General features: G+C 40.8%; 3 protein-coding genes across 9 annotated transcripts in view; 1 reads left to right on the plus strand and 2 right to left on the minus strand.

The window, feature by feature from the left end:
- Nucleotides 1-11,201, minus strand: part of DERL1 (derlin 1) — a 23,068-nt gene extending 11,867 nt beyond the window's left edge. The window contains exons 1-2 of the mRNA XM_081116456.1: nucleotides 10,764-11,201; nucleotides 1,148-1,259 (exon numbers count right to left, since the gene is read on the minus strand). Coding sequence (XP_080972582.1) covers nucleotides 1,148-1,259; nucleotides 10,764-10,916 — 265 coding nt within the window. The 5' untranslated portion in view covers nucleotides 10,917-11,201. The remainder of the gene's footprint in view (nucleotides 1-1,147; nucleotides 1,260-10,763) is intronic.
- Nucleotides 11,202-17,226: 6,025 nt separating this feature from the next.
- Nucleotides 17,227-61,850, plus strand: TBC1D31 (TBC1 domain family member 31). Of its 7 annotated transcripts, none has more exons than XM_081116463.1 (23): nucleotides 17,299-17,528; nucleotides 21,099-21,245; nucleotides 25,400-25,515; nucleotides 28,679-28,857; nucleotides 29,518-29,565; nucleotides 37,048-37,199; nucleotides 38,689-38,848; nucleotides 39,753-39,953; nucleotides 41,869-42,045; nucleotides 43,271-43,350; nucleotides 43,435-43,581; nucleotides 45,129-45,262; nucleotides 47,219-47,352; nucleotides 47,674-47,853; nucleotides 48,964-49,196; nucleotides 49,468-49,620; nucleotides 50,678-50,813; nucleotides 52,298-52,390; nucleotides 53,547-53,687; nucleotides 54,820-55,014; nucleotides 56,944-57,082; nucleotides 58,382-58,480; nucleotides 60,509-61,850. In XM_081116463.1, the coding sequence occupies exons 1-23, from the start codon at nucleotides 17,452-17,454 to the stop codon at nucleotides 60,640-60,642; spliced, it is 3,255 nt and encodes a 1,084-aa protein (XP_080972589.1). In that variant the 5' UTR covers nucleotides 17,299-17,451; the 3' UTR covers nucleotides 60,643-61,850. The 7 variants fall into 7 exon arrangements, with proteins under 7 accessions (XP_080972583.1, XP_080972585.1, XP_080972589.1 ...); XM_081116460.1 differs by having other exon boundaries at nucleotides 58,392-58,480; XM_081116457.1 differs by lacking the exon at nucleotides 29,518-29,565 and having other exon boundaries at nucleotides 17,227-17,528.
- Nucleotides 61,851-73,747: 11,897 nt separating this feature from the next.
- Nucleotides 73,748-94,909, minus strand: OPRK1 (opioid receptor kappa 1). Its single transcript, XM_081116415.1, has 3 exons — nucleotides 94,435-94,909; nucleotides 82,841-83,193; nucleotides 73,748-77,775 (listed from the first exon to the last, which is right to left on the minus strand). Exons 1-3 carry the CDS (start codon nucleotides 94,689-94,691, stop codon nucleotides 77,243-77,245), a joined length of 1,143 nt encoding a protein of 380 aa, XP_080972541.1. The 5' UTR covers nucleotides 94,692-94,909; the 3' UTR covers nucleotides 73,748-77,242.
- Between the last annotated feature and the right edge of the window lie 49,270 nt (nucleotides 94,910-144,179).

The raw sequence follows: 144,179 nt of genomic DNA on the forward strand, positions 1-144,179 counted from the left end.
ATGTAGAATTTGCCACCAATATTAAAAAACCATTACTCCAAAAACTTAATCCTAGGTTGAATTATATCAGAGGGATAGAATGCTAATCAGGTCCCACTGGGACAAGGGAAAATGAAAATCATCTATTCTGGTGGATTTCAGGATCAAACCCTTGACATGGTGTGAGAATCCTGTTGGAGTTTCACCTCTGTCAAGTTTACTTTACTTCCCTGAAGCTCCAGTTCTTCCTCTATAAAACTAAGACAATGGGCTAGGTCCCTCCCAGTAGTAAGTCCAAGGCCTGACACTTAGTATTAACATAAAGATTTTTTTTCCTTTTTAAAAAGCACATAGTAGCAAATACCAATTTAAGGAAAGATTATATTTGACACATAAATGCCCATTCTTCTAGTTCCCTGCAGTTAAGAGCTTGATTCCCAAAGCTCAAACTGACAGATTTAAGGGTGGTTCAGAATTCTCAAAGCTGAGCTAACAGCTGACAGGTTTAGAAAGTCTGAAGTCAGCCAGCCTTTTCAAAATCATTATGTTCACATCTGACATAGCAGTAACAATTTACTGCTTCTCAGGATAAGCAATTCAGAACAGCATATAAGATACTGCAGGAAATAAATAACAATTAGTAAGAAACCTTGTACGAAAAGATTTTTATAAGAAACCTTATCCACAACATCATATAGGGAGTCATATCTGATAAACTATCATATTACTAAACCCTGGCTATGTATTTTAAAGTTGAATGTTTCAATTACAGAGACTAAGTCTAGGCTTTTAGTTGCATAAGGTAATGTTTTTCAACCTTAATCTAGGAGACATGTACACTTTAGCCCAATTGTGCACTAAAGAACAAGAACTTCTGTGTGACAGAAATGAGTGAGATGACAAGTTCAGTGAAAGGCAAACAGTGTGGCCACTAAGGACATGGGCAAGATTTGTAAACCCCTGATCTTGTTGGATTGTTTTTTCATCTATGAAATGGGGACATTGCTACCTATACCTCACGATGATGTTGTGAGGGCTAGAAATCGAGCACTTACTATCATTATGCCATTTCTTTATACATGCTAACTGCCCTCAAAATTCCTCCAAGTAAACATATGATTAGTAAGTTAAACAGAAACAATACTTAAAACAATTATGCATAACATACCTGTTTCAAGTCGTGTAGAATACTGATATAAGAAATATAAATTGACCAAATAAAGAAATCCGGTTCCTGGACCCACAGGGAAAAAAAAGGTGGCAGTGATTGGTCTCCAAATCTGTCCAGATTAAAATAAACACAGCTGTTAGTTTCGCTAAACCTCATTTTTTTTTCTTTCTTTTAACTACATAAAATTAACCCTTGTAAAACATTCTTTTCAATGATGAGAGCTACTAAAGGGACACCACCAGTATCATTCAAGAAAACGACCGAACAAAATGTCAGCATGCAAATCAATGGAATAAAGTGAAATCATAAAATAAGCAATAAATATTTCTAAGCAAGTTGAAAAAGAAATCAGTACTGTAGAAGTATAGGGTTAGTCTTTACTGGGATCAAGCATACAGTTAAGCCTGTCAAAAATGACTTACAAAGACAATTTCTAACAGTATAGTAATATCTCTATTTAGGAAAATACTGCTACTATTCGGATCACAAACCTTGTCAAAAAACGTCATACTCAAAAGGTAGAAGTAAAATTTTTACCCAAATCACTGTGCTACTTAGGCAATATACACACTTCACTTTACAATATTAACCCCTCACCACCACCAAAAAAAATTACAGAAAGTTCTACAGTGAAAAGTAAGCCTCTCCTGATTCTCAGTCTTCCAGTTCCCTTCCAGCAACAACAGATAAGTTTCTTGTATTTCTTTCAAGAAATAACATTATGCGTTACTATTATGCATCCCTTTTCATCCTACCTTCTATCATACTGTTCTATACCTAGTTTCATTCCCTTAAAAAATATATTTATTGCCTTCACAGTATTCCTTTTATGTGGCTATCTAAACTTCATTTAAACTGCTACAACGCCACAATAAATATTCTTGACTATCCTCTTTATACATATACGATAAATTATAAATTTCTGTCAGTCATTCTGCTTTATTAGATATCTGCATTTAATTTTGGTAGATTTTGCCAAATGACTACAAAAATGTTTAACCAATTTATACTTCCTCCTAAAATGTAGATTAACACCTGCCTTCTCTCCACACCCTCACCAGTTAGTGTATTTTATATTCACCGACCATGTTTTCAAAACTTTAGCATTTCCTTTCTTCATTTTTCTGCTAGATTTGGATTTCTTTACATATTATGGAAATTTCCCTTTCTCACTGCTGCAAATATTTTCTGGACTGTCATTAGACTTATGCATTTATGGTATTTTTGCCATATTTTGACATGTAAAAGTTTAATTTAATGTAGGCAAATGTATCAGGCTTATAAGATACTTCTCCACTCCAAGAAGATAAAAATCCTCAGTTTTATTTTAGCACATTCATGCTTTACCTAAGCAGTGAGGAAGAGATCCAACTTATTTTTCTAGATGATCATTCAGTTTTCCCAATTCTTTTTACAGAGTAACCCATCTTTTCTCCATTGACTTGAAAAAGTACTTTTATCATATCTTTATTCCTTTTTGTATTCAGGCCTACTTTCAGGCTATTCTGTTTGGAACTAAATTCCTATACCGATACCAAACTATTTTAATTTCTAGTTTTATCATATGTTTTCATACTTGGTAAAAATATATAATTAAATAATCCCCCTCCTGTTTTTCTCCCACACTTGTCACAATTTTCTTGGCGTCTCAATATTTTATTTTTCTAAATGAACTAGAACCAGTATCTTTATTATATCAATGTGATGTAATATGATACTGATATAATACCAGCCAGAAAGTCTTTCATATCATTTACAGTTTTCCATAGAGCTGCTGCTTTCTACCTCTTTCTATCTCATCAAAGCTGAGTTATCTTATTGTTTGTAATATTTGAAAACTGCCCTGCTTGGGCTTTCCAAGGATAGAGCTCTGTCTGTAAATAAAACTGTGTGTCCTATTCCACTCTTGTCTAATTCACTGGCAAGTACCTCCAGAACACGTTAAATACAGTGGTGGAAGTAGGTGGCCTTCCCAGACTTTAGGAAATGCCAGCATAATGCTGGCTTTGGCTGGAGAGCTATGTCTTACTGCACAAGCACAAAAGGCATGGCTGGCTTTAGGAGTTCTCAACAGTGGGGGAAGCTGCTCAGAGAAGCAAGAGTAGACACGAGGGAGGGGAAGTGTGGTCTTGGAAAAACCAGTACAAAGTCCCAAAGAATGACAAGAGCACAATCAATGAGCAGGTATTGCTAACAACTGGGGTGTAGTTGGAAGAAAGCACATCAGTGATGGGCCTGGCCAGACACAGAGCTGGCAAGCTATATTCTCCAAGTAGTAGGACCCACAGAGCTTAATTCCCTGTGAAGGAAAATGCAATTTACATAGCCAAAAAGTGATTTTGCAAGAAATGTATAATAAAGCAGTAAAACAAAATTGGTTAACAGTAGGTTTATTCATGATTTTATCATAGAAACAATATAGTCTAATGGGAAGAAAACACTAGAAATGACTTGAGAAGATCTAGATTGAAGTCTTAATGTACAAGTTCTCATTTCTGAGCCTCAATCACCATCTGTAAAAAGGGGTGATACACTAATACTTGCTGTACTTTGGCTAACGACTTCTAAAAAAAGTAGTGTGCTATTCTGTTCCCTTACATGCACTGACTCAGGAGGTGGATTGTATAGATTAAGTAACAGCTAGTAAGTGATAGAGCCAGAATTTTGTCTCAGCCTGACTCCAGAGTTTATGATACTAAACCCCAATTTTTACAATGCCTCTCACAAGGGACATCACCATTATGAGGTATATTACAATTAGCAAACATTTTCAGTACTCCTATACTTACATAATCCTGATCCTTCCTGCCTATGAAAAACACTGGGAGTAGAGACCAGAAGCAAGCAAGCCCTGGCCTTGGTTCTTAGGTAGCCATGGGGCCTTGGACTTTGGAGTTTGTGTCTTCAACTACCCAATGCCACCTGTGTTATGACTCCCACCTTCCTTGTCTCATAGATTTTGTACAAGGTTGGAATTAGGAAAGTGTATTAAGAAGATGCTTTGTTGCCCAGTTGGTGTAGCTCAGTGTTTGAGCATCAACTTATGAACCTGGAGGTCACAGTTCAATTCCCCATCAGGGCATGTACCATAGTTGCAGGTTCGATCCCAAGTAGGGGGCATGCAGGGGGTAGACAATGGATGATTCTCTCTCATTGATGTTTCTGTCTCTCCCTCTCCCTTCCTCTCTGAAATCAATTAAAAAAAAGAAAAAAGATGGTCTGTAAAAAAAAATGTTTATGTGTGGGTGTATGACTATTACAATCTTTTAGGAGATGCACATTAATCGGGTTTTTACAAATACCCATTTTAAGCTACCCCCATATTCCTGGAAGTTACTAAAGGCCTGATTTTAGAAAAGGAACTTTTTTTTTCCTGACTACATTTCTCACTAACACTGACAACATGACACTATTTTTAGCCACTGTGTGCACCTGTTCTTTGGAAATCAGCATCTGTCAAAATATTTCACTTCTGTTCCTCGTTCATTAGGCTTACCCTTGAGTTATACTTGCTTTCATTGATCTAGAAGTCTTATTATTTTTGTATTACTTTAAAATTATAATTTGAAAATACCAGGAGGTTATTTGTCTCTTCAGAAGGACACAATGTAATAAAGTATTACTGAAACCCCCATGGAAAGTGCCCAACTAAACCCCCTCCTTTCCTCTAATTGATATGTAAGCAGTTATGATAAGGAAAAGGCCTTATTTTCAGGGCTGGGGGTGACAGAGGCATGTCTTCAACCCTGACAGCCTCCATGGATCCCTTTAGAGGTAGCCGGGGCAGCACGAGGAGCCCAGGACTGGTAGGCAGAGGTCTGCGTGGCTCGTGTGACAGAAGCTTCAGAGGGGGGCACCTGGTTTTAACCCCACAGCAATCCTAAGGCCAGACCATAATCACCCCAGCTTTTTCATGAGGAAAGCTAGTCCCTCATTAGAGTCTAGGTCATCGCCCAGAGTTCCTCACCTAACAAGGGCAGGAAGCCCACACGTTCACTGGCATATAAGACTTTTAAAAACACATAAGACAGTGTTTTTTTTAAAAATATATCTTTATTGATTTCAGAGAAAGAGATAGAAACATCAATGATGAGAGAATCACTGATCGGCTGCCTCCTGCATGCCCCCGACTAGGGATGGAGCCTACAACCCGGGCATGTGCCCTGACCGGGAAACAAACCTCAATCTCCTGGATCCTAGGTCGATGCTCAACCGCTGAGCTACACCCGGCTGGGCAAGACAGTGTTCTTTACTTTAGTCCGACAACCTCTGCTGAGAGAACGTTTAGTTCAACCATCCCTGAACTAAAATCTCCCAAACAATCTCCTACTGAAATAATCCCAACTGCCATCCAGAATCTAGAGTAGGATACTACCAAAAACGCTGGTTTTTCTGAAATAAAGATTGGTTAGAGTTAAAGTCTGCATGGGTCATCAAGCAATTAAGAAAAGCTGATGCCAAAAGCTGATGTTAGTAAACTGTAGGGGTTTTTTTGATACACTAGGAATGCAAGAAAAACAAATGAAAGGCACTCAGTCTCAACTGAAGATTTGAAAGAGCTATTAGAAGCCATCCACTCTACTCAACAGAAGTGCATACCTTTACCAAGACATGTACCAGAGTGTTCAAGCAGCACTATTCATTCCAGCCAAAGCTGGAAACTACCAAAAAGGTCCAATACCAGTAGAATGGGTAAATAAACAGTGGTCTATTCCCACGATGGAACAATATGGGGATGAGCAATCTATAGCCATATGCAAGACTATAGCCATATGGGAGACTCCCAAATGTACTGTTAAAAAGAGAATTACTGTGCTATATATAGATGTCGAATCATAATGCTGCACACCTGAAACTTATATAATGTTATAAACCAATATTATCTCAATAAATAAATAAAAGTACGGACTGATTTCAAATCCTGAGGTTGGAAATAGAACAAGGAAGTTTGCTACTTTTCCTTCTATTGAACATTGTACTGGAAGTTACAGTCAGTGCACTGCAAAAAAAATAAAATAAAGATATAAGCTCGGAAAAGAAGAAAAGAAAGGCTAGACACAAAAGAATATATTCTGTATAATTTCACTTATAGCATATAAAAAAAAAAAATGGGTAAAACAACCTATGACATTAAAAGTCAAGATACTAGTTACCCTTGGAGGAGGAAGTGGCCAGAGGGAGCAGTAGGAACATTTTGGGGGTGCTGGTAATGTTCTGTTTCTTGATCTGGGTGCTGGTTATATACATGTACTCGGGACTTAAGAAACTGAGGCTCAGAAAGGGTACATAACTTGCTTAAGGATATAAAACCAGTAAGGAGCTGAGCCAGTTAGGCCCAAGGACCATGACTCAACTACTTGAAATCCCATAGTCTTTCTACACTAACAGAAAAAGAAAAATAATTTGCTATGACTGATTGGGGAAAAAATCACTCTCCATAATGTTAAACACTTATCTATGTGTTTTGGTAGAGATTATGCAAAGGAGTTAAACAAGAGGTCAGATCAACTCACGGAAATGGAAACAGAAACTGTAGTTGTCTGTAAACTAGGGTAACATGCATCTCAGGGTGACTGTGGGACTCAATGAGGTAACAAATGGAGAAGCACAACACAGACGGAAGGGATGATGTTATTTTGTCCAAAGAAATAAACTATTGCTGTGGAGGTAGCTCTGGGAGACATAATCTCAGAAACTAGAGCAGCAGGAAATTGCCACCTCTCTCCTAGTTAATCAGGGACCAATATGTACACATTTCATCACAGTGAACTATCTGATTGACGGTGTTAAGTGTGAGGGACGAGGAACTGTGGACAACAGTAAAGTGAGTCTTAACACATACCCATGTTATTCCACCTATCCAAAGTACGGAAATAACATTTTACACGTTGGAGTTCCAAACCAACAAGCTACTCAGAGGAAACATATAGTTAAGGAGGAAAAGACACTTTTGTCACCTGCAACATTAGTCCACAATTCTAAATCAATCATCCCCATCTTTACTGGAGGCTGTGAAAGATCCAGCTTCTAAAAAAAAAATGAGCCTCTAGCAGAAAGCACACCACATGCTGTTTGTCCTCACACCTTAGCCTCTCATTTACAAACAACTTCCTCCAGGAGGATCTGAAAGCTAAACTTGTCCAGAATGGGTAGGATTCACAGCAGCAGCAAGAAGGTATAAAGATTGGCCCTTTCACACCTGGGCCGTCAGTGCACTGTCGTGCCTCCTGCGGCAGCTTCTCCCTAGGCTCAGGATAACAAGCCCCCAAGAAGCAAGGTAAGGCAGATGGGGGAATCATGGAAGGTGTGACATGAATGATGACCTTTGTAATCAGTTCACCTCTTTTAACATTATACCCCTGTGGTCTATTAGAAAGGCTTTATTTTTACTAATCTGACTAGACAAGTAAACAAGATGTTGCAAGGAGGTCAAGAGCCAGTTTTGACCATGTCTTTCCCACAAAATAATTGAAAGCCACTGCTCTTCCTGCACGCGCATTACCCAACACGCCACCAGGCACGAAGTAAAGAACGTTCATTCAATCAACAAATATGTACCAAAGCAAGTAAGTAGAAAGCAGTAGGCAGTTCTGGCTACAGACGCGAATCATATTCTAATAGCCAACTGCCTACTTAACTTCTCCACTCGGGTGCCCAAAAAGCATCTCTAGACTTAACAGGGCCAAAATATAATTTTTTTTTAACCACTGAGAAAAAAAATTAAGTTTTTATTTAAGATAACAATAATAAATCCACTACATATTAATATAAATAGCATTTTTTAATGAAAACTAATTTTCCAAAAAATAAAATTAGTGAGCAAGTGACGTTTTACACTACAACTCTCCTTAATGTCTGGCTTCATAGAAGACAACCAGATTCTCACATCTTCTCCATTCAACATGTTGTGATATATTGTTTTGGTTGAAATATAAGAAGAAAATCAAACCTCCCACAGATGTGTAGTTGGAAAGGGAGAATTTTAATAGTCTTTTCAGGTAATTCAAAACATAACTCTTTACCCATACCCTCCCCTTCCCACACCTAAGGTTCCCTAAATACTTCCAATCTCAGTACAGGGCTCCAGCACCCACTGTGAAAACAGTGACATCTTTGAGTCCTGCTTCCTTCACCCACTCACCCTTCATACCCACGCAGCTGCACTTGTTCACTCCAACTCCCAAACTTATCCATTTCTCTCTATTGCACAGCTCTGCTGGTCCAAAACATCATCCCTCCTGCTTCCTAACTTGATTCTTCCATCTCCCCCACCCACATACAAGTCTGTCCTCAGAGCAGTCAAGGCAATCTTGTCAATCCTTTATTCAAAGGCTTGAAGCCTTCCTGGTGTCTTTGAAGGAAGGTCCAAACCACAAGGCCCTGCCCTACACTGCCCTACCCAGCCCCCGCCGCCCTTACCACCCTCCCCCGCCTGCGCTCACCCCTGGCTATGCCAGTCTCATCCTGTCCTCGTTCCCGCAGCCGACCCCGTAGAGCCATCCAGTCTTCGGCCTGTCTCTAGGGCCTGCCTCTAAGCTTGTTATTATTGCTTCTTCCTGGAAGGCTGTTCCCAGAGCCAGAGCTTCCCAGAGCTGGCTCCTCATCATTCAGACTTCAGTTCAGATATCTTCTTTGAGGCTTTGTGGAGCACTCTATCAAATGACACACCCCTTAAGCCACTTTCCAGCACATGACTCTATATTCTTCACGGGAGCCGCAACTTCTTCTGTCTTATTCACTATCGTACCACCAGTGTCCAATAACGTCCAAGCAGTGAACCAATGCACAAGTGCCTGCTATGTGCCAGCCACTATTCTAAGTCACAAAGACAGTGCTAAACAAGACAAAGATCTGGCTCTCATGGAGACTTATTTTCTGATGGTAAGTGAACTAACAAATACCAAGGGGTGATACGTACAAAAGATATTAAGGGTAAGCGACACAAAGTAAAGAAGGGGTACTACTTTATGTTGGGCAATCAGATAAGGCCTTTCCAAGTAAGATGGTATTTGGGCACAGGCATGAAGGTGGTAAGGAGGGAAACCATGGTTCTCTCTCTCAAGCAGAGAAACAATGTGTGCAAACAGCCCAGAGGAGCGATCAAGTGAGCTGCTGAAGAAACAGCTAGGATTCCAGTGAGGACCCTAATGTGCAAGATGGAGAGTAGTAGATGGGGTCAGAGGGGCAGTAAGCGTTGCAGGACACCGAAAGGACTTCATTTCACTCGCGTCAAGTTGAGAAAACACTGGAAGGTTCTGGGCAGAGGACTGACAGGACCTGATTTATGTTTTGGAAGGATCACTCCAGCTGTCTAGAGAAAAGACTGAAAGGAGCAGGCTAGAACGATAATGGCTTGCAATGCAGAATGAAAAGGTACTGTATTCTGGTTATATGTCTAATGTAAACAGAATTTGCTGACAGACTGTGGAGTGTGAGAAAAAGAGAAGGACAACTCCATGATTGTTAGCTTGAGCTCCTGTAATAATAGTGTTTCTATTTATTTCTAGGGCAAAGGGGAAAAGGGTTTCAGTTTGGGACATATTAAGTTTGAGATATCTATCAGTCACCCAAGTAGTAATTTCAAATAGATGACTGGATGTACAAGTCTCCAAATTAGGAGACAGATCTGAACTAAAAATATATTTGTATTTAAGAGTCTTCAGTTTATAGAAAGTATTTAAAGCCATGAAGCTAAATGACAGCTGGCCAGAGGGTAGAGAAGAGGTCCCATACCTGGTCCCTGGGGCTCATCATAACATCTAAAGGTCACGAAGATGAGGAACCAGCAAAGGGGATTAAGAAATAGCCAGTGAAGAGGGGGGACAGCAAGAGGATATTATCCACAGGCCAAATAATGTGTTGAAATTAACATCAGATCTTAGTATCACCCCTGCCACTGATTAAAGATTTAAATCACAGAATCCAGTGAATAAAGACAATTTCCAGGAAACTAATATTCTCTTGCCAGTAATGTTATTTTGGACTATTCGTGCTTAAAAAAATAACAAGGCCTTACATTTCTGGAGCAATTAACTCTCTTTACTCTTTCCTTTGCACCTTCAAACACTACCTGCCAGATACTAGGTCAGGGCTTGGAAAAGGGGACAAACTCACTCTTTGCACCTCTGACTTCAAATCACTCCTACAAAACAAACTCTATTAACATAAAAGGGACTCAGATGTATGTTGGGTAAGTTGACAGCCACAGGTCACCCACTGCGCAGAGAAAGGTCAGAGGGCACCTGCTCTCCAGTTAAAACCCACGCTGCTAATCCCTGGCGTCCAACAGACTGACAACTATCACATAACTCCCTTCCCATTGCCTCCTTCTCTGACTGCAGAGAGCACGGAGCACAGTCTTAATAGAAGGACGCAATCAGTCCCTTAGCCGGACCAAATCCAAGCTTCCATGGCTCAGCTACACAGGCCCTTGCTCCAGATCCCTTTACCACCACTTGGCCCCCAGACCACAGGACCCCGCCCTAAACCGCTGGAGCGGTCGCACTACAAATCCCACGAGGCACCGCGCGCTCGCAACCTGCCGGTCTACGCTCCGCCGCCGCGGACCCTCCTGGGACCTGTAGTCTCCACTCCCCTGATCGCCAGTCAGTACCTGGAAGCGGTAGAGAAAGGCTTCGGGCCAGAGGACGAAGTAGGCCGGGCTGATGAGACCGAGTTTGCCGACCAAGGGCACCGCGACGGTGGCGGCGAACCAATAGCGCGTGATAGCCGGGATGCTCCTGAACCAGTCCCCGATGTCCGACATCTTCGCCTCTTAGGTGGCCGGGATGCGCACAGCCGCCCGACTCCCCGCCCCGGCCCCTTCACAACGCGGCCGGCTTCGCGAGTGTAAGGTGTCGAGGCGGAAGCCGCCCAGGTCGCGGTGCAGAAGGCGGAGACCGACGGACGTGGCGCCACCGAATTCGGACGAGCGAGGGAGCGTTCGAAGGCGAAACTTCCCCTTCCGGCAGCCGCGGACGACGTCGACCAGAAGTCCCGCCGCTTAAAGGGCAAGTACAGTTTTTACCCCTTGACGGAAGCTCGACGGTCTGGGGGCGGAGCGATGAGGGGCGGGGCCAGGCGGGATGATGACACGACTGGTGGAAAACAGTAGTTGCCAGGAGCAACTGGCTAATACTCCAGCCAATGGTGAGGCTGATCTCCGTCCACGCCGTACCCGGTAATTCAGGTAGGTCCGCTTAGAAGGTGTTTAAAGCGGAAGGAGGAAAACAAAGCCCACGGTTCCTTAGTTGTTCATTCATTCGACAAGTGTTTGTTGAGGGCTTAGGAAGCGCCGGGTAGGAATCTAGAAATCGGAGATGCTGCTGCTATTGGAGCCTTCGCTCCCGGAGCTTACATTCCAATGGGGTTAGAAAGATAAACAATTGAATAAGATAATTCCAGAATAATAAGAAAAGTATGGAAAATAAACTCGGATGATGGGGTAAAGTGACAGGGTGGCAGCGAGGGAATGTGGGGAGGAGACGGCTACTTCAGATGAGAATGGTCAGAGAGAACTGGGAGGAGGTGATGTTTGAGCTGAGCTAGACCCCCCACCCCCACCCCAGGCAAAGACCTGGAGAGTTTTCCATGCGGAGAAAACAGCCACTCTAACTTGGAATGCCGAAGGAACTGAAAGCAGAAATCATCTTGACTGTTAATCTAGGTCAGCGATTTTTCAGCCAGTGTGCCGCAAGAATTTTTATAAACATGTAATACCTGCTATTTAGTCAGGGACACTAACCTCTTTTCCCTTAGATTGGTTAAAAACAAACAAACAAACAAAAAAGCAGCCAACACAATAGCCAGCCAGTGTGAATGAATCAAAATTATACCTTTTTTTTTTTTTGTCATATCAGCAAAAAATATATTTTTTGGTGTGCCGCAAAATTTTAGTAATTAGTTTTTGTGGGCCATGACACAATAAAGGTTGAAAATCGCTGATCTAGTTCATCAGATGGGACTTAAATTACAGGTAAATGAGAATCCATCTTTTAAAAGAAGAATCTAAAAAGATACAGAATAGAACTTTTCAGATGTAGGTCCTACAGTTTAAGATTGACTAAGCCATTCAGTAAAGACCACCAGAAACACACAAGTTCAACGTATCATCTTGCTGCAGCAAGGGAATTGCAAGCCAGAGGAGGAACCTGTACCATCTCACCAAGCAAAGAGAATAGGATCATTATCGGATTATGAGGAACGGTGGAGTTTTGGTAAAATTTAAATTTGCTTTGATAAGCTCAAAGGGTCATGAGTTCGATTTCTGGCCAAGGGCACACATACCTGGGTTGCAGGTTCTGTCCCTGCCCAGTCACGTTGATGGGTTTTTTTCTCTCTCTCCTCTTTCCCCTTCCCCCCTCCCTCACTCCCTCCCTTCCACTTTCTTTAAGAATCAATGGAAAAAATATCTTTGGTGAGGATTAACAAAAAAACGAGTAGAAGAATTAAAATGCTATTATACAGCTGTATGCACAGAAGGCACATATACAAATATACACACAGTATTTGCTTGAAACAGCGGTTACCTCTGGGAAGGGAAACTCAGGCTGAGAGACAGAGTGGGAAGGAGACATTTTATTGCATATTTTCTTCTACCTTTTAAATGTTGTCCCAACTGTATGTACTATGTGTTTTAAATTTTTTAAAAAACGTAGAAAGATTTGTTTAGAAAGAAACAGGTTCAGTCTCACAAGCTTTAGAAAGATTGAGAAGTACAAAAGATGCCCTTAACTACTATGTCTTCATGCTGTGATTGAAATATATTTCCTATTGTTTTTCTTTAAAAAAAGGACTTTAAAAAACTGGAGGAAGACCAGCATTTAAGGGCACAGTATTGCCTAGCGCTGAGCTTAGCACTGCACTGTTGAGTGATGCTGACAGACAGGGAGCTGAAGACTCAAATACCATCCTGTCACAACAATCATATAGGAACACCATCCTACTGGGATGCCTGCCACGTAAATGGCATCTTTCTTCAAGAAACCCAAAGCACATTGCAAAAATGTAATTAATCCTTATGTTAACTAGTACGCAGTTTTGTTAGCACCGTCTTTCAGATGAAGAATCTATGGCAAGAATGATAATTTATTTCTGTCAAGCCCAGCAGAACCAGTCAGTCATAAAGCCTGGGAGATTTTTAATTTTTTTTATCAGCAACAATTTTTTTAAATGTGTTCTTTTAGAGAGAGAGGAAGGGAGAGGGAGATAGAGCAAAGCATCCATGAGAGAGAGAGAAATATCTATCGGCCGACTCCTGTGTGCCCCCTACTGGAGATCGAGCCAGCAACTTGGGCATGTGCCCTGACCGGGAATCCAAAGGGTGACCTACGTCTCCATGGGATGAGGCTCAACCAGCTGAGCCACACCGGCCAGGGCAAGCCTGGGAAATTTTTAAAATTTTGACACACTGGAATAGGGGACAAGGGGTTACTAAACTGCATTTCCCATTTGTTATTCTGATGTGGATAGGTGTGTGTACATTTGTGCGTACATGTGGGTATACTAAATAAAGACTACCTTCTGCACCCTGTAAAAGAATCAGTCTGGACCTCAGTCTTGCCTCTGTACTTTGCTGATTGTGTGACTATGGGCAAATCACTAACCTCTCAGCTGACTCATCCCAATGGGAAAATAATATTACCTGCTTCCTACATCAGCTTGTTTGTTGTCTGTTTGAATTGAGAGCCTGCTGTTTACCAAGCTCTGTGCTTGTGCTTTTCAGGCATCATCTCATTTAATGCTCACACTAACAACCCCATTGGTAGGTGCTATTTTTATGAAACTGAGAAACAGAGATTAACTTACCCAAGGTGATATAACTGTAAGTGGTGATTCAAATCCAAGTCTGTCTGTCTTTGAGACCATCTTTGTACCACTCTGCTGCATTTCTATGACAAATGTGAAGGCCCTTTAAAAACTCCAAAGCATCTCATAGGTACTAGTTTTAATCTACTAACCCACCCACCGGAAGCACTCAATGTTTCATATGTGAATAAACCAGACTGGCTGGACCAGAAATATAGGAAGTATTTGGAAGAAAATAATCCCTTTAATATCAATCTTCTCTGAACTAAGGAACCAGAAAACCGAAATCAGAAAAACAGTAATCCAACCAATAATTATTGCTATTCATAATTTATATTCATCAACTCATAGTTTACATTTATAATCAGAACAGTAGTGAATAATATTCAAGATATGCCTTAAGGAAGGAAGGCCTGCAAGGATCTGAAATGCCTGCCTTATACATTAAAGAAAAAAACTGTTCAAGCTCATGTCAGTGTTAGAATGTTGTATTTAAATGCAGTATTCTTATCAGCTCGCCTTGGATCCAAGTCATCATTCATGGTGTAGTCATCCCACTAGAATTAAGGCACAGGCATAGGTATTCTAAAGGTTAAAAACAAAAGCAAGCAAGACCAAAGAACAAACTAATAACAAAGTGAAAAGCAGCTAACACGTGCTGTGCACAGGCACCCAGTCAATGGTGGTTCCCACCTCCCACAGATTCACACCTACTTCCTTAACACAGAATTAATTCTCTGAAGGGTTAAGCAGATGGAACCAGTTCTGGGGCACTATTTCACTAACAAAGAACACACTTCTAAGGTCTGTAGATGAAATAGACAATCCATGGTGCATAACTATCTTGTCTTTCTCTTTCCTCATGTGGAAAGTTGCTTGCAATATTTTTCAAAGCCATCTATAAATGAAAACAACAAAAATATTTAGGGAAGGGAGAGCAGGGGAAGGATAAATAAAGCAGAAGACAGGATTTTTAGAGCAGTGAAAATACCTATATATGATACTATAATGATGGATACATGTCACTATACTTTTGTCCAAACCCATAGAACATACAACACCAAGAGTGAATCCTAATGTAAACTGTGGACTCTGGGTGATGCTGATGTGTCAGTGTAGGTTCATCAGTTGTTAACAGAGGAACCACTCGGGTGGGGGATGTTGATAACGGCGGAGGCCGTGCATGTTGGGAGATAGGAGGTAGATGGGAATGCTGTATACCATCCTCGTAATTTTCCTGTGAACCTAAAATTGCTCTTAAAACAGCCTTTTAAAAACTAAAATGCTTGGGAAAGATGGTTTTTATGTAGAAATCAGGAGGGACCAAACCACTGACACATAATGAAGTTTGGCAGAGAAGGGGTCAGTTAGGTGCAGTTTCCTGCTGGTCGTCCTCACTGGGCTCTGTGCCTCTTCTCCACATACTGCCCAGAGTGGGCCCTGGAGGAAGGATGTCACGCTCCCCTAGAATATTTTGGTGGACAATGAACGCTTGGCTCAATCAGCTTCCCTTCCTCCCTTACAGCGATTAGAGGTATTTATTCCTGGTTTACCAGCATCCTGTCAAGCTTGATTGATAGCCTGTCCTCTCAGCCCACATATGTTATTAGGAGCCTGTAATCAGGCTAATTATTCAGTCTTATGGGACATATGCACAGCATCCTCTGACTCCACAGCCCTCTGCTCAGGAAGGCCTTTGGAAAAAGCCACTACCTACAGAGCATAATTTTGAAGATTTAAGCCTCCCAATGGAAGCTGCTCATGAGCTGCCTTATCCTAGCACCTACAGTAGCACACTTAGATATTAATTTCTCTGGCATCAGTTTTGCTAATAATTTTTAAAAGCCCAACTGGCCACAATAGGGGAATTATAAAATTATGCCATATGCATAAGGGGATATTATGCAATTATGGCTAAGGCAGAGGTGGCTCTAGGCTGTGCTTGCTTCTTAAGACAGCTTTGGACGTGATAGAGGTCACGAATTCCACACCTGCCTCCTTTCCTGACCACGTGGAAGGGCTGTAAAGATTGGAAACTTGCCGTCACTTCCCATTCTGCCATGAAATAAAGAGTGTCACCTCTGGTCTCCTCCTTCCTTTAGTCTGGAAGAGGCCTTTTAGAAACACTAGTCTATGGCAGCACTTTCTGATTATAGGTGGGAATGATCTTACTGCCTGTCAAGTTGAACATCACATTTCCCTCTTTTTTGATACTGTACCATCTCAGCTGTAGGTGCCAAATCCTTCTGATTACACATGGAACACTACCCCTGGTTGGCTTTGTGTATGTTCTATGTGAGCACCTAAGTGTGAATATTTAAGCCGCTGGGATCACATCTCTTTGATTTTCTTCTTCTGTCTTGACTCATATTAAAAGGGGGGAGGTGCACTATATTATTGTTCACCTGTAGTGGCTTCTGCCTCCTAACCCCTTCATACAAGACCAAGTAGCTGAGTCTTCTAGGAAATGGAAAATGTTGCCTGGGTTTCATCAGTCAGCTGCATGACACTCATTTTGGTTTTACTGATGAAACAGGACTCTTTCCTGTGCAATGTCAGCTTTCCTACACAACATGTCAACATACCCTGGGCACTAACAGTTGTCTGTTTGGCCTCCTTCCATTGTGTTGGACTTGGCCAACTCTTTATCTCTTCTTATCTCAAGTGGAACAGCTCCCACCCTCTTTCCGCCTCAAACTGCAAGCTCTTTTAAGTGATCTTTCTACTGTAGTCAGAAGGATGTGTCTAGAAACCTTGAGTTTCCCTAGAACCTTTCAGGATAAGCTACAAACTCCTTAGAATGGCAGACCCGGACTTTTATATACTGACTTTTACCTATGTGTCCTCTGATTCTCCTGCCATTCAGTCATATAGTAATCTGCTTTGTCACTCTAGCAATGGAAATCAGAATCACCATGAAGTACTACAACACTCCTAGAATGGCTATAGTTACAAAGACTCATCATGGATGTGGAGCATCTAGAACTCTCTTCCACCCTTGGTGGGATGTAAAATGGGGCAACTACTTTGAAAACGTTTGACAGCTTCCTAAAAAGTTAAACTTACACCAACCATATGGCGCAGCTGTTCCACCTCTAAGAATTTACCCAAGAGAAATGAACGCATATGTTCCTACAAAGGCCCCAGAATGCAGAATTCCCAAGCCTCACACCCGCGTCCCAGCTGCAGAAAACTACGATTCCCAGAAGGCTTCGGGGGGCGGGGGGCGGGGACCTCTAAAGGGGCGGGGTCTAAAAGGTCATAGGGCGATTCCGCGTCCAAAGCGGGAGGGGTCGCCCGGGCGGAGCTCGCAGGAAACCGCCTTCCGATTGGTTGCAAACGGAAGGTGGCGTCCCGCGCGCGGCAGGTGCGGGCGGCGGGAGGTCCGGGCCGCCCGGGCGGCGCTCGAACTTCCCGGGCCTGGAGCGCGGGGCCCGCCGGGAAAGCCCGGACGGTTGTCGCCTGGCCCGTGGCAACCGCGGGCGGGCTTCGCCATGCAGAGCACAGACCTGGGCAACAAGGAGAGCGGCAAGATCTGGCACCGCAAGCCTTCCCCGGCCACTCGGGACGGGTAAAGGCCGCCGCGCCGGGGCCCCGGCCGGGAGGGCGGCGGAGGCTGGCGGGGGGCGGGCCCCGTCTCCGGGGAGGGTTCGGGGGGCTGTCGGAGAGGATCTCTGGAAGTGGGGCAGGGGCCCGAGCGGAGGTTCGGGTTCTGATCGGCCCGGGATCCCTGGCTGGGTCTCCGAGACCCCTGCCCAGCCCGGGGCAAGGGTCTGACCGGGGCCAGCGTGGAGCAGGCGGCGGGCGGTGCTGAGAAACACGGGGCGAGGCTGCGCTCGGGCGAGGGCCAGGACTGCGTGTGGCGCGCCCGCGGCGCCCTGCGGGGTGCTCGCCGACACCGGCGGCCCGTGCCCCGCGGAGGAGCTCGGGGCGCGGGGAAGGAGGGCGAGCCTGCCCCCCGGGGCGCGGCCCCCGCGGCCCTCGCCGGCACCGTGCGCGCCCCTGCGCGGGCGGGAGCGGAACCAGCTTCGCTCCTCTCGGGGCCACGCTTCAGCCTGTGTAGGGTCGTGGTGCAGGGTTCACATTGTGCAGCGCAGGGCGGCCTTCGAGTGAGGCCAGCACTGCTGCTTCCGCTGGCTTTGCTTTTCTCTTGTCTTTTCTTTCATGCACCATTGTTTTGTGTGTCTGTGTGTTTGACAGTTGAGGTTCACAGCAAAATTGAGAGGTTTTTTGACAGGTTTCCCACACCCCCCCCTGCCCCCACACATGCACAGCCTCCCCAGTAGCAACATCCCCCACCAGAGTGGCACATTTGTTGCAGGGGATGCACCTACCCTGATGCATCACTATCGCCCGGAGTCCACAGTTTGCATTAGGATTCACTCTGGGTGTTGTACATCCAGTGGGTTTGGACAAATGTATGATGACGGATCCACCGCCGTTGTAATATCATACAAAAAATTTTCACTGCCCTAAAAATCTGTGTTCTATCCATCCGTGCCTCCCCAGCCCCTCTTTTCATTCTGTTTCTAGATAGCCGGCGTGTTTGAGGCTCAGCAGCCTTTGCTCCAAAGGGATGCCGTCTGGGTTCCAGTTGCTGCACACAGATTGGTCTTACTGCTTCGAATTCCCTAGGATTTCCTGGGCCTTGCTTCATCACTCGAGTTCATGTTTCAGTGTGTTTCTTGTTGTAATTTTTTCTGTTGATCCTTTGGTTGCTCCTCTACAAATCAGCAGACTTTAAGTGTCAACTGTGCATGCCCAGAGCATGGTGCTAGTCGCTGTACTAGCAGCTCATTTGGTTTCCCGTTGCTGTCAGTCCCCTAACAGTGCCGCTGACCCTTCAACTCCATTGAATAAAATTTTTTGTCCAGAATTAGGATTCTTTAGTAGGATTTTTTTTTCTTTTCAAATTTGGAGTTTATGTAAATACCACCCCTGCTTCTGATGTTCTGTAAGTATTCCAAAAGGCTATTGCCAACCCACAATAATTCTCTCTTTTTCTGTTATAAAACATCCAGATATACATGAAAGATTCCAGAAATGAAAGAAACAAGTTTGTGTGCAAATGTCCTTATTTGCTTTTTCCACTAAAACAGCTTTCTTTTCGTTTGTTAAAACCCATCAATATGGTGTTGAGAGAGCAAGGAGCACTGACTGGGGAGTCAGATGGACTTTAGTTGAAATCCGTTTACTAGCTGTATGACCTTGGACTAGTTAATCCCTACACCTGTAGATGAAGATAATCATACCTACCAGACAGGGTGTTATGAAGACTTTAAAATTGTGTCTCGTGCATCCTTGTGTTGAGTAAATATTTGATGTTTTTATTATGTTTAAGGATTCAGGAACTCTGTCAGGCAACCTTTGAGCAACTGAGATAGTTTTTCTAAAATAAATATTAGTATGGGTGATTTCTGAGCAAAATCAGAAGGGCAGAATGTTGCTGTTAATTGTGATTATATATGTAGATTATTTATGTTAGTGTTTTTCTGTATTTTCCATATTTTGAACAACAATCATGTAATTTTATAATCCAAACACATAATAAATGTTATAGAAAAAAGACTGGAGAGAAGTCATTTGCTTTGCCTGAGTTTAATTGCCAGGGAACATTTTGATGTTTTCACTTGCCATTTCAGTACAGTTACTCTTCCTCTCTCCCTTTGGGGATATCAGAGAAAAACCAGAGTTGGACAGTAGTTCAAATGGTAAAAAGATACTTTATTCAGGACTGTTGCAATAGTGGAAAAGAGACCTCAGTATAGAACTGGCCTTAATTCTGAATACAGCCTGGGCAAGTGGGAATTTATAGCCAAGGAACAGGGTGGGGGTCAGTACATGGAAAATTATTAAGAGAAAGTATCTGGGGAAAGGGAGTTCTGGCTAAACCAACCTAACAGGATTCTGGCTGAAGACAGGCCAGGGTGATAAGACATCTCCTGGGAGATGGAGGTTGAGGAACAATATCATGTATCAGGTATCGATGGTAGGGATTCTGATTAAACCATCTGAGCGGGGTTCTTGCTAAAATTAGATTCTACAAGGAATTGTACACATGGGGCCTATTAGAAGGTTTAGGAGCCTGACTAAAGTTTGTTTGGTCAAGCAAAGAATCTTTGTCAGGGACTAGATAAAAGTGAGCATTGTAAGAATTCTGGTGTTCCACCCAATGAGTCTGAAAAGCCTTGTTTAAATAAACTGAAGAAAATGTTTCATACATTTCATTCAACTTAGTATTTTTTAATGAAGTGATAACGAAAATAGATGTTCCTAATACTAAAATTCAAAGAATTTACCCCAAAGTTAACTAAGATAAAAATTTTCATGATTTATAAACTATTGTTGCAATAAAGAATACTGCTCTTCTGGTTCATGACCTGAATATATACATATATTTTAAGGGGTTAGTTATTTTGCTTTTAAGTTTTAAACAGCTTACTTTTCAGTAGATATATGGTATATGATCTTCCTCTCAAAAAAAAAAAAGTAACTTTAGACAAATATAGCTGAAAATAAAACTCTCGGACACTTTCACTTTGGAACACTTATTTCACAAAAACAAAATCTCATTAGGATATCTTAAAATTGGGATACTGGATTGAAATGTTCCTTACATATGGTAGCTTGTGATTTATATAAAAGTCGGTACTTTTCACTAATTACATCATTGTTTTTAGCATATCTGTTGCTTAATGTTACAATTTAAATCCAAAACATATTCTCTTACGTCCTGTTGTCTGTCATTCACAATTTATAAATCTGTTCCTGTGTGCATCTATTTTTTAAATGTGTCTTTACCACTAACCTGAAAGTTCCCTGAGGTCAGAACCCATGTCTATCAATTACTCTTAGTTCCTGGCCTACTCCGTGTCTGACACATAGTGACTTGTCAGGTATGTGATGAATAAGTGAACAGTAGCTACTTTGATAATGACTAACTTTCTGAACTGTTTTCAGAAATCATTGTAGAGTTGCTTCTGGTAGAGGAGAAACAGCAGCAGCAGTAGGAGAGGGAAGAATGGGTAGGCAAAAAAACTTCAAAATTAGTGAGTTATACTATAAAAGCCATATTTTTCATAATAGCAAGTAATGCCTGACATAGAATTTAATGTGTGTTTGTTTGGTTCTTTTTTTACAGAATTATAGTGAACATCATTCACACCACTTCTGATTACCTTCCCAGAGTTTTGCGATTTTTGAATGTGGCTTTTGATAGCTCAGGTGATTGCTTAATTGCTGGGGATCATCAAGGAAATATCTACATTTTTGACTTGTCTGGAAACAGGTGAGTGATACTTTTGATATTTGCCTTATTTAATGTTATTAATTCACTGACTCTTAGTGCCTGTTATTACGTATTCATTCAGAAGGATTTATTAAGTTCTTACTGTATTTCAGGTGCCTTGTAAAACACTGTCCTAAATGCTGATGGAAGAAAGTGGGAAAGGATAGAAAGATAGTACGGTTAGACTTTCTTTTAGAGAATTAAATAAAGTTCTGGTTTTAGCAGTATCTCTAGTAGTTTGTTTTTCCTTAAATTTAAAAATGTATTATTGCCAATTTTCAGTTAATGCCTGGTACTTCATTAGGCAATTTAGAAAGAGCACAATTCCTTTGTACATTGTTGTCAGAGCGCTGGATCTAGGAAGCTTAAAGAATGGATCCTCACTCTCCTTCCTCTTCTCTCCCTTTGCTGAACAACTTAGTGCAAAAGCAATTGAGTGAGACTGGTCACGCGGTGGGATAGGTGGGAGGAATACCTGTGGCTGTGCAGCCAGAGAGTTAGAAGGTGTCTGCGTGGGGGGGCGGGCCAATCATGAAAAAGATGGGGCAGTGATCAAATGAGTAAATATATTGAGAATAATTGGGGCCAGGTTTTTAACTGTTGGAAAGGGGAGTTACAGATATGGAAAGGGAGGAAACTAGAATGAGCCTGTGGTACTGGATTACAGTGGGATATATCTATGTGAACTCTGGTTTTGAATATATATAGATAGACATAGAAATAAATAGAAGTGTGTGTACGAGCGCGTGAATGAATGATATGTACATATATTTCCTGTCTTTGTCCATTCATAGGACCTGGGAGCAAGAACACCCTCCCTCCCCACTCAACAATGAACATATGCAGTTCCCAGTTCTTCTTTACTAAATACCACACTCTGCTGAATGGATTCAGGGATTCTTGCAGAAATGGTCACTTTCAGGATGGAGGCAGGAAAAGTACAAGATGAGCCTGGAACATTTTGTAGCCAGAAAGAAGGAATTGTTCAAAAAATAATGGGGATGTTTCACAAGGACATAAATGTCAGCTTGAAAGAGTTCCCTTGGGCCATATTGTAAACAATTTGAGTATTAAAATAAATAATGATAGTAATGGATCATAACTCATTGAATAAAATAGAAATCCAGTCATTTGTGCTACAGTCAACAAACGGAACAGTTTAATCAGAGTGGATATTTGCATAGTCAGAAAATACCTCCCACAAAATATTTATTAATTACAGAGTAAAGGGGTGATTTTACAGTGAAGAAGCCTGGGAAACACCAGCTGATCAAATGATTGCAGTTAAATTAACCAATAGTGGGACAAATCAAAACTTGTGTGTTACCTGATAGGATGTAGTAAAGAACACACACTGTCACCTCTGTGATAGTCCTGCCAAGAACCTGTAACAGAATCTAATCGGTTGAATTATCAGACAAAGATAATTTAAGGACTTTGTATAACAAGACTGGCCTGTAATCTTCACAAGGGTCAAGGTCATGAAAGTTGTGGAAAGACTGAAGAACTATCTCAGACTGAGGGAAGCTAGACCCCTGACAAGTAAAGGCATGAATCTGAACGGAACCTTTTGATATAAAGGACATTATTGGGACAACTGGCAATATTGAATGGGGTCTGAGGACTAGATGATGGTAATATATAAATGTAAATTTCCTGTTTTGATGGTGGTATTGGACTATACAGGAGAATTTCCTTGTTTGTAGGGAATATGATCTCAGTAACGTATTCTCAGAAAGTTCAGGAAAAGAAGAGGTCATGTGTGACTTATTTATTTGTGGTTTCCTAGGTAGAAGCCTGTTAATCACATTTCCCCCCTTTACCAAAAACACAGTGGTCACAATTCTCCCACCTTTACGCTTGCCTAACCTACCCTGCCAATTCCCAGTCTTAAATCAGTGCAACTGTCTCTCCTTTGCTCCCACCGCTAAGAGAAATAAAAACAATTGTTGATTGACTGCATTACAGAATAGCGAACTTCAGGATCAGTGATGCTTAGCGCTTCATTTGCTTCTTTGTTGTTATTTACTTCTCCCATTCACCTCTGAGTATTTCAGCTTTTATCAATTTCCCTGTTTTGGACTCTCCTCTTATTCCATCTGCCACCTTCAAGCTTGCCTTCCTCTCCCCAGTGGCAGCCTCAAATATATCAACCATCTTTTTTACTACTTTATTCATAAAAATAGGTGATCCTAATTTCTTCCAGGGCTAATCTCTGTCTTCTCTAGCCACCCCTGGCACATGAGGTCCTCTCTTTTATTTTGTCCACTGACCCTTTTCTCTCTATAAATATTTACAATTGAGCAGAGGAGACTTGCAGTCAGGCCTATCTGATTCTAAAATCCACTACTCTGGGCTTCCTCAAAACCTTCCAAATCGCCTAATCCAGGAGTGCCCTCGAAATCATTTGGTCTGGCCATGCCAAGGCCTCACCAAAGAGAAGCAGTTCCAGCCATCACATTAGGGGTGAGTTAATTAAATGTTTGACCAAATATAGCAAGCTAATTTTTAAGTTGATAATTTTGTATGGCCAGCAAATGATGTTATAAATATCCAAATGGCCCTTGGCAGAAAAATGTTCCCCATCCTTGGCTAATCCAATGGTGTCTTCAGTTCTCCTTTTATTAAATGCTCTTGCCTTCCCTTCTTCCCTGAAGTTGTTTTCTTATGCTTCAAGGTACAACGTTTTTCTGATTTTCTACCTCTCTGTTTATTTTTTCCTGTGTTTTGCTGACTCTACTTCCAGTGCCTACCCCTTTATTGTCATGCTACTTTGAGATCTGTCCTTGGCCTGCTTCCTTCCATATTCCAGGTTTCTCTTTGATAATCTGACTGCCACCAAGCCTCAGGCTTCATTCAGCTGCCGTGTAAATACTGGTAACTGAGATCTACTTCTACTGCCACTGGGTAGCTTCTAGATCGCTGTCCATTGTAGGAGGCACTGACTGCATGGAGCTCTGGAGCCCTTGAAAGGTGGCTATTCCTTCTGGGTTTATAGCCTTCATAAACTGAAGTGTTCGTCAATGGAGACGTTTAAAAACCGAGGTACCACTGTGTTGTTTTGTTTTTCATTGCTTTTCAGAGAGAGAAAGGTGGAGAGAGAGAGAGGGAGAGAGAGAAGCATCGATGTGAGAGAGACACATCGATTGGTTGCCTCCTACTCGAGCACCGAACAGGGCCAGAGATTGAGCCTGCAACCGAGGTAGGTGCCCTTGGCTGGAATCCAACCTGGGACCCTTCAGTCCACAGGCTGACGCTCTAACCACTGAGCAAACTGACTAGGTTTTAAGACTTCATATGAAAAAAAGGAAAGTAAAATATCTCATTAGTTTTTAATTAAATGTTGAAATATCATTTCAACATATTGCCTTAAGTAAAATATATCAGTAAGATTAATTTGCCTTGTTTCTTTTTACTTTCTTAATGTGGCTGCTAGAAAAATTTAAATTATACATGTGGCCCACATTATATTTCTTTTGGACAACGGAGCTCTAAATGTTTTGCCAGGGCCTTAAATTCCACGTTTAAAATCTGACTTGTTTTTTCCTGTCCCCAACCTTGTTTGTCTTTTGCCCAGGCTTAAAAAATGTATTTTTTGTAAATTAAACTCTAGCTTTGTGTCAAGTACTCTGCTAAGTACTTAACATATATTATTTCATTTAGTCATCATATATAGTTAATCACCACGACAACCTTATGAGATACCTCTTCTTACCTTCATTGTACATGTGAGGAATTCCTGCTTTCTCCCTCGTCACCAATGGCAGATGGGTCACTAAGCCTCTCTCCACTTGACTTCTGACACCTCTCCTGCCTGTCTTTCCACTTTATACTCGTGACTCTGGTTGAGATTCCCCGTAGTGGCTTTCTTGGTGATCTCTTCTTCCTTGCTCCTTGATCCATGTGCCATTGCTGCCAGAATCATCTTTCTAAAAGACGTGCCTGACTGTAATTCTGCTCACTTCTCATGCTGTGTAAGTAAAATCCAGACTCCTTTACATGGCATTTAGCTCTCTTCATAATCTATTTTTGGCCTACTAGAATGGGAGTTTATTTTTCTGGGTTTCATTTTCTTCATATCTAAGGACTCCTCCAACATAAAATTAATGGTTATTGGAAGAATTTCTGATACTAATACATTCATCTCTTTATAGGTTTAATCTTGTTCAGCGAACCGCACAAGCTTGCACAGCTCTGGCCTTTAATCTTAACAGGAAGTCTGAATTCCTTGTGGCGTTAGCTGATTATTCTATTAAATGTTTTGATACAGGTAAGAAGTCCTCCTATTTGTCTTTTGAAGAGGGATAAAGTATAGACTGAAGTACTGCAAGGAGTCTGCGGGAGCAGTGCCCAAAAGACATTGCTCACTTCAGACACCCACCACAAGTCCAGGGGCCCCAGGGCCAGTCTCACGTCAGATCAGCTGGCTGCATACTCAGGGCTCCCCACACCTACCCTCTGGCTTGATAATTCACTAGGATGACTCACAGAACTCAGGAAAGCACTATGCTTATGATTATAATTTTAATGTAGCAAAAGTATAGAAATTAGAACCAGCCAAAGAAAGAAACATAGGGTGGAATCTGAGAAGGTTCCATTATCCTCAGGGACGCATTACCCTTTCAGCATCGATGTGTGGCCATCTGCACTGAGTATTGCCAAACCAAGAAATTCACCCAAGCTTTGACATCCAGAGTTTTTGCGTAGGCATGATTGATGGGATTATTGCCCTCCTGGATGAACTCGGTTTCCATCCTTTCCTCTCTGTGGAGGTCAGGCTGATGTCATGTGGCCCACAGCCCCAATCTTCTAACCATTCACATGGTTAATCTTTGTGGTATGGCTGCCCCCCCCCCCCCCCCCGGAGGTTCTCTCCTTAGCATAACCATCTGCTGCTGTTTGGTGAACCTATCATGAGTAACAAAGACACTGCCATGACTGGAGAAATCCCAGGTTTAGAGGGTCCCTCCCAAGACCCTGGACAAAGACCATACCTCTCTTTGAAGGCCAAATTCCTTACTACATGGGACAAGAATAATACTTTTTAAATATAACCTGTGTATTTTATACAACATTTTTTATAGAGTGCAGAGTTCTGTAAACTGAACCTGTTATTCTTAATAAGAAAAAAGGTAACTAACTGTATTGGGTTTTGTTGTTGTTATTAAAGTAATTGATGTGTTATATTTAGAACAATATATAAACTATAATAGTAATAGTAATAATAGTGATAGCTAACACTCAGTGTTTACTTTTTACCAGGTATTGTTCTATGTATGACTTGATACATGTTAATTAATTTTAATCATCATCATAACCCACGGAGATGGATACTTCTTATCTCTATTTTGCAGATGAGGAAACTGAGGCACAGAAGTAACTGGACCCAGGTCCCACAGTTTCTAAGTAGAAGAGTCAGGATTCCCAAACTGTTAATCTAGCTGCAGGGTCCCTGCATGCTAGAGAAAAAGCAATCACCTTCAGGAATGCCCTGAGATACAGGGTTTTTATAACAGTGGCCTGTCTTTCCAGTCTGTTTTCATGCATATACCTTTCCTACATTCTACCACGTTCGTGCTATCTGTATTGTTTTGTGCAATCATTTTCTTACCTCAAAAATGCATATAGTATATTTGACATCATTACTGAATATTCTACTCTATTGATGTTTGCACTACCAGAATTATTTAACCTTTTACCTATTGATGGACTCTAAACTGTTCCGTTTTTGGCATTACCAACACTGCTTTCACAGAAATGCTGAAAAACTAAGTCTTTATGCTCATCTGTGATCGTTTTCCTTGGATTTCACTCTGTTCTTCTGTCTTAGTTCCATCTTTTTAAACTCTCTTCTGTCTTATTGACCCTCAGCCCCATGAAGCCTCTTTCTCAGATACTGTCTCCACCTCCCCAACTACCTCCCTCTGTCTTCACTACCAGGTCCTGCATCTCCGCAGCATCCATCCATCAGTGGATTCTGATTCTTGATCCCTCCACTCCATGCTACTGAGACTTTTGTCTCCAAGGTCATGAGTAACTTCTGATTGTTTAAATCTTCTTTATACTTTCATTCTATTTCTCAGTAGCATTTAACACTTTGGATGACTTTAAGCTTCTTAGTTTTCATACTGTTCTCTCTCTTAGTTTTCTTCCAGCCTTTCTGACAGCTTCTATAGTAGTCTCTTTCCTGGCTTCTTTGAGTGCACCCTAAACTTTTGGATTTTTGACCCAGTTAAAGAGAAAAAGTAGAAGAACCCACATAAGTTGTCCACTTTTGGTTTTGCTAATTGACATTGGAAAAAACATAACTTCATGAGACAAAGGATTTTTTTAACATAAAGAAACTTAGAAGGATATAATACTAGATTTAAAAGTAGGACTTTAAATTTAGCTTTATGAAAAACTCATTACTCTTATTTTTCTCATTTCACTGAAGACTAGTGAAAAATTGATCATTAATTAATGCCAGACTTGAGCCTGGTGTTTGGAAACCACTGGTCTCTCCCTAAGGGTTTATCTGCTCTGTTGTCTTTAGTTTTTGCCTACTTTGTATCTTAATGTTTCCCAGATTTACATCTTGCTTTCTATTTTCCTCAGTTCTATCTTTCTGGAGGAAAAAATCTGATTAAAACATGCCTACCATAGAAAACTTGGAAACACAAAACTGTAGAGAAAATAAAGATCACTATGACTTTTCTCCCCTCTGCTGATTATCATGAGTAGTTTTTGGCATTTTCCGTAACCGTACTGTTTTCTCTGCTTGTATCACACACTCGCGCACACATTCACACACATGTACCTCAAACAATTTTGCAAATCCAATTCGTTATCTCTTCTTCCCACACTGCTAAGTCTATTTCTCCTCGTGTATTTCTCACATTAGTTAGTAGTATCACCACCTGTTTGCATAACTAAACTAGGACCCCTGGAGTCTTAACACCTTTTATCTCCATACATCCATCTGGTCACAAAGTCCTTTGATTTTCTCCTTCCTAGCTCTTGAACTTGTCCTTTCTGTATCTCTACATTCTTAGGTTAGACCCTCCTGGGTTGTTACAGCAACAAATAAATTAGTCGCTTCGTCTGATCTCTTCCCCCTTTCCAGTAGATCCACCAGATACCTCAAAGTGCTCTTCCTAAGACACAGACCGCGGACCTCAGTCTCCATCACGAGAACATTCCTCACGAGGAAGCCTGAGCTCCCTGGCACACACCGAGGGCTCTTCTTAACCTTCTTGGCCTTGTCCTCACACTCCGTGACACACACACACGTTACGAACATGTCCATAGTGCATTTTATTAACTAGACACTGGCTTCCGTCTTTGTAGAAGTGAATGGAGGTGCCTCATAATAATACCTAGTCATCAGTTGAATTAGTTCTTGGATGATATGTAGTGTTTTACCCGTATAACTATTTTACTTTTTACCACAGTCACCAAGGAGCTAGTTAGCTGGATGAGAGGACATGAATCATCCGTGTTTTCGATCTCTGTGCATGCATCAGGGAGGTATGCCATCACTACTTCTTCTGATACGGCACAGCTCTGGGACTTGGATACCTTTCAGAGAAAAAGAAAGCTGAATATTCTCCAGTCTGTGGGTATACAAAAGGTCAGTGAGGGGGACATCTTGGTCTGTTGTGCTTCTCAGGCTAGTTTTTTGGCCAATAGGATTTATAGATGATTTAAGGGTAATGATATACATTGTCCCACATACCAGTGTTTTCATAACTCAGCAATAAGCAAAGCAAAGTGGCCTATAGAATTGAAGATGTTGCCTATGGCTACAGCTTATAACTTACTGAGCTTTTTTTCTTTTTAAAAAAATCATTATTATAGTATATAACTTCAGCTTTAGCAAGCTGATAGCTTTTATTTAGCTGATTGTTTTTGTTCTAGTTTTTACCCCAACATTTTGTTAGGAAACATTTCAAGCATATAGCAGGTTTGTAAGAATTTCACAGTGAGCACGTGTACACCCACCATCTAGATTCTGTCATTGATAGGTTCCTATACTACTATTTATGTTGCTATACTATATTATGGATATAACCATCTTTCTGTCCCTCAATTATTAGTTCACTTTTTAGAATTTTTTTTGCATTTTAAAGTAAATTACAGATATCAGTATACCTGCCCATAAATACTTAAGCTTTCATTGACTAGGGTTCAGAATGTTTTGATGTAAAATATATATTTAATGAAATGCACAAATCTTAAGCATTCATTTGTGAAGTGTTGACAAACACATACACCTTTGTAACCTGTGCAGACCTGTCATTACCATCCTCCCAGAAGGGTCCATGCTATCCTTTCCCAGGTAAGCACTGCCCTGAAGCTTTTCCACCATGAATTAGTTCTGTCTGCTCTAAAATTTCACAGAAATGGTCATTAATGACATGTATAAAGCTTTTCTCATTCCGTCCAATGTTTCTGAGATTTATCCATGTTGTGTCTACTAGTAGTTTGTTCCGCTTTATTGCTGATCAATACTCTATTGTAAACAAATATCACCTTTTAAAAAAATCCATTTCTTTTGCTTTTAAGGTTTACTTTTTTCTGTTTTATTAGCTAAATGCTATTTTCAGGATTGTCTCAGTCTCCCATGTGATTAATTATTTTGCTTCAGGTTATGTTATATATGCAGTATTGCTTTTAATTTCTTGGTTATTAACATGAGCAGGTAGCAGTGCGTGTCAACCAAAAATTTATTTTGTAGTCTCCGTGGAAATCCTAAAGTTCTTTAGTTTGACTTTGATAATTAAAGAAAGATAAAAATTGTAGCCAGCTTACTCATCAGGGATTTAGGCCAAATGTCTTAGTAGGCTGTTTCTTTAATTGCTTTAGTACTTAAATTGAATTTTAAGTTCTAAAGAAGACAGCATTGGGAGTTGAACCCACAGTGGAAACAGTTATGAAACAATGACACAAAAATCATCTGTTCTTTTTACCATGAAATTCAATTAGTATACACTGGATATTTGGCAATTCTGACCTTGCTCAGACATTTAGACACTTTAGTTTAAAAAACAGAATTCAAATGTTAGTGATATGAGAGTAAGATTAAATGTAGAAAATGTATGCATAGTATGCATATGAGTATATTGTTCTAAAATAAAGCAGCATAGTCTTATCAGTTACCAGCAAACTTTCTCTCAGAAGACCAGCTAGTAAATATTTTTGGTTTTGCAGGCCAAGAATAAAATTGAGGATATTATTTGTGTAGTTATATAAGCATCTATAATGAAATAATTTAAAACTGTAAAGACTATACTTAGCTGCTGGGCTATCCAACAACCGTGGAGGTGGGCCAGATATTGCCACTCCTGGTTTATTCTGCTGAAAATAGGAGATAATTGTAAACTAATCTTAAAGCACAACTTTTATTCTTGTCAAACTATATTTTTATTCCAGTTTCTGATTCACATTTTAAGCAGAACTTTTGTGATTTTTTTTTTTTGATGACACGTGACATTTTATGATGGCCCTTTTTAATCTAAAACAGTCTCCCCCCATTTTTATTTTCTGTAACATCAGTTTTTTCCTGAAAAAGAGACCAGGCTAGTTGTCTTAGAAAATGCCCCATATTCTGGCTTCATCTTACTGTTTTATCATTATGTCATTTAACTCGATCGATCTCTCACCTCTGTTTCTTATAAACTAGAAGTATAAAGACTTGAGTAGATTCATGTCAAATATTTTTGACAAGCTATTTTCCATGCGTGTAAGATGAAAATAATAATAATATTTACCTTACAGTTGGTTTCAAGAGTGAATGTAATCATCTGTGCGAGGCACTCAGTACAATGCTTGTTGTATAGTAAGTGCTTAGTAAAACTTCACTGCAGCTTGCTACTGTTTCTATTATTGTTGTTGTTATTATCTATTATTATTGTTATCTCTTTTTTAGCTCTATTATGGGATTATGCAATTAGATATCGTAAAAAGCCGTAAGATAACTGTTTTTTTAAAATACATTAAATAGATGCACAATTCCTTATTAGTAACTCAAAAAGCCAAAAGTTGTTCAATAACTCACTTAGTAGCAAAATCTGACCTGACCTGAATTCGTCTAGCAGCAGAGTTTGGACTGAATTGACATGAGGCTGAAATATTAAATGTTTCTGAGTATGGGATATTGCTCCCAGTCACCTAATAAATTTATAGAATATGCATCATATTACCTTTCTCACATCAGAAGTAATTTTGAATTCTGGAACACACCTGTCCCCAAGGGTTTCAGATAAAGAACTATGAACCTTTGATTTCAGATGTTTTTAAAGAACCTACCACTCCAACATCTGTCCACTGATTTTTGTACCTAGCAGTAGCAGTAATTAACACTAATAGTAATAGATACCAGTGTTAAGTACTACTATATATCTAGCACTTTGTTCTTTTTAAGCTTAAATAATCCTAAAAAGTAGATACCATTATCTTCATTGTACAGAAGGGGAAACTGAAGTTCAGAAACATTAAGTGACTTGCCCAGTGTCACACAGCTTATAAAGGAGTTGCAGGTTAAATCCAAACTTGTTTTACCCTAAAGTCATTCCATTATACAGACCCATCTTTCAGGTAAACCAGTTAGTTACACCTCTTCATGTCAGTAAATTTTGATTCTGCTCTTGATGCTTGGAAGTAGATTATTTAGCTCTTTGTTAGGAGTTTTGGAATAAATCCTGGGATTTCTGATTGCTGTGATTCAGTATGTAGCAAAAGATTTCATGATGGATATCAGAAAACATTTAATAAAGAGTGTATACTGAACTTAATTCAATCTCTGTATATACAGTAGGAGCTCACTAGAATTGCTGCTGAATTACACATTTGGCCTTAACTTGCTCTTATTACTATCCTATACTCTTTAAACTTTGATAAGAGCACACGTACCTTTCAAAAATGGATCTGGAAAGCATAGGATTTTCATATTTTTATAAGGAAAAACCACAGTCTCATCCTTGTACATTTGTGCTTTTAAAGTTTTTTTCTAAGCGTTTTATGTTTGTCAAGAGATGACACTATCTAAATAGTGACATGATCATTAGGGACAATTTTATAATCATTAAACTCTAGCAATTAAAATCACAGCTCTAGTAATGAGTAATCATGTCGGCAATAATTCATCACAGTTCTTCCCCTAAAATAGCAGTGGATGCTCATTAACTTTTAAGCTTTTGCTTCTCTCGGTAGGAATAAACTTTATTACTTTTCTAGAAAAATATTGCTAGTCATAATAAAAATCTTGTCACTTTTTTTTGACATTGGTTTTGAAACCATGTTTTAATAAATCCATTATAGATTACAGTGTATTCATTGCAGTCTTTCTATATGGCCTTTATATTATAAATGCCTTCCTGAATCTTTTGGCAAGAGATCTACCAGAGATTGTCTTTGACAAAGTGAGCCAAAGACAAAAGCGAGGAGCTGGATCAGGCAGGGGCAGTAGTTGTTGAGTCAGCATCTTTATTATATGTTATTAACATGAATTCTGAGCAGACTTTTTTATTTAACCAGTATGTTCCATAGTGCATTATGTATGTGTGTACTGTTGTGTGTTTTTGTTTTTTTTTTAACACTGTTTATTATGGAAAAAAGAGATACTATTATATGTATATGAGGAAAACAGTTTATGGTAACAACCTGGAACTTTTGTTAACGATTAGAATCACTTCTTAACTGTATGTTTATAATAAGCTGGGTGACAGTAACACAAATTGGAGTCAAGGTTGCAGAATATTTCATATGGAGCCTTATTGACCCACTATTTTTGTAACACTTGGAAAAGCCACATAGTTTTGTTGTTGATCCTGGCCCCCCCCCCCCCCCCGGGTCATTCTGGCTTGCTCTCTCTCATTACTGAGACTGCAGCCCTATCCAGATTCTAAATACTCAAGAGACACTCCAATCCAGTGTTAAAAGATACTAAACACTTCATCCCCAAAGAATGCAGCATTCCCAGAGAAAACAGGCTTCCTCCTGACACTAGTAAAATTGTGAAGGTGTATGACAAACCAGGTTTTGGAATGAGAGGCCACAACTTCTTAAAGGTGCTCTGCCTCTCACTGAGCCCTAGGCCTCTCGTTCCAACACAGAAACAAGCATTTATTTTTTAGACATACTAAAGCTCATAAAGATACACCAGTAGAAATAATGACAAAATACGTTCAAGTATAGGCTATAATGTAGTTAAGGAGGCTCTTCTAGATGAGAATGAAAGAATAAATAGCTAGAGCTGTAACCCAGGACCAAAACCGTGTGGAGTTGAACTTCAGAGGGAAAAACAAGACGGCGGCGTAGGGAAGAGCTGCACCCGCTGCTCCCGCAACCACATCAAAATCACAACTAAAATACAGAACCACCATCACTCAGAGCCCCTGAAATCTGGCTGCACAGAAGCCCCACAACCAGGGAGCTGAAGAAGCATTGAGACCGGTAGGAGGGGCGCAGACGCAGGCGGATCGGGGCTGAATTGGAGAGACGCGGCCGCAGGCCCACACCCGGTGCCGCGGTTGAAACCCGGGAGGGAATCTCAGCGGTGGAGTTTTCCCGGAGGAGAGAGGGGCCCCCAGCCCAGGGCTCCAGGCCGGGAAGAGACGTCCCCACAACTCCCGGTTGTGAAACCAGCGAGACTGTCGCTGAGGGTCCCAGAGGCTGCGGAAGCCCCAGCAGCTCCCCTTAAGGGCCCCGCACGGACTCACCCAGATGCGCTCCCTCTGAGCCCAGCGCCGGGCAGCAGCTGGAAAGGACCCGGGACACTCGGGGAGGAACTAACCTGCCTGAGATCCGGGCGACAGCTGGAGGGGCGGCTTCCTCCCAGGCAGAAGAGCTGGCAGAGGCCATGGCTCCTTTGGTGAGTCCTCCCCACACACGGCCGGCAGGCAGGCGCCATGTTTGAATCGCCAGCACCTGACTCACACTTTGGCCCCGCCCCCTGATTCCCGGAGGCCCCGCCCCTCCCACCTGCAGCTCATCCAGGCCATTTCCAGGGGCTTTTCTGTGCAAGTGGCCTCTCCAGCCTCATGCTTAGGACTTTCCTAAAATCTCTCAAACAAGCAGCAGCAGGCCCCACAGGGCTTGATAAGCGGCCCCAGGCCTGGCACTAGCGGCAGCTGCATTGGCTCATAGCTTGGCCTCTCCTGGACACCTCCAAGCCCAGCACAAGGAGCAGCCAACTACAGTTTGCTGTGTAGCTCATGCTGGGTGGCCCTGGGCAAGGCACTGGCACAGGCTGACTCTCCACCTCCCGGGAGGCCCAGAGACAGTGCACCTGGTGGTCAGACTCGACCACGCTGGATTACAACCCTACCACATCCACGAGTGACACACTCAAGGGGCGCACTTGGTGAACACCAAAGCTCCACTGAAGTAAATCCTGCTCCATAGGGGTGTCTCCAGCACAGCAGCTCTTTGGCTGTAGTTGCAGCTGGTCCTCACAGCTGATTCACCTGCGGGTCAGTTCCTCCCAGGGACACCAGCAGCAACCAAGGCTCAACTACAACAGGACAGTGCACACAGCCCACACAGGGGAGCACCTAGAAGGCCCAGCTCAGGTGATTGGGGAGGCTGAGCCACTGGGCCCCACAGGACACCTACTACACAAAGCCACTCTACCAATTCCAGGAGACATAGCAGCTCTACCTAATACATAGAAACAAACACCTGGAAGCAGCCAAAATGTGGAGGCAAAGAAACATGTCACAAAGGAAAGAACAGAAGAAATCTCTAGAAGAGGAACTAAATGAAATAGATCTAAGCAAGCTAACAGAGAGTTCAGAAGTTTGGCTATAAGGATGTTTAAGCAAATGGTTAGGGAAATAACTGAGAAAATCGATAACATAATAAAGTACCAATTTGATATGAAGGCTACAGGAACTGAAATGAAGAATAATTTACAGGGAATCAACAGTAGAGTAGAGGATGTTGAGAATCAGATCAGCAATTTTGAACATGAGGAAACAAAAAACACCCAACCAGAAGAGCAAAAAGAAAAAAGAATCCAGAAATATGAAAATAGTATAAGGAGCCTCTGGGACAGCTTCAAGAGGCCCAACATTCGTATTATTGGGTTGCCACAAGAGGCAGAAAGAGACCAAGGAATTGAAAACCTATTTGAAAAAATAATTACAGAAAACTTCCCCTACCTGGGGAAAGAAATCGACTTTCAAGTCCAGGAAGCACAGAGGGTCCCAAACAAGAGGAATCCACAGAGGCCCACAGCAAGACACATCATCATTAAAATGCCAGAGGTTAAAGACGAAGAGAGAATCTTAAAAGCAGCAAGAGAAAAGCAATTAGTTACCTACAAGGAAGAACCCATATGACTGTCAGCTGATTTCTCAACAGAAACCTTGCAGGCCAGAAGGGAGTGGCAAGAAATACTCAAAGTGATGAAAAACATGGAACTACAACCAAGATTGCTCTACCCAGCAAAGCTATCATTTAGAATTGAAGGTCAAATAAAGAGCTTCACAGATAAGAAAAAGCTAAAGGAGTTCATCACCACCAGACCAGCACTACAGGAAATGTTGAAGGGTCTTCTTTAAGAAGAAGCTAATGAACAAAAGAATCTGATGAACTAAATAGATCCAGAGACATTGACATATGCAACAGATGATCATATTTCAGAGGAAAGAGGGAAGGGGGGTGGAGGGTGGGAAGAGATTAACCAAAGAAGTTATATGCATATATGCATAACCCATGGACACAGTCAATAACCGGGTGAAGGCCTGGGGAGGGGGTGGGAGCGAAGTGGAGGGGGTCAGTTGCGGGGGAAAATGGTATACCTGTAATACTCTCAACAATAAAGATAAATTTAAAAAGTTAAAAAACAAACAAACCCCGTGTGGAGTATCTCGGCCATTCGAGGGGTTTATTTTGAGAGGATGGGCAGGGATATTTTGTCCTTAGCACATTGGTTTCTTCCATTTCTTTTATTTCTTGTCCTTCCTTCCTTTCCTCTCTTCCTTTGTGGATCTTACACAGATGACACACAAAATTATATTTGAGGCCATTGAAACTCTTACGAGAAATGAGTATTTTCAACTTTGCTATCAATTTTAGTCTCACTTGTCCATTAAGTAAATTGAATCTCTAAGAAAATGATCATGCATTTGTTTTAAACTTCTTACATTTTTTTATAAGCCATGCTAAACAAGCATTTATATACATGTGTCTTAATGCACTTTGCTGATTTTCCCCAAAAGGATTTTCTCTTAGAAGCAGATTGATTAATCCAGAGAGATATGTATTTTTAAGGCTATTGAGATATGTTGTACAATATTTTTACCAGTTTTGACTACCAATAGCAGTGTGTGACAGTGCCCTTTTCCTATACTTTCACCATTTATTATGTTTAACATTTATCAGTAGCTAGTATTTAATATAGTGTTTATATTAATATGTAGTTTATAAATATAATACAGATGTGAGTATATGTATAGTTGTGTATACATATATTTGTGTATTTTTAAGTAAGTTTGATTTGCATATAATAGTATCTTGTTATTCCATTTGAATCTTTTATAAGGTTAAATACTTTAAAGTTGTTACTTAGTTTTTTATGAATTGCTTAGTCATTATAGTCACCTGTTTTTTATTTAAAGGAGTTTACCTTTTCTTTCTACTTTATAATGGTATGGGAAATATCACTATTATCCCCTTTCAAATATTGTGAATGTATTTTTCTCTAGTTTAAGAAAAAATAATTTTTAAAAAGAAAAATTGGCTACTTGTATAATTTTAAATTTAAAGAGGGCTGTATTATCCTTATATGAACAGTGACTTTTTTCTCACTCTTTAGGTGTTTTTTCTACCCTTAAGTAACACCATCCTCAGCTGCTTTAAAGATAATTCCATCTTCGCCTGGGAATGTGATACTCTTTTTTGCAAGTATCAATTGCCAGCTCCACCCGAAAGCTCTAGTATATTATACAAAGTGTTTGCTGTGACCAGGTAATGTGCATTTTAAAACACTGAGAATTTTTAAGAAATTTTACTTCTAGTAAAATTTTATAAATTTTCATTCACTATCACTGTCATATGAGGAAGAGTTGCCTTCAAACTTAGATATAGTCTGTAAACCTTGTTTTACTTTATTCTGGAAAATTTCAAATATACACAAAAATATGAAAGTGCATGAAGTCCAAATTACAATACTCATTCACTATAATCATCATCAGCTAATAGGCACTTTTTTTACCTCTAACGCCACCTACTGCTTCCCTACTGCATTGTCCTAAAGCAAAGTCTAAGCTTATTTCAGCTGTAAATATTTTAATGGGTATTTTCAAAGGATAAGGACACTTTTGAATAACATAGTACTATTGTCACACTTTTAAAATATTAATCATTTCTTGTTATTGTCATATATCTAGTCATTATTCAGATTTCCCTGATTTGTCTAATAATTGTTTTTTATGGCTGGTTTGTTCAAATCAGGAGGGAAGTAAGGTTCACACGTTGTCTTGGTTGATACAGCCCCCTTTTACTTTTTCCTTGCAGTTTATTTATTAAAGAACTGGCCATCTGTCCTGTAGAATTTTCTGTACTTTGGGTTTTGCTCTTTGCTTTTCTGTGGTATTGTTTAATATGATCCTCTGTCATCTATATTTTCTGTAAACTGGTTGCACCTGCATTTTCTGTAAATGGGAGGCTTGGTCTGATTCAGATTTGATTTTGAGGCTAGAAGACATTATAGATGGTTTGTGTCCTTTCTGAAGGAGGAACATAGAGCTCTTTGTCTTGAGATGTTAGTAACCATTGATGATCATGACCTAATCCAGTATTGCATGAGAGGTTAGCAAAACTAATTCCACCGTTCCTTTTCCCTTATAAACTAGAAACCTTCTACAGAAAGAAACTTTCTCTCATGAACTATTTTGTTATTTTATGGCTTGTAAAAGAAAGGCAGGATAAATATTTGATTTCCCCTTCTTTTGAAACAAAATTTCTAAAAATAATTAATTGGCTTATTGACATCTTTCAGAGGTGGCGTATGAAGTTTTTTGCCTTTAATCTTTGTAAACTCAGTGGATTTAAACATGGTTGGCATGATTTAACCCATTATAGTTGTTATTCTTAAAGACAAGTACTGTATGATACCACCTATATTTGGAATCTAAAGAGAAAACTCATCAAATATTTGTTAAGCTGGTGTCTTAGCACAATAAATAGGTAAAAAAATATATATATATACTATAAACCTGAGCTTTCCATATGGTTATCACTGGGTGCCTGGGACCATTTAAATTAATGAAAATAAAATTAAGAATTAATTTCCTTAGAAATTCTAGCCACATCTAATTCTCAGTCACGTGTGGCTTGTAGTGACCATAATGGACACCGTAGATACCGAACATTTGCATCATCGTATTGGATCATATTGGACAGCGCTGCTATGAGCAATTCAGCTACTCTCACTTTCTCGCCTTTTTATATATAGAGATGGTCGAATCCTGGCTGCTGGAGGCAAATCAAACCATCTTCATTTGTGGTGCTTAGAAGCTAAACAGCTACTTAGAATTATCCAGATGCCTACTAAAGTTCGAGCCATTCGCCATCTAGAATTTCTTCCTGATAGTTTCGATGCTGGTTCTAATCAGGTTGGTAACTTAATGCAGGACGTTCTCCGTGTTGAGGAGGATCCGTATCAGTTTCTGAACTGTACTAGCCCTCTCATTTAACTTGTACCCTGATTGTTACAGGGATTTGAAATTGTTAATATAGTATTGTTGTGAAGAGTGTAAAATTGAAAAAATAGTTAATCTTAGGTTTTGTATGTTATTGACAATATTCTTTTTCTAAAGGGTACATTTTTTTTTTTAAGATCAGTGTACTTTAATTTCATGTCCTACTTCGTGGTCTACGGATGCTTTCATGTGTTATTTTTCATTTGATCCTTTAAAAATATATTTCCCCTTAAAAGACTAGCTTCCCTCTTACCTCTCCACTATCCTTACAACTCAGAGCCTTTCTCCTCTCCCCAAAAGGTTAGTTACAACAGCTGAAAGCAAGTAGACATGGGGAGCCTCACTGAGAGTCGCAGGTGTGTGGGAGGGGGCCGCAGGATGGATGTTAGCTCTGATCAAATGGGAACGTGTGTTCCACCCGCCTTGCTCCCGACAGCCAGCTTGGAGATCAAAGTTAAGAGCTGTCTTATCTTCAGTATTCCCTTTGTAGGGATTAGTGGAGATGTGCCTGCCTGCGGGAAGGGAGGATTCGGAAGTACCTTCCTGTAGTTCCCCAGGGTGGGCTCCTTGCTTGTTCTGGCTAAAGCCAGGCTTCTCTGGAGCTGAGCAGGCAAGTCCATGAGCCCAAATTAGGGATTTGAAAACACAGAATGGTTCTCTGCGAATATAATCTCTGACTGTCCTCCCCTAAAAAAAGTACATATATAAGTACATACACATTTACGTGTGTGTGTGTGTGTGTGTGTGTGTGTGTGTGTGTGTGTGTGTAGTTTGACTTTCAGACATTTGACTTTTAAACTTGTTTCTCTACTGTTAGGTTCTTGGAGTGCTAAGTCAAGATGGTATTATGAGATTCATCAATATACAGACTTGTAAGCTTCTCTTTGAAATCGGGACCCTTGATGAAGGAATCAGCTCATCAGTAATTAGCCCACATGGACGGTACATTGCATCTGTTATGGAAAATGGAAGTCTGAACATATATTCAGTTCAGGCTTTAACACAAGAAATAAATAAGGTATGTTATCAAGCAGCTAACGTCAATTTTTCAAAAAGATTTAAGTGTATCATCAAAAATAAAATCTTTATGCTACGATCTTCTAACTTCCTTGGACCCTATTCATTTCTCGGGATATATTTTTTTTACTCTCACTCCCAAAGCCTTATCTCCAGACTTGATATCTCGCTTATCTTCCACTTAATGTCTGCCGTCCTCAAGGGCACCTGTCTGGTGTCCCTGTCCGACGTAAGGTGCCCCACATAACCTGCTCCCCAGAAGAGGCCTTCGGTTCCAGTCTCTCCGTTTCTGTCTCTTTTTCTTCTAGAAACCTTGGAGCGCTATTACTATTCCTATTCCTTTATTTCCTAAGTCTGGTCAATACCAAGTCATGTAATGTCTTAAGTTTGAAATATCTCTGTATGTGCTGCCTGTTCTCCGTCCGTAGGAGCCGTCCGTGGACTGGTCCTCATTAACTCCTCTCGAATAACAGTAATTTAGGCAAATACACCAAAACTCAGAGCCCTCAGTGCCTTCACTTCCCATCAGTTCATCTTTTGCATAACGTTTTTCTAAAATATCATCATCTCTAAAATAGTGCTGCTCACGTGGCTCCCTTTCTTTTGCCCGTAGCGTCAGGTCCAAACTCTCCTGCCGGCCTCTCCAGGTCCTCTCTGATCTTGTCGCTCGACCTGTGTAACGCATTTCCCCATCCTTGTAACTCCCCATTGGCTCCCATCAGTGCCATTCTCATTTCCACATCTATTTCCTGCAATATTCGTTACATCTCCAACACACTTCCCACGCCTCTTTTAAGGTTAGCTAAAATTTCTTTTGGGGGTGAAAGGGGAGGAGGTAAAAAAAGTTTGGTTTCTGCTTCAAAGAGCTTTCCTGCAGAGTGGTGATTTATTTTCATTACACGTCATGGAAGAACACTCTTCGGGATTTCAGGACACTTTTCATTCAAGCTAATGTGTGTAATATGTGTTTTTCTGAAGTCTAACGTGCTCATTTGGACATGTGCCTGTTCCTTGTGTTCTTGTTCTCATATGAAAGAAATTATCACTTTGGTTTCCAAAAAAGTTTTTAAAATCCCACATTCATCTTGTCTTTGATTTGGGTCTGGGCTAATTACTAAGGGAACATTCAGCAATAATGGTCTCAAACACTTAAATACCCTGTGAGAGTCGTTGTACTTTAATCATATTTAGAACTCAGAAAGCCCAAGATGCCTCGTCTGCTCATTTCCTTTGAACAAGGAAGATCTTTTGATTTCAAAGAGTGTATTACTTGTGGAGGAAATGTTCCAGTGAGGCATTTTACCTTAAGTAAACTGGGGGTTGTTGGGGTTTATTTTTCTGTCTAATAGGCCCCATAAAAATGAGGGTTTGGAATCGAGGCTGTGCTGCTTGAGCTGTCTCGAAGTCTGTGATGCAGTAATGGACTTCCAGCCATCTCTGTGCAGATTTAAAAGCATCACCAGGGCCAGAGAGTCAGGGCCCCAGGCTTCTGGCGGTTTTCCTCAGAGAAATTTCACTTGAGCCCAAAGAATATTAGGGTGCTTTTCTCAGCATTGTCGAGGCCATATGTCTACCTGCCTTCTCTGCTGCAAGTTATCCCCATGCTACTAACCTTATCCTAGAAGTGCAAACATGGATTGTGGTATATGATTTAAGGCCAGCTTTTGTGGAATAATTAAATTCTCTTTGTTGTTGTTAATCATGTATCTTTATTGTGTTCTTCATAGGAATTTGGCAGAAATTTACTTTGTTAGTCAACAAGGAAACATTCTCAGATATTTTGTTTACACTTTTTGCTTGCAGAATAATTATATATATTAAGGCTCATTGTTAAATTGACCAAAGCAGATTTTGTAAGTTATATGTTAATAGGGCTGTTTTCCAAGGGCAGCTACTAGATTTTTTTCCCCCTTTAGCCACCTCCGCCTTTAGTGAAAGTGATCGAAGATTTGCCTGAGAGAAAACGGACTTCTGGTGATCTTAAGGTGAAAGTAACATCAGGAAGAGCCCAGCGGCCAGCAAAATCAAGGGAAAGCAAAATACAAACCAGAATATTGAGGCAAGGCTTGACTGGCAATTTTGAAAATAAAGAGGTAAGAATATATCACGATTAAACTTTTGTTTGTCATGACTGCTGTAGATAAGGCCCATGCTTGCTAGGCCGTCACCACCCCTCCCTCTCTTAGGAAGCACAAGAAAATAATATGAAGAGAAGAAAGGTGTAACTAAAATTATAGTATACTTTTAAACTTTTTAATATAAAATTAATACATGCTTCCGGTTTTTTAGAAGTCAAACAGTGTAGAATTGCACCATCCAGTGTGCTAACCACTAGCCACATGTGGCTGACGAGTACTTGAGACGTGGCTTGTCTGCCCAGAGGTGTACTGTACACATGAAACACACGTCAGGTGTTGAAAACTTAGTGTGAACAAAAGAATGCAAAACATCTTAGTAATTAATAACTTTATGTTGATTCTGTGTTGAAATGATAACAGTTTTATTATATTGGGTTAAATAATATGTATTATTAAACTTAATTTTACCTGTTTCTTTTTACTTTTATTGTGGTTCCTAAAAAATTTTAGATTACTTTTGTGACTTGCCTTATCTGTTAGACAGTGATGGTATAGAGGTTATACAGGGAAAAATTGGAGCACACTTTTCTTCCTCCCTGCTCCCTAGCCCGTTCTCGGTCTCACTCAGCAGAGGCTACCATTGTTAATAGTTACTGATATCCTTTCTGAAGTTTCCTGTGCATCTGTAAACATGTATATCTACGTATATTACCTTTTTCTCATTTTTTTACAGCAATGTAATCATACTTTAGCACTGTTCTATAACTTGCTTTTATCACTTAACAGATTGACTATCTGTTTATGTTAGTCATTTAGTGCTATAGTGTTTGCATAGTACTGCATTATGGATATACTTTAATTTATCTAACTAGTACTCTGCTGACTGGCACTTAGGTTGTATTGTCTGTCTTCTGTTAATACAATCTGTGATGCAGTGGATATCCTTGTACAGTTATCTTTGAACATTTGCACACATGTATCTGTAGAAGTATATATTTTTTAAGTCAGAGTATGTGCATAAAAATTTTGATAGTATTAGCCAAATTATTCTTCAAAAAGGATGTACCAATTTGCCTTTTTGCCTTGTTTGAGATGACCTATTACCATGTATATATATGTGTGTGTAGAGAGAGAGTTCGATGATATAAAAATATTTCTTACTGTGTCATAAAGCCACTGTGGGCTTGTTTAACTTTCCTCTTTTATGGTTACATCATTTATTGATATTTTTTCTTTATAGAATGAATTATCAGATGGATTAAACAAAAAGCGTTTACAAATCTTATTAAAAGGTTATGGTGAATATCCAACAAAATACAGGTAAAATTGAAATTGAAATTCTTTTATGTTAAGTTGGTTTTACCCCTCAGATTTTCCTTGGTAAAAATTAAATTTTCATTTCAGAATGTTCATTTGGCGCTCTCTGCTGCAGCTGCCTGAAAATCATACTGCATTTAGTAGCCTGATAGATAAAGGTATTCACATGGCATTTCTCAACCTTCAGAGGAAATACCCCATCAAAAGTAGGAAACTACTCAGAGTATTACAGAGGTATGTTCAGTATATGGCAGCAATGTGTATCTCCTCCAAAATGTTTATTGTATACACATGGGAAAATGGTAATTTTATAGTAGAAAAACTCAGCAGACGCTGCCTCACCCAAATACTCAAGTTTCAAATCCCCAGTGATGAAACCTATCAATATGTTTCATGTTACTTATAACCTCAGTCTAATCCTGAGAAGACATCAGACAAACCCAAGTTGAGGGACAATCTGTAAAATAACTGTCTGGTGTTCCTCAAAATGTCAGTGTCATAAAAGAGGGACCTCACACTGGAAGAAGCTTTAGTGATGGTAACAAATAAATGCATTGTTGCACCCTGGATTGGTGGAATGAAAAAATGACCGAAAAAATGGTAAAATCTGAATGACGTCTGTAATTTAGTTAATAGCATTGTACCAATGTTAATTTCTTAGTATTGATAAATGTACTATATTTATACAAGATGTCAATGTTAGAGTAATTCGAGTGAAAGGTATACAGGAACTCTATTATTTTTGTAACTTATTGTAAGCCTAAAATTATTCCAAAGCAAAAAGTAAAAAAAGGGGGAGGAACCTTAAAAGTATTAGAAGTAAATGTGCGAGAATTATAATCCCAGAGTAAACAACATCTAGAAGATACTGATATGAATAAAAATCTCAAAAAATAAAGTAACATTTAAATAGTGAAAAAATTTGCTACATGTAAAATAATTCTCAATACGAAGACATATGTAAAGCTGAGAAACTATATGCAAAACATAACAAAAGAGTGGTTTCTTTGTGATTGCTGGTTTAAGTATGTGTGAGAAGGGCCAGCCTATGGAAAGTGGGAAAAGGGTTGAACGTGTAGTTCATAGCAGCAGAAAGGGCTCTTAAAAATGAAAAGATGCTTAAGCCCCTTCATAATGAAAGACATGCCGATTTAAACTACCTTAAAATACATTTTAAAGACTGTGTGGAAATACCATTTCTCTCATAGATTAAAGGTTCGAAAGAAAGTTGATCAGATATGCTGACAAGAGTGAGAAAATAGGCACCCTTTCCCCGCTAGTGGGAGTGGAAAGGGACGCTGCTGTGTGTGGACTGAGCTGGCAGAGGCTGTAGGAATGACCAGCGCGCGTGTCCTTTGACTCCGCGATTCCCCTGCTAGGAATTCATCCAACTCTGTTCCCACGCGGACAGTGAAGCCCCCACAGGCGACAGCGCAGCGCTGCGTGTGAAAGGCTGGGAGCAAGTGCTCAGGAGGCCAAGCTAAAGACATTAAGGCGGATCTTGTGTTTCGGTAAAATATCATGAAGAAGCTCTAAATCTAATGACAGGGACTCTTTTCAAGATACTATTACGTGAAAAATGCACAGTGGAGAACGATGTTCGTAATATACCACCATTTGTGATTTTTTTTTAAAAGGATTTGTACTTTCAACAGGGATTCTGGGGAGGTGAGCTAGACTATCATCTAGGGAGAGTTTTTATTATGTGACTCTGTTGTCTGTTCAAATAAAATTTAATAATACACTGTTGTCTGGTCTTTGTCTCCTTATTTTATTCACAGGACCCTGTCTGCACTGGCGCACTGGTCTGCCATCTTTAGTGACACACCCTATATTCCGCTCCTGGCATTTCCATTTGTAAAATTATTCCAGAACAACCAACTCATCTGTTTTGAAGTTGTTGCTACTCTCATAAGTAAGTAAATAAGCATTAAATAATGAAACCAAGAGTGGATTCTTGTACATTTTCCTGATGTCTTTGCACCTTTGCAACATTTAACAATTCTAGCTTGAAACAATCAAATATAGAGCATAAAATAGTGCAGACATTTATACGTAAACCTTTCATTTACAAGAAAATTTGGACAGTTGTATTTTAGAAGATATTGTTATGGCTAAATGTCGTTAGCAAGAAGGAAGCAGATGCGTTACTTACTGGAAGTCAGTTATTCACAGGACTGTAGCGAGCATGTAAGGCATTTGGCGCAGTGCCTGTCGTGGCGAGTGCCGCTGCTGCCCTCTCGTCGCCCGTAGCTGACACCTGAGAACTTCCTGTGTGCCAGGTACCCTCTCAGTGTGTTGTCTCTATTAACTCATCAGTCCCTGCAACAGTCCTATGAGGTAGGTGGTGTTATCTCCCGTCCATAGGTGAGGAAACTGAGGCGCAGAGAGCTTAGGCTCCCAAGGTGAGGCTGATGGCTGAACAGGGATTTGCCGCAGGCAGGCGGACTGTGGCCTGCGCTTCAGCCACCGCCCACTGCTTGTCCTTCTCTGCACTGGAAAGGGAGTCATCTTTGTCATGTTGGTAAGGTCAGGCCAGTTGGCCACTTAATAAACTGGACTCAAATGGTAGGCTGTTTTAACAAACATAACCTATCTCGTATGTATTTTTTAATTTCTTTAAGTGTTTTCCTTGTACACAGGAGAAAGGAGGTTAGCACTCAATTGCAGCAATAAAATTCTGAAAAGATCAGGCATACATACTGTGAATATTTCTCTTTCCAGTGTTTTTCATTCATTTTATGACATTGTATTTGCTTTGATAAGTTTTCACTGATCATTAGAGAAAACACAGGAAAATACACAAAAGAAGAGAAAATCTACCAGTAGCCCTCTTCCCCCGAGATAATCTTTGATAATATGTTGGTGAATATCTTATAAGAGCATTTCCCCCAAATCATTAAATATTCTTGAAAAACATAATTTATTGCCTGCATAATGTATTTCATCTTTAGGTGTAATTTATCTGTTCCTCAACTGCTAGACTTCTAAGGGTTTTTCCTAATTTTTTCACACTTTTAGGCTGTTTTTTATTTTTATAACCATACTACTTTTATTTAATGTTTTATATACATTTTTCTTATTTTTGTAAACTTTAACATTTTATTGACTAATATTCTGTAATATCCATGTACCAATTTAATCTATTGGACATTTAGGTTGTTTCTAATTTTTACCTGTTAAAAGTGACAATGTTATAACTATCTTCACATGCAAATATTTATAATAATTTCTATTGGGTGGATTCCAAGAATTGGTATGATTACATCATAAAATAGGCATCTTCTGATTGACTCCCCAGAAGGGTTGTACTGGTTTGCCCTGACAGTAATGCTAAGAGTTTTATTTTAAAAGGAAGAGAAACAATCCAGAGGGGTGTGGGGGGGAGAAGAGGGTACAGGGGGGGTAAGTGGTGGTGGAAGGAGACTTGGCTTCGGCTGGTGAACACAGTACAGTGTACAGGTGATGTGTTATAGAATCATACACCTGAAACCTATATACTTTTATTAACCAATATCACCCCTATAAATTCAATAGATAAAAAAAAATAGAAACTATTAGAGACAAATCAATAATAAAGTACCTTGTAGCTAGGATCAGGAATGCTTTGGGAAGTTTTATTTGTTTAACCTTTTGTTTATTTATTTCTCCCTGACTGCTCTGAAGAAATTGGCAAATTTTTATTAATCTAAAATATTATGTTAACATGATGAAATTTTAAAATCTATTGTTCTAGAATTTAAAGAGTTATGTTTTTTCTTTATTATTAACGGGCATGTGGAGGACATGCAGAGTTGATACATTTAAAACTTGCAAAATTCTTTGATAATATAGAAAGGTAAAGGTAATTTTTCCATTATTTTCTTCATAGCCAATTGGTGCCAGCACTGGTTTGAGTATTTTCCTAACCCTCCCATCAATATTCTTGGTATGATAGAAAATGTTTTGGCATTTCATGACAAGGAGCTGCTACAGCACTTCATAGCTCATGATGTAACTTCACAGGTAAGAAGTATCAGGTTCTTAGAATAGCAGGACTTATTTTGGAAGCTAACACTGGTTCTATCATAAATAAAACAATATTTTCTTGAAAGAGTATAATAAAAAACATACTACTATTATACTTTTAACAGTATTTCATTCTCTTTCCTCATTAAACTGCTTTCCTGAAAGTCTTTAAAGAAGGGTCCAAATTAAGGTAGTTCTTTACTTAATTATATTTTTAATATAATAATTTTAATAACTAAACCAAACATAAGATAATATTAGCAACAATGTTATGACTTTTCCCTAGGAAACTAATACATTTTTACTTATTCATTTTAGCTATACGCATGGCCTCTTCTTGAAACTGTGTTCTCAGAAGTACTGACAAGAGACGAGTGGCTAAAATTATTTGATAATGTCTTTTCCAACCATCCTTCATTCCTGCTGATGACCGTTGTCGCCTACAACATATGTTCTAGAGCTCCTTTGCTCAACTGTAATCTTAAAGATGATTTTGAGGTAAATAGCCTTGTTCCTAGGTAGCAATTCTCAAATTTCATTTATTTCCATTGAAAAATCCATTTATTTATTGAATGCCTATTGTATGTCAGTTACTGGTGATAGAGATAGAAATATAGTGGAAAGCAAGTTATACACACCCGTGGCCTTTCATAGTTTGTAGACAACTCAATAGGCAATTGCAGCAGACCGTTAGTCCTAACATCATAGCTTCAGAAAACAATCATGATAATATGGGAATTTTGTGCTTTTTTGCCTATAGAAAGGATAGTTAGCAATTGGGTTTATTCTGTGCATGTGTTTATCACAGTGACCCATCTGGTCTGTGGTAATCTGGGTGCTTATTACACGTGCAGAATGGTAACTGAGAATTTTGAGGCTTGGCAGGAAGGTGACTAGAAGAAAGCATTAAGATGGTTTTTAAAAGGAGAGTTTCTTTTGGTAGACAGGATGAATTAAATTGGGTTTTGTTTGTTTGTTTCTTATTTTATGCTCACAAACTATATATGTGTATGTGGCGGGGTAGGGGGCAGTGTGTACAGGGTGGGGCAAAAATAGATTTACAGTTGTAACTACACAAAACATGGAGTTTATTCTTGTATTGTTATTTATTAATTAGTGTATAATTTTCCATATGAACAACTATAAACCTGCTTTTGCCCCACCCTGTATGAATTCAGATCTGCCAGCAGAACAAGATAACATGGAAACATTTCAGAAATGTTTTTTAAATCAAGCCAATTTATTTTCAAAGGCTAATTTTTCCCCCAATTTATTTATTTTGAATTTTGAAGGAAAAAAATCCAGGTAGAAGTATTTGTTCCATTGTTGAAGCATTCTTCTATTACATAAGAAGCCTTCATTTTGAGTTAAAATTTTAAAAGTGTTATTTCAAAAGTTTATAATATGGTTGTGAATTTTTTTTACATTTTGAAAACATAAAATTGGATCTTCATTTTAAAACTTGGGTTGAGAAAAGCTTCACTGAATTTGAAAAAAGAAATCCTCTTGCTGATAAATTCACATTTACATTTTTAAATTCCTGTTTGGATTCTATCTGTAAATGCTTCGTTAAGTGAATCTCGATTTGAACACAAAGGTTTCTTACAGTACTTCTTCCACCATCGGAATAACCTGGACATAAGTGTTGTAATCAGAGAAGTTTATCACCTCATGGATGCCACACCTGCTGACATTCATCCAAGGAGTATGCTCGATGAGTTCGTGGCACTGACGAAAGGACAGTATCCAGTATTCAATCAGTATCCCAAGTTCATTGTGGACTATCAGACGCAGGAACGGGACAGAATAAGGACTGAGGAACTGGATTACTTAAGGGAGAGGTAATCATGGAAAAGCTGTTATTCGGTAAAAACAAGATCTCTTATAAATAAAACAAGAAAATTTTTTATGAAAAATTATTAAGTATTTATGTAAAATCAGCATTTGAAGGCTGGAAATACCTTTAGAGATATTTAATTCTTACATAGAGAAGTAAAACAATTATGTATTAATCTAATCAGGTACACATTTTGTGTTTTGTTGTTCTTGGACTTAAATTACTCAATTTTCTTGTTTGCATTTTCATATAATAATAAATATTACCTACTTAAGGCAGATGGTTGAGAATATGCAAGCTGAAGTGGACCAACAAAGAGTTGAAGATGAAGCTTGGTACCAGAAACAGGAACTACTTCGTAAAGCGGAGGAAACGAGGAGAGAAATGCTCTTACAAGAGGAGGAGAAGATGGTACAACAGAAACAGAGGTGCGTTTTATCGGTTTGAAAAAATCCAGACATACGAGTTAGGTGAACATTTTCTTTTTCATTTTTCATTATAGGAACAACACTATATATAACATTACCCAGTCATGGTATTTCCATTAAGCAGGTATTTAAGTTCATAAAAAGAAATTTGTATATATACCACTTTTCAAAAAAATGGTCATATAGTCAGCTGTGATTCTAAAGTTATCCTGACTATAGTAGAGCTTTGCACTGAATATGCAGAAGTAATACAAGATCTCATGTGCCTGGGAGGACATTGTCAGAAACATCATTCAGCAGTGGGCAGAAATGCTTTGTATTACTGTCCTGGGTAAATTACCTTTGGTAGAGCGTAATTTTTTAAATTATGTTTTAAACATATCTGCAGGACCTGAAAATTGAAACATAAAATGATTAACTCATCATGCATTTCATACTTTGAGGACAGGGAAAGAGTATTAATTAAGGTAAAATATAGAAATTAATTAAGATGATGGGATGAGCATTGAGACTAAGCCTCGTTGTTGAGAAACTTCTATAAGTGTTTATTGATTCCTTTTTCTTAAGTGTGTCTTTATGAAACAGACTTCTAGTTTGGGTTAAAAAGTTACTGAACTAAGCCATTAGCCTTCTCCTAAAATTCTAAGAGAATAAGTATAATCTTTGGTAGTGTTGGAGCATTTTTTCGGCATTCTTCCTTCAGCTAGATGGTATCACTTGTATTGGGAGCATCTGAATAGTAAAGCTTAGGAAGAGCATGTATATATATAAGAAGGAGTGCCAGTTGCATGTGTTCACTTGTCATGTCCATGAAGGCAGACTTGTAACTAGGCATCTCTCATATAATGTAAATAAAGCTGGTTACAGTGACACCCATTAAATTGGGAAAGTGGACCTAAGTAGGTGGCAGGTCCTTCATTGTTGTGAAATGTAATATTTTTCCATTTAAATCTATTTTGGGAATGTTTTTATTTGTTCCTCTTAATATAACCTGCATGTCTTTCCATATGAACAACTGTAAACCTTCTTTTGCCCACCCCTGCATTTTGTACTTAAGACTGGCTGCTGTGAAAAGGGAGCTGAAAGTAAAGGAGATGCACTTACAAGATGCTGCAAGAAGGCGTTTTCTGAAGCTGCAGCAAGATCAGCGGGAAATGGAACTCAGAAGACTGGATGACGAGATTGAGAGAAAGGTGTATCATCCTTACCTTAGTACTCGGGCATCCTCTGCATCTATTCCCGTTTAAATGTGATGAGCACCTTTAAGTTAAAGGCTACCCTTGGAGTTCACAATGAACACTAAATAGCCCCTCTAGTTAATTGACTTTTTCCCTCAGCTATTGCCATTCCCATTCTCTCTTTCATCTATTTCATTAATAGTTAAATATTTTAGAAATGCCAGGAAAATTAGTCAGGTTGACCAGTGTCTTTGGTGACTCTTTCTCTAAAAATAGAAGTGTCAGTTAACCATTAAGTTAATTGTGAAGTAGGGGAAATACTCTTTTTTAATATACACGTGACCAGTAAAAAAAAAAAAATCCATTATGAAATAATAAAGTTAAAAATGGATCTTGCCCACTCTTCTCTCATTTCATCCCCAGACATAAATAGTTAAAAACTGGTTGTATATCTTTCTCCTTTTTGTGGTTGATTAGCGTTGCTCATACACTTAAGTATCCCCACCTTTGAGCTGGGTGCTTTCCCAGTAACGCCTTTGGGTTGAACTGGTTGCCAGTCCGTGGTTTTTAACTCCTTGGTTGTATGCCCTTGCTCATCCCACTGTGTTCTCATTATTACTTTGTTTCTCCTCATGAAGGTATTTGGTGGTGTGTCTGCTTTTACACTATCTAACACTTTGCCTTGTGAATGCAAAGTAATACGGTCATTAAATGTTTACTGAATAAATGAGTGGCATTAGATGGCTGATGGGTTATAATTTGTTTCGTTTTGTTCTTTTTCCGAAACACATATCACTTGTTATTTTAACTCCTAAAAAGTGGGGACTTTAGGCACCTACGTATATAAGACCATTTCTGAGATTCTCTTTAAGCTGGTAATTTTGTATGGCCCTTGAGTGATGTTATAAATATCCAAATGACCCGAGGCAGAAAAAAGGTTCCCCATCCCTGCGCTAGTGTGTAGGAGTGAAAAGCTTCCAAGTAATCAAATTTTGGAGAAAGGCGAACTTTAAAGTAACTAAGTCCACACGGCATATACAGGCTGAATAGTCCACAATATATTTAAACTCGAAGTTTCTAGTGCCGTATGAAATTTATAAAAGTACAGAAGTTTAATGAAAAAGAACATTAAATAAATGTTATATTTGATAAGATTAAACATTCTATATTTTTATTCACCGCAAAGTTAAATTGTTCAAGTTTTATTAACTCGTAATATTGGCTAATGTGATATGGTGAGAACCTGCCATCTGTTCTCCCAGCCTGGTAGATGAGCATATGGTAATTGTGCTTTCTTTTTTAGAAAATTAAGCTTAACTCAGACATTATTCCTAGATTCCACAGTGAATGTTAATATAATGTCAATTAGTGTGCCAATACCTATTATTTTAAACACTTGTAGTGGGTTGTTCAGATTTTAAGATTACTAAGTCTATTAAACAAGAATTATTTTTCAAATTCATTTTGGTATTCACAGTTTTTGGGTTTTTTTACCCTAGGTACATATGAGAGATCAAGAAATTGCTACCACAGCCAAAGACCTTGAAATGAGACATCTGGAACTCGAATCACAAAAAAGGCTTTATGAGAAGGTATAAAGATCAGCTGTTTCCAATATAAGAAAAGCAGGGTCTATACAAACTCTTTTTAGACTGTATTTTTAATGGTTTTTTAATGTTCATGTTATTTGTTACTGTTTTTTAAGAAAAACATAGTGTCATCCAGGATTGTAAGGTAGCAAAAATGTCTGAATGTAGTTTGTTGTTTTTCTTTTTCACTTAAATTCTTTTCCTAAATGCTGGATATCTTGGTAGTTGTCATTTGTAGTGGCTGCTAACGAGCTATAACTTAAACTTTTTTTCTGGTGTTGGTAGTTTAAGTGGTTTAGAATTTTTGACAATAAACCTCTTCATACATATATCTTCTCTGCATATAATTGAAAAGCATTTTTATTTTTAACTAATTATATGGTAATTACACTGTCAATAGATAGTTAGAAAAGTAGGAAAAAAATCCCTGTTAGGAAATAACTGCTAATATCATCAATAAGGGTAAGTGAGATAATTTACTATGAACAATTGGTATTTTGCTTTTTCAACTTAAATCTTCTTGAATACTGTTTGCTACTCCCCCCTCCACCAACCACTGTACCCATTAGCACTCACCCCGTTTCCCCTGCCCCTGGCAACCATTAATTTACTTTCTGTTTCTGGATTTGCCTATTCTGGATATTTCACATAAATGAAATCATACAATTTGTGGTCTTTTGTGACGGTTTCTTTGAGGTAGCATAATATTTTCAAGGAGCTACAACTCCACTTTGCCTCCTCCATTGGCTGCCAGGCTGCTAGTTTTCAAGGCTAATATAGAGCTTAGGGTTGGGGTGGAAATAGAAATATAATGCAAGTTTAAAATGCCATAATGCTTGCTGTTCTTACCAAGATTCAGCAATGTTTATAAATAAATGCTCCCCAGATTGCCGCAAGCCTTGAGTTAATTTCCAGAATTCTGAAAAGGTTGGTGTTGCCAGGGTTTTCAGTACTTTTTGTGGATGAGAGAATTTTCACAGGTCCTTACTCTTATTTTCACTGATCACTGATGTTTGTTTTTTACTTTGAAAATTAGATAATTACAATTTTTATTTGGGTTCTATATTAGAAATCTAGGGGAAAAAGAAAAATCATTTTTTGTTCTAGAATTATCATTATAGATCGGTCATTTTTTTTTTAACAAATTTTTTTTTAACAGAATCTTACTAGAAATCAAGAAACTGTTGCAAAGGAAATGAGAAAAGATATAGATGCCTATAGACGAAAAGTAGATCTTGAAGAACGCTCATTTCATAGACTGATGGAAACAGACCAAACACAGAACCAAAAATCTCAAAAGGTAAAAATGTAGTCAATTTAATGTATATATAAAAGGGGAAATTTCCACCTGTCATCATTGTAAAAGAAAGAATTCAAAATTGAACTCTGTAAAGTTGACTTAATTCATGTCTTTGCCTCAGCAGTTTCTAGAATCTCACATTATTTTATTTGCAGTTATTTCATTGACAGCCATATATATGTGTCTTTTATACTCTGAGAATTTTAAGACTTAGAAGAAAATACAAAGGAAATTTATAAATTGTAGTATCTTACTGTATCATGTCTCAGAAATCTTCCCTGAGTAGAATAGTTACAAAATACCTGGCATATAGGTCAGTAGCTTCAAAATATATTCTCTAGAATATTAATAACTACTATTCATTAAAATGAGGGATGGCAAATAAGTGTTAGAAATTCTGTGTTAAAGTTTTTCATGCCAAAATTGAGGATATGGTACATTGTGAATCTTTAAGAAAATTTCCCAAGCTTATAGAATTTTTTGTGGTGAAGTTGTGGCTTAAATGAATTGAAATAGAATTTGAGACCTTCAAGAAGGAACGTTCTGTATTATTCCTTAAACAGAATGTTAGGTGGGTCAGTGGCAGGGCCTTGCCCTGGTCCAAAAGCCAAGAATAATGTAAGAGTTCTTTACCTTCTGTTCTGCAACAGTTCCTAAGCTGATTCCCCCAGAACGTCTCACCTATCCCTTAGCCTAAAAGTTCTCAATCTTAGCTGTACATTCGAATCACCTGAAGAATTCTCCCCTCCCCTGCCAGGACATGTATAGGGAAAGGAAGGGAGAGAGAAAAACATCAATCAGTTGCCTTCTATAAGTGACCAGGGATCAAACCCGCAACGCAGGTATGTGCCTTGGCAGGGAATCGAACCAGCAACTTCTCATCACTGAACCAACTGAGCCACTGAGGCTGAGCTGAAGAACTTTCTAAAAGTACCAATATCCAGCCACCCCAGAGATCGATTTAATTGATTTGTGGTGTGTCCTGGACATCACTTTGTTTTAAACACCCAGAGGTGATTTAATATGCACCCAGGGTTACAAACAGCTGCCGTAGACACTTGTATACATTAAATGGGTATACCGTATTATATATAGTCTGACCTTGTTTTTGAAATTTACAATGTTTTCTTAGTTAATTGAAGAAAGCTTGGCAAACGCTGAACAAGCATGTCTAAATACTGAGTGGCGAATTCAAGCTTTACATAAACAAAGATGTGATGATCTGCAACGAAATGAATGTTACCAGGAAATGGCCAGACTTCTTCGGGAAAACAGAAGGAAAGAAATAGAAGTATTAAATGCATTGATGGGGAAGGAAGCTAAAAAGGTAAGAATGATGTTATAAACTTATTAATTTTGAAATATTTTGTTTATATTTTGAAATATTACATAATCAAATGACAAGCGTCAAACCAAGTAATTTTTTGTTGGAAAATATCTTAAAGATGATCTAATTTTAATAAGTATTGCTCACAGAAGTCCAATATTAATGAATGCTTCTGGGACTTGTCCTGGCTGATTGTACTACTTTACCTAATTCTTTATACTTACAATGTAAAAGATTTTGAACAGTTAAGAATTATATGTAGTTGCTAGTAAAAACTAAAATAACAGTGATGATAGCCAGATAGAAGTTTTTTCTTTTTCACATGAAAGAAGTCTGGAGGTAGGCATACCAGTGTTCGTATCCTGACTCAGGGTCCTCAGGGAAACTGCCTCCTTCGGCCTTTGTACGCTCTTTCACTGTCAAGGATAGTTTACCACTCAAGATGATGGGGTCTCAGCCATCCCATACACACGCCACTCAGCAGGAAGAAGGTAGGACAGAGGTGCAAAAGGTTCCACCTCCCAGAACTCTTTTCCAGAATTCCAAGATCACATTTCTAGCCACCTTTGGCTGCAAAGGATGTTGGAAATGAAGTGTTTTTAGCAGGGAGCATTATCATCCCAAATAAAATTAGAATTCTATTCCCAAAGAAGACTCCCAGAATGGGCATTGAGGAGTCGACCTAAGAGTATATATCACACATATGTATCTTTTGTTTGACCCTCCCTGAACAACTCTGGGACCTATGCTCTGTGGATATAGCAGACTCAATAGCCTTCCTTAAGGATGCTGAAGAGCAGGGAGAGATCAGGAACCAGATAACTAGCTTTAGTTCATTCCACTTTCTGCTGCTAGATCATAATGTCTATTCTGAAACCTTTTCATAATGTATTTCCTTCAAGTTACATCTTGCTCCTACCCCATCCCAGGGTATAACCCTTTCATTCAAGTGCAGGGAGGGGTGGGAGTGATGCCCGGATTGCTGAGGCTCTTCTCCCCAGGAAAGTTGTGGAAGCCCACATCCGCAAGGTAAGGATTGCTGGCACTGGGCTAGACTGTAAAATTAGGCGTTACCCTCCTGTGGGTAAAATGGTGTGTTTGAGGTACCCTGAGAATCAAGGGTCTGTTTGTGGTATGCAGAGATCCTCCTCTGTGTCCGGTGTCCTGTGTTCTAGCTTGACTACTGTGTGGTCCTAGAGGATCTCTCAGCCTCAGTCTCCTCGTCAGTGACATGAAGGGATGGATCTTTATGGTCTTCCCTGGCCCTAAAGATTCTTTAAAGTTTTCGTTATTTAATGTATTAGCATTTCTATAACAGAAATTTTGCATATAAAAAGTTTGTATATAAAATCTGTAGCATCTCTAGAATATTGGTAAATTTTAGGAGTTGTATAGTATTTCAAATTGATTGTGTTAGTTATCCTTTAAGCTAGTTTTAGGATTATTGTTTCCTCACTTTAGGAAGAAGAAAAGAAGGGCTAATAGAGATGACTTGCTTTCCCTGTAGTCTTTAAGTTACCAGAGCTGGGCAAGGAGTTCATTCTCCGCAGCGTGATGACCGTGGCTGCTGTGTGACAGCCAGGAACGCTGTTCAGAGTAAATCCTATGCGTGCTCATCAGCAGGAAAACATCTTTTCCTTTTCTTCTTTCCTTTTTATTGTATCTATATGAGAAGATAGATTTAGCTAAACCTGCTGTAATCACTTCACCACATACATAAATCACACCGCCGTGTGGTGCGCCTTACTCACATGGTGACGGATGCCAGTTATTTCTCAATAACACTGAAAGTAAAAAACTTTATTCTCTGAATTTTATAGACTTTATTATTAACGTAGACTAGAGAGAACAGAAGGGCTTCTTCCGCTGTAGGAACTTGGATTAACACAATTTTTGTGTGATTTTTTCCCCCCACTTACTTATATTTAGTGGGAGGAAGCTGAAGAAAAAGACTTTCAGTTGAAATCAGAAAAGAAAGCTGCTGCTCTTTCAGATGCATCTACAAAGTGGTTCCTAGAGAAGGAGATGAAGGATGCTTTAGAACATGCTGAGCACCCACATAATGAAGGTGAGTGCCACGAATGCCTCTCTGTCTTCATGGTGTTACTGATTCATTCGTTTAATGTTGTCCATTATCACGCATGAATCCTTGAGGTGTATTTTGGCACTTTTATTCAAATTATTGATCAGCTAAAAGGTAGTCCCTACCTAGTCCCCATTTTTTTTTTTGGTCAGAAGAAATGGGCTGAGGCCATGGCGCTGTCAAGGAACAGCTTCAATCAAGAAAAATTTCTCAGCCATCCTGTGGAATTCTGTTTTATTCCATGGTTCTGTGGTCCTTGGCATCCCCTTACTGTTCCCAAAGTGCCATTTCTAGTTTATTTTAGTAAAATGTGCTTTGCCAATAGCTGGTCCTCAGAGCAATAATGTACTGAAGGAGCACAGGGAAACTTACTATACTATATAATCACACATTGGGTTTTGGTGTAAGGCTTATAATGGCATCAACTGAAAACTCAAAGTTATAATTTAAAACATAGTACAGATACAGGGAACTTTTATTTTACTATATATTGTTTCAATCTTTTATAATGTATATGTGTTACCTTTTTTTTTATAGTAACAGCCTTATTTTTTTTCAGTAACAGCCTTATTCACATGCCATACCATTCACCTGTTTAAAGTGTACAATTCAATGGTATTGTATTACCATGTATTAAAAAGTATATTTAGTTATGTGACCATTACCACAATTTTAGAACATTTTCAGCACCCCAAAATAAACCCTGTACCCATCCGCCAGCCCCCACCCCTGGCAACCACTAATCTACTTCCTGTCTCTATAGATTTGCCTATTCAGGAAATTTCATAGAAATGTAATCATACAGTGTATGGTTTTTTTGTGTCTGACTTCTTTCACCTAGCTGAGCAGAAGTTTTGGTAAAGTGCTGTCAAAAATGTCGCTATTAGGATAGAGACCCCAAACATTTATTGGAAGGGATTGTGAAATGTGATTAGCAAGCCTTCCCTGAGAACTAACTGTGAACTGACCACTGCTGGCTTTAACCAGGCGGGGCCTACTCACAAAATACACAGATAATCAGAACCACCACCAAGCAAGTGTTACCGAGGCCTCTTCAGTAGCCCGCAGAGCAGTGTTCCTCACCTGACTCGCACCCCACCCCCGTTTTCAATCAGTCACTTCCCTGGCCCTTTGAATGGTATCACCATCTTCCTAGTATTCTCAGAATAGAAAAGTAAGAGGCTTTTATCCTTGGCAATTTTGGTGTCTAGGAACCATCTGGAATTAATAAAGACTTTCTACTCACTCTAAAGCATCCTTTCTATCTCCTCACTTTTGTAACAGTCGTGCCCAGATGCCAAAATGAACGGGTGGTCGCCTCAAGCTGTTTGCCTAGAACTTCACAATTAAATGACATTTCTGAAATGGATTCCTCAAACCGGAGTAAGTTGATAAACAAGGAAGATTCCTTCCATTATTTTAAATTTAATATTTCTTCCATTATTTTAAATTTAGCCATATTTAAGCAACATTGTGACTTAAATTATATGTATGACACATTGATGCCATTTTCCCAGGGCATTCATTGGTAATGGAAATCCTATTGAGGCAGCAGGATTCTCAAATCTCCAGCTGGGGAAACAGACCAAAACCCAAGTAAAGAAAGGTTGCCAAACATCATTAATGCTTCTCCATTTCTTTAGCACTAGCACCGCTGCCAAAACATAGTTGGAAGCTCCATTGGAAGTCTGTTGCTAACTAAATTAATGATATTCTTAACTGTTTACATCCCTGTGAAAAGAAACCTCAGCATTTGTTTTCAAGACTATTACTTGTTTGAATTTTTTTGCCTCGCGTCTGGGCTCCCTCCAACAGCCATTGAAAATGTGTTTGCTGTGGGCACTGCAGCCAGGACAGCTTAAAGTCAGAACGGCTGGCGGCTCCTGGTTTCGTGCTGACCAGTTGACTTTTGACCCCTGAGTTGATTCACTGGAGGTTTTGTTCATTTTTGGAAGGGATGGGATGGAAACATCTTACAGAAATACAGTTACAGCACTAGCCCATAAAGGAACTAAAAATTTCCCCAGTAAAGTACTTGATTTGTTTTAGTATTTTGTTTGTTTGTATATATTTGTAGTCAATTTATTAGGTTACATTGTTAATTAAGTAGGTTTCAGTGTACAATTCTATAATACATCGTCTGTATATTATGTTGTGTGTTCACCACCCCATAGTCTGGTCTCTTTCCGTCACCATTTACCCCCCATATACCCCCTTCTGTCTCTCTCCACCCTCCTTCCTTCTGGTAATCACCAGACTGTTGTCTGTATCTGTCTGTCTGTTTTTTGCTTAATTGCTTCACCTATGTCACCCAGCCCCCCAGCCCAGCCCACCTCAGCTGTCAGTCTGTTTTCTGTGTCTACGGGTTTTTAAAAGGAGGGGAGGGAGGGGACAGGAAACTCTTAGACTTTATTTCAATGACTTTTTAATAAAACTGATACAGATGAAGCAGAATTTTATAAGGTCTTTTGAGTTCTTTTAGAACAAATTTTTATGTATTATTCCCTAAAGACCAGCTTTATAAGAAATACATCTAATAATAAGTCATGAGAATCCAGCATTGTGTAAAATATTTTTGCTAACTCATGCTTTTATATCACCTATAAATTCTTTGCTAGAACAGGAATTAAACCAAAAGTCATGCGTAAGTCAAATAAACGTACAAGAGATTCTTAACTTTTCTCTATTCCCACATGTCAGAACTTTTTAAGTAGATAATTCTAAATTCGAAAATTGACTTGAGAACATTTAATAAGTTTAGGTTATTTGGCTACAATACGAAAAGTTGTTTTCAGAAATTGAAGATATTTGAATATGTAACTGAGTTTCAGAGAAGTGTATTTTTAAGGTATTTCGTTTTCAAATTCCAGTATTTACTAGCCCCTCTAAATCAGTATGATTTACACTTGGACCCACTGTAATATTTTAATCTTGATTCTGGACTCTCCCTGTGTTAGCCACTATTAAAAGCATTTGATTTATTTTTATTTCATCATTGAGAAGTGATCATGGTGTGTATAGTATTAATGTTGGCAACTTGGGATGACTTTTCTCATTACATTAAGCATCCTGGTGAGGAAACTTACTGTTGTTACAAAGAACTCAGATTCTCTTTGGATAGACTTTGTTCCTAATTTAAAAGATTGTACCTCCAAACTGAAGAAATGCTAATAACCAAAAGCAGACAAATTGTCCGAAAGTATTCATTCAATTCAACAAATAAATATTTAGCTTGTAAATGGGACAACATAGAGCGAGGTAATATGTGAGGCTTTTATTTAAGAAATTTGGTTTTTACAATATTTATTTCATTATTGATATTGTACAACATATTTACCTTTAAAATAAATGCTGTATCATTGCTAACATCAGAAAATTAAACTATTGTTAATTTTAAATTTTGTCTTCAAGTTTCTTTAAACCAAAGAAAAACACAGTGGGACACCGTGGAACGGGATCTTTTGGCAAGAGTGAGAAATCTTCGCCAGAGACTCACCACACAGGCTCGTAACAGATGCCAAACGCCTCGTCTTTTGGCCACATAGGAGGCTGGTCACCTTGAAGAAGTCAAAGTGAGAAATACCTATTTTGCAATCAGTGACACTAATTTTTAGATTATTTATTTTAAATTCCTATAAAGCTCAACCTTCTGTATAGAAAACTGTGTATAAAAATTATGTGTTCTATTTAATTCTTATACTTTTGGGCTTGTAAATGGCTTCTGTTACTTCTCACAATAAAAAAATTTTGAAGATATTAAAAATTGTGTTAGGCTCTTTCAGGTTGTAAGCACCAACATACACCTCCGTGACTTTAGTTGGTGAGGGTTTATTTTAAAGATAAAACGAGATAAAGAGCAGGAAACCATCTCAACACCTGTGCAGCCAAGACTGAGCGAGACTAGAGCGTGGACTGCGTGGAGTGGCCGAACCTGCAGCCCTGTGTCCTCCAGCAGCAGGCTGTCCTCTGCAGTGACCCCACTGTTCTCAACACGTTCATAACATCAGTGTCTGCTGCTCCTGAGAGCAGCACTCCCCCCCCCCCCTCCAGCATTTAGCTCCGCATCAGGCTGCTTCATCATCTTGGACGAGTCACTTCTCTGAATCCATTTCCAAAAGGAGGGTCGAAGTCGCTCATGGACTCGATGTGAGGATTAAATAAGATAATGTACATAAAGTTCCCGGGCAGTGCTTGACATATAGTAATTGGAATACACAGTAGGAATTCTTTTTTCCGGTGGTCGCAGAACACGATCTTACTGGTAAACCAAATGTTTTTGGTAAGCAGAAAGCTCTCTTTTTGTCCAGTGGTCAAAGTTCTAGAATACACCATTCAAGGCATTGGTTCCCAAGAGCACTTTCCTCAGCCTAATTTTTTGTTCATGTTCAGGTAGTTCCAAATGTGTCTTAATGAGTCAGGCTTATATGATTGACAGCAAGAAGTCACAGGATATAAAATAAATAGGTATGGGTATGATGGGAACGTTGGTGAACTAGAATCTGTTTGCTCACTTGAAAGCATTCACAAATTCTGAAATATTGTGATTCTCAGGGATGTAAAGTACAGCGTGGGGAACATAGTCAATAATATTGTAATAACTATGTATGGTGCCAGGTGGCTACTAGACTTATCAGGGGCATCACTTTGTAAGGTATATAAATGTCTAACCACTGTGCTGTGCACCTGAAACTACTATAATATTGAATGTCAACTGTAATTGAAAAATAAAATGATGTGATTCTGCCAGCCAGAATCAGCTGTGTCTTGCCGGTTTCTGACCTCTCCTTCACGTCCTCTCTCACTAGAATTTATACCTTAGTCAATTGGTTTTGCAGCTACACACACACCTTTTTTATAGTATTACATTACTTCATATTTTAAAGTTTCTGTTCATCCAGTGTAAGTGAGTTATGCATATTCTCAACCAAATGAAGAAATTCCTTTGATCTCCGTTTTCTCTGAGCCTACAGTTCTCCCAGTAATGATCTTGATAAAGTCCCTGCCTTAGCAGATACTTGACTGAATCTCTTTGGTCATATGTGCTTGGTTGGCATTTCAAAGGTTATCACATTTCATGAAATACATTTCTGATTCTCTCTCCCTGCTTCCTGACATTATAGCCTCAGCGTTACCCCAATTTTTTACAATGTAAATGCTCTGGGAACTGAATAAAGGCTGAGCTTGGCAAAAATTACTACACTGGCTACATTCTAAAAGCTTCTCTCAATTACTCCCTTGAGTTTGTTAAAGCAGAGAGGTTCCTAAAGGCCTTTTCATATTTATTACGTTCATAAGGTTTCTCTCCGGTGTGAATTGTATGGTGCTGGATAAATTTGGGGCTTTAGCTAAAACCCTGTCCACATCGACTACATTTAAAAGTTTCTCTCCAGTATGAAGTCAGGGGTGTTGAATACGTTATTAAATTGATTAAAGGCCTTTGCACATTACATTCATACACGGTTTTCCTGTGGCACGAATTCTCTGATGTTGAGCAAGATTTGAGCATTTGCCAAAGGCCTGTTGACAGTGATTCCATGTTAACCATTACAGCGGCAATGATGACTTACAAGGACTGCCAAAGGCTTAATTCATGAGTATAGTGCACTTATCACAGAATCTGGACTTCGTGTTTAATCTTCTATCAGTCTGGATCCAATCAGACAAACCACATGAGAATTTGAACAGGAAAAGTTTAATATAAAGAGTTATTGAACTATGCTAGGGGAGTAACTAAAGATGTAATGAGAATTCTAAAGGGTATGTAGGACTGAGGGAGAGTTCAGGAAAGACAAACTTGAGGGGAGGGGGGCCTCTCCTTCCCCCAGGCTCAGTCAGGTGCAGACCTGGTCAGAGAAGTGGTTGCAGAGCACTGGATAGCGGAGGGGTTGCTGGGTTGCCCATGACAGCTGGCCCACAGTCCCCAGGCCTCGGGGAGTAAGTATCTGGGGTGCAGGCAATCCAAGGCTGTGGGTAAAAGCACACAGGGTCAGGGCATGAGGGCGATGCGAGTACCCTGGCCAGCACTGGCCACGTCAGGAGGGCCACAGGAAACCACCCGCTGGGGCACAAGCAGAACAAGACCGGAAGGCACAAGGTGCTCAGAGCTGTCGGGGTGCTGCTGCTGCCACTAGACCTGGACACGCCATGCCCACGCTGGGAGGACTGCAGTAAAGTGGTCGCTGGGCTGGGGCTGTGAAGGCACTTAAGAGACTGTGCAATCTGTGCCCACGGCGGGAGCCGAGCACCACGAGGTGTCCCTACACACTCGCACCGATGAGCCACGAAACGGGAAAAAGCGCAGGCAAAACAGCACTTTGGAGCTAAGAGACGCCCATTCCTCCTCCGTGTCCTGCAGCACCCCCTGCTGGCAGCGTAACGTGGTGCACGCTGCTTGCAGAGCCCCGTCCGTTATTGGGGGGCAGGCATGAAGAGCTCACTGGCGCCGAGAGGCAGCAAGGCGATCAGTGGCGCGCTCAGGCCCCTGGAAGGAGCGCTAGCAGCTCGCTTGACAGGAGTGCGGGCTCAAGGTGGCCTCACTTCACTCAGATTGGCAGCCGGAACTGCCCTGGCGTGCTGAGAACGAGGGTACCCGAAGGCTGAGGAAGGCGGGATGCAGGAGCGGGCTTAGGACGTGAACTCGCCAACCCCGCGCCGTGCACGTCCCCGCGACGGCCAGCGGGGAGCGGGGGACGGCAGGGGCGCTCCCTCCTGGGGGTGGGGGTGGGGGTGGGGTCTTCCAAAGAGGCTCCGCTGGGTCCCGGCCAGCAGGCGCGGACCAGCCTTGCGCAGGTGTCGCGTCCCCGTTATCGCCACGCGCCAGCCCTCGCTCAGGTCCTCCGACGCGGGCCCAGACGCCGGGAGCCTGCGGGGCAGCAGGGCGCAGTTGGAAGATTTTAGAAAGTGAAACACCCCCGGCTCGGGTACTTGGGGGGCACAGGCTGAGCCGAGCGCCCGCCGACACACGGGGTCCCCAAGCGGAAAAGTGAGGACGTCTGGTGTCTCCCAGGCCACAGGCGAGCAAATGAAATGCCCCTTTCCCGCGGGAGTACGGGCCTAGAGCGAACAAAAGTATTGTGCCCCGTGTGAGGATCGAACTCACGACCTTCAGATTATGAGACTGACGCGCTACCTACTGCGCTAACGAGGCACCTAGGCGCCGCTCTCGGCTGTAGAGTAATGAGCCGGCTCGGCGGCCTGTGCGCATGCTCGCAAGGCTGGTTCTGCTGGTCTACCCTAGACCCTAGGACGCTCGGAGCTCCCGCGCCGCGCCCGCAGGGGAGACGCCGCGGCCCAGCCGCCCGCCCACCCGGCCGCGGCCCTCCCCCTGCGGGTCCGCGTGTCAGTCCGCAAACGCGGCCTCCCGCTAGGCAGCGCTGCTCCGGGCAGGGGCGCCGGAGGAACGGGACGCTCCCGCACCGGGAAACTGCCGTGTTTGTCTCGTGCTTGCCCAGCGTCTGCACATTCGCGACCTCGGGAAACGCTTCTTGGGCGCCTGCTGGGTCCCCGGCCCCGCGCTGGGTGCCGCGCTCGCGGGGACGCGCCCAGCCTGAGCGAGTTGGGGGGCGCGGGTGCACACGCACCCTCTCTCGGCCCCGGCAGACCCCGCCCCAGCCCCTCCCGGCGCCCCAGGCCTCGGCCGCTCCACGGGCGTCCGCAGCTCCGAGAGCGGCGCCCCCGCGGGAGTGAGCGAGCGAGCGGGGCCCCCGCCTGGCCGCCTGCCCGCCCCTCCCCGGCCCTGGCACAGATACTTAGACACAGTCGTGCAGGAGGCTTGAGGTCGCCGTGGGAAAACGTGTGGGTTCCCCTAAAGCCTGTAAACGAAGGCACGTCCCATCGAAAACGAGCCAGACTGTGGCACGCTTCAGCTCTGTGTATTCGCTCTACGTAACCTTTACCTAAGAAAATAATAATGCATTAAAAAGGACAGGCATACAGAACGCCTGGGGGGGCGCACCGGTGTCTACACGTCTGAGGAACTCCCGAAGATGAGACGGTTCAGTGGACCGACGGACCTCAGGACGGAGAGGTGGACGGACTGGGAGACGCGAGGAGGACCGTGCAGTTCTTTCACCGCCCCGTTCGTCTAAAGTGTTTATGATGAAGTTCTTCTGGGAGAGGAATTTTTTAAATCACCCAGAATTTGAGAGAGAAGGTTGGGTTTTAAGGGAAGTGAACGGCGATGAGTGTAAGGAGGCCGAGAAAATACTATCTTAAGAGCAAGCACTAGAGTTCCTGGGAGTGAGGGGAGATCGGAGGAGGGGGTGGAAGGCCCCTGGAGTGGGAGACCCAGGGCAGGGGAGGCCCCCCAGGCGGCTCGAGGAGGGGTGGTGGGCTCCTTAGGGCATCCTAATGTCTCCTTGGGGCATCCTAATGTCTCCTTAGGGCACCCTAATGTCTCCTTAGGGCATCCTAATGTCTCCTTGGGGCATCCTAATGTCTCCTTGGGGCACCCTAATGTCTCCTTAGGGCACCCTAATGTCTCCTTAGGGCATCCTAATGTCTCCTTAAGGCATCCTAATATCTCCTTAAGGCATCCTAATATCTCCTTAGGGCATCCTAATGTCTCCTTAGGGCATCCTAATGTCTCCTTAGGGCATCCTAATATCTCCTTAGGGCATCCTAATGTCTCCTTAGGGCATCCTAATGTCTCCTTAGGGCATCCTAATATCTCCTTAGGGCATCCTAATGTCTCCTTAGGGCATCCTAATGTCTCCTTAAGGCATCCTAATGTCTCCTTAGGGCATCCTAATGTCTCCTTGGGGCATCCTAATGTCTCCTTGGGGCATCCTAATGTCTCCTTAGGGCATCCTAATGTCTCCTTAAGGCATCCTAATATCTCCTTAGGGCATCCTAATGTCTCCTTAGGGCATCCTAATGTCTCCTTGGGATAGGGGCAGGTTGTGCTGGCCCCAGGCCTCGAGGATTGGGTGGAACTTCCCGCTCTCACGGTCCCCAGGGGGAGCCCCAGGACCTCCTAATCCTCGAGAAAACTCTCCCACTCACCCTCCCGGTCAGTGAGAACCAGACTGAGGGGAGGAATTCTTGGGGTCTGATCCTAGGGCCCCAGCCCCCCCCCCCTCAGGGCAGGAGGGCAGAGGCCCTGGCAGAGGGGCCAGCCAGGGAACTCACACATGCACACACACTCATAGGAATCCTCGCAGGGCCCCTGAACCCCTGAGGACTGCAAACCTGGGGTGTCCCCGCAGTTTCACCCATGTCTCCAGGCCCGAGGAGTGCTGATTGACGTTTGAATTAAATCCCGCTGGCCCTGCCTCCCACAGTTACAAACTGGCAGGTCTGGCCGTCCCAGCACTGGGAAAGCGTCCAACAGATAGATTCATCCACACCACTGTTATTCCCTGAAGTCCTGTCAGAACTGAAAACAATTAGAAACAGCTGGTGTCCATCAACAGGGAATTGTCCTCAAGATTGCCTTCCCAGCTGTAAATACGAACACTGGACTCCATGCCTGATATGGAATGAGTGAGGAAGGCAGAGTAGAGGGGGGCGTGTGCCACCATTTCTCTGCAAGGGGGCAGGTGTATTCACATTTGCTCACTAAACCTCTGAAAAAGTACACAAAAACATAAGGTCAACTATTAATACGTGTGGTGGGGGAGTGGAAAATGCACACTTGGGCAGGGGCATGGGATGAAGACTTTTTAAAAATAAACTTTATTATTTTAATAGTCTTAGATTTACAGAAAAATTGCAAAGATAATGCTCCCATAAAGCCCCCCCCCCCCATTTCCCTTATTCTTAACATCTTAGGTGAGTATGGCATCTTTGCTACAATTAGTGAACCAGTGTTGATAGGTTATTGACTGACGTCCATCTTAATTCAGATTTCCTGGGGTTTCCCTAAATGTCTTTTTTGTGCCCCAGGATCCCCATTACATGCAGGGGTCATATCTCCCTAGGCTCCTCTCGCTGTGACGGTTTCTAAGGCTTTCCTTGGTTTGGAAGGAAAGGTCCAGGAGGGAGCAGGCTGGGAGCCCCTCCAGGAGGACCTTGGCCAGTGCCTGTGGGGACCTGGGCAGCATCCTGGGGCTGGGGCTGCCCTGCGGCCTCAGAGGCCCCCACAGCACCCTGAGGCTCGGGCTGCAGCAGGCAGAGCTGGAGCAGATGCTGCGAGGGCTTTGCCTGGTCCTCCAAGATGGGGCCTGGGGGTGCCTGCTGTGCCCCCACCCCGCACAGCTGCTCCAGCTTCTGCTGTTTATCCTGCTTGTGGTTGATGATGACCTGCCGGATACCACTGACGATGCCCTTCTGGTCGTAGGGGAGGAGGCCCATGAAGGTCTTTTTCTTGGACGAGTAGAGGAGAATAAGCAGGCGCAGCTCGCAGGGGGCCTTCTGGGGAAAGTGCACGCAGCCCACAAAGCCCATGAAGCCGTTGTCCATGATGCGGTAGAGGCGTTTGACCGACTCCAGGTTCTTGTTGGTGAAGTGGAACTGGACCACCCTGGACTTGCGGAGCACAGGGCGCAGTGTGGTCAGCAGCTTCCGCGGCATGAGCTGCAAGAGCAGCTTCTGGGGCCACTGCTCTGTTTTCAGGTTCTCACTGTGACTCACGTAGGCCTCGCAAGGCAGTGACTGTGTCACCTTGGCGTTGGCATCCACAGAGGGTGCAGGCCTCCACTGCCAGTCCAGGACCCCTCTCCAGGCCAGGATTTTGTTGGAGACTGACTGCTGCCCACTGAGGGCTGAGGCTCCTAGCTGGGCTGGGGAAGCACCATTCACCCCACCTTGGGCCACCTTGCTCACCATGGATGGTGCCCCAGGCTGCTCAGTGGAGGCCAGGCCCTGACCAGGGGCCACTGTGGACTGGTTCTGTTTTATGGTTTCCATGTCCTTTTTTATGGTTTCCATGTCTTTTTTTATGCTGTTGAAGTTCTCTCTCAGTTCTGCTACTGTTCCCCTAAGTTCATTGAGCATCCTTATAATTAGTGTTTTGAATTCTGCATCTAGTACATTGCTTGTCTCCATTTTGTTTAGCTCTTTTTCTGGAGTTTTGTCCTGTTCTTTCCTTTGGGATGTGCTCCTTTACCTCGTCCTTTGGTAGAATGGCCTAATGTATAGGTGTCCTGTAGGGTTCAGTGGCAAAGGCTCCCAGATCACTGTGCAGGCCCCTACCCCGACACACAGAGCAGGACTTACTTCGGCGGAGCTCGGATGCCTGCTGAGCCCACCCCTTGAGTGTGTCTCCTGTGGAGGAGGTTGTGTGGTGCTTGGAGGCGGTCTGAAGCTGTCCACTGGGCGCACTGGCTCTGAGACCTCCCAGGAGGTGCAGGCCAAGATTAGATACTGCCTGTGTTCTGCCCAGGGCCACCTGGCAAGAGCTACAAGGCAATCTGCAGATAGCTGGTACTTGTGCTGGGCTTGGAGGTGCCCGGGAAAGGCCAAGCTGCAAACCACAGCCAGTTGCCACTTAGCAAGAAGTACGGGGCACGCTGAGGACAGATGCTGCTCATTTGAGAGATTTTAGGAAGGTCTGAAGTGTGAGCTAAAACAGTTGATTCATACGGAAAAGCCACTGGAAACACCTGGGGTAGGCCGGAAAGTTGGGGGGGCAGGACTCAGATGTGGTACTCCCCTGCTGGCTCCGTGGAGAGATGGCTACCACTTTTGTCTGGGAGAAAGCTGCGCCCCCCAGCTCATGTCCTGATGCCAGACAATTAAGTTCCTTCCCATATGTCCTCGGTGCCTTTTGGGCTGCTCTCCAGGGCTAGAATTCAGAGCCGGTGAATCGCATTAAGCTGTGTGAAGGCCCTTTAAGAGGAACTGCCTGGGACTTCAGCAGCCTTGGGCCTCAGTCTCGATTCCTGCTGGTTTTTACAGCCAGAAGTTATGGGGACTTCTCTTCCCAGCACTGGAACCCTGGGCTGGGGGGGCTGGTGTGGGCCTGGGACCCCTCACTCCTCTGGGGGGACCTCTGCAGCCGAGATATCCCTCCCAGTTTTTATCTGCCACACATGGGTGTGGTACCAGCCCGTTCGGCGCCTCCACCCCTCCTACCAGTCTCGGTGTGGTTTCGTCTTTAAGTCTCTAGTTGTGAGGCTTCTATTCGGCTAGATTTCAGGCAGGTCTGAATGACGGTTGTCCTGTAGTTTAGTTGTAATTTTGACGTGGTTGTGGGAGTGAGGCTCCGTCCTGGCGGCCGGGATCTCTTCCTTGCCTTTCTTCACGCAGGTCAAAGGCCCCATCCTCAGCCGGCCTGACGCTATTTCCTTCCTCGATTGCCCCTCCCCTCCCGCCCGGCGGAAGAAGGCACTCCTTCCCCTCCGATGGGCGCACGCACTCTCAGCAAACCTGCAGGGGGCAGTATTAGACTGCCCTTCATTGCAGAGCACAGCTCACACACCTACGGCCTGCCCAAGTTCAACCGCTGGTGGCAAGGGAGGCAGGATTGCATCCCGAGTCGGACAGCTGTGCTGGCATCTCACCCCCAGCAGCAGTTCCCAAGTGTTTCCTCACTTTTGCACCCCTTAAAATAACTTTGAAAAATACCTACGCACTTCCTTGCATGATGTTCAGTGGACACCTCAACTTTAAGTTCAAACAGCTGCAAAGGATGTCATTTCCCATACATATATGCTAATTTAAAAAAAATAAAACTGCATATATGATTTTTAACATGCACCCAATGAAATCTAGATATCCCATGGGTTCCATACAAACCATCACCTATTTTAAATATAAAATATAAAATTAAAATAAATAAATATAAATAAATATACATGGATTAGCTCCTCTTTAACACTTGTTAAGTTTACATTTATCCCCCCAGCTCATATTTCTAGTCTACTCCCTCCCACAGAATTTTATCCTCATATAATATATATTTTACGTTTGAATGATTACTGATTACCCTAACATACCTCTCATAAACAAAATTATATACTTAAATTGAAATTTGTTCTCTGTGAACATAAGTCTCTTAAGTGTCAGGTTTTTCTTCTAAATCGACATATCATTATTTGTATTACTACACAATTAACTAAAAATCATAAATCTATGTATATATTTGAAGAATAATTATTACATGTAAAAATGTAAAATTTTATCAAAAACAAATAAATGTTCATGAGATAGATGTGTCTTTTTAATTCCACTTAGTTCATGCATCCATGGCCAGCTGTTACTTTTGCTAGAATGAGATGGGGTTCAGCATTAATTCCATTCGTATTTTTTCATGTTTACAGATATAAATATTGAGCAACTTTATTTACAAAAAGAAGAAAAAGACTATGGAATGAACTTTGTTTCAGCACTAAAACTCAGTTCCTTAAACAATTCCATGTTGGAGCCTAAAAACCTCACTTCTATCTATGAGCTTGATTAGGTCTTCTTTCAGTTTCACATTGGAAGCTACAATAATTAGCCGTAGAGTCTTTCACTTTCCCAACTTCTAAACCAATGTTTTGAATTGAAAATTCCCCTTATTTGTAGTGCTGGAAGCTTTCACACCCAAGCAGTGAGATCCTGAAGGTGGAAGACTACTAGATGGGAAAGGAACAATAGCCCGACCAGCATACAGCAGTTCTTTGTCCAGGTGATCAATCCCTACCACTAGGGTACATGTCCAGGTGACATTTGATGGGGTTCAGCTGTGCAGTGGTATGCTGAGGACAAGGCTCTGCCGGTGGGGGTTGGCTCCAGGGTTCTGGGGCCAAAGGATAGGTGCTGGAGGGTGTAAGGTGGGAACTGTCCCAGAAGAACCTTGGCAGTGCCTCACGTGGCCTGGGCAACACCCTGGAGCTAGGGCTGCAGAGGCCCCCACAGTGCCCTGAGGCTCGGGCTGCAGTAGGCAGAGCTAGAGCAGATTCTACTCCTCCAGAAAAGGGCTCAGCTCGGGGGTACCTGGTATGCCCCTATCCCACACTGCTCCAGCTTCTGCTGCAGAACCTGCTTGTGGTTGATGATGACCTGCCAGATACTGTTGACAAAGCCCGTCTAGTGATAGGGGATGAAGCCCATGAAGATCTTCTTGGACAAGTACAGGAGCATAAGTACCCACATCTCACAGGGGGCCATGGCAAGGAGGTACACACAGCCCATGGAGCCATTTATTGAATAGACTATCTTTACCCCATTATCTGTTCTTGCCTCCTTCATCAAATATTAATTGACCATAAAGGCATGAGTTTATTTCTGGACTCTATTTTGTTCCATTGATCTATATGTCTGTTTTTATGCCAGTACCATGCTATTTTGATTACTATGGCCTTGTAGTATAGTTTGATATCAGGTAGCATGATTCTTCCAACTTTGTTCTTCTTTCTCAAGATTGTTGTGACTATCTTTTGTGGTTCCATATAAATTTTTGGAATATTTGTTCTAGGTATGTGAAATATGCCACTGGTATCTTGTTAGGAATTGCATTGAATCTATAGATTACTTTTTGCTTATTTCTTTAACCATAGCCAGTACAGTTAATTTATTGTCAGACTGATAATTTTAATATTTTATGTTTTTGTGCGTCTGTTTTCATCTGTTGTTTCTTTTGATTCTTCTAAAAGTGTGCCCACATGTCTTTGGGTGCTGATTGTAATTTTGGAGATCGGGTGCTGGGGGAGGGAATATAAGAATAATTTGAAGCCTAAAGTGATATCACCTTTCTCCATGAAATTACTCTTTATATCTTCTGCTAGGTACTATCCTTACTCAAGATCAAGGCTAGAGCATCAGTCCATGCACCAAAGGACTGTGGGTTCGATTCTCTGTCAGGGCACATAACTAGGTTGTAGGTTCAATCCCCTGGTCAGGCATGTATGGGAGGCAGCCAATTGATGTTTCTCTCTCAAATCAATGTTCCTCTTTCTTTCCCTTTCCCTCTCCCCCCACCCTCAAATCAGTAAAAGCATATCCTTGGGTGAGAATTGAAAAAAACAAAAACTGAGAGAGATGATAACATCCTGAAGTGTAGCCTCAAGAGGGAGGCCCATAGACAGGGCGCGGTGGGGGAGCACAAAATTGGGACCTGTGAGTGGGGAGCTCCAGCAGCGTAGAGGACGGAGGAAACCAGGGAAGGGATAAACAGTGGCGTGTAAAGAAGCTAAAGAGAAGGCGGACTGCCCAATAGGAGCATGCAGACGCCCAGGTACTGATAACACACATGGACTGTGTGCAGAAGAAACAGCCCCAGTCAGGCCTTAACTTTGCTAGGAGTTAACAGGCGATCTCTCGGTCCCATCAGCCTGTGAAACACTGTGCAGAACCGGAGTTGTGGGGCAGAAACCAGGCAGTGTGAAATTAAAGACACAGTTCTTTAAAAATCAGGCAGTGAGTGAACATGTACTTCTCAGAATTTTTAAGGTGAAAGGAGCTTGTATACTGGCTTTCTTTTGGCAGCCAAGTCAAAGAAAGGTGGTTCAGTAACCACAGGTGCAGGGTACAGTGCTGTGTTCCAGTGGGAAAATTGAGCAGGCTGAGATTATAGGTGCAATAGAGTAAAATCAGCAAAAGAATCTCATGAGATGCCCTCTCTCTCAGTTTCTGTGAAACATTCTGGTCTCACAAACTGACTCGAACCCAATAAAGCCAGCAGAGGTAGGAGAGCTAGGACCATGGGGTGCCATGGAAACTAAGCAAGGCCTTTCTGGAAGTATAACTCCACATTCAAATATCTTAGGGTGTGGGTAACTGCTTATGATTTCCCATGGACTAGTCACAAAACTACATTCTAACATCCATATACTTATTAACTTTGTCCTTTACACAACATTAAGTTTGTTCCTTGCCACTAAGGAGTTCAGTATGCAACTGTTTCTATACGTAAAGTGCGCTTGAGACTGCATGGAGTTTAAGATGAAATGAAGTTTAATTGAACAGCAAAAACCTAAAATTGCTGTGGCTTGTTGGCGATGCCAAAACTAACAGTTTCTTTATTATAGTGATGTAGTTCATTATACATTTTTTTCTGGGCAAAACAAATCTTTGTTTCAGGGCTGTATATAATACAGGAAAGCACATTTAAAGGAAAACAATTTGGGGGGGAAAAAATCTCTCAGCAGATAGTCATTTAAATCATTTAGTGGGCTTAGGCCTTTAACAACAAACAAGATTTCTCCAAAGAAAGCTTTTCTCAGAAAAAGAAGATTGCTTTCTCCTGGATGATGATGTTATTAAGAAAATGTTTTGTGTCCAAGAATGCAAACCTTGGACTCAACAAAACCCCTTTGAATTCTAGCCCAGACAATCAATCTGGATTTTGATTTAACAGTTACCAAGTTATCTGATACAGATCTAACCAGACATTGACAGACAACTCAATATTGTGAGGTTAGAGTTTCTGAATTTAATTCTTCCCTTAGGTCACACAGATTTTAATTTAAGCATAGTTTCTTTGCAAAAGGAAAATCATATGCTTGATATGATTTTAATCTTAAATTGATTGAGACTTGTCTTGTGGCCTAACATGTTGTCTATCCTCAAAAATGTTCCATGTACACTTGAAAAGAATGTATATTCTGCTGCTTTGTCCTGCATGTTTTGGTCCTTCCATTAACCACCCACAGCACTGTCATGAATGGAAAGTTAAAGAAATTGTATATAGTTTTAAGAAACAATATTTTTCTTGCTTAAGTGCAGCATCATTTCAGGCATTAAAGAATAAATTATTTACCACAGTAATTCTCTGCTCTGATTTTTAGCAGTACAATTTTTATTTTATTGCAAGGCACACAATCATATATACAATGTATAATTATCACCTTCTAAAAATACAAGCTATAAATAATAAACATCATAGTAAAGGACATATGAATATACTTTTGTTGCAGAGAATAAAATTGCCTTAGGGATGAGATTTTTATATTTATGCTGAATTTCCCAAATGGCTTTTGCTTAGAAAATAAATCTTCTTTAGTGGACATACAAACTTTCACAGTTTTCTCCTTAAAAAGCTCTAATTTAAATCCAACCAATGTATTTCTTTTATGTCAGTAATTCATCTTACTATGTCCCAACACTAGATAAAATACCTATAAATTGTCTGATAATGGTTATATGAATTTAAGAACTTTTATTTCTCAGTAATGCATCATAGACTGGAGCAATTTCCTTAAGGTTTACTTGAATATTCTTTGCTTTTTTCAAAACTATTTTCCAAACTATGCTTCCTTTTTTAGTATAAAGCCTGGAGTTTTTACCTACTTAAACTCTTCGCGTAGGGGATGCTCCTAGGTTTCTAAGAGTAGTCTGAGACATTAATACTCCCCCTCTAGTTAGAGTTATGGGTTTTGTTTGTTTTTTAAATATATCTTTATTGATTTCAAAGAGAGGAAAAGAGAGGGGGAGAGAGAGATAAGAACATCAATGATGAGAATCATTGATCAGCTGCCTCCTGCATGGCTCCTACTGGGGATCAAGCCCTCAACCCGGGCATGTGACTGGGAATCAAACCTCAGTCTCCTGGATCATAGGTCGATGCTCAACTGCTGAGCCACACTGGCCAGGCAGAATTATGTGATTTTTTTTTTCACCTGCATGCCTCTTGCATATTTGTTTCATTTCTCTGAATATTTTCTGACTCCTCACTAGATTCTATCTTCCAGAAGTTGTTACCCAGGTTGGAAGATGGAGTTCATATAGAGAGTTAACTCAAGGATACATGTAGTTCTAGTCCCAAAGAGACACAGTGAGAAGTGCCCTCCTTGCTCTGAAGGCAGAACAGGAGCATCAAGAGATGGGACATGTCTGAGAGACAGTTGGGCTTGGACAAATGCATTGCATGGAATGATGAAGGAATCGCAGCATGACCACTGCTTCATGACCGTGCACAGAGAGACACGCGTCCACACTAGCCCACATTCACGCATGCACACACAGGCTTGTGCACATACGCACCTTTATTGAAGAAACACATTTGAGTAAGTGGTACTTTTCCTAGTTTTCATGACTCAGTTTATCCTTCTTAATGCAGTGCCCTAATGGGACACAGCCATCCTCCCTCCTCTTTCAGTTTGGGGAAGTTGGTGTGAACCGCAATGGAGAAGCTTAAACACCACTCATGGGCACTTAGAGCTACTCCCCTCTCCTTGGGCTGCAAACTTAGACATGAGGACACGGGAGATAATCAGGCTAAAGCTCAGGCTCTAATGATGGCAGCTGATGCTACGAAGGCATGTGCGGCACTAATCCAAAGAGAACGAATTACTGTAAGTTCGCTCCGTGATTTTATATCTGTTAAGAGTTTTGCACTATGTAAGAATCCTTCAAGAAAATCTCCTGGGCTTTACTGTTACAAATAGGTTTCTGTATCTCCCACTTCAGTAGGGTTTATTTCTGAAATTACTTGCTATGTAGATATCCTTCCTATATGAGATCCAAGATTTTTAACCGTGGGGTGAATGCCAACCAATATTTAACCCATTTCTATCTATTTTTATTTCTAAGACTCCAAGAACACCTAAGGAAAATCAATACAATTTAAGAAATGTTCAAAAGCGCTCTGCGTTTTCATCATGAAAAACCCCACCTTGCTGCCATGTACTAGGTACCATGAAAATCTGGAATTGACTAACTGACAAACATCATCATATTAAAACTCTGAAGCCACATATAAAACCTTCAATCCAAAAAGTGTGTATACATGAGAGAGAACGCACACAGTGGACAGAACTTACAGGAGTAGTGATGTGTAGAGTTACAGAGAACTATACCTTTGATTTTCCAATTAAATTTCAGAGGGCGCTGTCCTAATAACATAACATACAGGCTAAAGAAAAGATGAGTGTTATTTTAAAATTATCCCCTTTTCTGCCCAGGCAAATTACAGAAAGAGCCATTACTTCTGAAAACATACGTTTCAGGAAAAGGAAGGGGGAATTTATATATCATCTGGAAGTTTTAGCAAAATTACCCTAAATGTGATGCTCTTGGCATTATCCTCTCAGGTACGCTCTTCACAGAACACAGCGCGAGGTATGTCCAAGCACCGTGAGTGACATAATGTCCTCATTCAGCTCAAAGTTAAGAACAGTTCTACTTTCTACTGAAAGTCACAGAATAATATCTTGACATTTACACGAGCAAAATGCCCTTCTTTAACAAATAGAGAGAATATGGTAATAGTTATATATTCATAAAGGGATGTTGCATATAACTAGATTCTGCAAAGGCTACAGCCTGGGAGTGAGTTAAATATTTTGTGATTCATTAACACAGGAGTTATGGGCACTACAAAGGACCCACTGGTGCTCAGGGAGTCACAAAGAGATGGCACCTTCGACTGATTCCCAGGGAGAAGCTTATGTTGCAGCATCAACTCTAAAGAACTAGGGGGAATTATTAACAGGCCCTCAAGAAACTGCCTGGCTGGAAGGCAAACTCATTCCTTGTTTACACATATACTATTATTTACAGATGGACCTATATAGACTTTTGGTGATATTTAAACCACTTTATGTTTCTTAACATCAGGACATGCTTTATCATGAGATTATTTATCTGAATTGCATGCTAAAAATACAGTTCTTCCAGAAATTAAACCATATTGGAAACCATCTTTCACATGTTTAAATATCAAGAGAATTTTCTACTATATATGAACATCAGACATTTCAGGTGTGAGTCCAAGTCAGACTTAAGGTAGAATCCTCACCACACAGGCACATGAAATGCGTGCGTGTCCACGGAACATAAAGCGAGCTGGGCATGGGCCCTGGAAACGGTGGTCGCTCTTGCTGAGCTTGTCGCCGTCAATGTTAAGCATCTGGATTGGATGCCCACTAAGCTCTGGAGCCAATATTCTGTTTTTTTCCTTGGATTTCTAAACAGAGCTTTAGAAACCGAACGGCACAGGAAGGCCACAGCAGCTAAGTCCGGAGCTAAATCTTAGGTAACCAGAAGGAGAGGCTTGTGGCGTGTTCATCAAGGAACTGGAGGCCAGCCTTGCTTCCTGGCCCCACTGAGGGTTGCGTTTGCTTGCTGGGATCTTTCGCACTCAATCCCTCCAGCCTGGATGCTTCGGTCCACCTGGGTTGCTAATTGCAGCCTCATGGACGGCTGCAGGCCATGAGGTTGCTGAGAGTCTGCAAGAAATTCTACACCTGCGTCTCAGACGGCAGTGGTGATCTGAGTTAAACCCAGGTCACTGAACCCTTCCCTTCCCAGAGAGCTGTAAGAGGACATCTCCACGACTAGTCATACGGGCTTGTTCAGCCCCTCGCCGTCCCTCAGGTAAGCGGGGTCCTGCACCGTGTTCCTGGCTCTGCTGCTGCTCGGCCGCTCCGTCTTCATCTTGATGGGAAAGCAGAAGTCCCTGAAGCACCGCTTGAAGTTCTCGTCGAGAAAGGCATAGAGAACGGGGTTCAGGCTGCTGTTGGTGTAGCCTAAGGCGATGCAGAAGTAGTAGCTGGAGAGGGCGGCCGTGCTGTGCGAGGTGCTCCCCAGAGCCTCGGCGAGAATGAAAATGTGGATGGGCGTCCAGCAGACGACGAAGACGGCCACCACCACCAGCACCAGCCTGGTGATGCGCCGCAGGTTGCGGTCCTTCTCCCGCGAGCCCGAGAGCAGCCGCACGCTCTTCAGGCGCAGGATCATCAGGGTGTAGCAGATGACGATGATGACCACGGGGATCACGAAGGCGAACACGAAGACGCAGATCTTCAAGAAGAGGTCCCACCAGGAGTAATCCTCATCCGGGAACTGCAGGGAGCACTCGATGACACCCACGTCTGCAAGAAGGGAACAAAACGCACCAATGCACGGGAGGAAATGTACTGTCACCGAGGCTGCACAGTGCTGTAAGTGTGAACTTCAGGACTTTGGGTTTGCAAAGACAATGGTGACCTGAAGCAGATCACCTAGCAGATCCCCATCCTATTTTTGCGCGTGAAACGAGGAACCCAGAAAGTTACCACTTATTGGTAGCAGGCACTAAACCACAGCATAGATTAAATCAGCTGTCAATACGACTTACCTGGTTGTGGACACTGGTTTGACACTGACGACTTTCAGAGCAGCCAAATTGTTAATGTATAGCATGAGCACTTACTTGCATTCCAGCTTATTACCCATTATCCCAGATCCAAGGCTCTGGCAATAAAAACTATTTGTAATAAGTGACTAAATGTTGCAAATCTAACCATTTAATTTTTTTTAAAAAGCCAACTTGTCCTAAAACATTAACTGGCTTCCAAGAGCCCATTATGTAGATAAGTAAAAATGTACATGCAAGTTGTCTACGTATGGCCCAGGTATTAGGATTGAATGGAGCCCGTGGTGATCCTTGTGATCAGGGCATGGCTGAAACATGAGTCAACCTCTGGACAAGAAGAAAAAGGGGCAGGAAGACAAAGAAAAGAATCATCATCGTCATCAAGGAAATTCATAGATCTGACACCTTTTATTTTTACCAACATTGACTATGTAACAGACAAAACAAATTTTTTTGTGATAACCTAGAAAACCGCCTTATTTGTTCTGCTTCTCTTTGATGGAGAGTTTTTTTGTTTGTTTTTTTGAGTGACCTTAATATTAGAAAGAACAGAGACCAGAAAGAGCAGAAGCCCAGGATAAGTACCTTTCATAATGCTTTCATTGGGGATCCACTCAACCCTCCAGGGCCCCCCTCCTCCCCAAGCATCAACCGGCCCACACTTTTTCTTCTTGCCTCTGAGTAATCATCTAGCACAGGGCAGGCAAGACTTTCTGTCCTGATCCTTCCTTGCGGATAAAGTAATCATGAGCAATACTGAGTATAATGAAAATATTTTCTTCTGATGTTGGAAAATCTGCTTCAAAAACAGCACAAGCATATGTATAAATAAGGAATCAGTTCTATTAGTAATGTTTTTCTAAAACATTTTAATGTGATCTTAACCAAATATCCCTCAGTAAAACAAAATGTATCTTCTTATAGTTTCAATTCCATATACTTTAAAATACAGAGAATATAATCAACTAAATACCAGATCAAGCCTCTCAGTAATAAATAAAAGCTCCCAGAATCACTTGTAATTGTTGAGTCTCTACAAAAATCATTGTCCAAAATACTGTTGCTATTAGAACAAACCAGCTTCTCTTTTAATTTTTGCTTTAGTGTTTATAGGACTAAGAAGAGTTAAGATAATTTTTAAAAAAATCATCACTATTATCAGAAAAAAAAAAAGTAGTTATTAAGCAACTTTTGATGGGCGGCACATTGCAAAAATCTGAGTTTAAAAAATATTTTACCCTGATATGATTGTCTAACCACTATGCTGTATACCTGAAACCAATGTAAAATAATATTGAAAGTAAACTGTAATTGAAAAATAAAAAAAGAAAATACTATTTTGAAAAGAAGCATCTCAAAATATCATAGTTTTTGCTTTGTAATAATGATTGGGAAACCAAATCCGTATATGGTTTGGGTGTAGGCTATATAGAAATATTCAGGATTACTTTCTGAGATGTTGCTAATAAAGGACAGTTAAAAAAAGAAAAGGGATATTTTACCAGGGGTTTGATTTGTCTGTCGAATCTAGCTTTCCTGAAGGTAGAGAACGTTTTTGTTTTCTGTGTTTTATTTTTTTCTTTCTGCTTAACTTTTGTGTCTTCCAACATTGTCTCTTTATTGTGATTGGCCTCAGCTTAAACGTCACTTCAGAGACATTTATATAGACGTCAATCCATTTGAATAGTCCTCTCCCGTGCAATTTATATTATTTCTATGTTATATTCACCCTACTTTTGTCATTATATAATGACAGAGGCTCTTCTGTAATAACGTGTTACCTTCCTTAAGGTTCTTCTCTCCATCCAGATGTAAACTACTTTAGGATAGGTATCCAGCCTGCCATATTCAGTATTTAATCCCTGCTACACAGGGTGGCAGAAACATATGGCACTTCAGGAGAACAGGTTGTGAAATAAATGAACAAATGAATATCACATGGAAACCTTTAAAAATACAAACTGATTACAGTAGTTATTATAAAATAGTACCTTCTAAGATCAGCAAAGCACCATAAGGGCTGATGTTTAACTTGGGTACATTTTTTTTACTTTGAGCACTTTTTCATATGATTCTTGGCCATCTGTATGTCTGCTTTGGAGAAGTGTCTATTTAGGTCCTTTGCCCATTTTTTAAAATATGTTTTATTGATCTTAGACAGGAAGGAAGGGTGAGGGATAGAGAGATAGAAACATCAATGAGAGAGAGACGTCGATAGGCCACCTCCTGCACCCCCCTACCTTGTCTTCTAATACCCAAGAGCCCTCAATACTGAATGAATACCCTACAGATGTTGATAAGCAATCAGGCAGGACCTGTTCATTCATGATGTCAGATGATGATGCTAGTAGCTAACATTTTTTGAGGGCTCACTGGACTCTGCGTTACCAGCTTTCCACGCACTGACTCATTAGATCTGTAAAACACCCTAGGAGATAGGCACTATTATTACCCCTATTTTGCAGATGAGGAAATTGTGGTCTAAATAATGTCTCCAAAGTGACACTGCCCATAAATGGTGAAATCAGGATTCAATCCCAGGCAGTTTGCTTCCAAAAGCTGTGCTCTTAACCAAAAAGAAATACTGTAAACTCAGGTGCATTAACTGAGATTTCTTGTTCAGGTGGATGTGTTTTAATGTAATTAGTGTCTGATTCCTTTCAGTGAGCATTCTCCACTATGAACTACTGACACCATTCAGCTCTGATTCAGTGCATAGAATTGATCTAAACACTCCTCTTGGTCATCCAAGACTCTTGCCCTGCAGAGTAATGCAACACTCCAAAATGAGCACTCTGGATGGTCCAGAGACAATCTCTTATCACGTGAACAAAATCTGCTTCAAAAAATAAAGACACAAAGAAAGAATGGAGCCCTCCTACAAGACTACTTTAATATTTTCCAACTTTCTCCTCTATTTGCTGCACAAATTAATCTTCTGCCTACACTGGTGGGTCTTCCCTTTCATTGCATCTGCACACATTCATCTACAGCAACTCCTTCCTGGAAAACCCACATCTATCTTCATTTCCTCTTTCAAAAACCTAATTGATATCCATTTCTTCTAGGATGTCATTTTCTCTCAGTGATTAGAGGAGTGTAGTGGTTAAGTCCACAAGCATAACATAAAATATAAAAATCAGTTCTGTCTTTGCTCTAGGAAAAATCATCTATCTTTTTTTATTATTATTTATCCTATTCTCTCAGCCTCATAATGTATATGCAGCATCTCCTCTTAAATCCAAGTTATGATACATGAACACCTAAGGCTCAGAGTTTCTTGCAATTTTATTTCCATTTGTTCTCTCTGAAGGAAAAAATCCTGTATGCAATTAATCATAGTCAAAAACACTTCTCTGATAAAGTTCGGCATCTCTTAAATTTTACCAAGTATTATAGTTTAACGCCTGCAGTGGCTAAGCTGGAAATTCATTTTATAGTTTCAGAAGAAAGAAATGTATGCTCCAGTAAAAAAATGTGTACCATGCACATTTTTTAATAAGCTATGATTTTAGCACCTAAAGCTAAGCTATGAGTTTAGATAAGCTATGATTTTAGATAAGCTATGATTTTAGCACCTATCCTTTCACCACGACCTGGAAAGTCCCTGCTGCACATATTCAATTATCTGTCCTCACAGGTATCAAACCTCCCTAATATACTGGAGTATTTAGACACCTGCTAAGGCAGTAAATAACATTTATAAAGTCCAAAATGATTGTTTTACTCCCCTTTCCCGAGTTTCTGTTAAGACCAAATCTGTTTTTACTCTTTTATCTTTTACTAGTAAAGCAGAACTCCTAGAAGAGTAGTTCTCACCTTGGCGGCAGGTCAGGGCCAGCCGGGGAAGAGCTTACCAATCTTGATATCCTGACTGTGCCTCAGGCCGGTTAAACCAGGCCCTCAAGGGCGGACCCGGGAAGCAGTATTTTCTAAAGTACCCAGGTGGCTCCAGTGTGCAGCCCAGGGTGAGACCCACTGTCCTAAGAAATACAGGCAAAACATCGAGTCTCCTGTTGGCATGGGGTGAGAACTAACATGTCCACAATTTAGTGGTCTGGTCATCTGCTGGCATCCATCTGTGAACCTGATTTTCAATGGCCTACAGCCAAATGTAGCTGTTAGGACAGTGATGTGGAGATTGGCCCCTAAGGAAAAGAGCATAAAGAGCAATATGTCTCTAATGATTCAGGAGCCCTTTTTTAAAAATTTTGTTTGTATCCTCAACTGAGGATGTTTTTATTGATTGATTTTTTTAAAAATTGTTTTTTTGAGAGAGAGGGTAAGGTAGGGAGGGAGAGAAAGAGTGAGAGAGAAAGAGAAACATTGATAGTTTGCCTCCTTACCGGGGATCAAACCCACAACGTAGGTATGTCCCTGACCAGGAATCGAGCTCACCACCTTTTCGTGTATGAGATGTTGTTCAGGCCCTTTTTAGGGAGAAAGATGAGGAGCGAGGTGGTATATCTCAGAATTGCCAGAATACAATGGAATCGTGTTTCAAAACTGCACAGGCCTGTGGTTCCTTACCTTCACCCTCGCTTCTCCAGATTCTGATAGCGCGTCCGAAACAGGAGATAGGCTGGGTTCTGTGTTCAGGTAATACCATTACCTCATCTCGTGTTTAAATATGGAAAGGAACCCAGAATTGCTTTATTTCTCATCTTGCATGGGTTCAGGCATTATATTTCCATTGTCTTTTGACTTTTCCACTAGATGTGTATTCTAATCACTCCCAAGTTAAGAGTTTGTTTCATTAGAAGTCATGTTTTAAAAAATTAAATGGAAATGCCCACCCTTACCTTCCCTGACTTTGGTTCCTCCAAGGACAATTGCGGATATGCCAACAGATGAAGACAGGAGCCAAATACAGATATTGATGATCTTTGCCTTCAAGGGCGTGCGAAAGTCCAACGCCTTGACGGGGTGGCACACAGCAATGTATCGGTCCACGCTCATCATGGTCAAGGTGAATATGCTGGTAAACATGTTGTAGTAGTCAATGGAAATGACTATCTTGCACAGCACGTCCCCAAACGGCCAGGAATTCATCAGATATACTGTGCTCTGGAAGGGCATGGTTGTAGTCACTAAAGCATCAGCCAAAGCCAGGTTAAATATATAAATGTTGGTCGCCGTCTTCATCTTAGTGTATCTAAAAGACAAGAAACGAGATCGTTTCCTTCCATCTTCATGTCAAATCCATGAGGTAAATCTGTTTGTGGAAGCTTCTGGGTTACTGATTTTGCTTTCACGCACTTATTCTTTAGATATTTATTGAGTGTCCAATATTAGTAAAAGAATTATTCTAAACTTTAAGGGTAATATAAAAATGGCCAAAAATCTCTAACTTTAGCTTTTATTCTAGTGCTTTGTGCAAAAATATATTTAAACAAAAAATTAACAGGTAAAGAAAACAGCATGGATAAATAGATAATATACATAGTATAGATCTTTTCAACAGACTTGCATATAATACAGGTCTTTTCAAATTCACTGGCTAAAATGCAGCTAAGTTTGTTGATTTTTGTCTGCCACTGTGTACTAGTTTTTTCATTTTCAATGCTTTAGGTAATCAAAGCAGACTGAGTTCTTCCCTTATGCATGTCATAGCACAAAATGGTACAGTAGGTGAGAAAGAATTCTGCTTTTTACTCCCATTTGAGTGAGTTTTCAAGCACATAATTTGTTCCACCTTCCAAATGAGGGAAGAGAATTTAAAAGTATGTCAGAAAGATTGCCTTTAAGCACAAATTATGCTTTTCATTGTAACATGAAGTTTAGAACAATTCCATTTTCAACTAAAACTGAATTAAGAGAATTCTTTTACCTAGAATGTTTCTTCGGGGATCTATAAGGCCTGAAATGTTCCAAACTGTATCAGCAGGTTTCTGGAGGCCAAATACTAACATATGTCGGGAGAATCCATATGTTAATGACTTTCTATACACTTCAGATTTGTAGAATTTATCACAATTAATTCAGCCATGCTCTGTGAACCTTCAAGGAGCTGGGCTTTCTCAATGTTATGGTCATGACTTTTATTAAAGGTCATTTAAAGGGCTCTGTCTTATGGAAAACCGCTTCTGCTTTGACTGTATAATCAATATCAATGGTGTTCATTGATCACTGTGTTGGTGTCATCCAAGACATAAATTTGCCACATGAGAAATTTCTTTTACCACGAAATGATAGAACAGTCTTGGCTCCCCTTGGAAAGGGTCTAATGTAAAGTCAAATAGTCCTGAGTCTGAATTCAGTATAAGACTTTTCTGCATTTCAGTTCCTGTTAAATAAGGTTAATAAAACCAAAATGGCAATACATGAGATAAAGGCAATGGATAGCCTGACTCTCAGCCTCTCGATGCTCCCCACCACGCCCCCCCCCCCCAGTCTCCTCTTGCCTTCTTCTTATTAAGAAACATATTTGTTAGCACTTGAATGAAGGCATTATAGGGACTGGAACTAGAGTCAATATCTTTTGTTTTCCATTTTGATGCCCTGTTGACTAAACAGTGCTTTAATCCAGAGAGTGAGGAGCTTATTTAAAAGTATACTTTGTCTCACAGTTTTTACTCAAATATTTTTAAATATCCCATAAGCTTTAGAAAGCAATTACATGTGCAAGGCCAAGGCTCAGAGAATAGGTTTTATAAAGGCAGAGATAACTAAGCAAGTACATTCACTGAGACAGAGCCAAATATTTCTAATGAGCGGGGCTGAAATGCTATCTCTTCAGACACTGTCTTCTTAAAAATATGGTTTTATGTTTGAAAAATGTATCTTACAAGCTGACCTCTTACCCTTTCAACTTTCTCCCCCCAAATCCCTAACACTAGCAAAGATTCTAGCAGGCAGTATCTTTAACTTCTACTCTCACATTGCTTCCCTGACATTCTCTTCTTTCTCTATAAAGTTAGACTGATCTTCTCTGCCTTACATGATTAAGTAGACTTGTGATCTGGTCATTTTCCTTCCAACTGACAGACTTTGGAGAGGTCCCTAAGAACCCTGAGCTGCAGTTTCCCAAGTATAAAATGGGGAATAGAATGCCTATTTCATATAGTTCCTGAAATAATTAGTGGCATGCACATAGTCTGGAGAATATGTCTAATTTATTTTACGTTCCCAACTCCTCTTTCCTCTCTTATGTGGGTGGAAGCCGCTGCAAAATTCCCTTTTCTGTATATTTCTCAAAGTAATATAGTTATAAAGGGCATGGCAGGAATTCAAACCCAGATGTTTGATCCCCGCTCCTGCATTCTTACCTCTCCACAGCACAAAACTCAGTATTTTGACTTCCGTGTATCTTATTTGATTCTCACAACAACTACCCTTCAAGTTTACCCTGAGGATTTATGTCTTTTCCCCAGTATAGCTGAAGAAGGTTAGACTCGGGTAAGCAATTTCTCTAGTGTTAGCAGAGGCTCAGTGGGAGGGTCTGGAAGGGGCAGGAGAGCAAGGCCTCTCTCCATGTTTCTGAAAGACACGTGCTTATGACCCTACAATGCCACAGAAGGAGAGCTAAACAGGTATAATTAAAAGTAATAAATAAACAGCGGGTTCAGCAGATATGTATTGACAGTCTTACACACTACACTAGACTGGTTGAGCTGTTGGGTATTGTTTGTATTTTACCAAAACGAAACAGTAGTTAATCCTCTCGGTCACTGTATGTCCACTGTTGGGACAAAAGAGAAAGCTTTCTTACTATGATAGGGTGTAAAATTATCTTCCATTTCATCCACACTGCTTTACAGAAGTTCGTAAGCATTTCAAGCAAAATGGCACCATCTGGGTGGGAACTGGGGGCTTATGTGGAGAAGCTGGAGGTGGGCTGGCAGCAAGTGGTTGCACTTTTTAGCATACACGCCACAGGAGCATATGGCACTAAAAGAGCAAAGTCTGTGGGCTGTCCTCACTAAACCTGACAACGTGACAAACCTGAAACAACAGTGCCGTGCACCAGGAGAGGCGGTGGGCAGGCCAAAAGCGGGGTCAACTAGGGAACTGACAGCACCAGCCATGAGGCCACGTGGCAGAGGGTTCTCCAGGAGTTAAAACTGCTCAAGGCCTTCCTAGTGTAGTTCTCTTTCCAGAGAATTAAGGCGTGGCTTTTCAATTGGCAACCAGACACGCCTGTGTGATGGCAGAGGGAACAAAGTTATCTGCCGAGGTCCCAGGAACCAGGGCAGAGTTCCTGGGGAAGTGTGACACTAGCAACCCAAGAAATGAGGCACCAGTGGGAGAAAGGCTGCGCTTCTGACAGCGGTCTCAGGGCTTCTTGTCCTTTCCCTGTGCTTGCTGTTCTCAGACAACATGCAGGTAGAAGATGTCTTGCTATTGCCAAGTGTTGCTTTTTTAATTTAAATCATGATTCATTAATCAGCAGCTCCTTTTAGCTTCCTGACAGCATGATAGATCCCTAATCCTGATGGCAAAGCACCATTACTTAGCATGGGACCTGGTACTTGATAACTGCTCAGTGAATGCCAGCCCTTGATGTCATCAGTGCTGCTCCCGCTATTGTTATTATTGTTACTGTTATTATTAATTATCTACTGCAGTCCAAATAACCTGTATCACAGCCCCATAAGATACCAATGCCCCCATTTTTTCTGAAGATGATTCTCACGGGCTCTCAGACTCCATAGCTAAGAAGTAAAGGAATTCAGGATTGTCATTCCAAAGCTGCTTAAGGAGTGAGAAATTTTATCAGAGAAATAATGTGATTCTGAGGATTCTGCCACCTCCACCAGCTAAAGACTGAAAAGCGTTCTGATTAGTGTGGTTGCATATGTGTCATGAAGGTTGACAACATTTGAGATGACGCAGGGCATGGTCCAGAAGGTAACACTGACCTAAAACCCTAGCAGCTGCCCCACGGCGGACAAATGCTGCCATGGACATTACTGTGTTTGAGTTTTTTGAAAGGAAGTACCCATCTTCAGGTGAGGAAACTGAGTAAAGAAAAAGAAAGTGAACTGCCTGAAACCACAAATTCCTGAGACAACGGGAAGTAAAATCTGAGCCTTCTGAGTAGCCATCAAACTACAGCTCCAACTAATGAAAACAAAAACCTACAAGCCTGCCTTTAACTTACAGTGCTGGAGGTGCACTGGGAATCTGAAGATCTTCCAAACACCAAACTCAGTAGGGGGAGGGTTTTGCAGCCCCTGAGAAATGCAATCCTTTTAACCAACGTGGAAGACTGGCCTAGTGAGAGACAAGCGTTGGCACTCTTGTCCCTGCATTGCTCGCAATACGATTTACTCATTTCCCTGCCAGTGTTTTCCAGACACATAGCCTTCTACATTTTATGTTTAAAATGATCAAAAATAATGATAGCTGTACTGATGTGAATTCTCAAAAGAATTAATTTGAAAACATAAGTAGTTTGCTTCACTAAATCCTGCAGATACCTTCAGTTTATCTTGAAATTAATTTGCTATCTGTTACTATTGAAATTATGGTTCTTTCCTAAAGGGAAGTAGCTGATTAATTTTAGAAAAAGAAGAGAAATTCAGTTATTGTTTCTCAATGATCTGACTTTGAAATGGCCTCAGTCTGTAGTATTCTAAAGGAGTCATATTCCCATAGGCCCCTTCGGTTCCCCAGAATTACTCTCCTATGCAAAGAGCAAAAGCTATAAAGAGAACTGAGGAAAATGGAGTGTGTCCCTGAGTCCCGTGACTGTGGAGGCTGCAGTCACCTGGCAGGTAGTGACACACGGCCACAGTGGTGGACTTGACTAGCATCACACCCCCTGCAGGGCAGTGGTGGGGATAGGGGAAGAAGGCGAATGTCAAAGTAATGATTTCCCTGGAATAGCCAGCACCCCAATGACTGTTCATCCTGCTCTGTAATCAGGGCCCTGACTCCCAGAACAATGTTCAAGTACATTCAACTGTGCATACAGCGTGTTTATAATGGCCAATAACACCTAGTGGAAAACTACAGACCTCAAATGGCTGAAGTGTTATTTCCTACTGTACAGCCATCTGGATAGGTATGTAAGTATCTTAAATTGTTTTTCCATTTTTATACTGAAAACTGACCTAGCTAAGGTAGGCTACAGGGTGAGGGCAGAGAAGAGGCACAGTTACCCTCCTGCTCTGTCCTGTCGGAGGAAGTGAGCCCTTCACTACGTGGAAAGCGGCATCGCAAAGCACAGAGTATTGTTGTGCAGTTAAATGAGTTAATAATAAGTTAATGAGCTCAACAGGAGTTCAGAAAATTGTTCTTATTGTTACAGCTGATCTCTAAATGCTCATAGCTGTAGCCATTCTTAATCTGATGGCTTTCTTGCCCACCTACAGACCAATTCCTTTGGAATCTCCCAACTCATCACATGTTTTATGTTTTCTTATATTTTATGTAGATTCTGACTTGCTTGGTCAGCAAGACTTTTACAATATTATCCCTACTCTTAAAATTTATTCTTCTTACATACGTTTTCCTTATCTAAATCTTAGGCCAACACCCCCTTCAAAGAAAGAAACAAACAAAAAAAATCCATTGGTTGATTTTCTGTTGAGGAATAAATAAATGTTATTCTGAAACCATATTTTGTTAATACAGGTCTAAGCCTGACTTGCAGCCACACAATTTTAGGTTTTTAGCTGAGCACAGAGCCACCCGAGGTAACAATTGAGTGTATTCATAAATTAATATGGAGAAAAGGAGTGAGAACTGCACAGTTCACATAAAGATACTGTTGCTCAAAGATGAAGCTGAATGATTAATGGAGAGGAGCTATATCATCCCCAGGGAGAGATAAGTTGCTTCTGGAGCTAACACGAAGACAGGCACCAGGAAAAACTGTCATCTGGTAAAATCAACATAACCAAGAAGTAACCTTAGAGACTACAATTTTGCCTGGAGTCTGTTAGGGTTTAGGAGCTCTATACTAATCACAAAATTCTTTTCTTTTTTTTCTGTTTTCCTTTTTTTGGGGGTCTTGGGGGGGACTGTTTAGTCTCTCATCTCTGAAATAGTTCCACAAAGATTTGGGCTTCATCTGCAATCACATGCCCCTCAGAGGGGAAAATAATTCCCTTTAGCTAATCCACATAAATACTTGCTGTAAAATCAATTCTCTCTTTTCAGAGCTTGTCAAATGATAAAATTACTTTGAGAAATGCCAGGTAGGCCCTTTTGTAAATAATTTCTGAAGTTATCTTTGCTATCCTTGCTTTACAGGAAATGTTTAATATTGAATCCAAGAGAGAATTCAGGATAAAGGAGGCCTTTTTTTTTTAACCAAAGTCTAAGGTAAGACTAATGCCAGATAATGGGGAGCGGCACATGGCTAATTACACCAACACACCCCTGCCTTTTCTCTAGTGCCTCCCTAGGTGCAGCCTGGCAGTATTATCTAAGGTGGGGTACGCTGATATTTGGGAGAGTATGGAATATGCTCCGTAAACTGCGGTCATTACAATGAGCACTCGAGGAGAAGGATAAGACAGCTGGGAAGGGAAAGAGGCAGGCACTGCAGCGGGCACTCCGCCTGGGTCGCCCCATTCCTCCCGCACTGCCCCAGCTTGGTTACAGACACACAGTTTCGGACAGACTGGCACAGGTTCAACCATGAGGCCCAGACTGAGCCAGGCAAAGCTTTTCTTTACATGAAAAAAGAACATATATGCATAATTATCATGAAAATTAGAGCTTGAGGAGAGTGTTTTCTTAAGTAGAACAGAAAGGGAGCAGGCAGTGTTTAGGGCTGAATTGTTTCCCTCGCCCCAAATTCATGTGTTCAAATCCTAAGCCCCATTCCTCGGAATGTGACTGCATTGGAAGATAGGGCCTTTATTGAGGTAGAATGAGGTAAGATGGGGGCTTAATATGTGCCCTAATCCATTATGACTGGTGTCCTTGTAAGAAGGGGATGCTGGACACAGACACACACAGATGGAAGACCATGTGAAGACACAGGGAGAAAACAGCCACCTGCAAGCCAAGGAGAGGCCTCAGAAGAAACCAATCCTGCCAACACCTTTTTGGACTTCTAGCCTCCAGGGGTATGAAAAAAATAAATGCCTGTTGTTAAAGCCACCTAGTCTGCGATACTTTGTTACAGCAGCTGTTGCACATTAATTCAGGCAGATTCTCTAGAAACCTGAGGTACCTGCAAGATAATCATATAGAGCCATCCAGAAGGAAGGAGGCCAACTGAATCTGCTGCTAGGTATGAATGCCTGGGAGACAGATTCATGGATTTAAGATTGGTCAGAATTTCCCTGAATGTTATGGCCAGAGGAATGGATACCACTGAGACTGTGATGGTCAGTTTGATGTGCCATCTTGGCTAGGCTACGCTCCCCAAATATTCAGTCAAACACTCACCTAGGTGTTGCTGTAGAGGTGTTTTGTAGATGTGGTTAAAGTCCACAATCAGTTGACTTTAAACAAGGGACATTATCCTAGATAATCTGGCGGGCCTGATCTAAACAGTTGAAAGGCCTTAAGAGCAAAACTGAGGTTTCCCTGAGAAAGACAAAATTCCACCTGGGGAAGGCAGCCTGCCTTTCTTGATTCCTGCCCTATGAGTTCTAGACTTGCCTCACCAGCCCCACAATGATTTAATATTGCCAATTCCTTGCAATAAATCTCTTAACATGTGCATCCCCTACAGGTTCTGCTTCTCTAGTGGAAGTCTGACTAATACAGAGAATATGCCAAGTGAGAACCAAAGAGAGCTAAGAAGGTTCTGGAAAATATTTATGAAACATAAGAGGAAGAGGAGCCTGTGATGGAGACTAAAGAGAAACCCAAAGGATGTGGAAGGAACTCAGGAATAGGATGCTTTCGGAGAAAGTGAGGAATGTAAGATTGGCCAAGCATGCCAAAACTCCACAGAAATCAAGCGATAACCAGCCTAACGTGAGCATCTGAAGTGTGAGTCCAATTACTTGTTGCCAATACATGTAGGCAAGAGGAGCATTCCTAGCAGCCGGACGCTGGTATCACAGTGGGGAATATGGTCAGGGGGGATATGGCTTGGGAATTAGCACCAATTAAGTTAGTTTTTTAAAATGGGAAATGGTAAAGGGAATGGATTCCTTCTGGAAAATAGGAGAGCGACACAGAAAAACTCCGCAGAATTGGAGTCAGATACACTTGAAAGCAGTGGTATGGCCCTGACAAAGATAAAATTGATTTTATTCAGCAGCATTAAGCTAGCTGGGTATAGGAACAAGGAAGATAGGTTACTGGCTTGAACCAGGATTAAGGTTTGATGGAAGACAGTGGAAAAATGGCAGATAGGCACGGCAGTCAAGTATATTATCTAGAGAGGCTGAAGTTATGGCTCCTGGGGTCTAGGCTAGGTAAGAAAAGAAGCAATAGTCTGGGAGAAAAGGAGGGATTGCCAGGTAAGAAGGTATCCCAAGGTCTGTAGAAGTGATGTAGTGGAGAAAGAAGAGCAGAATGCGTAAAAGCACAGGGCCTGGGGCCAGGCTGCTGGCATCATTCTAGCCCCACAAGTTAGCAAGGTGTGGCCTTAGTTTATCTAATCTTTCTTTGCCTTAGGTTCATCATCTGTTCAATGGTCGTGGTAATATACCTATGGCTGTGAAGATTAAATAAAACAATTCACGAGAAGTAGGTAGCTTTACCAGCCTGGCATATATTAAGTGTTCATTAAATTTTAATTATGTTTGCTAAGGGAGGATACTGCTGTGGGGGGGGGGGAGTTGTAATGAGTGGGAGAATGGATGTTTAAGATGTTAGAGGTGGGGCTACCTGGCAAGGTCCTGGGTGTGGGCAGGAGTGTGTATAAAGGAAATATGAGGTTTGGATGCTGAGTGTCACACCTAGGGGCACACAGTGTTGGCAGGACCCAACAGTGTGGATCAAAAGCTGAGGAAGAACTTCCCACCCCAGGGCCACACACCCTCAAGCCTGGAGGGAGGGGTGGCTGGAATGCACAGATTTTAAGGTTTCCACAGTGAAAGGTAATGCGCCCTAATATTCGGGGATCATGACAGATGGTACACATTAAATGGTGAAAACAATTGAAACTTGAATTTGTAAGGCAGGTCCAAACACAGTCAGCAGTCCTGACTTTCTCCCCAGGTTTCAGTTGGCCATATTAAACTGGCACCTGCCCCACCATTCGAGCCTCCAAATTCCACCTCCAGAATGAGTTTCCAGATGACTGAACTATACCAGGACCCTTTTACATGTGTATTAAAACAGTGTTCTTCCTAAAAGTGAGCCTCCACCTTTTCAAGCAATGCTCAGCCCTCAATATCAACTATAAAAGCCGCATTTGAATCCACACTCGGGTTCTGCTCTCAGTTCTGATGAGCATCCCAGGGCCCTCTCGATGCCACCCTCTCCCGTCTTCAGCCCTTTCTTCACCTGAGCCAATTAAACCCAAGTCCACCGATTTTTCTTCCGAGGTTTAGAAGAAAAAGAACGGTCACGTCAATAGATTAGCATTCCGGGATGACAGTGGAACTCCTCACTTTTCATTTATTATCGAACTTAATCTGTAAGTCTTTCAGAAGGAGGTGGAAGGATGGAGGATGTTTTTATGTGAACTGTAGAACTCCTTTTGTATTTTTAGCTGATTTTATCCGTCTAACAAATTTAGCCCTAGACATAGTGTATATCCTGATCTACAGCGATTCTTTTTCCTTTCTGACGTGTCTAATGTTCCCCATTGTCTTCGCACATATTTTAGGATTTTTCATTGTTTTTAATCCTAGTCTTCAGGAACATATAAAAAGTTGTGGAGCAGCTGAGAAGCTCTTCTCAAGGAAAAACTTCCGGTGCTCATTCAAATGGCAACAAGCTGTACCTGTTTTACTCAAGCACTTAACTATGAGTAGGAACACAGTTGGGTTTTTTCTTAGCCTCTTCTTTTTGTGCAACAATCTTTTATTACAAAACAGCAGCCTCTGTACCAAAGATCTTTTAAATTTTTGAATTATAATATAGAATATAGCTGTCTTTACTTCTAGTTACTATAATCGTCTCTCTAACGGAAAGCAGCCCTGAAATTACTAATGACTTGGAAAAACATTTTGCTTTTAAAATATTCCCCCCTTCTGTAGTCTCTACTCATCACTGATAGAATTCCTGTAAAATGCAAGAAGCAATTATGGAAACCAAGGGTACCAAGCTACAGACACTAATTGTAGGTAAAATGAGCTTTCTAATGTATTTGGAGACTTAAATGACGGTTTTTAGTTCTGGAGCACGGATGGGGATAATAGACCTGACATTCCCAAGCCAAATAAAAAATAATAATAAAAGTCATCTCTAGGACAATGATTTCCCAAGAGAATCACACTTCTGCTGCTGTAGATACTGACCTTAAAGTTCATGATAAATACAACGCCTGTTTTAAAACTAAAGTCAGAATAAAAAGAAGAGATGAGTTCATTTTTTCAATGCCCCTACACAGTGACTTGGACATTTTATTTCACAGGAGCTTCTCAAAGCAACGTAAGCTTCTCATTCACTCCCAAAGGTGCATCTGCAGAGCATTAAGTCTCCCCAGGTGAAATGCACACATCTCAAAGGGCGGCCGGAACAAAGCTGGGATTCCCGGCCCCCCTTTTTCTCTGGTGAGAGAGGCCAAAATAAGCTTACCTTCACTTACCAGAAAATTAGCATTGTGTGGATAGCTGGATATTTATTACTAGAAGTTGAATTCAACATAATCCCGCAAAAGAACAATAAAATAAAACCTTCACATTCTCACGGTGGAAAATAAACAACAAAGCGATTTTGGAAAACCTCCACAACCCGCACATTCTTTAGAGGGTAAATACGAGACCACTTACTTACAAAAGTCACTGATATTCTGAACAAATCGCATTTCAGTGCTAAAAAAAGGCTCGGGTATGGATACCAACGACCTTCAACAGTATATTGGTTTTCGCTTCATAACACATAACACTAATCGGATGAATGGAGGAAATGCTGGATTATCTAGAGTTTATCAGGTGGATCTGATTTTTATCTGAAGAAATACTTTCAAAGAGCAGAGCGAAGTGCTGCGCACTGGCACAGGCGCCCAGGCGGAAGGCCGGGCAAGGGACTAGCTCCCTCCCCGGGAGACGCGGGACTTGTTCCACACCCTGGTACTCACCCTGCCCACAGTTTTCAGAGGGGGCTGGGGGAACCGGGGCACCCCGCATCCTCAGGAGCCTCTGGCCGCTGGGACTCGCCCTGTGTGAACCTCGCAGCCCCCCACCGAAAACTCTCCCAGGAAGTCGTTCACGTCTAAGTGGCCAGCCTCTGAGACCCCCCCCCGGGACCTGCGCAAAGGGTCGAGGGTCCCCACCGCCCGGCCGGCTCCCAGCGCGGGTCCCGGCGGCAGGCCCCGACCCCCCTCCCGGCTCTGTCCACCGACGCGCCCGGACCCTCCGCTCACCGGATGATCACGAACATGACCAGGGAGTTGCCCACCAAGCCCACGACGAACACCAAGGAGTAGACGGCGGTGATGATGACCGGGATGGCCGGGGAGATGTGCACGGGCTCCAGCGGCGCGTCCTCGGGGCCCCCGCTGCTGTTGCTGTCGGGCTCGGCCCAGCCGGGGCCCCAGCCGCTGCCGTTGGGGAGCAGGCAGGTGCCCGGGCCGCAGGTGGGGCCCGGATCCCCGCGGAAGATCTGAACCGGGGGCTCCATGGTTGGGCGGTGGCAGGTGGAGCGAGAGGAACGGCGGCACCTGCTGGGCGGCGGGAACGGGAGAAGGCGCTGGACGCGGGGAGGCAAACTTGGCGCGCGCCCGGGTCAGCGCGCGGAGGCCGGCGGCGCCGGGGGCGCGGGACCCACGGTTGCCCACCACGGCCGCCCGGCCCCCGCGGCGGGGTACGAGGACCCTCCAGCTGTCACCCTAGGGAAGTGCCGGGGGGGGGGGGGGCGAGCTCTCGCTCCCTTTCCCTAGCTCCTGAGATGCCCCCTCCCTCTCCTAGGCATTGTCCCCCGGTGGAGAGGTCTTCGGACTGCGGCTCTGAGATCCTCGGGACCAGAGACCTGGGGTGCAATGCCCTACCTCCCAAGGACCGCCTCTCCAAAGCCCCAGCTCACCTCTGGCTCTCGGAGGCGCGCGGAGAGGTCCAGAGGTCGCCGTGGGGAGCGATGCCCGGCGCGTCCCCGGGTCCCCTCCGGCTGTCAGGGTCGCGGGCGCCGCAGCACTGCGCAGGCTCTCGGCCCCCCGCCCGCGCTCCGCCCGCCGCGCCGCGCTCTGCCCCGGGGCTACTTTTCCGCGCGGCGCGGCGCGGCGCTCCCGGGACCCCGGCGCTCAGCCAGGCGGGACGCGGCGGGGGCGCGGCGGGCGCGGGGCGCGGGCGGGGGCGGGGGCGCGGGCGGCGCGCTCGCCCCGCACGCGGCCGCTCCCTGCCCTCCCCGCTCGCAGCCGGTCGGGGGGCTGGGGGCTCAGCCCCGCGCGCCCACCTCGCCCGCGCGCTCAGCCCCTCCCGGCAGCCCGGCGCCGCCGTCCGCTCACCGGCGGAAAGCCGCGGGCCGTGGGCCGTTTGCAGTTAGTAGTAAGGACGCTCGCTTGCAGCAGTTCAGCGCGAGTGTCCACCCAGATCTTTCTTAATATGCCTGGAATTTATCGTGGGCATAGTTCCCAGCTCCCATCTCTCAGGCGAGGAGAAAAATCCTAGTTTTGTTTGAATGACCCATCCAAATACAGTAGCAAAATCATCCAATTAGGATAAGACAGGTCATGAAATATTAATGATTTAATATACATAAGTAGAATATTTCTGTTCCGTTGAGGAGCCTCTAGCTGGGACAACACAGAGACTGAATCTTGCAGGTATTACCCGCAGAACAAAACCCTCTCCTTACTCAGGCCTCCGTGTTGGTCCAGGTAGGTGAGAACATCGCCTTCTTTTACATTAATCCCTGCAGCCATCACATCCCCGACTACAGCACCTTCTCTGTGACACCTCCAAGGACCTGAACCCCAGTAGAGAAATTCAGTCGTCGTCATCTCTTTGCGTAACTCTGCCCGTCCGAGGGTCACTGTTAGGTTGTGCTGGGTGTAAGAGGCCCTCAGGCACAGGGACCCGTGGGGCAATGGGCAAAGGTGGGTTGGAGGAGGGGAGCCAGGGTTCAGCACTGAGGTGGGGATCCTGAGGAGAGTGGGGATCCCCTTGTCTAATTCTGTACTGTAGGCAGGATGCCAGGAGACCAAGGCACCCGATTTTCCCACGTGGATTCCTGTCTCAGGCTGACTTCTTGAGACAAATACTGTCCCCCACGGCTTCCCACAGCTCCCATCCATGCCACACTGCCACCCCATAATAGCTGATACAGTAACTCCCTCCCTCGGCTGCCAGCAGAAGAGGGCTCTGTTATTCCCAAAGAGGGATTCTAACCAGCAGAGTCTCGCCACAGCCTGGAAATGTGCAGCTCTCTTGAGCCGTGTGACATGAGGAACAAAAGAGCTCCCCTTTGCCCAGCAATCGCCTTTTGATCCTGGACGCCTTAGAAGTTTTGAAAATAAGTAGTATCAAATCTTATATTTTCCTTAAGTCTGACTGCAAACTCTCATTAGAGGGTAACATTTGCTCTCACAAGACTTGGGCCTGCTGAGACCTCCATGGGTCTGAAAGCCAGCCCCCCCCCCCTTAGGAAGGTGGCAGAGGGATCTTCTCCAGATGTCTGGGAGCTCACTTCCTGCAAGCAGGATGCTGTGCTACCTCCAGGCCAGCTGCCCAGCAAGATGTTTTGTTTGAAGTTCACAAAAACTGAGAGGTATCCAAGTCAGAGAGAAAGTAAAAACAATATGTTAAGGAAAATAGCTGGGAAGGGCATTATCCATTCATCGTTTTGTGTATTTGTGACCTATTTGGCTATTTACTTATGATTCCATGCGTTGAAGACACAACTGGTCTGTGCTCCACACTTTCGAAAGAGTGTTTACAGTATCTGTTCTCCCTTTGCAATCATTTACCACATTGGTTAGCTTGGGGGTTGGGTTTTTGGGGGTTTTTTTGTAACTCAGGTGGCTCACACAGGTGAGCTGGATTCAAACACAGGTTTTCTGGCTCTTGCCATATGCTAATTGAACAGAATGATTTCGCATAAGAGAAGAAATGCAGAATCCCTATTAAATGGTAAGGTTTCTGCAGCATTTTCTCATCAGCTTGAATTTTCTTTCCATTCTCACGTTGTTACCCTTATTCCTTTGCACGGCTCTAGCTGCCCTTTATTTCTCCAGCACTGGCTCTCCCCAGCATTAGATGGTCCTACACTATGTACACAATCAAATGGGTGCCTCACACACAGCCTCAAAAAACCTGAGCTCATCATGTTCCCCCCAAGCTTGCTGTGATTTCTCCTATATTTTGTTTCCGTTAATGGCACCATCATTCACTTGGTCACCCAAGCACAAGCCTATAGTAATTCTAGGCTCTTTCTTCTCCTTAACTTCCATATACATTCAAACCGCAAGTTGTACCAACTTAATTTCCTAAATGGTTCTCAAACCTATCATCCCCTCTTGATTTTCTCAGCAATTGCCTTGATTTCGGGTGGAATCATCTCTCACCTAGACCATTACAATAGCTTTACCACTGTTCTTCCTCCAAAATGAGCCCTCCTCAGATGAGTGCAGTCCCATTCTTCCGCCGACCAATCCACCACCAACCCAACACAGCCCCTCACTCTGTGCAGCACTTGACCTTGTGACTCTCTACTTCCATCTTCCTCCATTCTCCACCTGGCTTTCGCCTTGGCACCATCGGTGCTGGTAACACTGCAAACACACAACTACGTGTCAGAATTTCACGCCTCTGCATGTGTGCTTCCATGCCTTTTCTTCCTGATAAATTCTTGTTCACTAACGTGGCACACTAAGATACCTTTTTGTTATGCCTTTTTGTGCCCTTTCAGGACATATGGTCCTGTCCAAAAGGTCCACTGAGACATTCGTACCACACCAAAAGATCCTTGATATTGGGTCCTGTCCAAAATGTCCACAAAGACAGTTGGCCATCTGCCTAACCTTATGTATCATTACCAGCTAGGCTACCAAGGTGAGAAGACATGAAAGGTACTTGAATATTTATTATGACAATTTGCTAACAGATACTAGTAAAGTGTCTTGAAGAAGGGGAGCCGTTTTGGCTACTCTGTTAAACACTTGTCCTACATAACACTTACCAGAGTTAATTATATTTGTTAATAATTAAGTATTCATAAGTTTTTTAAAAATTTAGATTCTGTCTCTCACACCAGATTATACATGCCCCTTTGGGAAGTGATTGCCTTTGTCTTGTCTTTTCTTGCACCCTCAAGTTTTGCCCTCTCACCTGCCACATGGGGACATTAGCAATACCTGGCAATGTGTTCAGTAGCAATCAAGTGTTCTGGAGCTTGGCTGCATTCTGGCTTTCTCAAGGCTGTGTTGGCTGAAATTGAAGTCTTCAGCAAATATAACTGTTCCTTTTAGCTCTAAACTCATTGCCGGTTGATCTCTGTTGTTAGATCCACACGAAAGTGAGTTGATCACAATTTGCCAGTAGGTTTTCTAGTCTGTAATGCCAAAGCACCCACCACTCAGGATGCTTTGTAGCATCAACCAATAAAAAACCCACTGAAAACACATTTTCAGCTTTAAATGTGCTTTCCTTATAGTTACAAGCGGAGTGTTTGCATTGAGTAGAATGACAGAGATAGCCTAGTGAGTTTAATAATGTGCTTTATATCAGCGCATAATAATGTAGAGCAGTTTAGCAGTTTGTTTCCTTTCTATTTTATAAGCTTTCCTCCAATATTATGATAAAATATCAGACTCCTGACAACCGAACTCCACATAAGCAGCTTTCCTCACTGTATTCACAGACTCAGGCCAGGTTCCCCTGGCAACCAGAGTGGCCTGAAGGCCTATTACTGCTCTGCCCGTTTTGGCTTCACTTTATTTTGGCCATTAATTTGGTAAAAAAGAAAAAGAAAGTACTCAAATGAAACAAAACTACTTTTATCATAATTAGTAAAGTTTTTTTTGCCTTCAAAAGACTGTCTAACTAGTAGAAGTCTCCTACGTCTTGCCCATTTAGACCAAGGAGTAGAAGAACTACCCCCTCCTCTTCCCTCACTAGGACACTGAATCAGTCCTTTGTTTGTTTCCTTCAGCTCCTCCCACACCTTATAAATATCCCTTTATTAAACTCCATTACTGAGTTTAAGGCGTTGGTCTGTCTCCTTTCAGCACCCACATTCTGTGATTTGTGCGGGATCTTTGCTGGTTGTACTTCCCCTGCTGCAGGAAGGAAGCTGAGGAGTAGCAATGCATTCAGCGTCCTGTTCACGCTCAACCCGTGTCATAGAGGAGGGAGCTGGTTCTAACTTCCTTCAAGCTCAGTCCATCCCAAATAGGTGTGGAGCAGAGGAGGATTCCTCTCCACCTCTCCACTTCCATCTGTATTGCCCCCCCTCTACTTGCAAACGCTGGTTTGGAGTGTAGCTGAAGGCACTTCTCATGTTCATCTTCTGAGAACTGACCCAGAAAAGTCATTTTAAAAACATGAGCACTTTATTTAAGTATTGCTCAGAGTTCATATGATTGTCTCATGATTTCACTTTATACATAAAAAGCATGAACTTCAAGAAACAGCAAGAAGGTCAGGAGCTTTTCATCTTTGGGAATAACCCAAGCTACTGATTCAGGCCAGGCAAACATGGACATTTGGTCAGGTTTACAAAGGCACTGATGATTGAGGAATTGACCGATGACTCTTGGAGGATGACTGGTTTTCCGAAAACTGAGGCACTCCTCAGTCCCTGAAAAGTGCTTTCTGCCTTGCCCTCGAATGGCCCAGGAGAGACTGTGCAGAATCCCCAGAGTGTAGCCAGGGCTACAGGGTGTTCACAGACACAAGCCCCCCTCCTCCCACTCACTTGGTTCACTTGACCTCACCAATCCCATGTCCTGTATGCAAAGAATAAAAAGCTTTTGATTTAATAAATATTCGTAATGATATTACTACTGATATACCCCAGTACAGTATCTGGCATCCACAAAACATGTATTCACCGAATGAATTAAGAATAATGGCAGGTTATGTTACATTTCATAGTAAAGAAGCAAAGATGGATAAATGAAGTTGAAATCAGAGAAGGTACTAATAGAAGGTTAGCAGATGCTTGAAAGGCAGCATTGCCCAGCCAGCATGGCTCAGTGGTCGAGGGTCCACCCATGAACCAGGAGATCATGCTCTGGTTGCGGGCTCCATCCCCAGTAGGGGGCCTGCAGGAGGCAGCCAATTGATGATGTTTCTCATCGTTGGTGTTTCTGTCTCTCTCTCCCTCTCCTTTCCTCTCTCTGAAATCAATAAAGATATATTTTTAAAAAAAATTAATAAGCTCAGTGAGTTTAACAAAACTTAGGAGTTCATGAGTCCAAAGAGTTCAGATTCAGAATGAGATTTGTACTTGAAGGCAGTGCTTGCCAAAAATGTTACTTGTTTTGCAACAAATTTCACAATTGTCCCCCATCTGTAATACTTTCAACAATAAAGAGAATTTTAAAAAATAATAATAATAAAATAAAAAGATAAAACCAAAAAAAATAATTTTCACAATTATTCAGTTAGCACTTAGAGTCTAGAAACAAAATCCCCTGAGTGCAGAAGCCACAATAGCTCCTGACATTTAATAATACCATTTCTGACTGACTCCTTTGTCTTAGAAGAAAGAGCTTCAATTTCTAGCATTTTACAGCATATGCCATTAAAAAGTAAAAGCTTTAGACTGCACCAATCAAAGTCTAGTTCTCAAAAAAGAAGTTTGAATAATCTACACTGAGAAAGAAAGAGATAATTGCAAGAGTATTTGAGGTAACAGAGGTGAATGTTGTTTATTTTATTCCTGACTTCTACCCCCCTCCAGTCCCCCAGTTTAACAAAATGTAAAAACAAGGGCATTTGAACACCAGAGGGAGTAGCTGCTATGAAATAGTACTTTGGTAAAGAGATAGAAGTAAATTAAAATAGAGCTCACATGTAAAAGATCATTATTTTCCACAACACAGCAAAATCTGAACCCAGCTTTACGTCAAAGTTACGGCCTTATTCAGATTTCAGGATCTGTGCACATATTAAAACATCTCCCTGTGCTGAAGGCAATAATATAGAGCCGTACACGTCCACTTTTGTCAAAGTATGATGGTATCTCCTTTGGTCATGGTAACTTCTCTGTGCTTCATGCAGAATAACCGCGCCTATCTCTATGTTATAATTTAAAACAGTCTCCAAAGGGTCGAGCCCCAGGACCACGATCATTTAATAAGTGAAGAAACCAGGAACAGAATCATTCCCTTGATCCCACCGTGATCCGTGCACCTCCCCAGGCTGAGTGAAGGCAGAGGCGAGTCATAGGGGTGAAACTGAGTGTGAGACGAGTGTTAAATTATATGAACTTATAATTAAATAAATTATACTATAAGTAAAAGTAACTAATACTTAAAAATGAATCACTTCCAATTGTTTCACTATATTTTCAGTATAACCTATTCTTTGGAAGTTATGATCATTGTATCAGTGTGAGGGAAACTATGTAATGTGCTACGACCCATCTCTTCCCAACTTCAAGTTCTATAGAATCGCATTAGTAACTGCAATTAGCAATGATAGTACTTACACCTCAGAAACGCAAATGCTACAAATCAGAGTTGTTTTTCCATAGAGCTAGTTGTTCACATACTACTCATTGATGACTTTAAGCTATTAGTAATTCATAATTTTGTAGACTTTACTTTGGTAAACTAAAATTAAACCTTTATCATTGACATCTGATTAACAACTGTCACCAAATTCACTTCTTTTGAGTCCTCTGACCTTTCAGGGCAGTCTAGTTATTTGCATACATTCAATACAAATTTTTTCTTCTTTTTACCAGAGTGTGATTAGAAAAATCAGTGTCTTGTATGGTGTCAGGTTTGGTAAATTAGACCTTCCCATAATTTCTTGTTTTGCCTGTTATGATATATTATCTTTTTATATTCAAAATAGTCCCCATTTCAAAAATAGTTTAGCTAGTGGTTTACCTATTTTAATATTTGTTGTTATTGTTTCGCAAAACCAGATCTGAATTTTTTCACCCAGTCCCCCAAACCTCTACCTTTCGGGAACCATCATCCTGTTCTATGTGTATAGGAGTCTGTTTCTCTTTTGTTTTTTCATTTATATTGTTTTTTAGATTCCACATAAATGTGAAATCACGTGGTATTTGTCTTTCTCTCACTGCCTTATTTCACTTAACATAATATCATCTAGGTCCATCCATTCTGTCTCAAAAGGTAAGATTTCATTTTTTGTGGCCGAGTAATATTCCATTGTATATATGTACCACCAATTTTTTATCCACTCACCTATTGATGAGCACTTTGATTGCTTGCATAGTTTGCTATTGTAAATAATGTTGCAATATGCATAAAGGTGCATATGTTATTTCAAATTAGTGTTTTTAATTTCTTCAGATATATACCCAGAAGTGGAATCACTGGGTCATAAGGCAGTTCCATTTTTTTATTTTTTTAGGAACCTCCATACTGTTTTCCATAGTGGCTGCACCAAACTGCATTCCCACCAATAGTGCACGAGGCTTCCCTTTTCTCCACACCCTCACCAACACTTGTTCATTGATTTATTGATGACAGCCATTCTGTTGTGTGGGAGTCCTGCAGGAGTCTGTTCAGCTATTCTGACAAAAGCACATATCTAGGAGTGTGAGGGAGTTAACAGCCCTGGAGCAACCCTTGTCCACCGGGGATTGAAGCCATTTGATAAATGCTTCCATTTGCCATGTTTCAGATGGATGTTTCTGTGCTTTCTGCTAAGTTCTTTAGAGAATTCTCAAAGGAGCCCCAGTTGCCCACAAAAGTGACCAACTCAATTATGAACTAATGCCTTAAGTTGACTTCCCCCTCTTCTCTATTTTATTTTTCCTTGTCTTTCACCCCCACCTTTTTTCTCCTGACCACCTTCCAAAGTATCCAGGCTTCATGCAAGCTTCAGGGACGCTGTGGTGCTTCATCCAGCACTCCTGTGAGGATGAAGGCACTCATGTCTCAGGTATTAGAAGGATTGCTTGTTGATGGCTCTCTCAAAATTGCTTTTGACTGAAGATGCTGCATTACTCGAGGCTATACTACTTTCCTAAGACTAGTTAATACCCAGTCCATATTGGAACGCACAGGCCTAGATGCCCCTCCCCAAATCTGGAACAATTTTACAATGGCATCTCAGATTGAGAGCTCGCTGTGGGATTTGATGAGGCCTTGATCGCAACTGCATCACAGTTCAGCTTCTCCATTGGTGCAAATCCACTTCTCTCACTCTTTTATACACGTTGACACAGAGGGCACACTTACTGATAGATGTGCTTAACACAAATCTATGTCACAGGGTCTGTTTCCATATTTCTGGAGATATAAGCCTTTGTCCTAGGCTTTGTTTGGGGGAAGTAACCTAAGCAAAGACAGAGAGACAGTTGCCATGAGCCCTCTCTCCCTCTCTCATCTTTCTCTGTATTGGGAGATATTGAGGGATTTTGATAATCACTTAATTCCAACATTTTCTTGAGAGGTTATTTAGCCTGGCCCGCAGGGCTCAGTGTTGAGCTTGGACCTATGATACAGGAGATCATGGTTCGCTTCCCAGTCAGCACACAGGCTCGATCCCCAGCAGGGGGCGTACAGGAGGCAGCCGATCAATGGCTCTTTCATCATTGATGTTTCTCTCCCTTCCTCTCTCTGAAATCAATAAAAACATATCTTTTTAAAAAGAGAGAGATTAATTAATTTTTAAAATAAAATTTAGGACTAATGACTAAAGCATCCCAGTTAGTTTTTGGTAGATGAGACGTAGAAAGAACATGCATCTCAATATGACTTTTTCTGTCTTATTGAAAAATTATATTTATCATCATTTTGGGACATTACAGCCAACGTTGTTATAAATTTATATTTTTTCTTCAATTTTTTCTTATCGGTGGAGATCTATAATTACTTTTCACCTGTTAATGCTGTATCACCTTTTCCCCCTCTGAATATGCCTAAAAATTCTTGGCACTTTTGCATTTTAGCTGCTCTCAACTCTCTTATTCTATTGCCCATTGAATATCTTTTGTAATTAAAAATTTTAAATTTAGCAGGTCATATACCAGTTTTTCAAGATAACAAATTGACAGGGATTTAAATTCAAGTCCGAAGCTGATTCATGCAGGGCCATTTATCTTTGGCACTTAACACCACCTGCCTATGCAGGAAATTAAGTACTGTCCTTCCTTTGACTATAAATTTTTTCTTAATAGGGAGGCAAATACAGTAATTGCAGAGAAATAGCAAATCGTAAAGAAAAGAGAAACAAGTCTAAACATGTAGCTGTTTGTGACTATGCTGCTTTATTCAGCCAGGCATGATGAAAGGATCGAGGAGTAATATAACGATTCTCACCAGTGTGGGAATCAATCTAGACCACTCAGGTTTCTGAGGCAATGCATTTTTTAATGACAATAAATTTAAGCTGTATAATTTATTACTTACAATATTCATTTTATTTTGCTTACATTAATCTGGTTGGTGTCAAAGAAAAATAAGAAAATACTTTTTTGCTTTTATTTTCCTGGGGCCTTTTTATAGTTCATGTAAAACACCAATATCACATGCCTGGCAGGTGGCTCAGTTGGTCATCCCATACCCCAAAGGGTGTGTGTTGACCCTCCACTGGGGTGTATAAGCAAGGACTGATAGATGTTTCTCTCTCACGTTGATGTTTTGTTTCTCTCTCTCTCTCTCTCTCTCTCTCCCTTCCTTTCTCTCTAAAAAATCAATAGAAAACATATCAAACAAATCCTCAGATGAAGATTTTTTAAAATATTTTTAATAAAATTTTAAAAATCAATATCACATTTCATAGTTATAAATATCATGTTGATATCATTGTATTTAACCCAATTATTAACTAACTGGAAAGGAACAAAGGGAAGGCCGAATATCATAGGCACGCCCAGTAAAGTCTGGGTGGCCTAGGGAAGGTACTTGCCTGTCAGTCACACCCGGGAGCGGGTCCTTGGCCAGGACGGGAGTGGCCACTGCCAGGGCTGAAATCTGAGATACACAAGCTCCTGAACAAGGAGTTCCCTCTCTTGCTGCTGGTGCCTGACTCCTGGTTTGAGGGGCTCTCACACTCTGTACTCACCCACATGGTCCACAGCCATGTGGATCCCACACACAATGGACTGATGGGCTGGAACTAGTCTGACATTGTGCCAGACCCAGCTCCACCATGGAAGGGAAACTTTGGACACTGGCTTTGCTTGTAGCTCAGCTGGATCCCCAGTTACACATTTTCCAGGACTGGTTTAAGGGAAATGGGACCCAGGGATATAATTCCACATGAATAAAGGTTCTACCACATCTCACCCTCCTGTGGGGGCCTCTGGAAATTCTTGTTCCAGTGGTACCCCAAGAACCCCACTTCCACTAGCAAAGGAGAAGAGAATCCATGCAATTCTCTGAGAACAATGTTATTTAAATGATGTTTCTGGATTGGAGCTTCAGTGTTAACAACTTGGGTTTTTTGAGGATACAAATATATACGTGGAGCTTGTTGACAGGCAAACAGCTTGTTTGCTGCTGTATTTCTCCAATGTGCAGAGATGATCATTTTTGTTAAATGTGAACACAGCAGAACAAGGTCAGACCCAGGTGAAATTCCAATATACGTTGTGAATTCCTTCTTCCCATATGTTCCTCTCTTCTTTGTTGTAGCTCCACAGACAGGTGCCTCTTGCTGTTCCCTTCCCTTCATATATATGTGAAAATATATATGTAAATTGAGCCACTTTAATTTAAAAGGGAGCCAGACTTGCCATCCCGGAGGAACTGCCTTGCAGGCCATACTCTTCAAACCTTTGGAAAGTTAAAACAGGACAAAATAACCTTTAGACTGGGCCTAAAGTAACACTGTGTTCCAAAGAACTGTTTGCAAAGATGACAAGAAAACGTGTTATGATACCTGACTTAAAATTGAAAACATTGTTTAGAATTAGTGTCATTATGTTAGCTTTCCTGCACCAAAAGAAATGCCTTCCTCTATTGATGTAATTATTTCCCTTCCCTTTCTCATAAATACCCCTTGCCTTTGTCTCCTAATCTGAAAACTATTTGAGTTTCTGCCAGAATCAGGGCTTTTCCCAAATAGCTTTTTAAAAAAATCTCAAGTAAATGCTTGTTGCCTCCCACTCTGGCTCCCCCTTATTTTTAGGTGAACACGCTCTATGTGGTCTCACCTTTCTACCCCTTTCCTTTCTCTTTTCCTCCATCCACCTATCTTGCTTCCAAGCACTCGGCCAAGGCTTATCTCAGAAGTAAGACAATGTTCCAGTCTATATGACATAATTTGATAGGCACCTGCTTCCAGAGACTGACTTTTCATAATGAAGAACACTTTATTGTTAAAACTCTATTCTTTTTAGTTGTGTAGGTATTTCTGACAAGGGTGCCCTATTAAACATTCATAGACCTCTGAGATGTTTAACAAGTAACATTACCAACACTTAAAGGGTGATCTGAACTGTGTAAGGCTATAAATATGAGGACCGGAGAGATACCTAGACAGAGAGGAGAATGGCACTGAAGCCGATCCCTGAGATGTCCTAAAAAATTCTAGTGTGTAATCGAGTGCAGAGTGCATGGTAGGTACTTAGTGGACCGTGAATGGAACTGCAGATTGCCAACATGAAGGGACAAGTGCCTAAATCACGCTTGACTGAGCTCACAGTTTGCTATGAGGTTGTATAATCCGTGTATTGTTAGATAACCAGCAAATCAATCTCATAAAAAATGCAACATAAGATGTTAATAAAAAAATTCCAGAAATGCTCCTTCAAAGTGCGCGCACTAGCACGTACACACACACACGTACACACACACACACACACACACACACACACACACCATGCTCCACAGCTTCATGTAAATGCATCTATTACAGCCTTTCTCATAAAGCACAATTTCCAACTGGATCTACATTTTTTTCTCCTTCAACTTGACCCCGTGTCTCAGCCTCACATGCTTACAAGGTGCCACAAACAGCATGAATGTCTAGACAGGTGGACGTGGGGGGGGGGGGTCTGCACCTTCTAAAGGAGTAGCACTGTCCAGCTCATGGTAGTCATGTATAATGTAAGCTCACTGTTGCTGTACAGTCTGATTTTTTTTAAGGCTGAAAAAATGTATTAGCTTAATGTAAAACAAATTTGCCACTAATTAAAAATTTTGTAGTCCAACTCTGTATGGGCTGAATATAACGTTCATCTTCAGGCCAAATTGGACCACAGGCTGCTAATTTTATGGCCTTTGAACTAGAATATGATATTATGCAAAGAGTATCTACATCTTGTTCCTTGATCTTTGGCACTTAGCACGGTGTCTCATATGTTGTAAGAGCTGAGTCTGTATGGGGCTGAGTATGAACATCGTGATGAGTCCAATGCTGAGAACAATTACAGCATTCAGTCTACGAAACACGCTGTGGCCCAGGGAAATTATTATCTCCAGATTTTCTTTCCTCCTCTAAGATATAAAAGCCACTCAAGGCAATATTATCAAAGATCATATAATAAGATGCTTTATTAAAATAAAAAACCTTTAATGTTTTATGTCAGGCTTAGCTATGAAAACAAAATCTAATAAATTATGTCGGGATGGTGCCACATCCCTTTGACCCTGTTTGCCTGTCCACCAATGATGCTTTGGGTCATTTCCATGCATAGATTCTCACCACATTTATATTCATAGTGTCCTATGTGTTCATAAAGCTGCCGCCTGGAAAACTGTCAGCAAGAAAAATTTGAGCCAGAGAAAGTGTTCTGAAGAGAGTAATCACTCGATTATATGAGCTGGCCCTTTGCCAATGGAATTAAAATGAATCTTAAAGCAGCTCTCTAACTTGATCTATACCACCAAAGTGCACTAGAGAATTGAAGAAATTACACTTATCTCAGGCTAAGAGAAGAGTTTAGCCCAGAGGATTCAAAAAACAGTATCTGTTTGGTTCACAGTGATCGCCTACCGTGGGTTTCCTGCTTGTCCCGACAGCCGAAGTTCAGTTCCTTTATTTTTTTATTAACGCTGGTTCCATCCGTGAGAAGCTCTGCGTTGCTTGCTGGTCGTCGCATCAGGGTTTGAACCTGTGGTGCGCACATGAGCCTCCGGGGTCCATGGAAACCCCTTCCCTTAAATTGTGTGCAAAATAGAGTGCACGGCTACGAAAGGGAGAACGGAAAAGTCACATGAAAAAGAGCGTGAGTAACAGAGCGGTAAAGGGAACCGAGGCCTTTCATCTGACCGAGCACATGAGTGGACTTTCGTAGAATTCAAACAGGAAACAGTTCTAGTTTTCTCCCAGTATTGCCTTAAAATACGTCCTGTTGCCTCTCCCTCCTCCTGTGCCCTCCCCGTATCTCTCATTTTAGCTCTAACAACAGTCTCATTTGGGTCATGAAGCTTCACTTTCAGGCAAGAACTTGTTCAAAATAACCACACCCAAACGTCAGCCTCACACCCAATCCAGAGCTTCTCTCGGGTCCGGGTTCTTGGGTCAGAGGCCTGTGGAGGAGACGAGTGTGACAGTCATGGAATGGATGGATCCTGCTCAGACCCCACATCAAGGAAGGGGTGTAGACAGCGACAGATTCAGCGGTCAGCTCCTTCAGAGTGGCCTCCGCTGCACAGAGCAGCCCCCTCGCCTGTGGCAGCTGCATCCAGTGACCGAGTGGAGGGAGCACAAAGTCCCAGCCATGTGGCCCAAATCCAGACAATGCTGATGGGCAACTCTTGCTTCAGAGCTCCTGTCAAGTGGGCTGAGCAGTCCTTGGACCTGCCTCATGGTCGGCCTAAGGCTGCTTCCTCCCTCTTCCCTTCATAGGTGTTGATCTCAATAAACACTTGCACTCCTCACTCCATCTCAGTGTCTGCTTCCAGAAAACCCAGCCTGCGGTAGATTTGCCCCCCCATCTCCATCTGCTGACTCAGGCTCTGGCCCTCCTTGAAGGCAGAGACAGTGCGGTGGAATTCTTCAGTAAGAGTCCAACATCGGGTGAGTCCACTATTGGTATAAAATGGTAAAGCCAAGCTAACATAGAAAGTTAGCCAAAGATGCTCGAAATGTCCAGAAAATGAAGAACGCTCCCTTGAGAGGGCAGTTTTTATGGGACCTTCAGATAACAGAATTTTAAGGAACTTGACCTTCATTGCAGTTGTTAAGCTCTGGTTGTAGATAAAACCTCTATATGTGTGACCCCAAGAAAATGCTCACATGTAACCTGTGGGTTGGTCCACTTGGCTGGACAGCCTGTCGGCAGACAAAATGCCACAGAGGACTTCTCAAGGCTCAGTATTTTTTCCCCTACAGAGAAAACTGTCTCTGGAAATAATGGCAGGATCTTTAGGAGGAAATGAAAATGATCAAGCATCAGTTATTTAAAAAAAAAAAACACAACTAAAAATAATGAAGTTGACTTCATCCAAGCTCTTGGTTAAGTAAAATCTATCATAACACAGGAATTTTTAAATTTATAACACCATAAATTCAAGCAAAAAATATATACATAATATTTTAAAAAGTGGAATTTCAAAATTGCATAGAACTCTCTTTAAAATGTTTTTAGAGGCATTTCATATTAATACATCTCTAGGGAGAACAACCTTAGGAAAAAAGTTTAGGATGAGACTATGAATTACTTTGAAATGAAAGTAAACTTGACAAGCTGACATCTTACCCCAAATAAACCACAGCAATTACAGTTTATCCAGTTCTGCATTAAAATGTGCCTGAGTTTACACACACACACACACACACACACACACACACACACACACACACACTCTTATGATGTATTGCACACCAGAATTTTTTTCTAAACTGTTTTCTCCCACTTGCCTTTTTTCATTTTTATTTGGTTTGGAATAACCTGATACTTTCATAAATTGACATTCCCCAGCCCGGTTTCCAGGGTGTTCTTTTGGTTTTATTTTTATTGCCTCCCATATTTGCACAAATTGAATAAAATTTCTAAGCTTTCTTTCATAGAACCGATCATTTTTTAAAATGGTAGCCAATGGAGATAAAACTGGTATAAAATCAAAAGGGAGTTTTCTTTTTTCAATCACTACCCTCAAGAAGCCCTAATTCTACACACTTTCCCCTACATATACAGGACACATTCTACAGGACTCAATGAAATCTAGCTATTGTTTGTGATTTTTTTTTTCTTTAATGATTCAACTGCTCATTAAATTCACTTTTATAGTCCCTAAAAAGAACATTTTGTTAAACTTGAAACAATCTCAGGTTAATGAAAACCAAATGTTTTTCTAGAGCTGAGGCACCTAGAGCCAGAGGAAACAAAAGCCCTTTAGAATTGTGTCAGATGGCTCCGGACCACTTCAATGTAAAGACAATGTTCCATAGTTCACTTTTTCTGCTTTTAGAAATAAATGTATTGTTGGAAATGAGTCAATCGAAAAATTGAATGACGTGACATTCATGATACAGAAGCAGCAATTCCAAGTACAATTTGCTTTTAATAACTAGAAAGTGTGTCCACATGCACAAAACAATGAGGACCAGAAGCAGCAAATGCATTTTTAATCAAATAATTTCAAGTAGGACCAAATAAGCCAACTGGTATACCTGTCCTCCTCAGAGGAGAGATATAGGAAGAAGAAGCCTAGTGATAATCTTGGGCAGAGGGGACTGAAAAGAGCACCCTGAGATATTTCTGATCCCATCCACTCCCCAACCCTCTGGTTCCCTCACATTTTTGGCTTAGAATAAAAGTCTGCCTTTGTTATAATTTATGGATGAATATAAAATGAGATACCAAATTTACTCTAATTTTTGTAATTGTAGCATCAGAATAAAAGATAACGATGAATGTGTGTGTGTGAAAGTCTCTAAAAATTTTTAAAACAATCTATCTTCAAATAAACCTTAAAATGTTTACTCAAATCCCATGTACAGCCCAAGTACAGCATATGTGTGTGTGTGTATGTGCATGTGCGTGTGCGCAGAGGTGTGCATGTGTATGGGTGGGGAAGTGAAAGACCTGGGATGGGGAGAAGATGGGTCTTCCCAACGGACTGTGAGTTTAATTCCTTAATTCCAAGTTAACCTCAAAGAGATAAAAATAACAGCTTTGGCTATAATGGAGATTAATAGGGAGGTGTGGGGCATAATGACAGAAAGCAAGCATTTTGTGATTTGCTCTGATTTTCATCTCTTCATATTCTACAACAATAACTCAGTGGCCATGTTTGAAGATAGATCCTATTTTTAAGTAAGTCGTCACCCCCACTGAATCAATTCCCAATGTAGTATTCATTGACCTGAGTTGTCTGATCTGACTACTTAAAACTCTAAAGTCTGACTTCAACTCTATTTTAATTACAGATTAAAACTTCACTATGGGCTGCATGTTGCTCTTTGACTCTAGATATTGATCAGGTTAAATGAATAATGGCCACCCTTCTTTCCCCTGCCCCTTCGGGTAATTCACAATGTGAAGGTCACACAGTGTGTGTGTTAGAGAAACAGAGGAAATTCTATTTGAATTGCAAATACTAAAAGAACTCAGGTCTTTTTCCTTCATTTCTAGACTCTAACTACAGGTGCTGTGCATCCAGTTTATGGTTATACTAATGTGTATATCAAAGAATAAGAAGAGTGTGATTTGTAATATGTTTGAGAAAAGACACAATATAGTGTACCAGAATGATATAATCTGCAGGCTCTGTGTAGACATTTTTTTCCAAACCATGATAACATGGTTTTCCTTTGAGGAAAATTAATAGATGTTGGTGATTTAGATAACAAATAGAGCAGTAAAATTCTCAATGTTCTCAAGACAAATTGATGGTCATTTGTGCTAATTGGCTCAAACTCTCCAGGCCAAAGTTGGCTTGGTCTCATCCTGGTTGTCAAAGCAAGCTGGATGTCAGAAGGACACAAAAGCCCATTTCTTGATTAGTTAACTCCTGAGCCGTTCCTACTTGCCAGGCACGGGGCTAAAAGCTGAGGATATAAAATATGAATAACTTATCATGTCTATTTTTAAATCAGGGCTCAGAGAAGCAAGGGAATCAAAGGTGTGAATTTGAAAGAGTTTTAAATATAATGTGAACAATAGGCTATAGACACACAAAAGAGTATTAATAGCATCGACCAAGGCAGTCAAGGAAGGCATCAGAGACTAAGTGACATTTGAGCTGCACTTTGAAAGAAGCTTATGGGTGGGGCTAAAAAGGGGAGCACAAGACAACATGTTCCAGACCAGCTGTGAACATGAGGGGTGTGCAGGGAAAGGTTCACGCGGCTCGGGATCGCAGTAATCCCCATTGCCCTTTTGCTGGTTACCTCAGAAAACTCCAACAGGCACCCGGAAGCTGGGAAAGGATCTTTTGGGATCTATTGATCACTGAAGAACCAATCCTGATTTGCTTAGCATTTGGATACAATCCCATGCTGGATGGCAGCTGAGTTGTTCTTAGAGACAGAACAATGAGAACACTGGATAGTTTTAAAAACTGCTTTTAACCATGTTCATATCCAGTGACTCATTTGAGTTCCTGGGGCTTACTCTATTGAAACAAATGAAGTGGAGAAAAGGCAAATTATCTCTATCCCTCCAACAAAATAACCTTTCCTGATGCCATTTTTTTCTAGAAAATGTAGGCAAGAGATTGTTTAAATGACTCTCTTTATTACTCTATAAAAATCATCTCTATATTCCCTCTACCTCTTCTTGGTAGATCTGTCCTATCTCTGACCTCCCTCAACTTGAATCTCCGCTTTCTACCTATTCGTGTGTTCTCTCATACATTCCTGTGTTCCCTAGGGAATGGACAAAACTTTTTAAATAAACCTTATTTTAACATGTATGAAAATAAGTACTTTCTCTAAGTCTCTGTGAAGTGTGTGTGTGTGTTTTAAATGCCTCAAGAACTCCTATAATGCAATAAATGCAAAGCTTTGACACTTAAAAAACAACCAGATCACAGCTGGTAGAATTAAAGGCAACTAGGATCTTAATCTTTCTTCGAGACAGCGAAGTCATTATTTGGGATACTTTAATAAATATTTTTTCTCAGTACTATAGAATAGCCCTCACAAAAGAGGTAGTATCTCCCTCCATCTTTGAACCTGCTTGTAATTTTTACTGTATTTCCCAATTAAACAGAACTGATGCATTAAAATCCAGCCCCCTGCTACTTTCTAAGATGGGGAAAGCATTTTTCCAAGAGTATTGCCATTTCTTCCTTGGTACACACAGAATATCTCCTTGCCATTCATGTGGCAGCTAATTCCCAGTCTCCACGTGAAACTCTACAGTTCATATTATGAATGATTTTAAAGGCACAAAGCATTTTGTACACGTTTGCATGTACGACATCCTACGTGATTTAACGTCCAAAGCACATGCAGGATTATGTGTCTGTATCCCTCCTTCCTCTCCTGTTTCCTCCCACTGCTTTCCCTCCTCCACGCCGCCCACCCAGGGTTCTGCCAGTTCACGGCCCCGGGCACTGAGCTGAACGTGGCTTTGCCCCTTAAAGGAATGTAGCCAAAGGGACAGAGCCTTGGATGTTATCAGGGAGTCAGTGTCTCCTCTCATTTATCAGATAGAAATCTTAGCTCCTTCTAGATTCCGCTCACTCCCCTCCGCTGTGCTCTTTGGCCTCTCAAGCTTGTTTTGTTTTCAAGGCGCCTATCAGTCTCCACTGAGCACAAGCTCTGCAGGCCCCTGAAACCTCTGTCAGTCCTGGTGCGTGTCTGGCCGGTCTTGACTCACCGCACATATTCCCTGGTGAGTAGATCTCGGTTCTCTCTTGTAACCCAAGAGAATAAACAAGGATTGGGCCCTGAAAGGCATGTGGCAAGAACGATGACGGCATGCTAAAATGACAACGCAAACGGAAAAGCAAATCTGCTCTCTTCTAATGACACTGCTTACTTTATAAGGCACAGAACAGAAGGCATGGCATTCCCATTGCTGGCTTGGAAACCAGGTCTGAGAGAATATTCTGTCGCTCATTAGCTGGAAAGAAGAAAAACAATTTAAGGATACAAAACAAAAGCATATGCATAGCTCTCGCCACATGTACACAATACAGATGGATATACAAGAGTATTGATTTATTTGGAGCATTTTTAGCTAGAAGATTTAATATATGCTTCTGTGCCTCACAGCCAACTCCTTTGACTAATAGAAGCCAAGTTTTAAATGAGGACAGTCTGGGAAACACCAGTGCCCCACAGTGCGCCCTTGAACAGTAGTGTGCTGAACAGTTTATGGTGCCACAGAGACAACATTGTGGTGACAATGGCTGGATGCGCATGTCACACGGGTGGGAGAGATGTGGGGAGGAGAGCCACTGTGCACAGAAGAGCCAGCGGAGGGCTTTGGGATGCAAACAGTCTGCCAAGCAACCGAAGGGAGTGGCAGGCAAATTCTGTTTTCTATGTGCCTCTTAAAGCAAATCAAAGGAGCAGAGAGGCATTTCTGATTTGTGGGAAATCATAAATAGATCATAGATCGTCTTAGTCCATCCACTGTAGTAAAAACGTCTTGGAAAACAGAGAACCTGGAATAAAAGAAATCATCACTGCTTGGCTTTCTGAAGTTCCTTTCTCCCTGAGATTTGAGGATCCACTGAGTATGTGGAAAACACTCCCTCTTGCTCTTGCAAAGCATTATTTGATGCTGATATTTCCAATATTCTCCAGCATTATCGACTCACATTTTTCATGATGTATTCACAAGGCTATTAATTCCAAGCATTCACCTGCAATGCACCAGATGCTATGCTACCTCCTGGCTAAGGGTCAGAACACAGCCGGGGAATAAATGTGTTAACTAATAGAGTCAGTGTATCAAAATGCAGGTACATACAAGGCCTCAGGAGACTTACGGGGAGTAATTCATTCTGCCGTGTTGGGAGGGGGTTGGGAGGAGGGCAGTGGCAGAGAGGCCTCAGGGAGGTGTTGATATTCAGGCTGCATCTGGAAGGAGGAGAGTTTTGCCGGTGAAAATTCAGGAGAAATCATTGCAGGGAGGCCCGGCACTGTGGCAGGTGCTGGGAAGGAGCGAGGCTGGGAGCGGGACTTTGTGTGGGGAAGGCAGAGGGGAGGTAGGAAGGGGCAGGGAGGAGGCGCTGTGGGCACAGGCTCTGCAGCCAGGCAGACAGTGTCACCTCTGCGCCTCAGCTTGTGCACCTGAAAACAAGGGTCACAGTGGCACTTACCAGCAGCTGGTGTGCAGCACTCTGAGCTGCACGGCTCAATACATGCCAGCTCTGGCTAGACGTCCAGTGTTCGCCAAGGAATTTCTTCTGTGTGTTCTTTCTGAATAACTTATTTGATTTGAATTTTGTTTTTAGGTTAGATGGAGCCCATTCAAACAAAAGGGGGATTTATTAGGGACAGGTCAGAAGGTAAAGCTGAGTCACCCCGTGACGAGATGTGCGATCAGACCAAGGCCTCCCTGTCTGCTCCCTTTGGGGCTAGAGAACTGCCTATTTCTCATTTCCCCTGTGTTTGCTCCATATTTTCCCTGTCAACCTAACTCTCCCGGCCCCTCAAATCCTTCCTCCATGAAGCCAAAGAATGTTCCTTTGTTTTAAACCCTTCAGAAGCCTCTCTGCCTACAAAGTTGAGTCCAAGCTATATTTTTCCATCAAAACCCCGCTAAGGTGTCACCTTCCCCGTGTTTGCACCTCCCCTTTCTCCACTGTCACCATCACTCAATGCAGTGAATCAGCCAGCCTTGCGCAGAGCTTCTGTCCCCCGCCTGTGCAGGTGACCCCTGACTTACGATGATTAAACTTACAATTTTTTTTTACTTTAAAATGGTGAAAAGGTCTACACGTTCAGTAGAAAACATATTTTGAATTTATCGCTTCCCCGGCTACGCTCCGCAGCACAATATACTCTCTCGCGATGCTGGCAAGCAGCGTCCCGCCCAAGCCCCCAGTCGGGCGCGTAAGCAACGGAGGCACTCCAGGGTAATGTGTTGCCAGCACTTTTTGGTTACTGTGCTTTGTTCTTTTGCATCCCGTCATGTCTGCAAAACGCCCATCTGTGTCTCCTGCTTCTGGTAAAAAGAAGAAGAGGAAGCCAATTACTGTTGAGATGAAACTCAAGATAATTGCCTGATTTTAGGCTAATGGAAGTGTTCTGAGCACACTAAGGTAGGCTGGGCTAAGCTGTGAGGTGCGGTAGGTTAGGTGTAGAAAATGCATTTTCAGCTTAGACTATCTCAACTTACAATGGGTTTATCAGACATAATCACATAACGTGAGGGGGCTCTGTATCATTTTCATTGTACATGGAGTGGCTTGTTTATGGATCTGCACCCCTTACTATTCCAGGTGCTGTTTAAAGGCAAAAATTGGGCATGATTACCTCTGTATTCTTAGTGATAAGTTCAGTGAATGGCAAGGGTATCTTTTAAGTAAACATCCTAAAGATTTGGGGCTACTGTAAGAAATAGGGGGAAATATGGGCATATTTATGTTTGGGGGATAATGACTTTGGCCATAAAGAAGAGAATGAATTCAGATAAGAAAATGTAGTCACAGAAGGTCAGTTAGAAGACTTTCAACATAATTCCTACTGGGAGATGACACAGACTAAACTAAGGTGAGCAGCGTGGTAACAGACAACATGTCCTGTGCCTGTGCCCTGCCGAGTACTTGGCACTCTCCAAATATTATCTCAGTTCATCCTCACAAAAATGTTGTAACGGGGGAGTACTATTTTTATTCCCATTCTAAATATGGAACTAGAGTTTCGAGCAGTAAGACAACTGGCCCAAAGTCACAGAGCTAACGTGGGATGGGAAGATAGTTGGAGAGAAGGTAAAGAATCTAGATGTTCTTTAAAGATGAAAAGAACTCCATTAATAAATACTGGAGATAAACAAGGGGAAAAAGTCAAGGTGTCTAATTTGTATGTTTGGGTGACATTTTTTAAGTGCTAAGTATATAGGAAGAGAAACAGATTGGAAAGAAAAAGTATAAATATTATGGCAATGTTCACGCACAATAGCTGGTATGGAATTCGGGGATCAAATCAAATTATTTAGACACAAATACTTTGTCTGGAATACACAGGTAACTGTTGCAAAGGTGGATTATGAAAAGGAAACATCATGAAGGGTTTTCAAGTCTTTGCTTCCTCCCCTTACATCTCAAGTATGGAAGAGGTGACAGTTTCTTTGCTATACAATATGCCCTGTCTTTTCTATCACAATAGACACATTTCAACCAAGTAAAGGTACCGTGTGACCACATTAAAACTAATTGGTAAAGTCCTGCCTGAAATTTTATGAAGACAGAAACCTAATCTATTTTAGTTACCCCTGTTTCCTAAATACTACCAATAATACCTAGGACACTGTAGGTATTTAATTATTATTTAATGAGTTAAATCGTTATACTTAGTGTTTTTTAAAAGAAGCATTATCCCTGTGTACATACATATACATACATATAAATATATATAGATGATATAGATATAGATGATATATAGATGTAGATATAGATATATGTAAATACATAATGTCATTGCTTTCAAGGATCTTATAATGAACAGAATGAACTTCTAAGTGCTCTGCTTTGATTTCGTAAATTGGATGAAACAGACCAAACCTTACTAGAATTATCTGATTTTCTTAGCAAAGAATCTTATCACACTGATACCAAACTAGCTTCACTTAATTCTTGCAAAGTTCTTCTCTTGCTAAGGGAGCCAACACATTAACAGTTTTTGGTTCACATTAGTACATTCATTTAAAATGCTTGAAATTGACAATAAATGAAATTCACTTAAAATGCTCATTTAATGAGTCTGCTTTGCAGAGTGTTAGGCCAACACCTCTTCTGCAGCTGCGCATTAGCCTCCTTCCAAAGTGACTCACGAAGCTTTGAGGCAGACACCTCTTAGATGATATGTCTTCTGGTTTCCATGTGGGGGGAAATGGAACCTCAAATCACTGGTATAAATGTGGTCTTTTTAATAAGTAATATTTTTATGCCTAGGTTATTTTTTAGCAAAAAAAGATAACATTGGGTTGACACCTCATGCAGGAATAAGTTTTAAATGGTCTGTAATGTTATCGGTGAAAGTGGGAGATCCCCTTCCCCATTGGGTGCTGGGGGTTGGGTCCTTACGATATCTCGAGAAAAAGAATTTTCAGAGACACGATTTTTATGTGCATGGAATTACATCCCTCGGTGTCTAAAGTCCCATTTCCCTTAATCCAGTCCTGGAAGATGTGCAGCTGGGGATTCAGTAGAGCTAAAAGCAAAGCCAGTGTCCAATAGAAACATTTAAAAATAATTGGGAGCCCTTAAACCATATCAGATGAGAAACATTCGAAGCAGTTGGAGCACCTTCAGTTTAGGGTATGCCATTTTACATTCCCACCAGCAATCTGCAATGGTTCCAATTGCTCTACACCCTCAGCAACGCTTGCTAACTGTACCCATTTAGTGGCTGGTTGCTTCTTGCTGTCCTACTGGGTGTGAGGTGGGATCTCATTGTGCTTCTGATTTGCATTTCCCTAACGATTAATGATGCTGAGCATCTTCTCATGTGCTTTCTGGCCATCTGTATATCTTCTTTGGAACAATGTCTATTCAAATTTTTCTCATTTTTAATTTGGGTTGTGCAATATTTATCGTTAAGCTAAACTTTTTTACTCTATTTCTTTAACTTCACTTTAATTTGTCTAAATTCTGCTGCTTGCTCTGCATATTATTATGGGAAAATTACGTAATTCTTGTGCCTTTGTCTCTTCACCCATCAAAAGGAGATAACATCACCAACATCACAGTCTCTATGAGCGTTAAGCACATACAAAGCATTTATTGCAGTGAATGAACCATTCTAGGTGTTCAGCAAATGAGACTCGAATCTGAAAGGACTCATTAATGGTAAAAAGTAACCGTGGTTACTGTTTTGGGGGATTTGAGATAAATGTTTACGGAAATAAAAGACACTACTAACTGTGCTTAAAACCTTTTCAAAAAGAGTTATGAAGTATTTGAAATTGAGATGGTATTAAATATCCCTAGAAGACACATCAAGTTGTGGTATAATTACATAAATACAAAAAAAATTATGGTACTGTAACTAGATGGAAAGGTTTACAAAAGCAAAAAGATTACACAACAAGACCTGTTTAAATAGTATGAAGACTAATCATTTGATACACATGATGATATGGTTTTATATGTTTTTACGTGCACTTTTTACGGGTGGGGTTTTTAATCAACAACAGTGCCTGGAAAAAATTTTGCTTCATCAGAATTAAACTATTTCCTCTGTTAAGGTTTTGTTTACTTCTTTGTAAGGAAAGGATTTTGGAACCAAAACCTCTATCTGAAGTTCAAGGGACTAAACCAATCCTGTAAACATGTGTCAGTTGTGGGTTTTGTAACAATGAATAACTGTCTGCCAAATGGATGGAACTGTAATTGTTAGTCACAGAATATTTATAAATTGATAGAGTTTCTGTTCTATTTTCTGTTCAATGGCAATGTTGCTAAACTAGGCACATTAACTTCCCTAATTGAATCTTTCAAGAAACAATCCACAGAGAAAACAAAGTCACATGTGTTTTTGTCAAGTTCCATTGGACAAGGTCTCATCACTCAGTGAATGAACTTCTAAGACATAAAAAGGGCCAAAGGACAGTCAATGCAGGAAGCCGCCCCCCCCCCAAAGGGGTGATGGTAGCAATTGCTAAGAAATTTATTGAACTTCGATAAAAATGATAAGGATCACTTTATTACCAGGCCATTCTATTTTAACCCTCTTAGTTTCACATGTAAAATTTAAAAGAAGCATTTTACAAGTTGTAAGATTATCCAAGTATTGTCAGGAAGTAAAACTGACTTAAATTTAGAGCGTGTCCATGCCATAATTTCCTTTACTCTCCTCCCTTCCCCAAAGAATTAGAGGGCACATTTACAACAAGGCCCTGACACTTTTTTTTTTTTTACTTTTATCTATTTATTTTTAATTTACCTTTGTTGTTGAAAGCATTACATATGTCCCCATTTTTCCCCTACCGACCCCCTTTACCAGGCATCCGCCCCCACCCGTTCCCCCAGGCCTTCTCCATACTATTATAGATGCCCATAGATTATGACCTCACAGCGACATGATTCTACTATAGTACCGATCAAATCAGGTCTCTCCACTGTTAACCACAAACAGCAAAGGTAACATACGGCTTAATCATCTTCTAGACCAGTTGCAAATTATGTTCTTCCTCTTCCCTGTCAGCTTTAAAAAGATAAAACAGTTACTCATTTAGCCTTGTGCTATCTCTATCACTGAGGAGGAAAGAAAACATAATTAGGCTCATTTTCCAGGTTAAAAAAAATGAGATACAAACAAATTAAATGCCTGACCTGTGTCATAAAGTGAATCAATGCGGCCAACATTTTAGACAGTCGGATGCTGAAGCCAGAATCCTATTCAATACCTCACGCTCTGGTTTCTAAAACGTATTGTCTGGAGCTGAGCTGTTTTAAACACTTGGTTGGAAAAGGAGAATTCAAGGCTAAGTTCTTGGTTTTTTCACTGTCATCTCTTGGTTTCAGCATGTAAGTACTACCAGTGGGTTAGGAATAGACTGTCTTTAAGCTGCTCATAGTTTTAGTTCTGTCTCTAATGAGCCGTTAGCCACATCACTTGAATGTGAGCCCCACCCTTGCATTTCTCAATTATACCATGATGACAGCTGTGGTCTCCTCAGTCTATCAGCCTGTTGGTTTGAGGAACAGCTGATAATGTATTCAAACACGAAACTTCACTGTCAGCCCAATTCCATGCCAGTGACGTGCATCGCTATGGTTCTCACATTTATTAAAAAATGAATAATATTAGCAATGGGAAAGTAAATGGGATCTTTAATGTTCTGCTAATTGTTCCTCTTTGATGTGGTCATTTGTGTGTATGTGTGTGTGAGAGCATTGGCCTCCCACCAGGAAGAACAAAGAATGTATGCTAATATGTTCATTCTACTAAGCCCTTTTATAATTAAGAGATGTGCATTTTCCCAGCGGTTAACCCAAGTCAGGTTGCAACTCATGACCACTGGAAAACTTAGAACTAATTGAACCCAAGGTCAAAGTCCTTGACTTCAGCTAAGAATTGTAAGTATCCCATCACCAATGCTATTCAGACAGGCAGCAGTGGACCACTCTATGAAACTCCAGCTTATTTTATATCTTCCACTTAATTTAGTTGTACACGTTTTTGAAAGTTTAATCACCTTCCCTTTGGAAAAGAGCCCTGTTAACACCTGCAATCATTCCTTTCAATTACCATGTTTGGCCTTCAAAAAGAGGTCATTCCAATTTCATGGTCAACACAGGATGCAATTTTACACTTGAAAATAATGGGAAGCACGATCTATAACGGTCTGTGAAGACAGACAGGGTTTCAACACAGGGGACTCATTACCTTACTGTCAGGGGTGGGGGTGCGAGTGGAAACACTGGAGATGTCCTGCAGAGTTTCTAGAAAATTTTGGAACTGGGTCTCGCAGATTAATATATTTTAAATAATTATTATCTTTGGTCTGACAGATGCAGCAATTAGTGCATGGACCTATTAAGAATAAATGCTATTGACAGTCATAATTAAAATAGTAATCGATGCTGTTGACCTGGCCATCACTCTTCCTTCTTCCTAAAGCTTTAATAAAACACATCCTTTTTGCTTTCAGGACCACCTTTGTTACCGATGGAACAAAGATTCTGAAGTTGAATTCACATCCATGTGTGCATTCCGACCACTGGCATTCTCTCCTCTAAAGACTAGAAAACTTTAACAGCAAAATAGACATGAGATGCGCTGAAATTGAAGTTTGTGCTTCTAAAACTGCAATTTAAGATTTGTGAGAGCTCAAGTCTTGCAGGAATGGTCAAATGTGGTTCTTTGTTCTTAAAGTGGCTCTTAAAGAGCCACTCTCCTCGCCTTGAGGGTAAGGAGGGGCCTCGGTGAGACGCAGAACCTGGTCCCCCAGCCCTGAGCATCTCAGAGCCTGGTCCCCCAGCCCTGAGCATCTCAGAGCCTGGTCCCCCAGCCCTGAGCATCTCAGAGCCTGGTCCCCCAGCCCTGAGCATCTCAGAGCCTTGTCCCCCAGCCCTGAGCTCCACCGCAGGGCACAGCGCCTCCGTGTTAAAGATGGGCCGACAAGGAGAGAGCCCCTCACACCTGTTATGATGTCTGTTATCAAAAAGGCAAGAACTAACGAGTGTTGGCGAGGATGCCGACAAAAGGGAGCCCTTGTGCACTGTCGGGGGGACTGTACGTTGGTGAAGCCACCAAGAGAAACATGATTTCAGAGAGAGGAAGGGAGAGGGAGAGAGAAACATCAATGATGAGAGAGTCATTGATCGGCTGCCTCCTGCACGCCCCCAACTGGGGATCGAGCCCACAACCTGGGCATGTGCCCTGACCGGGAATCGAACCCCGATCGCCTGGATCCCAGGTCGATGCTCAACCGCTGAGCCACGCCCGGCTGGGCAAGATATATTTTTTAAAAATAAATAAATAAAAGTTGCTGAGATCTTAGAAGTTCTCGTCATAAGAAAAAAAATGTGTAACTATGTAAGTTGATGAATGTTGACTAAATTTATTGTGGCAATCATTTTACAATATATGCATATATCAGATCATTATGTTGTATATCAAAAATTAATTCAATGTTATATGTCAATTATATCTCAATTTTTAAAAAAGGGTTGAGCAATCCCTCCCTGCAGGTCTCTTACCTCCTTGAAGAGGGTAATGTTTTCATGACTGATTTTCACATTTCTTTCATATCCCACTCTGTATCCGCAATACTTGAAGAAGTTCTACTCATCATAGCAAGTTTTAAATACATATTGTTAAATCTGATTAGGTAATGAGATGACTGACTACAGGGTCTTGATTCCTGTTTAGTGGCACAGTTCAAAATGTCTCGGTTTTAAAAGGTCACAGACCCCATTATGGCTGTTCATTTCCAAACTCTTATATAAAGAACAAAACGCAGCAAATCTAAGTCAAAAGCACCTAGAGGCACTTTGTAAATCACCCACGTGTGCGCAGAACCATGCAGAGAGCAGTACAAAGCTGGTTGAAGGCCAAAACTGAAGCACACTGACCTACCTGATCCCATCCCATCCAACTGTGTGAACAGCTTTTCCACCCATCACCCTTACAAGGCAGGCTTGGATGTTAGAGAAAGGTATCTGCTGAATTTCTAAGTGACATTTGGTTTTCAGCACTCGGCTAATGGAGTGTGTACAGCAGATACCAAACTACACACTCAGAATTGTTAAAATCAAGGTAATGGCTACAGAATGAGCTGTTTTTCACCCTGCCTTTATAGTGTTCTGATATTTGGTAAGATCAGGTTGATATTGACATTTTTCTTTCTTACATAATTTTCTTACGTATTCTTAAATATGTGTTTTTTCTTATAAATTTTCAGATAAAGCTATCTAACTCTATTAAAATGTTTTCCCATTAAAAGGCTAATCATAATTTAAATTTACCTTTTAGTTTTTGGAGAGCTGACATTTACATTTCCTTAACTCTTCCCATTTTAGAGTATGCTCAATATTTCAGTTTGCCCAAATCTTTCATCTTCTTCAGTAATTTTGCGGGTCCGCTGGCTTTCTTGTTTCTCATTTTACAGTGTGTGCATTTGTCTCATCGATCTGAAAGCACGTGAGGAGGGCCACCTTACTCATCACGTCTCCTAAAGCACATATACGATGCTGAGTGGGTGTGTGCTTGAGTTGAGTGGGGTGACGCCCATCTTCTTGAGGGATTCATGTGAACACCAAAGAAGGTTTCCTTTTTTTTTTCTATTAAGTTTGTAATCATCCAATTGTATGAAATACTACTCATAAAAAAGAAACTATGTAAATCAAATTAAACATATCATTGACATTCACAGGAGGGAAATATCTGACAGCTGTCTGTGGCTTACAGCTACAAATGTAAAGCAGCAGGGTGAAACTGAAAAATGCTCGTCCTTGGGAATTGGCATTTCTTGAAGACAATTTAAGAAGCAAAGTGAAGTTAAATAACAAACTCTTCCTTTTTTATTAGAAGTCATCCATGCCTGACAAGACATTGAGAACTTCTGCATATGAATTATGCAATGAAACTATGGTTAGTATAAAAATCAGTTTTTATTTTAATAATTAATCAATAAATAAAATGTTTACTTCTTCAAATTTATTTCTTTATTTGTATTCTAACTTCTTGAAATTAAATCATTTATTTATATCAGGAGACAGAGCAAGCTAAAGGGTGACTGTTAAAAGTCATCTGTCATTTACTCAAATTTTTTTGTGGTGGGAGGAAGGTCACTCTTCTCCTAGGTCTTTGAATATCTCACCTGCCTTCTTTCTTCTGTTCAATAGCAAAGATTGTGAAACTGGCAAGAAAATAAAAGTGAGCAGTATCACTACTAGCTGTGAAAGTGACGAAAGGATATGTTCATGGCGTGAACTAGACATGGAGTAATAAGGCCACTTCCAGGGCCAGAAACCTAGCCCAGTGTCGTCTGGACACCATTGACTCAAAACTAACAATTCCCAAAAGTCTTCAAAACAAATGCTGGGATTCACTGAAGCTGAGCAGGTATCAAGGAGAATGCATCTCATTCCCTTTCTGTCACCCCTCTAAAAGCCACAATCTGAGCGCCAGCGTGTAGAGTGGGAGAGCTCAGGGACAATCACCCAAGCCTCAGCTTTGCGAGCTCAGAGCTGCATTTCAACAGTTCCCTGGAGGTGATGGTCGGGCTGTGAGAGGCAGAAACAGAAGACAGCTCAATGAGCAAGACAAAAGAATCACTTGGAACAGACCAAGAAATAAACTTATTTAAAAAATGATTTATGAAGTCTTTTTTCATTCACTTCAATATTATGATAAAGTGTTTTAATAACAATTCAATAATAATAAAAAACTAATATGCTAAAAGCAGAAGGCCTGAAAAAACTCCCACTCACCACTCCCACATCAAAACTAAACAAACAAGCATAAAAGCATAATAATTGTAACTCAGGCATCAAACCCTATGCACATGGGAAATGTTTTAATTATGTGATTCCTTCTTAGAATAATGTACTATTAAGCTAATTCAAAACTAAATGGCTGTAAAGTCCAAAACAGTCATCGTAAAAGACAAAAAGCTGATTTATTAGTTATCTACTGGTTAGGAATGTATATATATAATTGGCCAGGATTTAAATATAACCCTTGGAAGATAGAATTCAATGATGTTATTTTCCATTTACATTATCAGATTCTAAATTTAAAAGAAAACAAATGAGGGTCTAAACTTAATTTTAGATCATCAAGTGTATAGCTGTGAAGTAAACATCCATCACCAATATACCAAAATTAAACTGTATCTCATTGATTTTTACAGCCACAAAATCACACTTTTTCCCTTGCACCTCAAATTTCCAGACGATCTCCATTCTTGGAGAAAAGACAGTCACATAATGGTGTCATTTTGTAGTTCTCCTTCATAGTCCCAAATCCCAAAACTAGACTCCATAGTGGAGCCTGAAATTCCAACTTAAAAATTCATTCTTCTGATTATGAGTTACACACATCCAATAATTATTTGTTTAAAATAATTGAGAAATCCTGCTGCAAGGAGGACTTTGCAAATCAGGACAGAGAGAGGCATGACATGACTGGGTCAAGTCACATAATTCATGATAAGCAAAAACAAGAATTCTATTCCCCTCATGCTTAGATCAAAACTCCGTCATTCAGGCACTGGGAATGATAACAAAAGTTTTCACAAAAGAGTAGTCAGATATGCAGAAAGGATGTCATGGGACACAAGTCAGCACAATTAAGGTGTTTTGTTTTTGTTTTGTTTTGTTGATGGAATGCAAGGCCTGTGCATGGACAAAGCTCAAGGCAGCTAAAGCAAACCCAGTACATTAGGAAGGAGAGAGCCTTGGAGAATTTAGGGATAGTGAGGCCCTGAAGGACTTGGGAGGTCTCAAAACCTAGGTAAAGAGCAAGGAAGAACAGATGGGGGTACTCCATGCTCATACCGTGTTTCGGGCAGTTTTAAAACACAAGACCTATTTTTCCTGCCCATTGATTTTTCGCTCATTTGTTTAGATATAGACTTACTTCTATGTTTTCATAATTCAAACTAATTATTTGTTCCTGGATTACATTCCATATTTGTTTGATTTTAGTGGTGCCCCCTCATCTGCTCACCTTACTGTGGCCTGACAGATACCATAATTTCCTATAGGACAAAGGTTCAGTCTCTATAACTCATGATCTGAATATCACCTTTTAAATATTATGTACAGGACATTTATGGTGATTGTTAAATTTTGATACATTAGCAGCTCTGAACACTGGGGAATATCTGGAACTTTTAGCTCGATCCTTCTTTAAATCTGAGCCCTAGCAAACCAGCCGTATGATTTTAGACAAGTTATTTACTTGTCAAAGACAATATTCTTATCTATAAAGTGAGGGCTTTAGAGTTTATAAAGTTTAATTGTATTTTCTACTCTAAATTCTATGATTTTATGTAGGACATAATTAAAATGAATGGTACTGTACAAATTGCAGACCAGTTTCCATATTAAGATAGATAATCGAAAAGATGTAAACAATTTTGCTCCCTTCTGAAACCCCTTTAAAACTATATGTACACAAATTAAGACATGTACACTGAAGGGGAAAGAACCCAGTAAGAGCCAACAGCAACCGATGGACACATGGTAGTTGGCTTAGTAGCCTAAGAAAGCTAAACGCAACGTCTCTAGAAGAGAAAACTGAGATCTAATCCAATTTATCTGTCAGAATCCTTGAAAGATACAGGAATTGAGAGCACCAGTTACCCTCAGAATTAGGAATAAAAGGAGGGGATTATATAAAGAGGAGTGGGTGAAATAGACCCTGGATCACTTTTTCCACTCAGTGCCATTTGGGTAGCTACTCTAACCCTACCCCAACAAAAGCTTAGTTAGATTTTTATTCCCTAGAGAGAGATAAACCAAGAATATCTGAAATGGGTGATGCTTCACAAATAAAAGAGGTTGGGTACTATAGAGAAAACAAGGAAATAAAGTGATCACATGTGTATTGAAAATTGATTTTAAAATGCCCAGGTCTCTTCCCTCTTCAGCCCCTAGAATACTAGAAGCCAGACCTTTAGCCATTACACACAAGATTTGAAGAGTTTTTTCCATAGATTCTTGATAGGAGAGACCTAGCAAATGGCCCTGTTATAATGGCCAAAATACCCTGTTATAAACCCAAAATCAGTAAGTCACTGACATACTGGTGAGCTTTTCAGTTCCCCTTTCATCATCAGCAGACAGACAAAAGTTACCAGATTCACAAGAAAAACATATTACATAGAAAGCAGAAATGAATACAAGCAGAGAAACAATGAAGTGAAATAGAGATTATGCAAGAGAAAGAAAACATCGATCAAAAATTGTTACCATCATCAGAGACATAAAATAAGATCTCACGCTCATGAAACAAAACCAGGATATTATAAAAAGAAATAGTCAGAGAACAATAAAAAGTGTTCTGAAACACACCTGAAAAGTAAAAGCACAGAATAAAAACATGATAAAAGAGTTTAAGGATAAAGTTGAAGTACTTGCTCAGAAAAGAGAAGAAAGGGAAGGAAAACTGAAAGGGGAAAAAAAGGGAGACAACCAGAGGACCAGATCAGGCAATCGAATATTCAAACAATGGGCATCCTGGAAAGAGAGAACAAAGATTATCCGTCAGAAGAAACCATGAATGAAATAATAATTCAGAAAAGCTTCCTGTAACCGAAAGGACCCATCAGGTGTCCAGCAAAATAGATAAAGCAAACACATAACAAGAAACATTATTATGAAATTTCAGAATATTGGAGCAAATGAGAAAATAATTTTATAATTTTCCAGTGGCAATTAGGGGAACAATCTGCATAGAAAAAATACGGACTTAAAGAGCTTTGGATTTCTCAACAAGAAGTCTGGAAACAAGAAGAGAGTGGAGCAACCCATCAAAACATTGAAGGACAATCATTTCTAACCTACAAATCATATCCATTCTGTCTGTCAGTGAGTCAGTCATTCTGATGAATGGATGTCTGCATTTCATTGCACACCCGCTATGAAACAGGACGTTTCTGGGCCCTGAGGATATAAAACACCAGAAAAAGATATATTTCCTCCCTGAATTTTCATATTCAGATGCCTCTGAACCCAGGGTCTGGGTAGTGAGCCCAGTGTCTAACAAAAGATGACTTTATGGAAAGCATATGCCACTGGCTTGGTGTCTCAGGATCAAAATCAGGCTATAACTTGACCTAAAACAGAGCTGCTGAGAGTTTCCAAGCTCACTTGCTTTTTGTTAAGTATGGCCTGTCCCTGCTCTAAATCAGGTGGTACTTAGGGCTCCAGATTCCACTTGAAACACTGTGTGAACATTGGAGGTCATTATGCCTCAGATGGTTACTCAGAGCCTCAGGAGACCTTGGAAATAAAGAAGCTTTCTGTGGCTGTGAGTCAACTGTGCACACAAGTACCTGTGAGTAAACTGGGCCCTGATGGTGAAATTCAGCATGAGAATGATTGTTTTGATTTCCTAAGGGACATATGATAACTGGCTCACAAATATAAATAGGCACTGGCTTCCTACAAAGGACTGTTTTTCATATCATTTGAGTAGATTTTTATTCCATCTATATTTACCAGCCTCCCAAACTGTAAAAAATAAGTGTCTGTTGCTTAAGCCACCCAGTCCAAGGTATTCTGTTATAGCAGCCCCAACAAAGACAACAATGAAATGTAATGTGATACCCTGGAGCAGAAAAATGTCAATGAGTAAGATCTACGAAATCTGAACAATCTATGGACTTAAGTAGGTTAATAATAATGTATTGGTTCATCAGAATGAGTCAAATGTACCACTGTAATGTAAGATATTAATAATAGAGGAAAATGAGTGCAGGATATATAGATACTCCCTGTATTATCTTTACATTTTTTTCTGTAAATCTAAAACTGCTTTAAAAAACAAAGTTTATTTTAAACACATTTGTCCATGTCATTCCCTCACTTAAAATTCAGCAGTGACTCTGGTTACCCAGGGTCCCACCGACTTCGAAACTCCCGCCTCCAGCCCCGAGCTCTCCATACCCTCTACCCACCGGCCCTGCGGCCCATGAAAGAGCAGTCTTCCAGTGCAGTCTTCACACTGTCCCTCTGCCTGCCATAGGCTTACCCCAGTTTCTGACAAAGGGGCTAAACCAGACCAGATTGTTGGGGTTTTATCAATATAATAATTATGGTGAACTTAGGATAAATAACTGGCCCCAGGCCGAGCTGGGGCCCCTGGGCCATATGGTTTCTTCCGTGGCCCGCATGGTCTTCACATCGCTCATTGCCAAGTTTGTGGGTGTTCTAAAGAGCATTTTCTTCTCATTTTAACATGACCTTTACGAAACTAGATATGTAGTTACCGGTTGCTAAGAATTACTTCAGGAGAGCCTTGCCTTTTGCACAGTAATCAAGCAAACATATGCTCCGAGAGTATCTTTCTCTTTCTGGTGAAAGTCGGCCAGATGATGCCATCTGTACCTGGGCAGCGGCAGAGGCTTCCGCGAATTAATTCCCCTCAGGCCAGCTGCCCCTGCGGCAACCTGGGCTGCTGCCAGGGCCAATTTCCTCAGCACTCTGCCCCGAAGGGGCTCTGCTTCTGCTGAGGCTGCTTATATTATGGAGTTAGCCATCCATTCTTTCCCCTTTCTATGGCAAAGCCTCTGTGATTTCCAATTACTTTCTGAAGAAAAACTCCACATTGAAAAGTAAAACAATTTTCTCAAGGTGAAATTTTGAGCCAAATGTCACTCTCAGTATTTCCATAAAAGTGTAAATGATATATTCTTTCTCCCACTTCCCCAAAAGTCTAGAAAACACAACAATTCCTAAGTAGACCAGCCCAGGATTCCTAATAAAGGTTTAAAACCTCCTTTATCTTCTTCAGGAACCCCGCAGAATCTTTGAATTGACTCATAATGATCTTAATTGCCTGCAAATCTGCGAATTACTTCTGCACTACAGTGTGCTCCATATTTTTCTCATTGCTTCTAATAGAAGCTGTTTCCCCAGTGCACTTCAGTGTCTCAAGTCTAGCTGGGAAAAAGTCAATAAAATTGGTCTTTTAAAAACCATTCCTTATATGGCAGCAAATAAGATATTAAAGCAATATTAAGCTCACTAGTTTTTATGTTGCAGTGTTTATAAGCAAATGGTTTGGAATTTGTTTGCAGAATAAATCATTACTTTAAATGGCCCCCAAATTAGTATAATGTCAGTCTGTATTCAGCTCTATACTTTTCCACATTTACTAATATTCTAAAATGAGCTTTGTATAGTTTATTTATAAAGAAAGCCAAGTACATGTGCAAATATCACCCTAGAATTACAAAAAAATGGTTTCAAAAGGTTAAACAATTCACCATCAGTATCAGTAAATACAGCTGCTATATGAAAGGAAAATATCTAGACAAAGGAAGGGGTATTGAATTATGCAGAATCAGGATGCTTTTAACAATAAATAATTTGAAATTACTATTATAATAAACCCTAGTTACCCATAATCTGAGGCCTTTAAATAATTGTAGAATCATGCCAACTCTACCATCCTTAGAGAAGCAATGTTTTTCTTTTTTTGTTTTATACACACACACACATATACGATTTAATTTATTGGGACAACATTGGTTAATAAAATTATGTGTTTCGAGTGTACAATTCTATGATACATCATCTGTGTATTGCATGTGTGCTCACTACCCAAAGTCAGACCTTCTTCTGTCACCATATATTTGACCCCCTTAACACCTTACTACCTCCCCCAACCCACTTCCTTCTGGTAACCAAGATACCGTTGTCTGTGTCTATGATTTTTGGTTGTTTGCTTATCTTGCTTGTTTATTTGTTTCTTTCCGTTTTATATCCCACATACAAGTGAAATCATATGGCTCTTGACTTTTTCTGACTTATTTCACTTAGCATGATATCCTCAAGGCCTAGCCATGCTGTTGCAAATGACAGTATTTCATCTTTTCTTATGGCTGAGTAGTGTTCCATGGTATTTATGCATTACACCTTTTTTATCCAATCATCTGTTGAGAGACATTTGGTTATATCCATATCTTGGCCACCGTGAATAATGCTGCAATGAACATAGGGGTGCATGCATATATATATATATATATATTTGTGAATAAATGTTTCCAAATTTTTCAGGTAGATACCCAGAGAGGGGTTGCTGGGTCATATGGTAGCTCTATTCTTAATTTTTTGAGGAACCTTTGTACTGTTTTCCTTAGTGGCTGTACCAGTTCACATTCCCATCAGCAGTGATCAATACATTACAAAAATAATACATCATGATCAAGTGGGGTTTATTCTAAGGGCACAAGGATGGTTTGACATATGCAAATCAATCAATGTAATACACCACATTAACAAAATAAAAGATAAAAATTAAACAAGCTCATCAATAGATGCAGAAAAAGCACATAACAAGATACAACATCCATTTGTAATTAAAACAATAAAATGGGTATAGAAGGAAAGTATCTCAACATACTAAAGGCCATATGTGACAATCTCACAGCTAATCTCATACTCAGTGGTGAAAAACTGAAAGCTTTTCTTCTAAGATCAGGAGTAAGACAAGGATGTTCACTCTCACCACTGTTATTCAACATAGTGCTGGAAGTCCTAGCCATAGCAATCAGTCAAGAGAAAGAAATAAAGGGCATCCAAATTGGGAATGAAGAAGTGAAATTATTGCTTTTTACAGATGACAAGATTCTTTATATGGGAAAACCCTAAAGACACCACACAAAAACTATTAGAAACAGTAAACAAATACAGTAAAATCACAGAATTCAAAATCAATGTACATTTTTTCAACAGCAATTATTGACATAAAAATTAGTTTTTAACTGATCCTGAGATAGCCATACATTTCAATTATCCAGAAATACTACAGTCATGTGTTGCTTTACAACAGGGATGCATTCTGAGAAATGCATGCTTAGACAATTTCATCATTGTGTGAACATCATAAAGGGCACTTACACAAACCTAGATGGTGTATGGTACAGTCTATTGTTCCTCGGCTGCAATCCTGTATAGCATGTTACTGCACTGAGTACTGTAAGCAATTATAACACAATGGTAAATATTTGTATACCTAAACATAAAGAGTTACAGTAAAAATACAGTATAAAAGATTAAAAATGGCACAACTGTATGGGACACTAAGCATAAATGAAGCTTGCAGGGCCAGAAGTTTCTCTGGGTGAGTCAGTAAGTGGTGAATGAATGTGAAGGCCTGTGATTATTACTATACACTACTATAGACTTTATAAACACTGTACACTTAAGCTACACTAAGTTTATTTCTTAAATAGTTATGTTTCTTCAATAATAAATTAACCTTAGCTTACAGTAACTTTTTTATTTTATAAACTTAATTTTTTTTTTTTTGGTAAGTATTTGACTCTTTTGTAGCAACACTTGGTTTAAAACATAAACACGTTTTACAGCTGCACAAAAATATATTTTTTGTATTTTAAAATTTTTTCTATATTTTAAATTTGTCTTTATTGTTGAAAGTATTACAAATGTCCCCTTTTTGCTCCCTTGACCCCTTCTACCCCACACCCATGCATACCCCAGGCCTTCACCACGCTATTGTCTGTGTCCATGGGTTATGCATAATACACATATAAGTTTTTTGGTTAATCTCTTCCCACCCAACCACCCACCTCGCCTTCCTTCCGAGATTCTTCAGTCTGTTCCAGGCTTCTATGTCTCTGGACCCATTTTGTTTATCAGTTTATTTTGTTTATTAGATTCCACATATGAGTGAGATCATGTGAAACTGAATCAGGTAGAATCAGAAAACCTGAACAGACCAACCACAATTGATGAAATCAAAGCAGTAATAAAAAAAAAAACTCCCAGCAAACAATTCAAAGCATTGGGAATTGGGCATAGGTAGACATATAGAACAGTGTAATAGAATTAAGAGTCCAGGAAAAAACCACACATCTATGGTCAACTGATTTTTGATGAGTGTCCAGGCCATCTTTTACTAATGGGGAAAGGATAGTTACTTCAACGGGTGCTATGGCAACTGTATATCTAGACACAAAAGAATGAAGTTGTACCCCTAACTCGCGCCACATAAAAAGTTAACTCAAAATGGATCAACAACCTAAATATAAGTGCTAAAACTATAATGTTCTTGGAAGAAAACACAGAGATAAATATTCATGACCTCGAATAAGACAACGGACTCTCAGACATAGCATCAAGAGCATGACATCAAAAGAAAAAATAAACTGGACTTCATCAAAATTAAAACCTCGTGTGAAAAGACAACCTACAGAATGGGCAAAAATATTTGCAAATCGTATATCAGGTAAAAGTCTAGTATCCAGAATATGTAAAGAATTACTACAACTCAACAACAAAAAAGACAAACAACCCAATTTTTAAGTGGTCAAATGACTTGAAGACATTTCTCCAAAGAAGTTATTCATATGGCCAATAAGCTCATGAAAAACAGTCCAATATCATCCATCATTACTGAAATGCAAGTCAAAACCATAGTGAGATACCACTTCGCACCTACTTATTTGGCTACAATTTTTTTTAATGAAAAATAACAGGAAGTGGTGAGGATGTGGGAAAATTAGAACACTGCTACATTGCTGGTGGAGGTGTGAAATGGTACAACCACTCTGAAAAGTAGTTTGACATATCTTCAAAAAATTAAACATAGAATTACCATATGACCCAGCAACGCCACTCTTAAATATATACCCAAAAGAAGTGAGAGCAGGGAATCTAACATATTTATACACCAACGTTCACAGCAAAATCATTTACAGTAGCCACAAAATAGAAATAACCCAAATGTCCATGAACAGATAAATGGATAAAAAAATTTGGTATATGAATAACAATGAAATTTTATTCAGTCAAAATAAGTGAATTGCCGACATACGTTATAACATGGATGAATCTTGAAAACATTATGCTAAGTGAAAGAATTGAGACACAAAAGGTTACACATTCATATAAAATATCCAAAATAGGTAAATCCATACAAATAGGAAGCAGACTGATGATTTTGACGGGCTGGAGAAGCAGGAGGAATGCGGAATAACTGCTTAATGAGTAAAGAGTGTTCTGGGTGATGAAAGTGTTTAGAAGTAGATAGTCAACATGGTTGCACAACACTGAGAATGTAGCAAATGCAATCACGTTGTTCACTTTAAAACGGTTAAAATGCTCATCATCACTCATCATCAGAGAGGTAAATTAATATCACCTCACACCTGCCAGAAGGGCTCCATCAACAAATCAACAAACAACAACTGCTGGCGAGGGGGTGGAGAAGAGGGAACCCTAGTGCACTGTTGGTGGGAATGCAGCCCGGGGCAGCTACTGTGGAAAACAGTATTCTCAAAAAATTAAAAATGGAGCTGCCTTTTGACACAGTGGTCCCACTTCTGGGACTATATCTTAAGAATCCCAAAACACCAATTAGAAAGAATGTATGCACCCCTATGTTCACAGCAGTGTTATTTACAATAGCCAAGGTTTCGAAGCAGCCTAAGTGCCCATCAGTAACTGAGCGGGTAAAAAAGCTGTGGGACATTTACCCCATGGAATACTATGCCGCCATAGAAAAGGAACTCTTACCTTTTGTAGCAGGACCTGGAGTTTATTATGCTAAGTGAAATAAGCCAGTTAGAGAAAGACAAATACTGTATGATCTCGCTTATCTGTGGTATCTAATGAACAAAATAAACTGATGAACAAAATAGAAACAGAGGCATGGAAACATGATAGAGGCCAGAGGGGAGGAGGGTTGGGGGGGGACTGGATGAAAGAAGGTGAAGGGATTAGCCAAAGAACAGAAGTGTATAATCTGTAGACACAGACTACCGTGTGGTGATGGCCAGAGGGAAGGGAGGGTGGGCACTGGCTGGGGGCAGGCAAAGGGGGGAAATGGAGACAACTGTAATCATGTCAACAATAAAAATAAATAAAATGGTTTCTTTTATGTTATGTAAATGTCAGCTCAGTTAACTTAAGAAAAAAAAAGATGTCCTGAATAATGATAGTTCTCAATATCGAAGATTTGTGTGTAAAAACTTTGAAGGCAATGATTTGGTTTTGCTTTGACAGAAAATGGCTTTCCTTTTTTTCTTCTATATTCTTTAGAGTATCTGAAATAACATTCAGACCTTACTAGACCCCATTCCCATCTCACACAATCTTGAGTTTTTCCATAAATCCTCTCTCCTTTCTGTTTTATCTACTTTCCTCTTTCTGCCGGATGATTACTATGAGCATTACAACTTACTTTGATATCTCCCATCTAAAAATAAACAGAGCAAGAGCACCCTTCCCCTCTGAGGGGTCAATCTGTCCATCTGTTCTAATGATTTGTTTTTTTATATCCCAAAGTACTTTTCTATTGTATGAATACACCGTAATATGTATATGCGCATCTGAGTTATAACCACTTTGGAGCTATTATGAACAAAGCCGCTATGAATATTCATGTACAGATACTGCTTTCATTTCTTTGGTAAGTAACTAGTAGCAGAATTTCTGGATGAAATTCAGAAATTCCCAACACAGCAGTTATTTTATTTACTAACTTATCTCAAGCAATTAGGTAAGATTCTGGCCGAAGTAGACCCACAATAAATGTTTGTTGAATAAATAAGTGAAGCCTATTGCTTTGCCAAACATTAACTGTATTTTTATTAGCTATCAAACACTGCCCTAAGTATATCTCCTTTAATTTTTCTAACAATTCTAAAAATTCTAAAAATTAAATATAATTATCCTTATTTTGTTGATGAGGTTCTGAGAGATTAAGGACTTGCTTAATAGCATGTTAATGATAGAATTAGATTCCAGTCTTAATTTCAACCTTTTATCTCTATTATGCCTGTTCTAAATAACATGGGGTGCATTGGGCAACCACTGAATAGAATTCTGGGTGACAGGATTAAAAGCCAGATACCAGTGAGAACCACTTTAAGTAGCTCTTAACATCTAGTTTTATAATCTTCTGTCAAATTACAATGGCCAGTACTCTGACTAGAATATTGAACTTTGGCAGGAAATGTGCAGAACTGATGTGCAGAGCTGTGGAACTATAGCCTTTTCATCAGAGAAACAGGCTGGCGATCACTCTGAGCACTTGAGATTTCCACACAGGTTTTTTTTTCAAACTTATTGAAACAACATATTTGAAGAGTGGTTTAAAGCAAAATTATTGGTGCAAAAAAATCTTTGTGTAGATAGATATTCACATGATTTGTCCTAATTGTGCATTTTAAAATTAAGAAACAAATATGTACAGATAAGCCCCAGATATGATTTGTTCATTTCCTTTACTTCTTAATTTGGCAGGTAGAGTAAACAAAGGGAATCTATTGCTCTAAGGCAAGATATTTTCTTACACTGTATACATACAAGTCTTAAGTAATTTAATCCTAAAGGATATTTTTGCTAAAATTCATCTTTTTGTGACCTTAGATTAGAGGTTTTCCAAGAAAAGAACTAGTGAGTGTAGAACACAAGGTTAAGCAATACAGGAAATTGTCAATTCTCCCTCATTTCAGGGCCCAGCACAGAAAACCAAGTTCTTAATTAGCCAGGTGTGGGCGTACTCTGAACATGTAACTTTAATGTAAACTTCGGTAAATGCTATTAATTTCATGTTCCTAAAAGAGATTACAAATCATGTTTTGTTTTTGTTGCTAGAAGCAATCCTGCTTCTGAAAGTGTTTGGGGTACGTAAGGACACAGTGTTTTTAAAGGAGTTCGGGAAGAAGACAATCCACTAACAGTAGGAAAACAGACCACCAGACAACTCACAGAATTGCAGGCACCAAACAGCATTCCTAGTACAGTACTTCTGTTTAGTGAGCACCTGTAAAGACTCTGGGCAAAGCAATCCTATCAAATGAAAAGAAATAAGTGTGACATTTGCTTAACCAGGAGTGGCTTAAATTGGGAAACATTTAAGTTTAAAGAAGATTTTGTTTAATCTCATTTTAATCAAGTGAGGGAAAGATAAAGACTAAGGATAAGTTTCCATCTCTGATTATTAAGGATATAGTTGTGTTCATATTATTTTGCTACATGGTAAACGTAAAATTTAACTAAATTTGTATTGCTTATCAATTGATTATTACTGATTTGGAATCACCAAATTTCATTTCATGAGCTCATTCTTTTGTTGAATAAATTTTGCTTTTCATAAATCCTAAAACATCTCATTAATCTTGCATGGATTGCAGTAGGGTAAATTATGTAAGTTACAAATAATTGAAATCAAACTAGTCCATGATTAGACATAGATAAAAATATTTCTGAAGAGAAAAGCAAGAAGAAAACTTATAGAAAGATTACAAAACAACTGAAATCTGCTAGGAATATACATAAACATAAATATTTGCCCTGATTTTCTTGTTAAAGTGTTGTAGAACAATATTTGCAAGTAAATAAAATAGACATAAAATTTTTGTCTTATGTTGACTTCCTATCATACATTTTATGGTGATCCCCCCCCCCCCCAAAGATAAAGCCCTATACCAGAAAAAACAGAATAATCTCATTTAGTTTTGTGATAGGCAGTTAAGACAGGTGAGCACAGCAAGGGCGATGGGCCAGGTACAGAAGGTCACCTCGGTGAAAGCCCCAGGTCCATAGCAATGGACAATTGTAGGGTAGGGTGAGACCTAGCCCCTAGGGTGACCTTTCCTCCTCTAGCATATTGCTGGTCACTGGGTTTGGACCCCCTGACCTTTCCTCCCTAGAGATAACATCTAGGCCTCAATTGTATTTCAAATCCAGACCCCCAAAGAAACAAACCAACCACAGCTGACCTCAGGACCAGCTGCATTGAATGATGGCCCCCCCCCACCCCACCCCCCCCTTGGCTCCAACCAATCGATCAGTGGAGACCACAACCCTGAAAGGACACACCTGGAAAGCTGCTGAAAATTATAATGAGATCTTGCCTTGGGACCTCCCCTGAGATAAAACCATGAGGATGGAGAACCCAGTGCTCTCCCTCCTCAGAGCATGCTGTGCTTCTCCCTTTCCCTCCCTTCCCTCCCCCACACCCCACACAGGTTAGCATTAGCTTCCTCACTCCCAAGCTCCCAGGGCCCTTCCATTGCCTCTATAACTTGTTTCCTAAGCCCCTTCTAGGAATTACTTCTTCCACCTCTGTAACTTACCAAATAAATGTCCTCTTATAGTTCGGGGCTTGGCTCTGAATTCCTTCTTAGCCAGAACCCAAGTACCGAGGTTGCTGAGCCCAGGTTTGGTCTGACCCCACGGGCCTAACACCTGGTGCTGCTCTCACCACCTACAACAGTTTCACATATTCTATGGCTACTTCCTTCTACTCATTCACTCATAGACTTCTGCATTATTGTGTGGGAAACTTTGGTACAAAAAATATTTTAAACAAATGAGAAGGTAAATAGCAAAGGAAAATATCTGCAACATATATGATGCTAATATCTTTAATAGTTAAAGAACTTTTACAGAACAATAAAAAGATCCCATAGAAAAATAAACAAAAGACAAGAGCAGACAATTCAAAAAAATTACTAAGTATATTTAAATATAAAGTAAAGCCAAGTTTAAAACTGAAATTTCTTTTTTTGCCTATTATATTGGAAAAAGGTAGTTCTCATTCTCAGGAGAGGAATTTGGTAATATAATTTTATAAAAATTTGTATTCTATTCCCCCAAATTTGAAATGTTTATGCACATATTCAAGAACTAAGCTGTCCAAATGTTCTTGGCATTATTTTAAGTAACAATAGGTTAGAAATAACATAAATAACCAACTATACAATACTTGGAAAAATTATAAAGCATCAATACAGCAGGATCTTATGAAGTCATTAAAAATGCCAGAAATTATTTGGTAATAAAAAATTATCAATTTTATTTTATTAAGCAGAAAAATAGATTGCCAGTGTAGCAAACAATCTATTATTGAATAAATACATGAGAATTTTCTAAAGTTTCTACAATTAGTATTTATTATCTATTAGTAATAAAATATGCTGAAAATCAGGCAGAATTTGGGTATATTATGTAAAACAGAAAATCATTTCTTCACCTTCCCTTTCAACATACGCACTAAAAAATTCACCTGCACTTAAAATTTTTTTTTTTTGCATTTACCTCAGTATTATTCCATCTTGATTGTCTAATAGTTCCTAACTCTAGGCTACTGTCATTCTATTCTTTCCTATATATTACTTTAACAAAGTCATCTCTTTGCTTTGGAACTATAAAGAGCTATTTCCTCCAAATAAAAGCTAACCATACTTTAGCACTGTTTGTTTTAACACTGTTAGCTTTCTATTTCTCTCTATGTCCATCTCTATACCATATGTTAGTAATTTTCCATAACACATTACACATTGGCATTGTATCTTTTAACGCCATATTGCTTTGTCAAATTTTATATTCTATATAATCTATGTGACCAAATTGTATTGTTTAGAATGGGGGAATCACATATTCTATCTTCTTGACTCCCAGCTTGTTATATAAGACATTGATTTTTTTTTTTTCAAAGACAAGTCAAAGGTGCTCTAACAGTTGCCTAGGAAACAAGAAAGTACAGGACATTATTTGAAAATATTTGTGAATCTAATTCCAAGAATTCTAACATTTCATACCCAAAAAATTAGATAAGGTATACTACTACTCTTTCCTTGAGTTTATTTCACATTTAAAATCAGTTTTTTATTAAGATTTTAGAGGCTTCTGTTCATCGTACTTAGATTGACCAAAAAAAGTAACAACAAGCGTCAATGGTCTCAACAAATTGGTAGAAAAAAATGCAGAAAATATCACACAAAACAAAATGCTAATATCTTCACTGAGACTGAATAAAGTTTTATTAGAAATTTACTTTATACTATCTTATCTTCAAAAATCAGCCCACTGGAGTCAACAGTTCTCTTGAATCACCTTTTCAGTAGATAAAAAAATACAATACCTATGAAATAATCAAATCTAAATCTTAAAGACTTTCCTCCCTTTTATGTAATAATATAGATTGGCTAGTATCTAATAATGATAGGAGTTAAAGTATGCCATCTCTCCAGGAGTTCTAACTCTGCTTAAATGTTTGTGCTCTTTCTGGCCTTTCATATAAGCTTACCAAAGTCATTTGCACCAGAAAAGAAAATGAGTGAAGTAACCATGCTTCCCTCAGAATCAAAGAAAATTCTTGGAAAGAAACTTCCAGAGACACCAAAACTTGTTCCTGTCATTTGGCCACTCCAGAATATGACTGTGGTGTTTCTTTTTTAGAACTTTCCAGAGAGAAAGACCCAGCAGTTTCCCTCAGTAACTATATTAGTTTCCTGAGTCTGCTATAACAAATTATGACAAATTTAGGGGCTTAAAAGCAACAGAAATTTATTTCCTCACAGTTCGTGAGGCCAGTAGTCTGAAATCAAGGTGTCAGTAAGACCATGATCCCTCAGAATTTTTTTATTTTTTTTTCCTCATCAGATTCCTTGGTGCTCCGTGGTTGTGGTTACATGACCCCAATCTCTGCCTCCTTGATCACAATGCCTCCCCCTGTTCTGTGGTGTCATCCCCCTTTGCCTTTTTTATAGATTGGATTTAGGGCCCCCAAAATAATCCAGGATAATATCACCTCATCTCAAAATTCAACTTCTTCACATCTGCAATGTGAAATCTGATATTTTTTTTTGGTATAAGGCAACATTCGCAGGTTCCAAGGATTCAAATGTGGATATCTTTTAAGACACCATTATTCAGCCTACTATAGAAGCCCATGAAGTTCTTTACACCCAACCTTTATAAACTTTTACATGGGTTGAGAAATCAGATTTAATAGTTGAATGATTCATTTATTTATTTGTTCAAATAATACTGAACCAGTACCAACTCTGTGTGAGACATTGTGCTGAGCCTGGGAACACAGCTGAGACAGACAGACCTAACCCAGTGCGTGGGAACTGAAGCTGAAGTCAAACACTTTCAAAGTCCTGACAGTCATAAATGGCAGATCAGTGGGGAGGAGTCTGTTTATAATTTGGAAATGAGGAAATATGATCTATTTTCTGACATGCCAAGGCTTTAAATTGCAGGTATTAGAAATGTCCAAATGAAGGGCTGGAAATGCCCAAGCAAGATAGGTGGGCAAAAAGAGCCGGAGCAATGTCCAAGTCACATCCATAGACTCTCAATTAGATTTCATGTCCTCACTCCACCCTGCATCCCACTAGAATATCATGCAGGTCAAAGTCCAAGGCTAGAAGATAGAAAAATCTGTGTCAGGGTGTTAGAGCCAACTCAGCACCTTGTAGGCACCTTTTAGACTACATATCCTGGATTTCAATAGGTTTTACTATGATCTAGGTATGGTAAGGCGAACAAAGAGGAGACAGGTGCCACTGGAAAGATAGTTAGTTCATTATGTTCACAGATTCCAAGAGAAGAGATATGCATCTTGCCATAGGTGCCACACAGGGAGTAAGAAGCGTCGGTTATGAGGCAGATTGAGAAGCTGTGTGCAGGAGCCTTTATGGTGGTTTCTGCAGGAGGGAACAGGGAGGGAAGGTAAGCAGGTTTAGAATCAGCTAGCATGAATAATTTTAGCAGGCATTCAGGCATAGGGGTATCCTAGCTGCCTGACATCTAGCTGGGGGTAATTGGGGTGCATGTACAGTTGCCTGGAGTGTGAGAGTTGGGGATGTAGACTCTGGATCAATTGATTTGTATTTGAAAAAAATGCACCCCTGGGAGAACTCCCTAGATAGGGGAGAGGGAGGCAGGAGGCCAAGGCAAGGGGACTCAGGCGTATGACTGGGTTATCTAGAGCAAGTCATGTCTGGTATAGGCATGAAGGCAGATGTTAAAGCAGCAAGTTTACAAAAGCCAGAAATACAGTCAATACACCTGCCTCCCATTTCAGGGGACCATGATGTATAGTCCTGAAAGGGCTTCAAAAATTGTAACTGCCATACAAATTTCAAATAGGTTGCTTTTAAGGACACATAAGCAGCTGGCCTGAGTGAAGCTGGTCACACCCTTCTGTTTCCTTTTGAAATGGGCAGCAAGGGAGTCTGAAGGGAAGCAGTCTGTGTTCCCCTATCACAGTATCTGCTTCTATTCAAAGAACTTCTACCTTTTCAAAGCTATTTTGGAAATAATATTCAACCAGTGGAGGGGATAGCATTTAAATTATTAAAAAATATGAATCCTCAAAGTAGTGACATCTTATTTGATCAATTACTTGGCTGTTTTGAGATTGTGTCCCTATGTTAAAGTTTGAAACATGGAGGTTTGGAACTTGTTATAATTTGTTTAAAAAGACTGTAGCAGAGAGGGACACGTTTGAAGGGACATTGGTGTGTCACTTTGGATCATGTAGAATTTGAGGTACTTGAGACACATCCAGTTGGAGATGTCAGTCTCCTCTGTATCCAGAAGGGATATTTCTCTCCCACCTACTCATAAGGTATGTTTTTATACCATTTTCTTACTTGGGGTAATTATCACATACTGCCTGGTTTTATAATGATCTCTGTGTGGGCTTTATTCTTCTAACAAGTTTATAAACTTGGCAATAAGAGTAATAGTATAAAAGTCTTTTTGTAACCCTATGGGACCTACATGACATAAAGGCTATCACAGGAGCAGATGCTTAATCCAGGCAATTTATCCAAGATTCCTCTAGCAATAACTCCTCAATAAGTTCACCAGCCCATTTCCTTTCTTTCCTGGGCTCATAGCAAAGATATCTGCTAATCTTCTTTGAAGTTTGGTGTGGCCATGTAACTGGGCTCTGGATAGAATGATGGCAGAAAAGACCTCATGCTCCCCAGGCTGGCCCATGAAACTCCTGCTTAATTCTCTACACAATCTTTTCCCTTGTTTCCCCAGCCAGAATCAGGGAATTCAGAGGTGAACTTCAAGGCCTAGTGGATGGCAGAGCCTGAAGTAGCACAGCCTCACCAAAGACACCCCTGACCCTCCCTAAACTATTATGTGAACAAAAATAAATTTCAAAAACAGTGAAATTTTTGGGATTGTTGTAGCAGCTAGCCTTTCCTGACTCATACAGCCACCAAACTGAAAAGTTCTGGGTGCTTATTTTGTGATTCCAGGGCAAGTGTCCTTTCCTATCAGTTATCATGAGACTTAAATAAAGACAACACTGATGCGATTAGAGCAAGAAGGCCTTGAAGTTAGGAGCTGGGTTAAGTACACATGCGGCTTTTCCTACAATAGCCTTTTTAATCATGTTAGATGGTAAACACCTTGATACAGGGATTATTCCTTGCTTCTCCTTTGTATCCTATCTCTAGCACGAGGGAATCAATAGATATGTGGTGGATCAGTAAACACACACATATTTATTGTGTTCCAATTCCCACTGATTATTTGAAAGATTTCAAAGTTTAAGCATTTGGAAGAAAGTATGTTTTCTTCTACGTAGCAATGAGTCTTACAAAACAAAATCTTCATCCCTGTAATGTAAATCAACCTTTTAATTTTACAAGAGCCCTTTACTTACCTTAGCCAGTAGAGGATCAAGTCCCCTTCCACCTGCAAGCTATTATCCTCTAATTGGCCTAGGATCTCCAATGATGGCACGTGGGACAGTGCCATGTCTGATCTGCACTGCACTGTGAAAAATCCAATAGTTTGGGTCCCCAGTGAAGCCAGGCAATTAAGGCTTAAGAATAAAATCATTCAGCTAGTGCCCATGTCCATTAGTTTGATTATCAGTAAAAACCAGAAATGTGTGTGAAAAAGAAAACATCTCAATCATTGAGACCAGAAAGGAATTCTAATTTGCTACTTGATAGCTCTATCAGGAAATGAGGCAGTGAGAGCTTAACTGGGAAGGTCAATGTCATTTGAGTAACTGACTTTTC

The sequence above is a fragment of the Miniopterus schreibersii genome (genome assembly GCF_964146895.1).
Source record: "Miniopterus schreibersii genome assembly, chromosome: 17".
In the NCBI taxonomy this organism is placed as follows: Eukaryota; Metazoa; Chordata; class Mammalia; order Chiroptera; family Miniopteridae; genus Miniopterus; species Miniopterus schreibersii.

Excerpts from the sequence above, each read along its gene's own strand:
- TBC1D31 (XM_081116463.1), top strand. The coding sequence starts at position 17,452 with ATGCAGAGCACAGACCTGGGCAACAAGGAGAGCGGCAAGATCTGGCAC. Across the intron at positions 17,529-21,098 it reads TCCCCGGCCACTCGGGACGG|AATTATAGTGAACATCATTC; the intron begins GTAAAGGCCGCC and ends CTTTTTTTACAG. Across the intron at positions 58,481-60,508 it reads AATGGATTCCTCAAACCGGA|TTTCTTTAAACCAAAGAAAA; the intron begins GTAAGTTGATAA and ends TTTGTCTTCAAG.
- OPRK1 (XM_081116415.1), bottom strand. The coding sequence starts at position 94,691 with ATGGAGCCCCCGGTTCAGATCTTCCGCGGGGATCCGGGCCCCACCTGC. Across the intron at positions 83,194-94,434 it reads GTCATGTTCGTGATCATCCG|ATACACTAAGATGAAGACGG; the intron begins GTGAGCGGAGGG and ends CTTGTCTTTTAG. Across the intron at positions 77,776-82,840 it reads AGGAACCAAAGTCAGGGAAG|ACGTGGGTGTCATCGAGTGC; the intron begins GTAAGGGTGGGC and ends CCCTTCTTGCAG.